This window comes from Triticum aestivum, chromosome 4B (assembly GCF_018294505.1).
Source record: "Triticum aestivum cultivar Chinese Spring chromosome 4B, IWGSC CS RefSeq v2.1, whole genome shotgun sequence".
NCBI classification, from domain to species: domain Eukaryota; kingdom Viridiplantae; phylum Streptophyta; class Magnoliopsida; order Poales; family Poaceae; genus Triticum; species Triticum aestivum.
In genome coordinates this window covers 491,672,103-491,816,281 of record NC_057804.1, presented here as the reverse complement: position 1 = coordinate 491,816,281, position 144,179 = coordinate 491,672,103, and positions in this window count along the sequence as shown.

The following is a 144,179-nucleotide window of genomic DNA, read 5'->3' as shown; positions in this document are numbered from 1 at the left end:
GGTAGCGGTGAGAGGCCATGTAGGAATACATGGTGGGTTGTCTCATTGAAGCCGTCCTTAGGAACCGAGTTCTGTGTTTGTGATCCATGATTCAGCTACTACCATGCATTGGGCCAATAAATATGACCCCGCTCGACTTCTTATTCACCCTTGTCCTCTGTCCAGGAGTTGCAAGTAGTTTCTGGTGTTTGTAGTATGCTGGAGGCCGTGCGCAGCGCTGACCGGAGGGGTGGGCTGTGATGCGGTAGGCACGTGGCCGGGTATACCGGGCGCCCGTTTGGTGTCACGGAACCCTGTTCACATCGTTTGGGGCTGTGAGCGAAACCCCGGCCGGATCTCCTCATGGATGGAACCCAAATAGGCGATAATCCTGGACTAGAGGCTGAGGTGTTTAGGTAGGTCGTGGTCTACACCCACGTCGGCTTTCGCTTGAAGTCTGCCGAGCACATGTCGTGTGCAGACGCTAAGTGGTGGAAACATGTATGAAGAAGTACACCCCTGCAGGGTTAACATCATCTATTCGAATAGCCGTGTCTGCGGTAAAGGACTTCTGGGTTGCCTATAACAGTTCATAGACAAGTGAAAGTGGATACCATAAAATACGCAAGATAAGCGTAAGTGCTATGGATGGCGTTCTCGTAAGGAGACGGGAGTGGATCCATAGTGGTGTATTGGTTGGTGAATATGTGGACTCGTGTGCGCCACCTCAAAAGAGTCGCTTGCAGTAGTAGTTCAGGATAGCCACCGAGTCAAAGCTGGCTTGCTGCAGTTAAACTCCACCATCCCCTTTGTTGATAATGATGCATATGTAGTTAGTTCTGATGTAAGTCTTGCTGGGTACATTTGTACTCACGTTTGCCTATTTTATGTTTTTGCAGAGAGACTTCGTTCTCGCTAGTAGTTCCGCGTGGACTTCGACGTTTAGCTTGTTACCTCAGCTAAGATCTTGTGCCCTCGGCAAGATTTGGTAGTTAGTCAGGCTTCTTAGCCTTTTTCATTTGTAGTTGTCTGTACTCAGACATGTTAAGCTTCCGCATGTGTTTGACTTGTATGCTCTGAATGTTGGGTCGTGAGACCCATGTTTGTAATATCTCGCTCCTCGGAGCCTATTGAATAAATACTTGAGTTGTAGAGTCATGTTGTGATGCCATGTTGTATTTGCACATATCGATCATATTGTGTGTATGTTATTGAAATGCTTGGTATGTGTGGGATCTGACTATCTAGTTGTTTATCCTTGGTAGCCTCTCTTACCGGGAAATGTCTCCTAGTGCTTCCACGGAGCCATGGTAGCTTGCTACTGCTTCGGAACACTTAGGCTGGCCGGCATGTGTCCTTATTCGTTCCTGTGTCTGTCCCCTCGGGGAAATGTCACGTGATGAATACCGGAGTCCTGTTAGCCCGCTACAGCCCGGTTCACCGGAGTCCTGCTAGCCCAGTGCTACAGCCTGGATTCACTCGCTGATGACCGACACGTTCGATGCTGGGTCATGGATGCCTGTCCCTGTAAGTTTGTGCCACTTTGGGTTTATGACTAGCCATGTCAGCCCAGGCTCCTTATCATATGGATGCTAGCGACACTATCATATACGTGTGCCAAAAGGCGCAAACGGTCCCGGGCAAAGGTAAGGCGACACCCGTGGGAATACCGTGCGTGAGGCCGCAAAGTGATATGAGGTGTTACATGCTAGATTGATGTGGCATTGAGTCGGGGTCCTGACAGCTTTGGTATCAGAGCCTGACTGCCTGTAGGATTACCAAGCCAAAACTGGTCGAAGTTGTGTCTAGAAATGCTTTAGTTATGTAAGGGAATTGATTGTGGGATGGAACGAAAGGCTCTTTTTACTCCTTATACCTCATGGCCTTCTGATCTGAGTCATCCTCTTCTCTTCTACGGGGATTAAGAACTAGGCTATCTCCTCTTTCTATCAGGATCACGTGTTACTAATCTGTAGACTTGTAAGATTGTTGGATGTAAGCCTCAGTCCTGTTCCTACCACTTCTGTATGTTAACTGATGATCTCGAAACCTTGATATTGTCCTTCTGAGTGGCTATGCCACCATTTCTGTAGTATGTCTCCAAACTTTTGAGCATTTACAACCGTTATGCTGTCCGAGTCATTCCAGGTTTCTAAATAGTCTGATGCGTTTGCAAAATTCTTTCTTCCTGTTTCGATGTCTCCTTGGGCCAGATTAACCACACTAATCGGTGAGTTGAGGTACTCTGTTTCCTTGACATATATGTTGGAGTTCTTATTATGACCCTAGGTGTCTTAGGGGATCATCTAGTAATCTAGCCATGATTTGTGTCCCAGTGTGATGATTCTGGCCTTTATTCTCGAAAGCATCTTGTGATGCTACTTAGTAGTAGATATTCTATTCCTGGGTTCTTGAACCCGAGATTCACTCTACTTACTTCATGTTGATAGTGTTTGCTAGTTCCTTTAGGATATTAGTAACCTTGCGATAGTCCTCGAGGTCCGTGGTATTTCCTTCTTCCAAATACCATGAACCATTCAGATAGAAGTTATTTGAACCAAAAGATCACAATCAGAGTACTCTTGAGGAGTTCTCCATTCATAAATCGTGACTCTGCCAGCTCAACCTTTTTGCATGGGTTATCCGGAAGAAATATGTTGAACTTGGTTCGACATATTAATCTATGCATCCACAACTCAGAAAATCATATGTTCCTTTTAGTTGTTCCTCTTTAGTTGTCTTCTGACCCTCGTCTATCAATTGATAGTCTAGAGTATGCGTGCATTCGTTCATCGATGCCTATTACTCTTGTGGTCCGTCAAGCCATTCTATTCTGGAATGACTAGGAGAAACAAACTCCAGAACCTCATCCATATCTAGGATTGGGTCAAAGCAATTGTAATTCCCAGATCAAAATGCCAATCCAGCTTCTGGTCTGTTCTACCTTGAAGTATTACCTTCCTTATGTCAGGATTGTCATGAGAATTGCACTATCTCTTATGAATCCTTGATGCAGTGATACTTCTTGCCATCATTGTTCATTTCTCGGTTCCCATGTTGTTGCAACCGGAATGCCGACAGGTGAACTATGATGTGTGAAATCAATACTGCTAGCAACTCTGTTGCTTGGTAGTTAAATGGACGATAACCACATTCTTAGCGTGTTGATTATTGAATCGTCATCCTAAGATTGATTGTGCTACCTAGTCCCTATTTCCGGTGCACTCTTCGGTCGTTGAGTTAGGATTTTCTTTCAATCCCTTGCTTAATTGATCACATCATCTTGCCTCGGAAACAAGATTGTTCTCGAGCTTAATAACATATTGGTGGTTCGTAATTTTTCAAATATCTTCTCGGAAGTATTACCAGGTTGTCACCTGACCGCTATGTTGGGTTCGTGATCAAGTTGGTTTTTCATAAACCACCCCCTTCTCCAAAAATCTGTGTTGGATACCCTGAGCTAGTTGGTAAACTGAACAACAACTTGGAGAGTTGGAAGATGAAAGTTTGTCCAACTTAGTTCATTTTCAAAGAGATATCCTTGTGTTTATGTGGTTGTTGAAGAAAGATGATATCTTCATCGATTGATCCTCGAGACCAGTTGTTGGAGCTATTGTCTTGCCAAAACTTTGATTTGAGTATGGGCTATCCTCAAATCAAATCAGAACCAACGATGTTCGTAATGTTGTCTTACTCGTGGATTTTCCTCGAGCATACACCATTATGTCTTTTGGGTCTGACCAATACTATCACCTTGTTCACATAGTTGTGGAATCCCATCTATATGGAAACCTAGATGAGTTGTTGTTGAGCCATCAGCAACATTTTTATCTCCTCCATGATTCGTGTTGAACATTCAGCTAGTATTGGAAACTTATATAAGCATTATCTTTGTGTCTCGTTCATGAAGAATATGCTTGGATGAAAGAAGTGACTTCCTCTGATTCACGTGCATTTGGTGCAAGTTGTCGCCGTGAGTTCGAGAAAGATTGTTTTTGTTTTCTTTGGAATCATCCCAAGTCAGTCATGCATGTGCGAAGTATTCTGTGGTCTGATAGACTGATCATCTTCATTCTATACGTATCCCTAGCACACCAAGCCACTGGTTGATTTGTTCAAGGAGAAGTTCCTTCTTAAGAGCAAGACTTATGCAAGGACTTCGATATCCTCGATGATAGTTCCCCTCCTGAACTCGGTAGTGTTTTATTATAAGACTACTGTGTGGTCATGTTTGTCTCGGACAACGTATTCACATGTTGTAGCAGAACCAGCTCATATTTTGGAGCTTGCTATCGTAGTTCATTCCCCGAGAATCACACAACGTCATCTCGTCGATTTGTGTTGAAAAATTTCATTTTTCTTTCTAGACTTGATAAGTCTGGAATATTCTGACACCAACCAGATCTGAATCTCAGGCAGATGTGATGGTTGGAACATTTCCCAAGAACTATAATATTGGTCTCGCGATAACTGGTACAGTGGATGTCATGGCTAACACACCCCGCCGGAAGATCTATTATTGTAGTATCTTGATTGAAGAAATTGGCCACCTCCCCATAAGGACTTCGTAGGATTTACTCCCTAGCTATGCCTTATGATTTTTGGTGTTCCCGAAGTCCAACCTTCTACCTGATGTTCTAGTTACCAAACCATCTCAATGAATGGGATACGCTAGCACATCAAGGAGGACATTAGAAGCGGAGTGCTAAATGTCTCTCGGTCGATCATCCAGATTTCGTCCCCTTGGCCTCACTAAGGTGAAATCCGAGAAAGTGTTATCCTCCTTTGCATCTGCATCGTCCATCGCTATTCATCATGGTAGTATGTTGTGTTTTCAGCACCCTTGACATGGATGTTGGTAAAACCTTGATGATTATGGAAATGCTCAAGTTCTTGAGAGCACGCACAAGCGCTAGGTGTTACCATCAGCACTAACTGGGATTGCTCTCAGTTTCCTCGGTTATGCTATAACTTTTCAAACAGTGGACTCACTCTCTAGTGTTGAGCTTCTCCTCAATTACTAAAATCATCCCTTGTGTGGTTTTCAACAAGGTAATCCACATCATCCATTCTAATCCGGGTATGCCATTCTTCCGAACCCCTCCAAACGATCGCTCAAGAATTGCCTTAGGCTGGTATAAAGAGTTTCAATGATCTTTGAATCAAAGGTAATTCTTTTTGCCACTTAAGGGGGATATATTCTACGAGTCACCTCCTCTAAGATGTCTCGTTATGGTATCATGGCAATTCAACTCCTTGCTACATTGACAAACATTCAACACCCTCATAAAGGTGGAATTGTAGTCTACCTGGTAAACCTCCGTCATCTGTTCCACTCCATTCCTCTAGAGGTGTGCTTCGTCTCTCAGCTCGAGAGTTGTTGCTATGTCTCATTCCGTGAGTTAATCCTGAGTTGTTCGACCTTCGAGAAGATCGATCCTTCTAGAGTTTTCTTTCTCCTCTTGTTGTCATGTCGGTTGGAGTTCTCGGAGCAAGACATCGAGTCAATGATGGTGATCGAATCAATGTTCTTATGAAGGGCAACCTGGATCTTGGAGCTCATGTTATTAGTTTGTGTCCCCTTTGTCTTCTTACCTCACGCCTTGAATCTCGGGGCGAGATTCTTGTTTAGTGGGGGTGAGTTGTCACAGCCCTAGAGTTTGTTTGCAAGTAGTTGCATAATCATCCATGCATCATGTCTAAATTTATTGGAAACTTGAAATGGGGATGCTTAAACCCTAGCACCAAATGAATTCAACTAGGGTCAAAATAAAATCTTTTTCTTTGAACTCAAAATGCCCTCTAAAAATGTTCAACATTTCTGGTTTGAGGTGAAAGCATCTACCAAAAATGGTTTATATTTTTGCAGGACATATTGGGCTCTGAACTAAATCATACTCTATTTGCATTTGGGCATTTAAATGCTATTAAATATTTTAAATGCTCAAATAATCATAACCTAAAATGTTTACTGTAGGATATTTTCCCAACAGTGATCATGAGTAGTTTCATGATTTTTGAGAGAGTCTAAGTATTTTTAATAAAGCCAAACATCTGCAAAAAAATAGAAAACAGAAAAAAGAGAGAGAGAGAGAGAAGGACTACCTGACGCTCACCTGGCAGCCCACTTACCTGGCCTTCTACTATAGCAGCCCAGCCGACCACCGCAGCCATCCCTGTCGTCTTCCTCCTCGGACAGTAGGACGCAGGCGCGTGGCCGGAGCGCGCGGGCACATGCCCAGGCCACCTCCTGCCTCTCTGCCTGTCTCCCAGTCGCCCTGAGGATGCCACGCACCTTCCTGCCTCTCTCCCTCACTCTTCTTTGCTCCATCCCTCCTCTGGCTCCCTCTCTGTCCCACCGAGTGGAGCTCGTCGCCGCCGCTTGCTGCTACCGCCGCCACCGCCTCCCCCTCGCTTCTCCGACGTGCCCAAAAGCTTCACCTCGACCCCCTCTTCCTCCTCACCGCGCCAAGCGACGCCGGGAGCCCTGCAGTGACGCCGACGCCGTTGTCTTCAACCTTTGGCTCCGAGATCGCTGGAGATGCTCTGACACCGTCCGGCCTCCCCTGAGCATGCTGAGCTACGCATCGACCTCGCCGTGAGCTCCTCTGCCGAACCCCTCTCTTCCCCGCCTGTTTTGCGCCGCGTAGCCCTAGTTTCACCGGAGCCGATAGCTCCTCGCTGCCGGCCATGCCGTCACCGCGGCTATGGCCGCGCAAGCTCGCCTCCGAGCACGTCAACGCACTCAGAGAGTCTCCAGGAACTCGAATCACTCGCCTGTTAGGCCTTCCCTGCACCATAGCCGCAACCCCGTGCACACCCGAAATCCGTCTGCCGCCGCGAGCATGATTCCGGCAAGCTTGGGCCGTCCCAGCCCCTCTCGCCTGCCCTAGCAGATGCGCGTGAATGCCAGCTCGCCGTAGAGCCAAACCCCGCCGCAAACCGCCGCCTGTAGTGCGAGCCCGAGCAACTCCGGCGTGCCTCCGCCGTGTTCCGTGGTCGCCGCCGGCAGATCTCCGGCGTGACAACGTGGCGACTTCATTAGCCACTAACAACCCATTAATCAAGTTCAGTGACACTGACAGCTGGGCCCCCGCTGTCTAATTAAATGTAGATTAGTTTCTGTTTAGTTTTAATTAATCTCAGTGGGCCCACGCGTCAGCTTTGACCAAGCTGACGTGGCTGTTGACTGGGCCCACATGTCAGTGACACTAACCAGCCCCAGTCACTGACCACTAGGCCCCACTGGTCAGGTTTGACCTGGCGGCGCCCGTTGACCTGCTGAGGTCAGCATGACCTAATGCTGACGCAGTAAACATTTTCTGGAATTAAAATAAATCGGAAATGATTTATAAACTTCAGAAAATGATCTAAACTTCTAAAATTCATAGAAATCAACCGTAACTCCAAATCAAACAAATTATATATGAAAAATGATCAGAAAAATCCAATCTATCCATCTGCACTGGTTTCATGCATGTTTAAACAACTTAACCTTGCTGTTTAGTGAAAAACATGATAAGGCACTATTTGAATTCATAATTTGAATTTGGGGTTGAACCTTTGGCTCAATATGACCCAAATCCATCTGTTGTAGTTGCATTAGGCCAACACACTCATATTGCCATGTCATGAGCATGCATCATATTGTGCATTGCATTGATTGTATTTCTTCTCTGTTGCCGGTATATGTCCCCTCTCAGTAGACGATGTTCCGACGTTGTGATCGTTGACACTGATGAAGACTCAATGCTATCTTCAGAAGTGCTAGGCAAGCAAAACCCCCTTGTTCATTCCGATACAAACCCACTCTCTCGCTCCTGCTCTCTTTTACTGCATTAGGACAACAACGATTCATCTGTTACTTGCTGCGGTAGCTGAACCCCTTTATCCTCTGCATGACCTGTCATTGCCACAGTAAATAGATGAAACCCACTAGTATGAGTAGGAGTTGTTTGAGCCCTGTTGTGCCTCCTCATTCATGTTTGTTTGTCATGACTGCTATTGCTTAGAGTTGAGTTAGGTCTGATTCATCGGGGATGAATCAGAGGTGTGTGAACATGTCCTATTGTGTGTGAGCTAAGTGTGTGAACACGATTTGGTAAAGGTAGCGGTGAGAGGCCATGTAGGAGTACATGGTGGGTTGTCTCATTAAAGCCGTCCTTAGGATCTGAGTTCTGTGTTTGTGATCCATGATTCAGCTACTACCATGCATTGGGCCCTGAAATATGACCCCGCTCAACTTCTTATTCACCCTTGTCCTCTATCTAGGAGTTGCAAGTAGTTTCTGGTGTTTGTAGTATGCTGGAGGCCGTGCGCAGCGCTGACCGGAGGGGTGGGCTGTGATGCGGTAGGCACGTGGCCGGGTATACCGGGTGCCCGTTTGGTGTCACGGAACCCTGTTCACATAGTTTGGGGCTGTGAGCGAAACCCCGGCCGGATCTCCTCATGGATGGAACCCGAATAGGCGATAAACCTGGACTAGAGACTTGAGTGTTTAGGTAGGTCGTGGTCTACACCCACGTCGGCTTTCGCTTGAAGTCTGCCGAGCACATGTCGTGTGCAGACGCTAAGTGGTGGAAACATGTATGAAGAAGTACACCCCTGCAGGGTTAACATCATCTATTCGAATAGCCGTGTCCGCGGTAAAGGACTTCTGGGTTGCCTTATATCAGTTCATAGACAAGTGAAAGTGGATACCCTAAAATACGCAAGATAAGCGTGAGTGCTATGGATGGCGTTCTCGTAGGGAGACGGGAGCGGATCCATAGTGGTGTATTGATATGGTGAATATGTGGACTCGTGTGCGCCACCTCAAAAGAGTTACTTGCAGTCGTAGTTCAGGATAGCCACCGAGTCAAAGCTGGCTTGCTGCAGTTAAACCCCACCATCCCCTTTGTTGATAATGATGCATATGTAGTTAGTTCTGATGTAAGTCTTGCTGGGTACATTTGTACTCACGTTTGCCTATTTTATGTTTTTGCAGAGAGACTTGGTCTCGCTAGTAGTTCCGCGTGGACTTCGACGTTTAGCTTGTTACCTCAGCTACGATCTTGTGCCCTCGGCAGGATCTGGTAGATAGTCAGGCTTCTCAGCCTTTTTCATTTGTAGATGTCTGTACTCAGACATGATAGCTTCCGCATGTGTTTGACTTGTATGCTCTGAATGTTGGGTCATGAGACCCATGTTTGTAATATCTCGCTCCTCGGAGCCTATTGAATAAATACTTGAGTCGTAGAGTCATGTTGTGATGCCATGTTGTATTTGCACATATCGAGCATATTGTGTGTATGTTATTGAAATGCTTGGTATGTGTGGGATCTGACTATCTAGTTGTTTATCCTTAGTAGCCTCTCTTACCGGGAAATGTCTCCTAGTGCTTCCACGAGCCATGGTAGCTTGCTACTGCTCCGGAACACTTAGGCTGGCCGGCATGTGTCCTTCTTCGTTCCTGTGTCTGTCCCTTCGGGGAAATGTCACGTGATGAATACCGGAGTCCTGTTAGCCCGCTACAGCCCGGTTCACCGGAGTCCTGCTAGCCCAGTGCTACAGCCTGGATTCACTCGCTGATGACCGACACGTTCGATGCTGGGTCATGGATGCCTGTCCCTGTAAGTTTGTGCCACTTTGGGTTTACGACTAGCCATGTCAGCCCGGGCTCCTTATCATATGGATGCTAGCGACACTATCATATACGTGTGCCAAAAGGCGCAAACGCTCCTGGGCAAAGGTAAGGCGACACCCGTGGGAATACCGTGCGTGAGGCCGCAAAGTGATATGAGGTGTTACATGCTAGATCGATGTGGCATTGAGTCGGGGTCCTGACAACCTCGCTGTGATTTGGTGGATGGCACGCGGGCCCGGATGCTTTGAAATGTCCCGCATGTAGATAGAGCGGCTAGTCATATAGGAGTGCTCAATATTGTGCACCGCGACCAAGACGGAGAGGAAAACGAGAGAACTACGTAATTAATGCATGAGTTTAATTAGGGTAGTTTTGTAAAGTACGAGATACATTCCTCCAATAGCAAAATGCCTTGGTTCATGAGATTTGAGATTTGAGCCCTATAAACCGAAAGGGAGGGGGTACTGCACACGGTGTAGTCTAGTCACTTGTTTTTTTAGCCGAAGTCTAGTCACTTGTTGAAATCTCTAGAAAGGCAAATACTCCTTTCCGGTTTACAGGTCTATACAACTCCCTCCGTCTAGGTGTGTAAGTCATCTTACGAAAACCAAATAGTCCCAAAACACTTAGGCGCGGTGCATTAACTTCTACCTTGTTTCTTGTTTCTTGACATACGTATCAACCAATAAGAGATGAGAGGTGTGCATTCTTTTAATGACTTGCAATGGCTAGTTCATTGCATGGACCTATGCAGAATAAACATTGGTGAGCCTAGGAGGAAACGGTGCTAAGCGTGTGGACCTATGCAGAATGAGTATCAACCAATGGATAATGGAGTTTAATTGTTAACAATAGAAATTTTGTCTCATGCAAGAGCCTGGCTAGTACTCCAAGGAACAGCACCACGCGAGCGTTCGCAACTGCCACGTTCAGTTTGCGCTTGGCTCTTCGCCTCTTCGAGAAGACAAACAATGATGTTACTCCTACTTCTACAGTATCGAATCCACTTCTGCATGTCCGTCCACCTCGTGCGGGTGGGATAGCGTGTAGCGAAAGCTTCTACTTACTGCTCCTGCCTTTGCGTCCATGATAGGTGGGCCCAACAGGTGGTTGGCCCACCTGTCATGCAGCAAAAGGCAGCTGCAGTTAAGGCACCGGAGCTCAGTCCGTGAGGGAGAGGGCGTCGTAGTAATCAAATTTCTCGGCCTTGTACGAGTTGACGTGACACATCAAAGCACTGCACTCGATAAAAGTCTTTTACACATTTCAAATGGGCTACTTCATATGTAGGAGTAGACATATTCTGCTTCGTATGTACTCCCTCCGTTCCAAAATATAAGTCTTTTTAGAGATTTCACTATGAACTACATACGAAACAAAATGAGTGAATCTACACTCTAAAATATGTCTATATACATCCGTATGTAGTTTGTAGTGGAATCCCTAAAAAGACTTACATTTAGGAATAGAGGGAATAGTCAGTTGTTGCAATCTCTAAAAAGACTTATATTTGGAAACGGAGGGAGTACAACACATGCATGCATGCCGTGACTTTCCTTTTGATACTTGCATGTGTTGATTTGATGCACCTTGCCAAATTTTGACTATAAATTTAACTAAGCAAATTTTCATGCATGTCACAAAAAATCACGGGGCTGTTTCGATTGTGACTATGTTTGTCTTATGTTGCCACATTATTTTTCCCACACTTGCCACACTTGCCTAACCTGAGTTGCTCAAATTGTTAGACACACTTTGGCTTGCCTAAGGGAATCTTGCCACAGTTTTTGTGTCTATGACATGTGGGGTTCACTGCTAATAAAAAATTCTTGTCTTAGGTGTGGCTAATAAAAAAGACTTATATTTAGGAACGGAGGGAGTAGAAAATATAAATAATAATGCATGTTGGAGCAACCCACGTTTCCGCTAATTTTAGCCGTGGGCTTGTTCACAATTTTTATGAGGGGGTGGTTGTTCATTTAATGGAGGGACTTGTAGTACCAGAGTTGAACAATACAAAGTGCGACGTGGCACACCGTAACACCAGTTGGAACAAGCGGGTAGCTATCTCAAAAAACAATCAACAACTAAAAAAACCGTGACCTGGCATGTAGTAGTACACAATTTTAAGCGATTGTTTTGATGGAGTGAAAAAGAAAAACTACCCCACTACTTATATATAGGCCGGAGCCTCCGCGCTTGCTTGCTAGGGCTTCTCTATTCACACTCTCTCATCCTCTCCATATCTAAACAAGATAGGGGTAGTAACACTGTCTTTCTCCCTTCAAAAAACACTGGCTTTCTATCCTCACCGCTGGTTACTGATCCGGACGTATCCCCCTCCACTAGTGAAGCGGAGGAGGGGCAGCGTTTAGGCCGTCGTCGGCAGTGAGGGAGGAGACCCACTGCCGGCCGCACCGTTATCTCCGGCCGAGCGTCGGCGCGGGAGGTCCTCCGATCCCTTCGTCGTTGCCTGTGGGCGGATCCGGCCTCCCGCCGTCCACCTATCCACACCCCGACGACCTTTAGGTATATCTTCGTTCGAAACCGCCTTAGCTCTACTTCCCTAGCTCGCTACGTTGCTGCATGTGCATCATTTTCTACCTCTCAGCCCCTCTCAATCGGATGGTCCAACGTCACCTATTTTTTTTCTATTGTTAGAGGTAAAGCTACTTCATGGAGTCGAATCTTGTACTCCCTCCGTCCGAAAATACTTGTCGTTGAAATAAAGTGGGGGTGGGGGAATTTAGTATGTACATGGGACTTGGTACAAACAGGAAGGAAAGGGGATGAAAGTAGTACAGACTGGTCATCCAACCGGTCTCTTGGTCGAAAAGGGGCATATAGGGGTAACGCTGTACACAGTGGTATGACCAGGACTAGATTTGCTATCCACACATAGGAGTAGGTGGCTAGAGTGAACAAAAATGGGACCAACCCAGATATGTTTCTTGGGTGTTTGTTTCTCGGGGCAACAAACTATGAATCACCACTTTATGCCCCTATTTACGTACATGGTGCTATACTGCTGGTGCACCCACTGTCCCATGCCCTTATACCAAATATTTAGGCTCCGGTCGGAATAAAGGGGCAGAAAACATAGGTCTTGATGAAAATAGAGGAATAGGAAAGGAATGTAGGTATAAAACTATGGAACAACGAACCAGAGGAAACTCTCAAGAGAATGTGTTCGAATGGACTATGAAATGTACAGATTTGTTTTTTTAGAGTAGCATGCTTGGCAGTATGAGATGCTATTTGTTTATTCACCTGCAGTGACTACTCTTGTCCTCACCTCACGTACCACACATAGGTTGATTTTTTATTCCGGCAAACACAGCACAACAACCTGTCTAACGCATGGCAGCGAGCGCCTGACTCGGGCTTCCGCCCAAAAAATGAGCAGCGCGTGGATGTTTCTAATCCGATGGAATCAGTACTACCAGACCAGCTTTCCTGTGAAACACTATTCACCTTTCCCGTGGTCCGAACGGTTAGAAGGGAAAGAATACCGTAGGAATTGTGTTCCTACGAAAATCCTGCACCAAACCTGTGAACCGAACGCAGCCTTAGCTATTCTTAATATAATGTCCCTAGTAAAAATAAAGCCATGCCACTGTTTTTGCCTGTAATTGTTTGAGTCTCTGACAAGTTTAGCCAAATGTTTTTGCCTGTAATTGTTTGAGACTGTGACTGTTTCCTCTGTGCCTTTTTGTGCAAACAGGGATATCCAATTCACCTGGTTGTTGTTGTGACCTTTTGGTGCACTGCACAAAACTCTTATTAAAAGAAGTGACTTTTGTGCTATTTAACTGGAATGTCAGATGGAACAGTTGGTTCATTTTGGTGGAACTGCACAAAGGGAGATTTGTGTTCCAATCCTCATCATCCATATTGGCGCCATAACCTTCCTTTAGGTAAGAATGATATTTAATGCATGTGTTCATCTCTATTTTCCGACTGCCATGAGAAAATAATGTTGTTTTTACTAGTACACTTGTACTCCCTCACTGACAAAACCAATTCTGAATTAGAAGGCCAATCATGTACTTGGTTTCACCAACTGGTGAGGAGAAAGAGAAACAGAGCATGAAGAGGAGGAGGAAGAAGAATGAACAGTGCCAAGGCGATCTTGCTGAAGCCAGAGGCCTCAGTCGAGGCTATTCAAGGGCTCCGGCAACGACTACCTTACATGTGAGACGATCCTCCAGGGAGCCCTTCCACTTCTGCTATCTCACTTAATTAGTTAGGAGTACTTAAGTACCACTAATTTATTACTGCCTATTTTTCCTGTCGGAGTTAAACAAATCTTTAGTAGGACCCTAAGCTGAATCATGTACGTGTGAATGTTTGTCTATGGAGGTGAATCATGTGGTGGAGCAGGGAGGGAATATTATTAGTGTCATGACATAATAGTGCTATTGTTTTGCATGTCAATTTATTGCCATTGGTTCAATGAGGCAATGTTTTACGTATTGTCCATCATGAATTTGATGCTATTGTTTGAGTAATATGCTAATGTCTTCCTATCCTTTCTCACTAAGCTAATGAAGGTTTCACCTTGTTCCTACTTGTGCAAACAGGGATCATGTTGTGCCAATCATACATTTTAGTGGAACTACACAAGACAATACAATGAACTGTATCCCAGCCAGTGCTTTAACTCTGCTCGAAGTTCTTGATAATCTTTCGATATAATCTCAGCACTGGTAAACAAGAGTGATTTCAACCATACATTTGAAGTGCACAAAAATGTATACTATTGTGTGATTCCAGTGAGTGCTTTATCATCTCTTATGGGACTACATGAATAAGCTTTTTTTCCCAGGTTGGTACGGGCGTAAGGCCTTCATCCATATTAGTTTGCTGTCATCTCTATTTATATCGTGCTACTGTCATGAGAAACTCCTTTATCTTTGCACTTTTAAGTTTTGCAACCTATGATAAATGGCAATGCTTTGAGTGTTTAGTTGAGCTAATTGGCACTGATTAAATAAACTAATACCTCTCTTTAAGCAAGACTACTATGTTGCTAACTTTACCCATTAAAATAATGAGGGTGCTTATATTTGTTAGTGTATGTTTCATCAACTAGTCCTAGTATTACAGTAATCTCACTCTCTCAATATATGTGCCAACAGGGATGCTCGATTTTGGTGGAACTGCACAAAAAACTTTGGGTGCTTCATTGCCTCGACAACTTCCGTCCTTTCCTGTCAGTCGCTAATCTCCGCTTGCTTTCTTCCTTTGCTGTCAGTCGCTTGGCTTATCTCGGTTTCCAGTCAAAGGAAATAGTAATTGATATGCTACCTCACACAGGTTGGTACTGGTCTTTATCCTGATTATTGTGCCTGTCATATGTATTGGTAATTTGGTATTGTGCTACTGTTTGCCAATTTCATAAAGGAGTAATTTGGAGCCTGAACTCACAGGCAAATCATTACATCGGGTGATTTCAGTAGAACTGCGCAAAATGATCAGATGGACAGGTACTTATGCTGCTGCTATGTACTCCAAAGTTCACTCAGACAAGCATCGATGTTGACAAGAAGTGCCTATATTCATTCGAGTATCAACCGGCGTCAACCAATTGTCAAACTCCAAGTATTAGGAGAGTGAACGCCAAAAATATTGCTTGGTGCATAGCCCAGAAAAATGCAGTCCAGTCTTTGGTCCCAACTTGTGCCTTTTGGTTATCGGCACATATGGTAGTGAACTATATGGCATGGAGTCTAAAGATTCCAGACAAGTTGGTTGACGCGTATATTCATCTGGCACTTAATCAGTCGCACGCCAAGGATGCTCCATTTCAGTTGAACTACACAAAAAATTTGGGTGGTTCATTTTCTCAATCGCCTCCTTTCTCGCATGCAGTGTAGAATTTTGGCGAGATACATGACCAAGATGAGCCAGTAAACTAGTTGGTTGAAAGTAGTGGCCAAGTTGCTCAAACCTCCCTCAGCACGAGGCCACTATTTGAGGATAAACCTACAAGCAAAGTTCAGATTGTCTGTGCTGCCTCTTATGTACTCGAAAGTTTACTCATACAAGAACTAATTTTAGCAAGAAGTACCTCTGATTGAACACCATTTACCAGTCTGTACCCTAGGTAATTAAAGTTCGTCCATGGATCATATTGGATGTGATCTCAATCATTTGGATTCATAAACATACTGAACATGTGTATATCTGAATCTTTTTGTGAATTATGTATGAATATTGTCGTGTGATCTATCAATCATTTGGATGCATAGATATGCTGAGCTTGTGTATATATGAATTTTTTGAGTTGTTAGTGAATGTTGACTATGAATATGGACGTGTCCTGTGAACCTGAGTTTGATATGAATTGCAACAGAACCAGTTATAACCCTTCTCCTCCTCTCAATATGTGACTCGACTTCCGTGTTTTCCCATCTTCGAGTCGTTCCCATCCCGGGCCTCGCCGCCGTCCACCGCCTCGTTGTGTTCGGTTCAGCATGGTCAACAAGCAAGAGTCATCGGAAGAGGACTATACGTGGAGAGCCTGACGGCTAGGACCCACGAGGTCCATGGTCGCACGCAAGGAAAGTTCCTCCGTATTAAGCTAAAAAAATGTTTCCTCCATCAGACAGCTGGGACCCACCGGCTGTATCTTCGCACGGAAGGAAGTGCCTCCTTGTTTTGCGAAAAACATTATTCATCCCGTTGATAGCTGGGACCTGTCAGATTTGGTGACTGACTTGTGGGCCTGCTAAGAAGACGTGTACGCATGGCTTTGTCAACTTAATCAACAAATGATTCTAGCAGCTGGACCGTTGGATGTTAATCCAACAGCCGTGCTCCTTCAACCTCTGTTCTTGCTCCTATCTCCCGTGGGCGGAACCGCAGCTGTGCTGCCGCGCACCCAAACCAGTGAAGTTTCCCACTCCTCTCCATCTGCGACTCCACTGCCCCGTCTTCCCCATCTTAGGGTCGTTCCAGTCTGGGTACGCTCGGCACGGTGTGGTCAACATGGTCAAAAACCGAGAGTCATTGGAAGATGACTGTACATGAGAGGCTGATAGTGGGGACGCACCACGCCCATGGACGCATGCGTGCAATGGAACACGGCGAGGTCAACATGGTCAAGGAACGACTTCCATTGGAAGTATACTGTACGTGGAGAGTCTGAGCTGGGTCCACGGTCGCAAGAAGTAAGTGCCTCCTTATTACGCAGAAAATAATGATTCCTCCAACTGACAGCAGGGACCCATTGGACGGGCCACCATATTTTGCGAAAAAAATGTTTGCCCCCTGTCTGCTGGGACCCACCTGACGGGCCACCGTATTTCGTGAAAAAAACGTCCCCCCGCTGTCAGCTCGGACCCACCAGAAGTGCCTCCTTATTACGCACAAAAAAATGAAAACTCCCCCTGCTAGCTGGGACCCACCTTGGTGGGAGGCTGACTTGTGGGCCTACTAAGTTGACGGGGACGAAGGGCTTTGTCAACTTAGTCAATATGAATGATTCTAGATCCAGTGACCGTACGATGTCCATCCAACGACCGTAGTGCTTCTTCAACCTCTGGTCTTCTTGCTCCAGCCGCCCAAACCAGCGCCGGTCATGCCTCATGCTCCTGCCTCCCATGGATGGATGTGCTGCCGCGGAGGACTCACCGCCCCCTACTATTCCCACCGTTGTCCAGGCCCTGCGGCGACGACAGCCTCACACCGCAGCTGAACCTGTGAACCCTCGTACTCCTCTACGCTCGGGCTTCCACTGCCGCGTCTTCCCCGGCTCCGCGTCGTCCCCTTCCTAGGCCTCACCGTCGTCCACCACCGTGGTGCTCTCCGCACGGCGTGGTCAACGTGGTCAAGGAACGACTTCCATCGGAAGAGTACTGTACGTGGAGAGGCTGACAGCTGGGTCCACGGCCACAACCCAGGTTTTTGTGATTTGCCAAGTAAGTCACTTTGTCAGGCCTGTTGGGCTGCAAATCTTTCAAGACGGGCAGAGCTTTCATTCGGCTGGCCGAGAAAATGGCCCATCAGTAATGAGAAATGGGATGTACATTTTTAAAACACATCAAACCGGCAATTAGTTTCAAATATCTTTTTTTTCATTTCGAGATTTTAAATTACATTAATTTTTATGCGTGGAGAATTTGTTGGATTTTATATTGATATACATTTATTTTTAAAATCATTTTGAATGTGAGTCGAATTTCGGGATTAAAAATAGTTCGGACCGCACCGAAATATGCAAAATTTCGTATAATTTTTTAACCGTGGCCACAGTATGGGCTGTAATGCTAACAAAAAGAATATGGGCTCCAAAAAAAACCTTAAGAATTAGCAAATGGGCTGTAAATTATTAGAAATAATGGCAGATGGGCTGTATGCTGTTTTCCACAGATTTGAGGCTTTCCTAAAAAAAGGTTGACGCACAAGCAGTGACTGTTGGATTGCCATCCAACGGCCATCGTGCTTCTTCAATCTCTGCTCTTCCTACTCCAGCCGCTCAAACAAGCGCCGGCAGGACTGCCTGCTCCCTCCTCCCTGCGGCCGGCTCTACTACCGCGCAGGCCGCACCACCCCACCATATTCCCATCGCTGGCCTAGCCATCCCTTTACTCACCCACACCTGCTATTATTCTCCGGCAACGGCAGATGAACCAGTAAACCCTCGTACAGTTGTACTCCCCTCCGCGTGGGAAACAACTGCCGAGTCTTCCCTGCCTCCGTGTCGTTCCATTCCTAGGCCTCGCCGTCGTCCACCGCCCTGGTGCTCTCAGCGCGGCCTAGTCAACATGGTCAACGACTAACATGCATCTGAAGTGGACTGTACGTGGAGAGGCCGACAGCTGGGTCCACGGTTGCACGCAAGGAAATGCCTCCTTATTACGGGCAAAATAATGATTCCTCCACCTGACATTAGGGACCCACCGAAAGGGCCTCTGTATTTTGCAAAAAAAATGTTACCGCCACTAACATCTCGGACCCACTAGCTATATCTTCGCACGCAAGGAAGTGCCTCCTTATTACGCACAAAAAATGAATACTCCGCCTGTTAGCTGGGACCCAGTATAGTGGCAGGCTGACTTGTGGGCCTACTAAGTTGACAGGGACGGAGGGCTTTGTCAACTTAGTCAATAATATGCTCCAGTGATCGTACGATGTCCATCCAACGGCCGTAGTGCTTCTTCAACCTCTGGTGTTCTTGCTCCAGCCGCCCAAACCAGCGCCGGTCGTGCCTCGTGCTCCTGCCTCCCGTGGCCGGCTGTGATGCGGCGGAGGCCCCACCGCCCCAACTACTCCCACTGCTGGCCAGGCCATCCCTCTACTCACCCACACCCCCTGTTATTCTGCGGCGACGGCAGCCTCACCCTCGTACTCCTCTTCGCGTGGGCATCCATTGCTGCGTCTTCCCCGGCTCTGTGTCGTCCCCTTCCTAGGCCTCACCGTCGTCTACCGCTGTGGTGCTCTCAGCGCAGTGTGGTCAATGTGGTCAATGACTAACTTCTATCGGAAGAGTACTGTGCGTGGAGAGGTTGACAGCTAGGTCCATGGCGGCCGCAAGGAAGTGCCTCCTTATTACGCGCAAAATAACATTTCCCCCCTGACTGCTGGGACCCACCAGCTACATCTTCGCACGCAAGGAAGTGCGTCCGGGCAAAAAAAAAATGATTCGCCCCCCTGACTGCTGGGACCCACCAGCTACATCTTCGCAGGCAACGAAGTGCCTGACAGTCGGGACCCACCCGGTCGAAGCGTATGTAGCATTGTCATTCTGGTCGTGAAAGTGTACGTACATACTGGTCGATGTAGAGTCACGCACGTGTTGTAGTAGAGGCGCACACGTGTCGATGTAGAGGCGCACACGTAGCTTGTACACGTACGTACAACGGCGAGGGTGCAAGAAAGAAAATACGGCCACGTATGTACATACCGGCAGGGTCTCGAACGCCTACTCGCGCATACGTACATGGCTGGGTCGGAACAGAGAAACAGCATCGTTGTCGTGTTCATGGGGAGCCAACGGAATGCGTCGTGTTCATGGGGAGGCAACGGAATGCATCGTGTTCATCGGGAGGCAACGGAATGCGTGGGAGCCAACCGGCTTGGATGGAACAGGCGATGGAAACGAGACCTGGCGTACTGCACAACGGAGGAAACGGACCTCCTACGTTCGGAACAGGGTCCTATTGATCGGGAGGGGTGTGACGTACCGCAAAACGGAGGAAACGGACCTCCTACGGTCGAAACGGGGGTCCTGTTGATCGGGAGGGGTGTGGCATACCGCAAAACGGAGGAAACGGACCTCCTACGGTCAAAAGGGGTCCTGTTCATCGGGAGGGGTGTGGCGTATCGCAAAATGGGACTCCACGGGATACTGTTCATCTCCACCGTCGACCTCCTCCGGCCTCCACGGGCTACCGTCGACCTCCTCCAGCCTCCACGGGCTCCTGTTCATCCAGCCTCCACCGCGCGCTACTCCACCGGCTACTGTTCAACCACCCCTCCACCGTCTACTGTTCATACAACCCTCCACCGTCTACTGTTCATCTAGCCCTCCACACCACGGGGTCCTGTTCAACCACCCCTCCACGGCCACCCCTCCACCGTCTACTATTCATCCATCCCTCCACACCACGGGGTCCTGTTCATCCGGAGGCAACGCCACCGCTCACTGTTCATCCACCCCCCACAATGCTCAATGTTCATCCAATCGATCGGCTTCAGTTAGCAGCAGTAGCGAAGGAATCTCTCCATCGGGTTCAGTTAATAGCCATCGATCGATCGCTCGGGTTCAGTAACGCGTAGCCTGCAGTGCAATCGCTCGGGTTCAATTAGAGCCCAACGCCTCGCTCGGGTTCAGTTAGAGCCAACGCCACGCACGTGTACGAGAGAAATGCGCATCGCTCTACCCCCGACCTCCCACCGTGACCGGCAACTCCCCAAAATTTTCCTCCCCCTCGCTTCTACCACGGTTTTTTCCGTCATGGATGGCTCAAAGAATGTCATGCAGCTGTGTCTCCGGCCCGCCCAGGACGAAAAGCCCATTTTCTCTCATGATTTTTTGTCATAGAAGTAGGAGCCCACCACATCTATGATGATACCGGGTTTTGTCACAATTATCGTCATAGAAGTGTCATATGTATGACAAAAATTTTTTCCATTCGGCCCAAAATGTCATGGATGTGTCTTTTTTTGGTAGTGAAGCACCATGTTCAAGTAGGGGATTATAGCGGGGTGCGGGAGAGTGGACCACTTAAAAGAGATGAGGATGGTGATGAAGATGGTGATGTTGATGAAGACGATCATCGTGGCGATGGTTCCCCCGATGGCACTCCGGCGCCACCGAGAGAGAGAGGGGGTGAGAGTCTTCCCCTTGTGCTTCCTCCTCCATGGTCTCTCCCGTAGATGGGAAGAGGTTCTCCCTCTATTCCTTGGTCTCCATGGTGATGATGGCCCCCTCCGGGATCCTCTATTCCTTGGTCTCTATTCCTTGCACAACGGATGAATTTTCCGGCAGCGTGGAGAGCCCTATATATTGATGACTAGTTGCCTCAAATTCACTTGTGAGCAATTCATATATCATGATCTACCATTTTGTTTTCTTCTAGACCAAGATTGATTAATGTTATTCTTCACCAGTGTTTCAGTTTCATTAGTCCTCACATGAACATTTTGATTCCTAATTTCTCTGCACATAAATATGTAAGACATATTTGTACCTTTTCCCTGTAGGTAAGCAGAACAGGGCAAGGCCCACATTTACTTTCTAACGTAATGAGTGTGCTATTACCTGTTGATACTTGACATTAGTGATCATCCTGACGCAAGCTTTTGTGTCGATTACTTTCTGCCTTTTTTATAACCATTATTATTTTTTATTTTTTTATTGTGTTTTTTTGCTTCCTTTTTCTGTCAAACTCTCATGTGGTACTGTTTGTCAAGCATTAATATTGTTTTCACGTAAAATTCATTATTTTTTGCTCATTTAATTAGATGTTCAAAAATATGATAAATGTGGGGCCTTGGTGCTAGATGAGACACTGACTTGTACTACAGGATGGTGAACATACTATGGTTGCACCCGGCGCATGAGGTAGTTAGGAGATAGATTGTTTTCCTTTCTCTCCAAGTTCTATCTCTTCCTTGAATATCTCTCTCTCTTTTGTAATCTCAACAATGTATGCGCTATGGTAGGGAGGTGCGTCCCAACTCTATGTAACACGAACCCGTCAGCCTCAACAGGTTAAGACGTTTCCAGCTATCGCACATGGTAGTCAGAGTCATCCTTTTCCCATCTAAGATCCATACCAACTCCATCTAGCCCTAGCCATGTCTTCATCGTCTGGCGCCTCACAAACTAGCCTCAATGGCGAGGTTACCGAGAAGCTGATGCGCACAAACTATGTGCTATGGAGCACGCAAGTCATTCCCCAGCTGCGTGGCGCCGGTGTCTTCGACACTCAGCCGGAGCCGGCGAGACTCCTCGTCACCACCAAAGACGGCAAGGAGACGTCATCGCCCAACCCTCTCCACCCAATCAGGGTCAGGGAGGATCAGCAGGTTCTCCGATACCTGCTGAACAATCTGACGCACAAGGTGCTGCTCACGGTGACCACGGTCACCACCGCGGGCGCGCTCTAGACGACACTCGCCGGCATGATTTCCTCGCAGTCCGCCAGACGCATCAACAACATCCAAACCTCCCTCATCAACGCCCAGAAGGGCAACCTCTCCGTCGCCTCCTACTTTGCCGCCATGCATGGCTACACCAACGAGCTAGCAGCTGCAGGCAAGGCGATCCCTGACGACGAACTTTCCTCCTACATCATCCACGGGCTCGACACCGACTATCAGCCCCCAGTCTCTGCCCTAGATGCCTGTGTGACTCAGGTAACCCTTGATGAGCTCTTTGCCATGCTATCCAATTGCGATCAGCGCATGGCTCAGTTCCAAGGATCTGGCGGCAGCAACTTCAAATCGTCCGCCAACGTGGCCACTCGCGGGCGGGGCGGCGGCTCTCGATCGCGTGGCTCCTCTCGCAACAAGGGCAGGTCCGGCGGTGACAGAAACCGCCCGGACGCTCCTCGGTGCCAGATCTGTGGCAAGCCTGGCACACAACGAAGGACTGCCGGTATAGGTAGGAGGAGGAGGACTACAAATTCCCTGCGGCGGCCGATGGCCCTATGGTGTCGACACAAATTGGTACGTCGATAGCGGAGCCGCCAACCACATCACCAACAAGCTCGAGAAAGTCACTATGAAGGAAAAATACCGCGGCAAGGATCAAATCCACATTGCCAGCGGAGAAGGTATGAGTATACATCACTTTGGTCACTCAATATTTCGTACCCCTCATCGCAACATTCATCTTAGAATTTTTTTGCATGTTCCTAGTGCCAATAAAAATCTTCTTTCTGTCCATCGAATTGCACTTGACAATCATGTCTTTTTGGAATTTCACCCTTATTATTTTTTGATCAAGGATCAGGCAACGAGGACAATTCTCTATCGAGGTAGATGCGTTGGCAGCCTCAATACGTTGATTCCGGAGTTTCGAAGACAAAATAAACAAGCTTGTGGTGCTATCAAGCTGTCATCCACACGTTGGCATGATTGTTTAGGACATGCTTATTTTTCTTTAGTTGAAAAGTTACTTAGGAAAAATAAACTCCTGTTTGTTGGTGAGCGTCATAATGAAACAATTTGTGATTCATGTCACAGAGCTAAGAGTCATCAGTTGCCTTACCCAATTTCTACCAGTATTTCTACCAAACCATTACAGTTGATTTTTTCTGATGTTTGGGGCCCTGCTCCCACTTCTGTTGGTATACACAACTATTATGTCAGTTTTATCAATGACTATAGCAAATTCTCTTGGATATATCTCTTAAAGAAATGATCTGATGTGTTTCAAGTTTCCAAAAACTTTCAAGCTCTAGTTGAACAAAAGTTTGACAGTAAAATCATTGCTATCCAATCCAACTGGGGAGGGGAGTATGAAAAGTTGAACTCCTTCTTCCAGACACTTGGTATCTCACACCATGTGTCATGCCCTCATGCTCACCAACAAAATGGGTCAGCTGAACGCAAGCATCGACACATCGTTGAAGTTGGCCTTGCTCTTTTAACCGGTGCTTTCATGCCACTTAAATTTTGGGATGACACGTTTCTCACTGCCGTCCATATCATAAACATGCTACCTAGTCGTGTCATTAATCATGAAACTCTTGTAGAAAGGCTCCTTCGCACAAAACCAGACTATAAGTCTCTTCGTGTCTTTGGGTGTGCCTGTTGGCCAAACCTACATCCCTACAATAATCACAAACTCATGTTTCGATCAAAACAGTGCATGTTCCTTGGCTATAGTGCTCAGCATAAGGGGGTCAAGTGCCTGGATGTCTCCACTGGACGTGTTTACATATCCTGTGATGTAGTCTTTGATGAAACTAAGTTCCCTTTCGCTGATCTTCACCCTAATGCCGACGCACTTCTTCGGGAAGAAATTCTTCTCTTGCCACCTCATCTCACTGGCTTTGATCGAGGGGGACAAAATATTGATGATCAATTGTTGGGTAACTCATCTAATGGCATGCATGAGTCCTGTGTCGATGCAACAGGTGAAAACGGTGAAGAAAACAACGAAGAAAATGAAGCAAACGGTGCAAAATTTGGGCTATATCCCATGTATGCCATGGCAGGAGACAGATCCACCTCGGGATCGGTAGCAGCGCAGGCAATCGGATCCGCCTCGGGATTGCTAATGGCGCAGGAGGGAGAATCCTCCTCGGGATGAGCCACCGCAGAGGGGGCAGGCGCAGGTGCAGGCGCACAAGCTCCCGCGCCAGATTCACGCCGCGACGACCCTGCGTCTGACACGCGGCCTCCTCCGACTGGCACATGATATGGTACCCAACCAGTCATGTACAAGCGGCGGGACTTGGCATGCGCCAGGGAGGACGCGGGCCCAGCGGGTCCCCCCATGAGTAGTCAGCCGACCGCGCGCACGCAGAGGCACAGGGCTCGGGATTCTCTGCGCCAACCGTAGACGCCACGCTTCAGCCGTTGGCCATAGAAGATCCGGCCAACCCTGCGGGCACTGGCGCTGCTGCCGCGATAGGATCTACGTTGGGATTAGTTGCAGCTACAGCTGATGATCCTGCGCAGCACCCTGGATCCTCTGTGGCTACGGATTCTGCTGCTCCACCATCACGGCATACATGGCTGCAACAAGGGGTAACTCAACCCGTAAATTATAAACATATGACTAAATATGGTTTGGTCTGTTCCGCAGGAGAACCAGATGAACCCAAAACCTTTGCTACAACACTCTGTGATGACAAGTGGAAGAAGGCAATGAATGAGGAGTACATGGCACTAAAGAAAAACAAAACATGGCACCTGGTTCCACCACAGCAAGGTAAAAATTTAATTGATTGCAAGTGGGTTTTCAGAATTAAGAGGAGATCTGATGGAACCATTGACCGCGATAAGGCTAGGCTCGTTGCAAAAGGCTTCAAACAGTGATATGGCATAGACTATGAGGATACCTTTAGTCCTATGGTAAAAGCTTCCACTATTCGTCTCGTTTTGTCTATTGCTGTTTCCAGAGGATGGAGTGTCAGGCGGCTTGATGTACAGAACGCATTTCTCCGTCGTGTTCAGGAAGAGAATGTGTACATGAAACAACCTCCTGGGTTTGAAAGTAAGAATGCTCCTTCTGATGTGTGCAAGCTTGATAAAGCCCTATATGGATTAAAACAAGCTCCAAGGGCATGGTATTATCGTCTCTGTCCCAAGGTGCAAAAACTTGGATTTGTTCCCTCTAAATCAGACACATCATTATTTATTTATAACAGATCCAATACATGCATATTTGTTCTCATTTATGTTGATGACATTATTGTGACCAGCTCATCTGATGAAGCAATCAGAGGTCTCTTAAGAGACTTGAGTGCAGGGTTTGCGTTAAAGGATATTGGATACTTGCACTTCTTCCTTGGGATTGAGGTAAAGAAGCATCATAATGGACTTCATCTCTCTCAAGAAAAATATGCAGCTGGCTTGGTTAAAAGGGCAGGATTGCAAGGTTGTAAACCCTCACTCACTCCATTATCCAGCTCAGAAAAATTGTCTCTTGCAGAAGGTAAAATTTTGAGTCAGGAAGATAACACAAAATATAGAAGCCTTGTAGGAGCTCTTCAGTATCTAACTCTTACCAGACCTGATTTATCTTTCGTTGTCAACAAAGTCTGCCAGTTTTTGCATGCACCTACTGATGTTCACTTGACATCTGCCAAGCGTATAGTCAGATATGTTAAACATACTCTCAATATAGGTCTAAATTTTAGTAAGTCATATTCTACCCTTGTCAGCGCCTTTTCTGATTCAGACTGGGCAGGGTGCCTGAATGATAGGCGCTTAGTAGGTGGTTTCGCAGTATTTTTTGGGCCTAACTTAATATCATGGTGTGCACGCAAACAGGCTACTGTATCCAGGTCAAGTACTAAGGCAGAGTACAAAGCATTAGCAAATGCTACAGCTGAAATCATATTGGTTCAGTCTATGTTGAAAGAGCTTGGGGTAAAGAGTAAACAAGCTCCATGTCTGTGGTGTGACAATCTTGGTGCCACTTATCTTTTTGCTAATCCTGTGTTCCATGCCAGAACAAAGCACATAGAGATAGACTTTCATTTTATCAGAGAGAGTTGCTCAAAAGCAACTGGGCATTCGGTTTGTGTATTCAAAGGATCATATTGCAGATGGATTTACAAAGCCTTTGCCCACAAGGAGTTTTGAGGAATTCAAGCATAATCTCAACTTAATGAAGATGTGATTACGGGAGGGTGTTGAACATACTATGGTTGCACCCAGTGCATGAGGTAGTTAGGATAGATAGATAGATAGAGATAGAATGTTTTCCTTTCTCTCCAAGTTCTATCTCTTCCTTGAATATCTCTCTCTCTTTTGTAATCTCAACAATGTATGTGCTATGGTTGGGAGGTGTGCCCCAACTCTATATAACACAAACCCGTCAGCCTCAACAGGTTAAGACGTTTCCAGCCATCGCACACAGGAAGGAAAAGTAAGCGCCCGTTATCATTCACTTGCACTATATATCCTAAATCTATATAGTTAGTTTCACTTCTGTTTATATGCTGGTTAGTTGCACTATATGATATAGCTAGCTATGTAGTTTTGTTTATAAAGTCGGTGCAAATAAGCTACTACAAGCTTCATTTCTAGCTTTATTTTGATGTAAGTTGATGCTTTTAGTCTATCGTGCTTCCCATTATCAGGCTTGATAAGCCCGAGCCAGTTATGTATAAAGACGCAATTTAAGTATCTCTATTCCTAGACCATAATGTTACCAGGATCGATAAAATATGCCATCTTAGTATAATGTTTTTAAAGTTTAATTCTTGGTTTGCTTTGGCTACTTGCACCAGTTGCACAAGCAGCCTCTGTTTTTATTCCACATAAATCCAATTACAATATATTTTGACCTTCTATCTTTGTACAACTGCAATATCTCAAATCGAAAGACACAAATTATTTTGAATGGTAACTAATTGGATACAAGCACGAGTGAGCCAAGGGATCATTGACTCCCTAGCTGTCTTTCCCGGTTTCACTAACTGCCAAAGCAAGAATACTATTTTTGCTGGGGTTTGTTCTAGAAACGAAGACAACATATCTCGATGCGAAATGCTTCAACCGTTAGGTTTTAATGTTAGCCATTATTAGGTTTACGAAAAAGTATTTTACTATTAACATGCTTCTATTCTACATGTTCTTTTTGTCATAGGATGCATGTGACATCATTAGTATGAGGTAGGGGTTTTAAGACTTTAGGTAGATCTCAAGGTCTCATTGAGTTTTATGGATGGTAGTACCAGCAGAGGGGAGGGTCTGATTGTTGGAAGCTACCAGTGAGAGAGAGCAAACATTTATTAGAGATGCCTGTGTGCTGATATTAATATGACCATGTTTATGTCGATGGGTGGCGTTTCTCCCATAAATTTGTCTGTTTGCAATTTATCTTTTGCCAAGGCAAAAGAAATGGCGTGTGTGTGGGAGAACTAATATATTTTAGAGCGATGGCTTAATTGCAGGCAGGAAAAAAGATTTGAAATGTATAGAAAAATGAAGGACAACAATATCGAAACCTGGTCTACAGGAACCAAACACACCTACGATGAAGAGTTGTTTAGACGATGAAATCATGGTCAATATTGATGGAACATGCGGTGATGGCTCTACCTAATATCACCACCTTCATGTCTTTCCTACTTGCAGCAGATACAAGACTCAGCCAGGGGTTAAGAGACCAGCTCTATCTATATGACGCATCTCTGCTAAAATAGTTTCCTTTATAAAGGCAATGTAAGCTATCATCAAGTGATCTCATAACTTTCTTTTCAGCTATCATGCTACCATGTAATGAAATATACTCCGTATAATGTTGTGTACCTAAGTATCTATTAAATTGGCTCTAAATCACTCTCACTTTCATGGCTCGCTCTTGCTTTTTGCGCCATGGATGCAACGAGTCATCTAGTGAAAGTAAAGGATAGGCCCTTCATAGAGGGAAGCAGAGGTTATCATGCGCTTTTTAATTTTGGACGTGCAAACCATTAATTCAAAGGAACGTCACGTTGTATTGCCCTTTGTGATAACAACCTTTATTATGCAGTCCGTCGCTTTTATTTCTTTACCATCACAAGTTCGTACAACGCTTATTTTCCCTTAGAACAAAAGAACATACATATTTAGGAGCAATTTTTATTGCGTTTGCACCGATGACAACTTACTTGAAGGATATTATTCAATCCATAGGTAGATATGGTGGACACTCATGGCAAGAAACTGGGTTTAAGGGTTTTGGATGCACAAGTAGTATCTCTACTTACTACAAAATTTTGGCTAGCAAAAGATCCTAAGAAAGCACCACATGTTGGAGGATCCATAGCAATATAACTTCTATACAAATATACCCAAATATAACTCATTACTTGTCTTCCTTGTCCAACTTCAACTAATTTGCTCAAGTTTGAAAATAAATAATGGGGCTCATGTAACAGCCCCAAAATTGGGTTATCAATTTTTGTGCTATTATTCCTTCCTGGCAATCATTCTTCATATCTTTCTCTTGAGTTGTTGGATGACTCTGATAATTCTTGTCATTTTCAACCTTTCAAAACCTTGCCTCTGGCCTTGATGATGGGCAAGACCTCATTTGGATCCATCTCAAACCCTCTCAGAACCCTAATTCCAAAATTTGGAAGTTGGATATGTCCTTTGTGATTACAAAGAGGCCATCATCTTCCTTGATCTGTTGATCCTTCCAATTGTCCCTAGTGAATTATCTAAGTTTCTGTTCAGATTGCTTGTCTGTGAAGGAAGTACCTTCATAGGTGATCAAAATGAGCTGAAACTTTCTAGCAGTCTCTAATGATCATATTATCACCCTACTCCAAGTTTCATCTCATTCCATTGATCTATGTGAGCCCAAGATCAATTCTTTATTTTTGTCCAAATTTTCAGTTTGTGAAGCAAGTATATTTTGTCTTGCTCCATTATGGCTGAAAATTTTCCTAAGCCTTCTCCTATTCATATAACCTATCTCCACAAGATTTTGGCTCATTTCATTTATCCATTTTCCCTCAGGATTTTTCTGAAGTTTCTGGGCAGAGAGGATAGCTGTGAAGGAAGTACGATTTTGGCAAGTTCATTTGGTATGAAATTTCTACAGCATCATTATCTGTCCAAATAATTAAGCTTTGCCAAGTTTTAGCCCAATCCAACACTCCTAGTGAGTGTTTCTTCATCATTTGGTTTCTAGACCAGAGTTGGCTATTGCACAACAACTATGTTAAATACCTGTCCAAACCAGCTCAAAATTTGCAGGACTCTAGTACTTACTACCCTAAACCTCCCTGACATTAAGGTTCTCTCTTAACCTCACTAAGTTAATCACAAAAGTGCGGTCAAGTTTGCTACAACAAACTTGCGAAGCTTGTTTCTCTCTTCTCCCTGTGCTACTGCTCGTCTCATTACCATAGTTCTGGGGTCGCACTAACTGCCACACGTGTGGCAGGAAGGGAGACGCACCACACGTCTCTAATGTTAACAGATTGCCACATCATCGCATGCATGCATGTAGGAATCTTTTTGGATTTTCAGTTTTTAAAATGTTTTATCTCTTAAACGAAAAATCCGATTGAAAATCCGTTTTCACCATTAAATCCCTCGCGATGAGATCTTCGAAACTAGATCCCATGTTGATATGTTTTGATGAAAATTTTTTTTGGATTAAAAGTTGACATGTCTATTGCATATGAATTGCCATGATGTTTACACTGAAGTTGCCATGATATGTTTCAGCTATTTTCTTCTACATTTAAAAGTAAAATTTGACATTTATAAAACGGGGAATTAAGAAACTAGACTTGCCATGAACCATAAACTAAAATTGCCATGATACATGCATGTAAAATTGCCCTGGTTCATACAAAAATAATTTTCATGGTCAAAGTACTGGAGTTGCCATCATAAAAATATTAAAATTGCCATGATCTACAAACTAAAATTGCCACATGGCAACTTTAGTTTAAGCCCTATGGCAACTATAGTGTAAACATCATGGCAACTTCTGGCAAAAAAAATCATCAAAACATATCAACATGGGGTCTAGTTTTGAAGATCTCGTCGAGACGGATTTAATGGTGAAAACGGATTTTTAGTTCGCTTTTTTATTTAGGAGATACAACATTTTTAAGCCGAAAACAAAAAAAAAATCTGCTGATGTCATCTATTCATACGTGGCAAAATGAGTGGTGGTGGAGGCGTGTGGGCGATGTGCAAACGCCCACATGTGTGGGCGTTAACATTTCCGTAGTTCTGACCCATCTTGGAAGGACTTCACGCTAGACATGAGCTGGCATCTTGAAGGAGTCCAGAGCGCGCCTTGTCGATGGTGATCACGAGTGATGCCAGCCAAATTGGTGGTCTAGCCACTGTTGGCATCGGCAGGACTGCTCCGGCCGGACCTGGTTCGTCCGAGCGTGTCCAACAGCATCCCCTTGATGTCCTCTTCCCCCTCTGGATTTCTCTCTGGCGAGCCGTTCTCGTGGCTGAACAGTACATGCCCGTGTTTGCCGCCATCTTCCTCCTATGTCTTCTTCTATCCTGTGCCCCGTGGCGTTGTGCTGCTCCGTGAACCTCGTCCATTCCCCCTCGTCGTGTTCTTGCGCCTTCCCGTGAACGCTGGGCATGGCAGAGCCGTGGACGGACTCGCTCGGCGGAGCTCGGCTCGGGTGCCCTCGCCCCGGCTATAAATAGCCCGCCCTCGACCCTCTAGAGATCACCAGCAACCTCTCGTCTCTCCTCTACGCCTCCCCAAGCTCCCCATTCCCTCCAAGAGCCGCTCCCCGACCACCACCGCCGCCATGGCCGCCACCGTGGCCGCCGCCTCTGTCCATCTCGAATCCGGCGACCTCGTGCTTTCCCCCTCGGCTCCTCCACCACCAGCGCATCCCCTAGGGTCCGGCGAGCCTCCCAGTGCTCGTTCTTCCTCCTCTCCACCACCGTAGCCCATTGTTCACCAGCGACCGGAGCCCCTCTCTGCCGCGGGCCTTGCTGCTCCCTCTCTAGTGCTCGTCAGCGACAGAAACCACCTCCATCTGATGCACCTCCCCTTCCTAATCTTCTGGGTAGGTCGCACCCCTCGAGTGGTGGCCGGACGTGCCGACGATCGCCATTGAGGAGGGCCGCTCCCTCGGCCAGGCGCACATTGAGCGGGAGGAAGGAGAAGACTAGCCAGGCGGGCCCCTCCCCGCGCGACCCCACCTGTCAGCGACTAGGAGATGCCACGTCAGCGTAAGTGGAGACGCATCCCCCGAAGTACGTTTTCATTTCTCTGAAGCTGTATTCTCTGTAGTACGTTTTCTGACAACTGAAAACATATTACCTGAAATACGCTTTCTATTCTCTGGAAACGTATTTTCTCAAATGCGCTTTCTGTTTTCAGCCCCGCCCGCCGGAGTGGTTATTTTGTGAACGTTCACTGATTTTTGCCTTTTCTTCCTAAAAAGTGAATGACCATAACTTTGCGCTCGTACTCCGGTTGAGGTGATTCCAGCGCCCACGTTCTCTGTTCGTCGAGCTCTTTCTGATGGGACTATTTTCTTGATGTTTGCACATTCTGAAAATATCCATTTCCCCCTGCCCTAATCCAGCCCCTCTGAGAGAGAACCATTCTCCGGCAAATTTTTCCGCGAGGTGATTGATGAAGCCATGTACCTAGGGTAGGGTCATGGACCTGTCCAAGGTACCCTCCCCAAGGACACCTCTAGAAGAAACTGTCTTTCAGTCGACCTGGAAGGATTCCACTCGACGGACTCGAAGACACTCGACCATAAAGACTCACTCAACCACCAGGAGATCCAGGGTCACTCTGCATCCAAACGGTCTATTATTAAGTAGTCTTTATGGCCATGCTATCACTTTATGTAAGACGTTACCAGTAACGCTATGCCTTTATGTACATTGAACCCTCCGCTACGTGGGCTGGCTGGGGTCCTGGCGCACTCTATATAAGCCACCCCCCTCCACAGGCAGAAGGGTTCGCACCCCAGTAACTCACACACATATAATCCAGTCGACCGCCTCTGGGCACCGAGACGTAGGGCTGTTACTTCCTCCGAGAAGGGCCTGACCTCGTAAAACTCTTGCGTGTACAACTACTCCATAGCTAGGATCTTGCCTCTCCTTTAGTACCCCCTACACTACTGTCAGACTTAGAACCATGACAGTTGGCGCCCACCATGGGGCAGGTGTCTTAGTGACTTATTGGATAAGTTGCAATTTTTTCCGATCTCCTTCATCATGGTTTCAGGCGGAGTTTTGGTTGAGGGCCGCGAGATCCGTCTCGGCATGCTCATGTTCGTCATCGACGACTCTGCCTGCCTTCAGGAGGCTCCGCTCTACGTCGGCGCGCTCCCAGTCCGCGGAGCGACGCACTTTCGCGCGTGCGTCCACGGCGTCCTCCTGCGGCAACCGTCGACCCAGTATCGGCAGGTTTTTTTTGTCATCCTCCCTCCCAGCTTCTCGCCGGCGCAAGCGCTCTGGTCGGTCGAGGCTTTAGCGGTGGGTGAGGCACGCGGTGGCTCGCCAGTCGACCATCGCCCATGTCGCGGCAATTGAGCCCGACGAATCTCTCTACGGCATGTTCGACCTATCGACTGGCTCCGCAGAGACTGCATCCGAGTGCGACAGCAGTGATCCAGCGGTGGAGGTCCTGATGGTTAATGGACCACATGGTCCCCCCGGATTTCCCGGTGCTGAGGGAGGCGAGGCGGAGGCGATCCGTCGCACGCCCATGAGGAATACCTCCCCGAGCCCCTCAATTCGCTGCAGAGGGAAGAACTTCGCCACCGGAACATGGATGCACTTCACACTCCTATCATTGGAGAAACCCTTGAGGCTCGAGCCTTAGAGGACGCGCGCTTGGCCAACCTGGCTGAGCGCAGTCGACTAGAGAACCTTCAGCGAGCACTCAACGAGCGTGTGCGGCAACGAGTCCCGGACTCCGGTCGACGTCAGCTCTTTCCACCTCTGACTCATGTATATCAAACTCTGATTCAGAATTTAGCAGTTGCAACCCGTATAGCAGAATCAATTCAGCCTTCCCAGTCAGAGGCTGGTAGAGGCTTGATGCAGATCAGAGATTTGCTCCGGGAAGCAGGAGATCAAAATTCAGCTGTATCACAATCGCGGAACAGGATTCACAGCAAATCCGTGGCTGCGAATACGGTCCAGTCGGCTCATAGCCCCAGATCGCCCCCAAGGCGTGAAGGGCGTGGAGACTGGCACGATCAGTACAGGAACCGTGAGCCGTATGATCGCCGATTCGATCACGATGATCGATGTCGAGTGCCCACCCCTCCCCCTAGGGGTGGATACCTCGATAGCAGGATGATAGACGCCAGCACAGTGGCGGGCGAGGAATTCCAGTCGACAACAGGGAACCAGGCTTTGATGCGAGATCCATCATCGTTCAGGGTCTGGTCGACTGGAACAGAGCTCATAGAGAGGGTCACGACAGAGATGTACCCACCAGCAGCCGAGTGCATGTCTCCGGACCAGAGTGTTTCAGCAGAGCCATCAGAGCCGTAGTGATCCCTCCCAACTTCAGGTTGGCGACTGGAGTCAGTAAGTTCAACGGTGAGTCTAAGCCCGATACTTGGCTTGAGTACTACCGAGTGGCTGTCCGGATCGGCGGCGGAAATGACGAGGTGGCCATGAAACATCTGCCTCTTATGTTGGAGGGATCAGCCAGGGCATGGCTGAATCAGTTGACAACCAGCAGCATTTACACGTGGGAAGACCTCTCCCGAGTGTTTGTCAGAATGTTCGAAGGAACATGCAAGCGACCAACAGGACTGACAGAGCTGCAATCTTGTGTGCAGAAGTCGAATGAGACTTTGAGAGATTACATCCAGAGATGTATCACATTGCATCACACAGTAGAGAATGTATCTGATCACCAAGCAGTCTGCGCCTTCAAGGAAGGCGTTAAGGAGAGCTAAGCCTGAAATTCGGTCGAACCGGAGACATGTCTCTGAGTCGAATGATGGAGATAGCCACCAAATATGCCAATGGCGAGGAAGAGGATCGGCTCCGGAGCGGCAAGCACAAGTCAGTCGCCCAGGAAACCGGAGGAGGGAACTCCAGTCGGAAGCAAAAGCGGAAAGCCGAGCCAGCTGCTCCTAGAGAAACCTTGGCCGTGACTCAAGGAAAGTTCAAAGGAAAGCCCAAAAGGCCTTGGAACCCCAAGAAAGTGAAGGATAAAGAAGGAAATGATCTGATGGATTTGCCGTGTCACATCGACATGAAGAAAGATGAAGAGGGTAATTTCATTTACCCAAAGCATACCACTCGACAGTGTCGACTTCTGATACAGTAGTTCCAGGGGAAACAGTCCAAAGATAAGGAAAAGGAGTCAGACAAAGTTGAGGACAAGGGGGATAGTGACGAGAAATACCCTCAGGTCAATTCCACTCTGGTGATTTTTGCTGATGTTGAGAGCAAAAGTCGACTGGAAGTTATAAACTGAGAGGTGAATATGGTTGCTCCGGCGACACCCAATTATCTGAAGTGGTCTCATACGGCCATCACATTCGACCAGTATGATCACCCGATGCACATAGCCACCCCTGGGAGGCAAGCTCTGGTGGTCGACCCAGTCGTCGAGGGCACTCGACTGACTAAAGTGTTGATGGATGGCGGCGGTAGTTTGAATATACTGTACGCTGAGATGCTGAAAGGGATGGGCATTCCGATGTCCACACTCAGCACAAGCAACATGAGTTTCTATGGAGTCATTCTTGGCAAGAAGGCCGCATCACTTGGCCAGATTGCTCTCGATGTGGTTTTTGGTGATTCCAAGAACTTCCGCAAAGAAAAGTTGACATTTGAGATTGTAGATTTCCAGAGTGCCTACCACGCTATTTTGGGCAGGCCAGCTTATGCACGTTTAATGGCTCGACCATGTTACGTGTACCTCAAATTGAAGATGCCTGGCCCTAAAGGCGTGATCACTGTTACTGGTAATCGCAAGAAAGCAGAAGAGTGCTTCCAGAAAGGCTCAAAGATCGCCGATGCTCAAATGGTGGTAGAAGAGTGGCAGGAACACCAAAGAAATGCAGACCCAGGTGATTTGTTGCGAGCCAAGAAGCCCGCTACGAAATCAGCTTTTCAGTCGTCCGGTGAGACAAAACCAGTTCACATCCACCCGACTGACCCCAACGCTGCTCCGACTAATATCTCTACAACACTCGACCCCAAATAGGAAGAAGCGGTCATCCAGTTCCTCCGTGAGAACTGGGACATCTTTGCATGGAAACCTTCTGACATGCCAGGTGTACCGAGGGGGCTGGCTAAGCACCGTCTGCGAGTCGATTCAAAGGCAAAACCTGTCAAGGAACATCTACGACGGTCCGCCATCCAGAAAAGGAAGGCTATTGGCGAAGAGGTGGCTCGGCTCTTAGCAGCAGAGTTTATCCGAGAGATTTACCACTCCGAGTGGCTCGCCAAAGTTGTCATGGTCCCTAAGAAGGACAAGTCACTTCGCATGTGCATTGACTTTAAACATATCAATCGAGCCTGCCCGAAAGATCATTTTCCTCTTCCCCGCATCGACCAAATAGTCGACTCGACTGTAGGATGTGAGCGACTGTCTTTCTTAGACGCCTATTCCGGGTACCATCAGATCCGTCTGTATGGACCCGATGAGATCAAAACAGCTTTCATCACCCCATTCGGGTGCTTCTGCTATGTCACCATGCCATTCGGCCTCAAGAATGTCGGAGCCATGTTCATGAGGATGATTCAGAAGTGTTTGCTCACTCAAATCAGTCAGAATGTGGAAGCATACATGGATGACATTGTGGTCAAGTCACGGAAAGGTTCCGACCTGCTGACTAATCTCGCTGAAACATTTGCCAACCTCAGGAGGTATGATATCAAGCTTAATCCATCCAAGTGCACATTCGGAGTTCCTGGCGGAAAGTTAGTTGGTTTTCTCGTTTCCGAACGAGGAATCGACGCAAACCCAGAGAAAGTGGGCACTATACTCCGAATGAAATGACCTATGTGTGTGCACGATGTTCAGAAGCTTACTGGTTGCTTGGCCGCTTTAAGTCGATTCATCTCTCATCTCAGTGAGAAGGCATTACCTCTTTACCGACTGATGAAGAAGTCAGACAAGTTCGAGTGGACTCCTGAAGCTGATGCAGCGTTTGCAGAGTTAAAAACCCTGCTTTCCACCCAGCCGGTGCTTGCTGCCCCGATCAGCAAAGAGCCTTTGCTGCTTTACATTGCAGCCACAGGACAAGTTGTCAGTACAGTACTTACGGTCGAGCGGGAAGAAGAAGGGAAAACCTTCAAAGTTCAGCGCCTAGTATATTATATTTCTGAAGTCCTGACCCATCAAAGCAAAGATATCCTCATTATCAGAAGCTTGTATATGGGATTTATATGACCACGAAGAAAGTTGCTCACTATTTCTCTGACCATACTATCACAGTCATCAGCGACGCCCCATTATCAGAGATACTACACAACAGAGATGCAACTGGTCGAGTGGCAAAATGGGCGATTGAACTCCTTCCCTTGGATATCAGATTTGAGGCAAAGAAAGCTATCAAGTCCCAAGAAATAGCAGATTTCCTCGCCGAGTGGACTGAACAACGATTGCCGACTCAAGTTCACTCAGAGCACTGGACCATGTTCTTCGATGGCTCTAAAATGCTGAATGGTTCCGGTGCTGGGGTAGTGTTGGTTTCCCCCCGAGGAGATAAGCTCAGATATGTACTCCAGATTCACTTTGACTCCTCCAACAATAAAGCAGATACGAAGCACTTTTGTATGGGTTGCCTATGGCCATTTCACTCATCGTTCGTCGCCTCATGGTCTACGGTGACTCGGATTTGGTGGTTAACCATGTGATGAAGGAGTGGGACGTCAGAAGCCCAGCTATGACTGGTTACTGCAATGCAGTAACACAGCTGGAGAAGAAATTCGAGGGGTTAGAGCTTCATCACGTACCCCGACTGAAAAATCAAGCAGCTGATGACTTGGCGAATATAGGTTCCAAAAGAGAATCCATTCCCATTGGCGTGTTTTTGGAACATGTCCACGTGCCGTCGGTTCAAGAGGATCCTTTCACCGAAGAAGCCCCGCAGCCAAAAAGTGCCACGGATCCGACTGAAGTTGAGGTCCCAGCTGTGGTCGACTTAATCATGGAAGTTCTGGTTATCACTCCCGACTGGACAATGCCTTACATCGCGTATATCCTAAGGAAAGAGCTCCCAGAGAATGAAGAAGAGGCTCGGCAGATCGTCCGTCGATCCAAGGCCTTTACTGTCATGAAGGGACAGTTGTACAGAGAAAGTGCGACCGGAGTCACCCAGAAATGCATAACGCTGGAAGAGGGTCGAATGATTCTCAACGACATCCACTCGGGGACCTGTGGCCATCATGCTTCCTCTCGGACCATCGTGGCTAAAGCATACCGAGCGGGTTTTTACTGGCCCAGAGCAAATGAAATGGCGAAAGAGATAGTCGACAAGTGTGAAGGATGTCAGTTCTACTCCAATATGTCACACAAGCCCGCCTCAGCCTTGAAGACCATTCCAATTGTCTGGCCTTTCGCTGTTTGGGGGTTAGATATGGTTGGACCACTGAGAACTGGCAGGAGCGGCTTCACCCATGTACTGGTGGCAGTCGACAAGTTCACCAAGTGGATCGAAGCCAAGCCCATTAAAAATCTTGATGCTGGCACTGCCATCAGCTTCATCAGAGAATTGATATTTAGATATGGAGTTCCGCATAGCATCACCTCTGATAATGGGTCAAACTTCGATTCCGATCAATTCAAAGCCTTCTGCGCTTATCAAGGCACACGAGTAGACTACGCTTCAGTCGCCCACCCCCAGTCGAATGGACAAGCAGAAAGAGCAAACGGCCTAATTCTCAAAGGACTAAAACCTCGGTTGATGCGTGACCTCAAGCACGCAGCAGGCGCGTGGGTCGACGAACTTCCATCAGTTCTTTGGGGATTGAGCACTACTCCAAATCGGTCGACTGGGAGAACTCCGTTCTTTTTGGTCTATGGAGCTGAAGTGGTTCTGCCAAGTGACCTGCTTCACAATGCATCGCGTGTCGAGCTCTACACTGAAGTCGAAGCAGAAGAAGCCCGGTAGGGCGCAGTTGACCTTCTGGAAGAAGAAAGAGAGATGGCCATGATCCGATCGACCATCTATCAGCAAGACTTGCGCCGATTCTACGCCAGAAATGTGAAGAGCCGACCCTTCCAAGAAGGAGACTTGGTCCTCCGAGTGGACCAACAAAAGCCACACAAACTCGCCCCTACTTGGGAAGGCCCCTTCATTGTTACCAAAGTTCTCCACAAGGGAGCATACCGTCTTTACAACGTCGATCGCCAGATTGACGAGCCACGAGCTTGGAATGCGGATTTGCTCCGCCCCTTTATACTTAAGTATTCACTCGGATGAGTTGTAATAAAAGTACTTCTGTAGTTTATTTATTAAAGACAAGAGTTTTATAATTTTGTTGTTACTTTTGTCCACATAAAGCAGTCCCCTAGTGGGTGGCTTAGCTGCGAATCCGTTTCACCTAAGTTTGTTAAAAAATCCTTACTGAGTGGTGAGCCAGTCTCCCACTCGGAGGCTTAGCTGCGAATCCGTTTCACCTAAGTTTAAACAAAATCCTACCGATTGGTAAGCCAGCCTTCCACTCAGAGGCTTAGCTGCAAATCCATTTCGCCTAAGTTTAAACAAAATCCTACCGAGTGGTAAGCCAGCCTTCCACTCGGAGGCTTAGCTGCAGTCCAAGTACTCGCCTAAGTTTAAACAAAATCCTACCGAGTGGTAAGTCAGCCTTCCACTCAGAGGCTTAGCTACGAATCCGTTTCGCCTAAGTTTAAACAAAATCCTACCGAGTGGTAAGCCAGCCTTCCACTCGGAGGCTTAGCTGCAGTCCAAGTACTCGCCTAAGTTTAAACAAAATCCTGCCGAGTGGTGAGCCATCCTTCCACTTGGGGGCTTAGATGCAGCCTAGTGTTCGCCTAAGTACAGTTACAACGTGCGCTCCGCAAGAAGGACGAAGCGCAGTTCGACTGCTACCTTATCCTTCCGAGCTTCGTTACAAATACAACGTGCGCTTTGCAAGGAGGACGAAGCACAGGTCGACTGCTACCTTCTCCTTCTGAGCTACGCCACAAATACAATGTGCGACCCGCAAGGAGGACGAAGCGCAGGTCGACTGCTACCTTCTCCTTCAGAGGTACACCACAAAAATCCTACCGAGTGGAGAGCAAACCTCCCACTCAGAGGCTTAACTGCAGCCCAATGCTCGCCTAAGTTTTTGAAAGTCCCACCGAGTGGAGAGCAAACCTCCCACTCGGGGGCTTAGCTGCAGCCCAGTGCTCGCCTAAGTTTTTGAAAATCCTATCGAGTGGAGAGCAAACGTCCCACTCGGGGGCTTAGCTGCAGCCCAGTGCCCGCCTAAGTTTTTGAAAATCTGACTGAGTGGAGAGCAAACCTCCCACTCGGGGGCTTAGCTGCAGCCCAGTGCTTGCCTAAGTTTTTGAAAATCCTACCGAGTGGAGAGCAAACCTCCCACTCGGGGACTTAGCTGCAGCCCAGTGCTCGCCTAAGTTTTTGAAAATCCTACCGAGTGGAGATCCAACCTCCCACTCAGGGGCTTAGCTGCAGCCCAGCGCTCGCCTAAGTTTTTGAAAATCCTACCGAGTGGAGAGCAAACCTCCCACTCGGGGGCTTAGCTGCATCCCAGCGCTCGCCTAAGTTTTTGAAAATCCTATCGAGTGGAGAGAAAACCTCCCACTCGGGGGCTTAGCTGCAGCCCAGTGCTCGCCTAACCATGACGAGGTACAAGTCGATTGCAATTTGTGCTTCGTCCCTACCTGCAAAAGTGAATCACAAACACTAGTATATATTCCGAGCGAAGGACAATGATCGTTCGAAGGCGAATGCAAACATATTCAAGGCAAACCCAAGTTCAGATAGCGTCCTACAGATCCAGAAGTGCTCAGGCACCAAGCCTGTTAAAGTTTATCGGTTACAAAAACCACTCGACATTCCGAGGCAAATTTAAGGCATCAAGCATAGAAGTTTTTTACTCCTCCTGCGGAGGACTGGAAGGCGGAACGAACTCGTCCAGGTCGATTCCATCCGCGATCCTAGTGGCAGCAGCAATGAAGGTCTCCATGAAAGATCGGAGGTCATGCTTCTTGGTATTGACCACCTTGAGAGATGCCAGCTTGTCCTCTCGCGCGTCCTTGCAGTGAACACGGACCAGAGACAGAGCAACGTCGGCACCACGCCTGGCAGAAGACTTCTTCCATTCTTGCACTCGACTTGGAACTTCGTTCAGTCGAGTCATCATAGACTCGAGGTCGTTCTAAAGTGTTTCTCCTGGACAGAGTGCTGTGTCGATGCGCGATGTTGCAACCTTCAGTCTCGCGAGATAGTCGACCACAGCAGCAATGCGAGACTCGAGACGGAGCACGTTCATTGCGTCTTCATCCTTCACAGGAGAGTTGATGGGATCCAAGCCAGTCTCCACTCGACTAGTCTCCTCTTCAAAGTTTTGGCAGAATTCTGTGGATATGATCCAAGGATGAGCTAACAGTCCTACAATAAGTCAATGATTGCAAGTCAGTCGGATATAAGGGGTTACCTTCGGGCATGAGGAATAACTTCTTGGCGAGCCCTCCCAGATAAGCCTCTAAGTCGTTCTTCTTTCCCACCAGTTCGCTAGCCTTGTCACTCAGGGCTATCTTGTCATTCTTCAGTCGGCTGACCTCCTTGTTGGCCGCGTCAAGAGCTGCTTTCAGATTGGTATTCTCCTCTTCAAGTTTGCTGATTGAAGCCAGCTTTTCTTCTATGAGTTTCGTCTTGGCCGAAGCCACTTTCTGCGCCTCAGCGAGGTCAAGGTCCTTCTTCTTCAGAACATCCTTCAGTTTATCTACAAAATGACAGTGAGATCAGACTTAGGAATGGACAGAAAATAAGGGCAGTCGTCAAGGTTCTCACCAAACATACCTTTTGCCTCCTCCTTCGCCTTCGTGAAGTTCTCCTGGAAAAGCTTTAGATCAAGTTCGAGCTGGATATGTTTGTTCTCCAACTCAGTATAACGAGCCACAAGCTCGCAAGATTTCTGCGAAAGATCAGTCGACAGACATCAAAGACAGGTCACTTCCGAGTGACTAAGAGAAAAATCGTAGCATTTCTAAGACTACAGCCGAATCAAAATATTCAACCGTAGTCTCGGGGACTACACCCAGTGGGTGCACTCAGCGTGCCCCCACTGGTTCTACCGGCTCGGATCAATCAGTCGACCAAAAGAGACAAAAAGGTTATGATCATAAATCATAGCTAACTGCCAACAATTAGACACAGTTTCAAAAAAAAGAGCGAAGTATTCTTCAGACCATAGCCGACTACCAGCAGTCGACCACGGTCTCGGGGACTACACCCAGTGGGTGCACTCAGCGTGCCCCCACTGGTTCCATGATTCCATTCGACCAGATCGAGTGAAGAAAGTAAAAGAGGAAAAAGTTCAAGACATAAAGACTATAGTCGACTGCCAGCAGTCCACCGTAGTCTCGGGGACTACACCCAGTGGGTGCACTCAGCGTGCCCCCACTAATCCAGACATTTCAATCGACACACCCAGTGGGTGTATGACAAATACTAAGATTTCCAGAAAGAAAAATTTTCGGGTATCATATCCTAACAGAACAGGCGGTGGTCAACTAACCTGGACATTGCTTTGAAGAGCTGAACTTGTGTCATAAGCTGCTTGGCTGGCGTCTCGGATCGCCTTCACCTACTCCATCATGACCCCCGCCTGGCGTATGGCTTCCTTGGCAGCACCTGCTTGGTCCTCTGGGACGTGGTGTGTGGAGAAGAGGGAAGGTGGACCAGCACTCGACGACGGAGGGCGGGCACTCGTTAGTGGCACCGCAAAAGACACGGTAGCCTGAGCAACATTGCCTCCCTCCGGAACCAATGTATCAGGTGGTGACGCAACCTGAGCAGTCTTGCCAGCAGACGCTTTCCTGTTCCTCCTCTGCCTCAGTGGCTCCTCATCGTCATCGTCAGGGAGATCAATGATAATGCTAGGTGGAGCTACAGAAAAGGTTCAAAGTTAAAAATGAAGATCCGATCGACCGAAAGTGAAACTGCACAGATCATACCAGGATTGGAAGTGGCAACATCCTCCATTTCTTGGTCTTCATGCCTGGCTGAGGTCTCAGAAGTAGCAGCACTGCGATTTCAGAAATCAGTCGGTCAGTAATCGGGTCGACCAAGAATATATCCATGTTGAAGGAGAAAACATGAGTTATGCCATTACCCAGAAACAGTCGGAATCTCCATCCTCATCTTTGGTAGAGCCTTCGCCAGTTTTGACGGTGCCGCTCGGGGTTGCTTCGACGCTTTCTCAATCGGCGCCGGAGAAGTCGTCCAAGGGCATTTGGTCGACTGCCTAGCAGGCACGGCTCCCTTGCCACGCTCGTCTGCAGGATCATGGGCGAGCTTGGACCGTCTTTTAGTATGAGGAGGCTCGACTACCTCCTCCTCTTCCTCGTCAGAGCCAGCATATTCTTCACCCTCGTCGCCGTCCGACTCCCACTCCTCCTGGCTTTCACCTCCGCTTCCTTCTTCTTCTTGGGCCCGTTCTTGCGCCCCGTTGGGCATCGAGTACATCTCGGTAGTGATCTGGAAGACAACAAACAAGACAAAAGTCAGTTGACCGAATTGCAGCAAAGCGGAATGAAGAAAATAGTCACAGTCAGAGAAATGTGGTCAGACCTTGTCTGGTTCATAGGACTGGTCGAGTGGCGGGATCCTCCTGGCTCCACGAGGATTATCTTTGTTCCTTGTGATGGCGGCCATCCACCTCTCCAGAGTGGCATCATCGACCTCCTCCGGGTGGACCTGAGTGGTGTCTTCGGTACCAGAGTACAAACACATCGGATGGCCCCGATATTGAAGTGGCTGAATGCGCCGTCGAAGGAAAACCTCTAGAAGATCCATACCCGTCACTCCATCGCGAATGAGCTGGACCACGCGCTCCACCAACATCCTAACCCGAGCCTTCTCCTCCGGAAGCACCTTCAGAGAAGATGGCTTGTTCACTCGGTCCATGGAGAACGGGGGGAGGCCAGTCGACTGCCCTGGCGTCGACTGGTCTTGGCAGTAGAACCAGGTCGACTGCCACCCTCGAACTGACTCGGGAAGGGTCGTGGCTGGAAAGGCACTCTTACTCCTCATCTGAACCCCAAGACCCCCACACATCTGGATTACTTGGGTTTTCTCATCATTCGGGCTAGCCTTTTTCACCGTCTGAGAGTGACAGGTGAAAATGTGTTTGAAAAGGCCCCAGTACGGCCGACAACCCAAGAAGTTTTCGCACAAAGACACGAAAGCAGCGAGATAGGCAATGGAGTTGGGTGTAAAGTGATGGAGTTGTGCCCCAAAGAAGTTCAGAAACCCCCAAAAGAAAAGATTCGGCGGCAGAGAAAAATTGCAATCTACATGGGTGGCTAAGAGGACGCACTCAGCCTCCTGGGCTGCGGCTGCCACTCCTTCCGCGGAAGCCTTGCTAACCCATGGGGGATCAGTCCTTCGTTGGCCAGGTCGTCGAGGTCCTTCTGGGTGATGGTCGGGCGGATCCAGTCTCCCTGGATCCAGCCTTGCGGCAGGCCGGACCGTGACGAGGATCCGCCCCGACTAGTCGCTCTCCCCTTCGCCTTCGCCGTCGCCTTCTTCGCCCGCTCCAAAGCCGCCGTCTTTTCCTTCACCATCATCACCGGCGAGGCGCGCAAGGAGCAGCAGGGCAGAGGTGGAAGCGAGCGCAGCGGGCGAGTTCGAGGAAGAGGGAGAGGGGAATGAGGGCGCACTGTTTGAAAAAACCCTGTCCGGCGCCTTATATGAAGTCTCTTCCGAGTGGCTGACTGGTAGGCCCAGACGATCCTGTCAAATCCTGCAACAGGCGCGCGCACAATACGTGGCAAAAAAGATGGCGCAGAGATCGAGGCGTCTTTGCCATATCCCATCCGAGTGTCGCGGCCTCCTCCGCTTTGCGCGCTTCCCGAAATTCCGATCCCGTCAAATCCGCGAATAGCAAAGCAACTTGTCAGACAACAGATTTCCTCTGATCCATCGCCCGAAAACCTCCAAGTTCGTAAAGTTCACTCGGGAGATGCAGAGAATGGATCAAGGCGACTGAAAGAGAAGTTGACGCCATCCCTAAAAAGTCATTGGTCCAGAGTAAGACACTCTCGCAGCATGAAAAGCAGGTCGGAAGAATTCCGAACTCCTTCCTCACTCAAACCTCGATCCATTCGGGGGCTAATGATGAAGACATGTACCTAGGGTAGGGTCATGGACCTGTCCAAGGTACCCTCCCCAAGGACACCTCTAGAAGAAACTGTCTTTCAGTCGACCTGGAAGGATTCCACTCGACGGACTCGAAGACACTTGACCACCAGGAGATCCAGGGTCACTCTGCATCCAAACGGTCTGTTATTAAGTAGTATTTATGGCCAAGATATCACTTTATGTAAGACGTTACCAGTAATGCCAGGCCTTTATGTACATTGAACCCTCCGCTACGTGGGCTGGCTGGGGTCCTGGCGCACTCTATATAAGCCACCCCCCTCCACAGGCAGAAGGGTTCGCACCCCTGTAACTCACACGCATATAATCCAGTCGACCGCCTCCGGGCACCAAGACGTAGGGCTGTTACTTCCTCCGAGAAGGGCCTGAACTCGTAAAACTCTTGCGTGTAGAACTACTCCATAGCTAGGACCTTGCCTCTCCTTTAGTACCCCCCTACACTACTGTCAGACTTAGAACCACGACAGTGATCGCATTCATTCCCGGAGTATTCCTCGACCCCGAGGCAAGCCAACTTCTTATCATGAGCCCCGAACTTGCATGTTAACTTTGCTTGCACCTTGTTTGTGTGCGTAGTTGCAGTAGTTTCTTGTCTGTTTCGTTTGCAGTTATTTCGGTTATGGTATATGTTGTATTGCTTGCCATGTCATGCTTGCGCTTTCATGATATCTTTTGCCATGCTATCTAGGATATTGTTGTTGATAATATCATGCCTCTATTTTGGTTGTGTTTCATGCCTGTAGTATCGATGCTATGATGATTCTATTACATTGTTGATATGCTAGTGCTTTGTTTTGCCATACGCCATAGTTGTTCACTTGAGAAGCTTGGTAGCATTGTTAATGCATTTGCATGTTGCATGATAATTGTTGCATTCATGATAAATATGCTCATAATGTTGTTGATGATGGAGAAGATAATAATATGACTTAATAACAAACCTCCTCCGTCATTGATGGGATCAAGTCATAGTGCCACCAAATCGAGCTTGTCTAGTGTAGCCACACTTGCCTTTATGGGAGTGCCTTAATGCGATCTATTGACATGCCTCTGGCCGGTACCTCCAAAGAAGGAAGGTTACGGGCATGCGCTACCCTGATCAGGTAGGCGGACATAAGCCTTGTCTGCCCGTGTTTGTTTGGTTTTGAGCTCATGTCCCCATTTGGGACCGTTTATGTTTTTCCATGACGGTGGTCATTGGGTGTCATTGGTTGACATCGGGGCCACCCAGGACCTAGCCCAGATGGGAGTTGGTCGGTGTGGCCGGCAGAGTGTCATGGGCAATAGATCGGTTTTGTCGGAACACCGTTAGTCCACACGTATGGGAGTGCGAGGCCACAGGTTCCATGGTGTGGGTACAGTGTGCTAACCTCTGCAGAGTGTGTGTTAAATCTATCGATAGCCGCGTCCTCAGTCATGGGCACAGTTTGTAGTAGGTCACACTATCAGGTCTTGGTCAAAATGGAGGATAAACCCTAAATAACTAATGTGATAACTAATGTGCGATAAAGAATGTGGTGTCTTGGACTATGAGATAGTCGTGAGAAGTCACGGTGAAGTTCTGATATGATCACGAGACGACGTCTCGGTGAGTCATGAGTTGAGTTGTTTCTGATATGTTCACGAGACGAGGTCTCGGTGAGTCATGAGTTGAGTTGTTTCGGATATGAGCACGAGATGAGATCTCGGTGAGTCATGAGTTTGCTCCGAGGAGCCGTGGCAGAGTAAGAAATAGTTGCATAAAGTTAATACGATATGTCTTCACGAGAGGTAACTGGTAGTTCATTTTCAGCATTGTTCATGCATGTATCCATGTATTGTAGATACATCTATGCCATGCCATGATTGAGATGCTATGCTATGCCATGTTTTATTATTGCCATGTTAGAAGCATGTTTTGATATGTCATGTTATTGCCATGCTAGTAGATGTTATGATGTTGTTTATGCTTAGTTTGACTTATGTCTATAGTTAGTATCATGCCATGCTTAGTATTTGTTATGAGATAGTTTATTGCATACGCTTGGTACTTGCTTTGTCATCTGCTTGTTTGGATGCTGTCGGGGATATACCCCGCGGTATGAACCGACCGGAAATATGACCCGGCCGGGTTTGGCGGTTTATTTGAAGACCCGGTTGACATTTGGCGATTCACTGGCGACCTGCCTTGACCAGACGGTGTACAAGCAATCTACCTGAACATTATGACTCACTGGTAACCCGGCGACGGGACAGACAGATGACAAGGCCCAAGGCCCAGAAGGCCGGTTTATGTTAATAGTGGGCCGGTTTAAGAAGAAAGCATAAGGAATATTCCCTAGCAAAGGAAGCAAGACTAGAACTCCAGTTGTAATAGACTAGTCTTAATCCTAATAGGACTCCACATGTAACCCGCCCCATCAACTTATATAAGGAGGGGCAGGGCTCCCCAAAGAGGGACAAGCAAGAAACAATCTCTAGGGCTAGGCACAAAGAGCCGGTTTACCGGTGACTCTCTCGTGATGATAATGAGACCTAGTCACAAACAACATGTAGGGCTATTACCGAATGATGTTTCCCGGGGACCGAAGCTGTCTAAATCCTTGTCTTGTGTTGCGTCTCTCGATTCTGCTCAACCCCTCTCAAGCTACCACATAGATGTGCGGCTTCACGACTAAGTCCTCACACTAGGACATCTGCCGTGACAATTCCACGATAGTTGGCGCCCACCGTAGGGCCTGCGCACGGTGGTGATGAGTTCTTGGAGGGATCTCTTTAGGGATTGAGAAGCTCGTGTTTGAACATATGAAGGTTTGAGGTTAAGAAAATTAAGATCGTGTCGGGTGCCCCGCTACTGCTGCAAGTCGAAGGCGTGTTTGAGATCAGAACAGTGCACGGATCACGCCGCAGGGACACAATCAAATCACAAGTCGCCGAAGACCGTGGTTTCCGAGTAGTGATTAACTTTGGATCTGACGTATACCAATTGGAGAGAAGAAGTAAAGTAAACGAAGCGATCCGGCAAGACAGACCAAAATTTGTGTGTCGCCGAGTGTACCATGAGTTCCATAGCACGCTGCGTCTTCTTCCTATCCAAAATAGCGGCGTTTCACACTCAAAAACTGATCCGACGTGAAGCCTCAAGACATCAAGTGTAGTACTACTTTGAATCGAATACGGATCAAGTGCAAAGGAGAAAAGGGAAAAGACACAGAAGTTGCTAGCTAGCAAGTACGTTGCATCGTTCTCACGTGAGCATTTAAAATAACCGAGGAAGCCACGACCCAGATTGGATCGTGGGTATGGGCCTGTTTTGATGCTGCCCCTGCTCGCCCTACCAAATCCCGGGATAGCCAAAAAATTGGCGCAGGTTTCTGCCGCCAGCAACTTGCCAATTGAATGGCGGAAAAATGAACTGCTGAAGCTGATGCAGCCTGGGCAGCCAAATTATTGGCCCCGAACCAAACAAGTTGTCAGGACCCCGACTCAATGCCACATAGGTCTAGCATGTAACACCTCGTATCACTTTGCGGCCTCACGCACGGTATTCCCACGGGTGTCGCCTTACCTTTGCCCGGGACCGTTTGTGCCTGTTGACACACGTATATGACAGTGTCGCTAGCACCCATATGATAAGGAGCCCGGGCTGACATGGCTAGTCGTAAATCCAAAGTGGCACAGACTTACAGGGACAGGCATCCATGACCCAACATCGAACGTGTCGGTCATCAGCGAGTGAATCCAGGCTGTAGCACTGGGCTAGCAGGACTCCGGTGAACCGGGCTGTAGCGGGCTAACAGGACTCTGGTATTCATCGCGTGACATTTCCCCGAAGGGACAGACACAGGAACGAAGAAGGACACATGCCGGCCAGCCTAAGTGTCCCGGAGCAGTAGCAAGCTACCATGGCTCGGTGGAAACACTAGGAGACATTTCCCGGTAAGAGAGGCTACCAAGGATAAACAACTAGGTTGTCAGATCCCACACATACCAAGCATTTCAATAACATACACACAATATGCTCGATATGTGCAAATACAACATGGCATCACAACATGACTCTACAACTCAAGTATTTTAATCAATAGGCTCCGAGGAGCAAGATATTACAAACAGGGGTCTCATGACCCAACACTCAGAGCATACAAGTCAAAGCACAAGCGGAAGCTATCATGTCTGAGTACAGACAACTATAAATGAAAAAGGCTGAGAAGCCTGACTATCTATCAGATCCTGCCGAGGCACAAGACCGTAGCTGAGGTAACAAGCTAAACGTTGAAGTCCAAGCGGAACTACTAATGAGACTGAAGTCTCTCTGCAAAAACATAAAATAGGCAAACGTGAGTACAAATGTACCCAGCAAGACTTACATCAGAACTAACTACATATGCATCATTATCAACAAAGGGGTCGTGGGGTTTAACTGCAGCAAGCCAGCTTTGACTCGGTGGCTATCCTAAACTACGACTGCAAGCGATTCTTTTGAGGTGGCACACACGAGTCCACATATTCACCATATCAATACACCACTATGGATTCGCTCCCGTCTCCCTACGAGTACGCCATCCATAGCACTCACGCTTATCTTGCGTATTTTAGAGTATCCACTTTCACTTGTCTATGAACTGATATAAGCAACCCAGAAGTCCTTTTCCGCGGACACGGCTATTCGAATAGATGATGTTAACCCTGCAGGGGTGTACTTCTTCATACATGTTTCCACCACTTAGAGTCTGCACACGACATGTGCTCGGCAGACTTCAAGCGAAAGCCGACGTGGGTGTAGACCACGACCTACCTAAACACTCAAGTCTCTAGTCCAGGTTTATCGCCTATTCGGGTTCCATCCATGAGGAGATCCGGCCGGAGTTTCGCTCACAGCCCCAAACGATGTGAACAGGGTTCCGTGACACCAAACAGGCGCCCGGTTTACCCGGCCACGTGCCTACCGCATCACAGCCCACCCCTACGGTCAGCGCTGTCCACGGCCTCCAGCATACTACAAACACCAGAAACTACTTGCAACTCCTGGACAGAGGACAAGGGTGAATAAGAAGTCGAGCGGGGTCATATTTCAGGGCCCAATGTATGGTAGTAGCTGAATCATGGATCACAAACACAGAACTCAGTTCCTGAGGACGGCTACAATGAGACAACCCACCATGTACTCCTACATGGCCTCTCACCGCTACCTTTACCAAATCGTGTTCACACACTTAGCTCACACACAGTAGGACATGTTCACACGCCTCTGATTCATCCCCGATGAATCAGACCTGACTCAACTCTAAGCAGTAGCAGGCATGACAAACAAACATGAATGAGTAGGCACAACAGGGCTCAAACAACTCCTACTCATGCTAGTGGGTTTCATCTATTTACTGTGGCAATGACAGGTCATGCAAAGGATAAAGGGGTTCAGCTACCGCAGCAAGTAACAAAATGTCGTTGTTGTCCTAATGCAGTAAAAGAGAGCAGGAGCGAGAGAGTAGGATTGTATCGGAACGAACAAGGGGGTTTTGCTTGCCTGGCACTTCTGAAGATAACATTGAGTCTTCATCAGTGTCAACGATCACATCATCGGTACACGTCTATCGAGAGGGGACAAATACCGGCAACAAAGAAGAAATACAATCAATGCAATGCACAATATGATGCATGCTCATGACATGGCAATATGAATGTGTTTTGAGCTAATGCAACTAGCAACAGATTAAATGAAGTTGGTTTGAATACAAGATTCAAATTCAAACTCCATATGTGACTATTTAAATGTCATTCACTTCATTTGCTCTAAACAGTAGTGATAAGTTGTTCTAACATGCATGAAAATGGTACAGATGGATTCCTTGAATTTTTCTGATAAATTTTCATATATAATTTATTTAATTTGGAGTTACGGTTAATTTTCTATGATTTATTGAAGTTTTAGCTATTTTCTGAAATTTCCTGAATAATATTAAATCCAGAAAATACTTATTGCGTCAGCATGACGTCAGCACGACGTCAGCAGGGTCAACTGGGCGCCCCAGGTCAAACCTGACCTGTGGGACCCATATGTCAGCGTCACAGGTTAACAGGGGGGGTTTATTTTAGTTTAATTAAGGATTAGGGCACTAGGGCCCACATGTCAGTGGCTCTGGGGTTAGATTAGGTGGTGATTAGCTTAAGCTAATCACCTGATGGCGGGGGCCCACCTGTCAGTGTCAGCAGAGGGGGTAGTTAAAATAAAATAACTAAACTAATTAACAGGGGGGCTGGCCCCACCTGTCATCGACCCAGAAAAGGGGGGGGTCCCGCCGTGGTCAACGTGGTCAGACCCACCGGCGGCTTGACGCCGGCGAGGCCAGACGCGGTGGTGCGCGTCGGAAACCAACTACAGGGGCTCTTTTGGCGCGCAGTGAGCAGCTACGGGGAGAGGGTGGAGTGGCGCATCCAACGGTGGCCGTGGCGGAGGCTGGGGTGGCCGGAGCTGCCGGTGGCGAGCTCTTTTGCGGCGGCTGGAGCTCGGGCGAGGTCGGGGTTGGCGTTCGGGGGCACGGGAGGGGAAGCTAGTGGCGGCTACGGGCTCCTGGAGACGTGTTGAGTGCGGTGGTGTGCTCGGCTTCGAGCTGCAACGGCTCCAGCCACGGTGGTGACGATGCACGGCGGCGGCGAGCTCTCGGGTCCGGCGGGAAGGCGGCTAGGGTACGGGAACGAGCGCAAGGAGGAGGGGGAATGGAAGAGTAGCTCACAGGGGTTGCGACGGTGGCCTCGGGGAGCTCGGGGAGGCACCCGAGCCGACGAATTTGACGAAGATGGCCGGCGGTCCCGAGGTTGAAGAAGCCGGCGGTGGCGACGTTGCAGGGGCTCCCGCGGTGCGCTTCTCGGCGAGGAGGAAGAAGTGGTCGAGGCGGATCCCCTGGGTACTTCGGGTGGCAGCGAGGAGCACGGTGGCTACGGCGGACGGCGTCGGCGACGACGAGCTCCGCTCGGGTGCGTGCAGGGAGGAAAGCAGAGGAGAGAACGGGGTCCAGGGGAAGAGAGGGGAGGTGCAGGGGGCGAGGGGAAGTGCGTGGCGTGAGGGGGAGGCTCGGGAACGCCTCGGTGGAAGCAGGAGGTGGCCGAGGCGGCATCGGCGCTCGCCACCGAGCTGCTTCGGTGCGAGGGGAGGAAGAAGACAAGGGGGAGGGAGGAGGTGGGCTGGGCCAGCGGGAGGAGCTGGGCCGGCTACAGGTAAGTGGTAAGTGGCCCAGGTGGCCTCTCTCCCCTTTTTTTTTCTATTTTGTTTCTCTTTTCTATTTCTGTAGTTTTGTTTCTGATTTAGTTTATAGCCCAAATCATTTTAATAAATCCTGCAAATAATTGTGGCCATTAAAAGAATTATTACAGAGGCCCTTAACTATTTTCAGAATTGTTGGAGCATTTAAAAATATTAATAGTATTTAAATGCCCCAATTCAAATACAATATGGATTATTCAAAAATCCATAATGGCCCAAAAATATTGGCATCATTTTTGGTAGAGGTTTTTCACCTTTGTCAAAAATCATGAACATTTTTGAAAGCCATTTGGACTTACTTGAAAGTATTTTAGGTGAACCTAGTGAATTCCTTTAATGCTAGGGTTTGAGCAATCCCCATTTCAAATTTCATAAAATTTAAACATGTTGCATGGATGCTAAAGCAAAAACAAACAAGGGCTGATCTAGGGCTGTGACAGCTCACCCCCACTAACAAAAATCTCGTCCCGAGATTCAAGCGTAGGGTAAGGTGACGGGGAAACGCAAACTAGTATAATCTTCATGATCCAGGGTGCACTTCAAATGAACGTTGATTTGAACACCATCATTGTCTTGTCGTCTTGCTCTGAGAACTTCAGCTAATCATGACAAGAAGAAGAGAGGAAAACTCTAGAACAATCGATCTTCGAGAAGACCGAACAACTTAGGATCAACTCATGGGATGAGATATAGCAACATCTCTTGAGCTGAGAGATGAAGCACAGATCCGAAGAAATGGAGTGAGACAGATGACGAGGGTTCACTAGGTAGACAACAATTCCACACCTAAGAAGGTGGTAAACGATTGTCAACGTAGCGAGGAGTTGAGTTGCCATGATACCACGACGAAACATCCTGGAGGAGGCTGATTCGTAGATTATTATCTTAAGTGGCAAAAAGAATTACTTTTGATTCAGAGATCATTGGAACTCTTTATACCAGCCTAAGGTAATCACAAGCGATCATTTGGAGGGGGTCGGTAGAATGGCATACTCGGACTTGGATGATGTGGATTACCTTGTTGAAGACAACGTAATGGATGAATTTGCTTATCACCGGAGATGGAAGAGATCCGTGGTAGAATGGCACATTGGCGGTGCAAGCTGGAACAAAATGCAATTGCTGGGAATGATTCTGGTAACTGGGGAAGAACCCAACAATAGAGAGTGAATTCACTGTTGGAGTGGTTATAGCATAACCGAGGAAGTTGAGAGCAAACCTAGTTAGTGTCGACGGTAACACCTAACGCTTGTGCGTGCTCTCAAGAACTTGAGCATTTCCATATTCATCAAGATTTTACCAATATCCGTGTCAAGGATTCTGGCAACACAACTTACTACCATGATGAATACCGGTGGAAGATGCCAATGCAAAGGAAGATAACACCTTCTTAGATTTCACCTTGGCGAGGCCAAGGAAACAAAATCTGGATGATCGACCGAGAGACATTTAGCACTCCGCTTCTAATGTTCTCCTTGATGTGCTAGCGTAACCCATTCATAAATATGGTTTGATATCTAGAACATCAAGTAAAAGGTCGGACTTCGGGATCTCAAAATCCATAGGGGCAACTAGGGAGTAAATCCTACGAAATCCCTATGGGGAGGTGGCCAACTTCCTCAAACAAGATACTATAATAATAGGTCTACCGGATGGGTGTGTTGGCCACGACATCCACCTTACCGGTTATCGAGAGACCAATATTATAGTTCTTAGGGAAATGTTCCAACCATCATATCTGCCTGAGATTCAGCTCTGGTTGGTGTTAGGATATTCCAGGCTCATCGAGTCTTAGGAAGAAAAATGAAAGTTTGCAACACAAATCGACGAGATGACGTTGCGGGATTCTCGGGAGATGAACTACGATAGCAAGCTCCAAAACATGAGCTGGTTCTGCTACAAACATGTGAACACGTTGTCCCAGACAAGCATGACCACGTGGTAGTCTTATAATAAAACACTACCGAGTTCAGGAGGGGGAACCATCAACGAGGATATCGAAGTTTTCTACAAATCCGTCTGGTACCTTCGGGACTAGCACTTAAAACTTATTAATCTTGAACAAATCAATCAGTGGCTTGGTGTGCTAGGGACCCATATAGAATGGAGGTTGCAAGTCTCCGAACCACAGAATACTTCGCACGTATGCATGACTGATTTGGGATGATTCCAAAGGAAACAACATTGACTTTCTCGAATCCACGGCGGCAACTTGCATCAAATGCACATGGACTGGAGGAAGTCACTTCTTACATCCGAACATTTGCTCCATGAACTAGCATGAAGAAATGCTTTCAAAAGTTTCCAACACTAACTTAATGTTCAACAAAATCATGGAGGGAATAAGGATGTTGTCAATGGGCTCAACAACAATTCATCCGGGTTTCCTTTTAAAAGGAATTCCATAGTTAAGTGAACAAGTGATAGCATTGGTCAGACCAAAGATGTAGGGGTGTATGCTCGAGGGATCAACCACGAGTAAGACAACATTACGAGCATCGTTGGTACTGATTTGATTTGACGATAGCCCACACTCAAATCAAAGGATTGATAAGACAATAGATCCAGCAACTGATCACAGGGACCAATCGATGAAGATATCATCTTTCTTCAACACACACTACATAAGAATATCCCTTTGGAACGAACTAAGTCAGACAAGCTTTTATCTTCCAACTCTCCAAGTTGTTGTCTAGCTTAACCAACTAGCTCAGGGATATCTAACACCGATTCTTGGAGAGAAGGTGGTTCACAAGAAACCAACTTGATCACGGGCTCAATCATAACGGTCAGGTGACGACCTGGTGATACTCCCGAGAAGATATTCAGAAATCATGAACCACCAGTATGTTACTAAGCTCGAGAACAATCTCGCTTTTCAGGGCAAGATGATATGATCAAATGAGCGAGGACTTGACAAATCCTAACTCATCAATCAAAGAGTGCACCAGGAAATAAGGACTAGGTAGCACGATCAATCTTAGAATGGTGATTCAATAACCAACATACTAAGAATAAAATTATTATCCTTTAACTACCAAGCAACGAGGTTGCTAGGAGTATTGATCTCACACATCACAATTCATTTGTCGGTATTCCGGTTGCATCAACACGGAACCGAGGAATGAAAAAGGATGGCGAGAAGTATCACTATGTCAAGAATTCACAAAAGGTGGTGCAATTCTCATGAAATTCCTGTCATAAAGAAGGTAATACTTCAGGGTAGAGCAGACCAGAAGCTGGATTGTAACTTGATCTGCGGAACACAACTACTTTGACCCAATCCTAGATATGGATGAGGTACTGGAGTTTGTTTCTCCAAGTCATTCAGGACAGAATGGCTTGACGGACCACAAGAGTAATAGGCATCGATAAACGAACGCACGCATACTCTTGACTATCAATTGATAGACGAGGGTCAGAATGCAACTACGGAGAACAACTCAAAGGAACATATAATTTTCTGAGTTGTGGATGCATAGATTAGTATGTCGAACCAAGTTCAACATATTTCTTCCGGATAACCCATGCAGAAAGGTAGAACTGGCAGAGTCACGATTTATGAATGGAGAACTCCTCAAGAGTACTCTAATTGTGATTTTTTGATCCAATAAACATCTGCCATAAGCGGTTCATAGTATTTGGAAGAAGGAAATACCACGGACCTCGAGGACTATCGCAAAGTTACTAATATCCTAAAGGCACTAGCAATTACTATCAACAGGAAGTAGGTAGAGTGAATCTCGGGTTCAAGAACCCAGGAACAGAATACCTATTACTAAGTAGCATCACGGGATGCTTTCGAGAATGATGGCCAGAATCATCACACCGGGAATACAAATCATGGCTAAATTACTAGATGATCCCCTAAGACACCTAGGGTCATAATAATATCTCCAACATATATGTCGAGGTAACGGAGTACCTCAACTCACTGATTAGTGTGGTTAATCTGGCCCAAAGGAACATCGGAACGGAAGGGAGGGATTTTGCAAATGCTTCAGACTATTTAGAAACCTGGGATGACTCGGACAGCATAACGGCTGTAAATGCTCAGAAAAGATTTGAGACATTCACAAAAATGGTGGCATAACCACTCAGAAGCACAATATCAAGGTTTCGAGATCAATAATTAACATACAGAAGATAGTAGGAACTGAACTGGGGCTTGAATCAACAATCTTATAAGTCTACGGACTAGTAATACGTGATCCTGATAGAAAGAAGAGAAAGCCTAGTTTCTTAACCCCATAGGAAAGATAAGATGACTCAGATCAGAAGGCCATGAGGTATAAGGAGTAAAAAGAGCCTTACGTTCCATCCCACAATCAATTCCCTTATATAACTAAAGAATTTCTAGACTCAACTTCGACCAGTTTGGCTTGGTAAACCTACAGGCAGTCAAGCTCTGATACCAACGCTGTCAGGACCCCGACTCAATGCCACATAGGTCTAGCATGTAACACCTCATATCACTTTGCGGCCTCACGCACGGTATTCCCACGGGTGTCGCCTTACCTTTGCCCGGGACCGTTTGCGCCTTTTGACACACGTATATGACAGTGTCGCTAGCACCCATATGATAAGGAGCCCGGGCTGACATGGCTAGTCGTAAACCCAAAGTGGCACAGACTTACAGGGACAGGCATCCATGACCCAACATCGAACGTGTCGGTCATCAGCGAGTGAATCCAGGCTGTAGCACTGGGCTAGCAGGACTCCGGTGAACCGGGCTGTAGCGGGCTAACAGGACTCTGGTATTCATCGCGTGACATTTCCCCGAAGGGACAGACACAGGAACGAAGAAGGACACATGCCGGCCAGCCTAAGTGTCCCGGAGCAGTAGCAAGCTACCATGGCTCGGTGGAAACACTAGGAGACATTTCCCGGTAAGAGAGGCTACCAAGGATAAACAACTAGGTTGTCAGATCCCACACATACCAAGCATTTCAATAACATACACACAATATGCTCGATATGTGCAAATACAACATGGCATCACAACATGACTCTACAACTCAAGTATTTTAATCAATAGGCTCCGAGGAGCAAGATATTACAAACAGGGGTCTCACGACCCAACACTCAGAGCATACAAGTCAAAGCACAAGCGGAAGCTATCATGTCTGAGTACAGACAACTATAAATGAAAAAGGCTGAGAAGCCTGACTATCTATCAGATCCTGCCGAGGCACAAGACCGTAGCTGAGGTAACAAGCTAAACGTCGAAGTCCAAGCGGAACTACTAATGAGACTGAAGTCTCTCTGCAAAAACATAAAATAGGCAAACGTGAGTACAAATGTACCCAGCAAGACTTACATCAGAACTAACTACATATGCATCATTATCAACAAAGGGGTGGTGGGGTTTAACTGCAGCAAGCCAGCTTTGACTCGGTGGCTATCCTAAACTACGACTGCAAGCGACTCTTTTGAGGTGGCGCACACGAGTCCACATATTCACCATATCAATACACCACTATGGATTCGCTCCCGTCTCCCTACGAGTACGCCATCCATAGCACTCACGCTTATCTTGCGTATTTTAGAGTATCCACTTTCACTTGTCTATGAACTGATATAAGCAACCCAGAAGTCCTTTTCTGCGGACACGGCTATTCGAATAGATGATGTTAACCCTGCAGGGGTGTACTTCTTCATACATGTTTCCACCACTTAGCGTCTGCACACGACATGTGCTCGGCAGACTTCAAGCGAAAGCCGACATGGGTGTAGACCACGACCTACCTAAACACTCAAGTCTCTAGTCCAGGTTTATCGCCTATTCGGGTTCCATCCATGAGGAGATCCGGCCGGAGTTTCGCTCACAGCCCCAAACGATGTGAACAGGGTTCCGTGACACCAAACGGGCGCCCGGTTTACCCGGCCACGTGCCTACCGCATCACAGCCCACCCCTACGGTCAGCGCTGTCCACGGCCTCCAGCATACTACAAACACCAGAAACTACTTGCAACTCCTGGACAGAGGACAAGGGTGAATAAGAAGTCGAGCGGGGTCATATTTCAGGGCCCAATGTATGGTAGTAGCTGAATCATGGATCACAAACACAGAACTCAGTTCCTGAGGACGGCTACAATGAGACAACCCACCATGTACTCCTACATGGCCTCTCACCACTACCTTTACCAAATCGTGTTCACACACTTAGCTCACACACAGTAGGACATGTTCACACGCCTCTGATTCATCCCCGATGAATCAGACCTGACTCAACTCTAAGCAGTAGCAGGCATGACAAACAAACATGAATGAGTAGGCACAACAGGGCTCAAACAACTCCTACTCATGCTAGTGGGTTTCATCTATTTACTGTGGCAATGACAGGTCATGCAAAGGATAAAGGGGTTCAGCTACCGCAGCAAGTAACAAAATATCGTTGTTGTCCTAATGGAGTAAAAGAGAGCAGGAGCGAGAGAGTAGGATTGTATCGGAATGAACAAGGGGGTTTTGCTTGCCTGGCACTTCTGAAGATAACATTGAGTCTTCATCAGTGTCAACGATCACATCATCGGTACACGTCTATCGAGAGGGGACAAATACCGGCAACAAAGAAGAAATACAATCAATGCAATGCACAATATGATGCATGCTCATGACATGGCAATATGAATGTGTTTTGAGCTAATGCAACTAGCAACAGATTAAATGAAGTTGGTTTGAATACAAGATTCAAATTCAAACTCCATATGTGACTATTTAAATGTCATTCACTTCATTTGCTCTAAACAGTAGTGATAAGTTGTTCTAACATGCATGAAACTGGTACAGATGGATTCCTTGAATTTTTCTGATAAATTTTCATATATAATTTATTTAATTTGGAGTTACGGTTAATTTTCTATGATTTATTGAAGTTTTAGCTATTTTCTGAAATTTCCTGAATAATATTAAATCCAGAAAATACTTATTGCGTCAGCATGACATCAGCACGACGTCAGCAGGGTCAACTGGGCGCCCCAGGTCAAACCTGACCTATGGGACCCATATGTCAGCGTCACAGGTTAACAGGGGGGGTTTATTTTAGTTTAATTAAGGATTAGGGCACTAGGGCCCACATGTCAGTGGCTCTGGGGTTAGATTAGGTGGTGATTAGCTTAAGCTAATCACCTGATGGCGGGGGCCCACCTGTCAGTGTCAGCAGAGGGCGTAGTTAAAATAAAATAACTAAACTAATTAACAGGGGGGGCTGGCCCCACCTGTCATCGACCCAGAAAAGGGGGGGGGTCCCGCCGTGGTCAACGTGGTCAGACCCACCGGCGGCTTGACGCCGGCGAGGCCAGACGCGGTGGTGCGCGTCGGAAACCAACTACAGGGGCTCTTTTGGCGCGCAGTGAGCAGCTACGGGGAGAGGGTGGAGTGGCGCATCCAACGATGGCGGTGGCGGAGGCTGGGGTGGCCGGAGCTGCCGGCGGCGAGCTCTTTTGCGGCGGCCGGAGCTCGGGCGAGGTCGGGGTTGGCGTTCGGGGGCACGGGAGGGGAAGCTAGTGGCGGCTACGGGCTCCTGGAGACGTGTTGAGTGCGGTGGTGTGCTCGGCTTCGAGCTGCAACGGCTCCAGCCACGTTGGTGACGATGCACGGTGGCGGCGAGCTCTCGGGTCCGGCGGGAAGGCGGCTAGGGTACGGGAACGAGCGCAAGGAGGAGGGGGAATGGAAGAGTAGCTCACAGGGGTTGCGACGGTGGCCTCGGGGAGCTCGGGGAGGCACCCGAGCCGACGAATTTGACGAAGATGGCCGGCGGTCCCGAGGTTGAAGAAGCCGGCGGTGGCGACGTTGCAGGGGCTCCCGCGGTGCGCTTCTCGGCGAGGAGGAAGAAGTGGTCGAGGCGGATCCCCTGGGTACTTCGGGTGGCAGCGAGGAGCACGGTGGCTACGGCGGACGGCGTCGGCGACGACGAGCTCCGCTCGGGCGCGTGCAGGGAGGAAAGCAGAGGAGAGAACGGGGTCCAGGGGAAGAGAGGGGAGGTGCAGGGGGCGAGGGGAAGTGCGTGGCGTGAGGGGGAGGCTCGGGAACGCCTCGGTGGAAGCAGGAGGTGGCCGAGGCGGCATCGGCGCTCGCCACCGAGCTGCTTCGGTGCGAGGGGAGGAAGAAGACAAGGGGGAGGGAGGAGGTGGGATGGGCCAGCGGGAGGAGCTGGGCCGGCTACAGGTAAGTGGTAAGTGGCCCAGGTGGCCTCTCTCCCCTTTTTTTTCTATTTTGTTTCTCTTTTCTATTTCTGTAGTTTTGTTTCTGATTTAGTTTATAGCCCAAATCATTTTAATAAATCCTGCAAATAATTGTGGCCATTAAAAGAATTATTACAGCGGCCCTTAACTATTTTCAGAATTGTTGGAGCATTTAAAAATATTAATAGTATTTAAATGCCCCAATTCAAATACAATATGGATTATTCAAAAATCCATAATGGCCCAAAAATATTGGCATCATTTTTGGTAGAGGTTTTTCACCTTTGTCAAAAATCATGAACATTTTTGAAAGCCATTTGGACTTACTTGAAAGTATTTTAGGTGAACCTAGTGAATTCCTTTAATGCTAGGGTTTGAGCAATCCCCATTTCAAATTTCATAAAATTTAAACATGTTGCATGGATGCTAAAGCAAAAACAAACAAGGGCTGATCTAGGGCTGTGACACAAGTGTCCGCCCTCTGGTAAACTACCAATTTTTTGGCTTGGCTGCCGCAGGCATCGATCCAAACAGACCCTATAGCTTTGCCTCTTGTCCCGGCCTGACCTCGCCTCCACCTCACATGGATGGTACAGCTCCGCCGCCGCCGCGTTGAACTGCCCCCGCTGGTCCGGCCCTGAGCCACCTCGAGCCACCCCTGTTGGTGCGGACTTTCTGGTGAGTCGGCGAGCCCCTCCATCTGGTCTTCACATCGCTGGTTCACCACTGCTGCTGCTGCTCGCCTCGCCGGTGTCCCTCGGCTGCATCGGTTTCCAAGCCGCCCCGGGCCGGCCCTGCCTCACGCCGTCCCCACGGCCTCGAGCCGCCGACTCTGAAGCCCTGCCGGGTCGCGTCCGCCCGCGGCCACATGCACCAGCCTCCTACGACCCGACTGAGCGCCGACCTTACCTCCTGGCTGATTCGTGTCGTCGCTTCGACCCGCCTTAGGACGCCTTTTATTCCATGGCAAAGCCACCAGTACCGTCGCATCATCACACTATTGCTAGGCCGCCGGCCCGCTAACTCCGTAACCCATGGCCTCGCTCTAAGCCGACCGCCTCTGCCCGACCTCCTAGTGGCCGCCCGAGCCAGTCTATGGAAGTTGCTGCCTACTCTGGTGCACCGTCTCCTGCTTGGTTCTTGCTCCAGACTGCACAAACTATCATAGCATCACAGCCAAAGTTGGACGAAAGCAAGAGCAATCACAGAAACAACAACAAATACATGGCTGCTCCAAACAGAGGAGATCCAGAGTTTATGGCCACGTTGAGGTCCAGATTAAACAACGTATATTCAGAAGAAGGAAACAGGGGAGATCCAGAGTACTATAGATATGGCTATCTTTGGAATCCGAGATTCTCCTTCTATGCAAACAAAGGCGAAATAGAGAGAGAGCCAATAAGTGCAGGATGCAATTATGCATATAATGCTGAGAAGGTTCTCCTAGCCCGCGAATAAAAACAACCAGACAATTGTTCACCTGAGATGAGGCGTTATACTACGGATATGGAGCGCACTGGCAATGTTCTTGTACCGGTGTTTCGTCTGTGCCATACTACCCGGTGAACGAACGTGTGTAAGCAATGGTCCTTGTGACCCGGTTTACATCAACTAATTGGGACCGTGCCTGCAATTGACTCGCTGTCCGCATGGCTTACTGCGCTTGTGATTGATATTTCCTTCTGCATCGTTTGCAATGTCGCGGCTGACTGTACCTACCGGCTGATTTTTTTGGTCGCCTTGTTATCACAACTGGGTCGACCTCCGACAAAAACCAGGTGCTATTTACCTTATCTTTAAGCACATATTAATTCATCCGAGCAAAGCTACTTTGCCCTATTGTATTTTATATGCAGGAAAATTATCCATCACAAAGTGGTATTATACCGCGGAGATGGAGACACGCCAAACATTATTTGGCACAGGTGGTTGTCCTTACTCAATGATTCCCGCACCGGCTTACAACACCGTGGCCGTCTCTCCCGACCGTGCCGGTTTACAACGCCGTGGCCGTTTCTCACGTCCGCGCCGTCTTACAACGGGGAGGACAACTTACTCGTCCACACCGGATTACAACCCCGCGGCTGACTCATCCGTCTGCTCCCGCGGGCGACCCTTCTGTAATTGATTTCAGCGACCATCAACTCCGTGGTGGATAATTTCCGGTTTAAACATATCAGGTGAAAACCATCCAGCGCATTTTCATATTACATAATAATCTCTTTAAGAGCAATTACTATGGCTTGCGATATTTTTTGGGTGCAGGGCAAATGTGCATTGCAAGAGCGATGGTTATATAAAGAATATCATGGATCGGACCCGCTGTAATGATCTATGGATATATGTGCAAGCCACGACCTCCGCAATCCGGTTTACATCAACATACGGCCGACTCGCCCGTCCACGCCGGCTTACAACACCGCGGCTGTTCTTCTCGTCCGCACTGGTTTACAACACCGCGATTGACTCACCCGTCCGCACCGGTTTACAACACCGCGGCCGGTTCATCTGTTCGAGCCACCTCTGATACCTGTGGATGTCTCTACCGCTGGTTCAACAGCATTAACTGCCCTCTTGTCAAGCTTCTGATCACGCTTACACAAACTAGTGGTGAAAACATGATTCTGCCGGCCACTCAACTGCTTTGGGTGACTCTGAAAACCTGATTGCTGCTGATTCCCTTGATTGTTCTGTTGGTTGTTACCACCTTGGTTGTTCTGGTTGCCTTGATTATTCTGAAATCCAGAGTTTGAACCGCCGCCACCATGAAAACCTGGACCTGGATAGCCTGACGGACCCCGATCATACCAAAAGAGATCAGAGTTTTTGAATTCCTTCATAATGAAACAATCCTTCCAAAGATGTGTTGTTGGAACCTCCTTGGTCCCGTGCTTTGGGCAGGGCTAGTTTAACAGATGCTCTAGATTCATACCTCCACCGCACTGGGGCCGTTTAGCCTTATGACACTGCATATTGGTGTTAGCCACAAAATCCAAATTATCTGCTTTGCGCTTACCATTATTCCCATGGCTCCCTTGGTTGTGTTGCTGTCCTTTTGCACCGCCGTTCTTCTTTCCCTTCTCCGGTTTATCATCGTCAGAATCGGGATCCTTGGTATTGTCGGAATCGACATACTTCACCAAGGCTGCCATAAGTGTTCCCATGTCATTGCAGTGGCATTTGAGCCGTCCCAACTTCATCTTTAGTGACTTAAACTGGCAATTACGCTCCAATGTTATGATCACTGAGCCAGCATTAATGCGGTACGACGAATGCAAGACTTCTGAAACCCGGCGCACCCAATGAGTTGTTGACTCGTTTTCTCCTTGAACACAGGCATCTAGATCCACAATGGACATAGATTGCTTGCATGTATCCTTGAAGTTCGCTATAAACCGGGCCTTCAATTGGTCCCATGATGTGATGGAGTTGGCGGGCAGGTTCTTTAACCAAGTGCGGGCTGTTCCTTCCAACATCATGGTGAAGTATTGAGGGAGTCCCGAACTAGGGGGTGTCCGGATAGCCGAACTATCATCATCGGCCGGACTCCAAGACTATGAGGATACAAGATTGAAGACTTCGTCCCGTGTCCGGATGGGACTTTCCTTGGCGTGGAAGGCAAGCTTAGCGGTACGGATATGTAGATCCCCTACCTTTGTAACCGACTCTGTGTAACCCTATCCCTCTCCGGTGTCTATATAAACCGGATGGCTTTAGTCCATAGGACGAACAACAATCATACCATAGGCGAGCTTCTAGGGTTTAGCCTCCTTGATCTCGTGGTAGATCTACTCTTGTAACCCACATCATCAATATTAATCAAGCAGGACGTAGGGTTTTACCTCCATCAAGAGGGCCCGAACCTGTCTAAAAACATCGTGTCGCTCGTCTCCTGTTACCATCCGCCTAGACGCACAGTTCGGGACCCCCTACCCGAGATCCGCCGGTTTTGACACCGACATTGGTGCTTTCATTGAGAGTTCCTCTGTGTCGTCACCGATAGGCTCGATGGCTTCTTCGATCATCAACGACGATGCAGTCCAGGGTGAGACCTTCCTCCCCGGACAGATCTTCGTATTCGGCGGCTTCGCACTGCGGGCCAATTCGCTTGGCCAGCTGGAGCAGATCGAAGGCTACGCCCCTGGCCGTCAGGTCAGATTTGGAAGTTTGAACTTCACGGCTGACATCCGCGGGGACTTGATCCTCGACGGATTCGAGCCACAGCCGAGCGTGCCGTACTGTCACGATGGGCATGATTTAGCTCTGCAGCCGGACAGTACCCTGGAGGCCGCACTCGAACCCGCTCCGATCTTCGACTCGGAGCCGGCTGCGCAGACCAAGGATGGATGGCTAGACACCGCCTCGGGGGCTGCAACCTCTACGGCGATAGAGCCGAACACCGATCTTGTCCCCCATGAAGCTCGTGACTCCGAGGTGCCGGACTCCTTGCCGGACTCCGGACCTCCCGCGCCCCCTCCAGTCGAATCCGATTGGGCGCCGATCATGGAGTTCACCGCGGCGGACATCTTTCAACACTCACCTTTTGGCGACATCTTGAGTTCGCTAAAGTACCTCTCGTTATCAGGAGAGGCCTGGCCGGACTGCGGCCAGGACGGTTGGGATGCGGACGACGAAGAAATTCAGAGCCCACCCACCACCCACTTGGTAGCCACTGTCGACGATCTAACCGACATGCTAGATTACGACTCTGAGGACATCGACGGTATGGACGACGATGCCGGAGACGACCAAGAACCAGCGCCCATCGGGCACTGGAAAGCCACCTCTTCATACGACATATACATGGTGGATATCCCAAAGGATGGGAACGGCGAAGGAATAGCGGAGGATGACCCCTCCAAGAAACAGCCCAAGCGCCGGCGTCAGCGGCGCCGCTCTAAATCCCGCCATAGCAAGAATGAGGATTCCGGCACCGGAGACAATAATACACCGGATAGCGCCAAAGACAACCCACTCCAGCAAGATCCAGCACAGGAGGAGGGGGACGCCAGCCCTCATGAGAGAGCGGCCGAAGAAGAGGTAGAGGACTATATGCCTCCCTCCGGAGACGAGGCAAGCCTCGACGACGACGAATTCGTCGTACCTGAGGATCCCGTCGAACAGGAGCGTTTCAAACGCAGGCTTATGGCCACGGCAAACAGCCTCAAGAAAAAGCAGCAGCAGCTTAGAGCTGATCAAGATCTGCTAGCCGACAGATGGACCGAAGTCCTCGCGGCCGAAGAGCATGAACTCGAACGCCCCTCCAAAAGCTACCCCAAACGTAAGCTGCTCCCCCGATTAGAGGTGGAGGCATATGATCCCGCTTCACCAGGAGACAATACGGCTGATCGACCACCCCGTGGTCGCGACAGAGAGGCCTCAAGGCCCTTCACTAGACCCGTACCCCGGCATCGCTCGAAAAGCACAAGGCCACAGGGGAACACTCCGGACCTGCGAGACATATTGGAGGATAAGGCAAGACAATCAAGATCGATCTATGGATCACGTGGGCGCCCCACGATACGTGACGATCACCGTCACCCCGGACACAGTAAGTCCGGCCGGGCCGAACACAACAGACAAAGCTCTTTTGAGCTCCGTCGCGATATCGCCCAGTACAGAGGCGCCGCACACCCACTGTGCTTCACAGATGAGGTAATGGATCATCAAATCCCAGAAGGGTTTAAACCCGTCAATATTGAATCTTATGATGGCACAACAGACCCCGCGGTCTGGATCGAGGACTATCTCCTCCACATCCACATGGCCCGCGGAGACGATCTCCACGCCATCAAATATCTCCCACTCAAACTTAAAGGACCAGCCCGGCACTGGCTTAACAGCTTGCCAGCAGAGTCAATCGGGAGTTGGGAGGACCTGGAAGCCGCATTCCTCGATAACTTCCAAGGCACGTACGTGCGACCACCAGATGCAGATGACCTAAGCCACATAATTCAGCAGCCAGACGAATCGGCCAGACAATTCTGGACACGGTTCTTAACCAAGAAAAACCAAATCGTCGACTGTCCGGATGCCGAGGCCCTCGCGGCCTTCAAGCATAACATCCGCGACGAGTGGCTTGCCCGGCACCTGGGACAGGAAAAGCCGAAATCCATGGCAGCCCTTACATCACTCATGACCCGCTTCTGTGCGGGTGAGGACAGCTGGCTAGCACGCAGCAACAACCTCAACAAAAATTCTGGCAGTCCGGATATCAAGGACCGTAGTGGCAGGTCGCGTCGCTACAAAAACAAACGCCGCATTAACGGCGATAACAGTGAGGATACGGCAGTCAATGCCGGATTCAGAGGCTCTAAACCCGGTCAACGGAAAAAGCCATTCAAAAGAACAACTCAGGGTCCGTCCAATTTGGACCGAATTCTCGACCGCTTGTGCCAGATACATGGCACCCCTGAAAAGCCAGCTAACCACACCAATAGGGACTGTTGGGTGTTCAAGCAGGCAGGCAAGTTAATTGCCGAAAACAGCGACAAGGGGCTACATAGCGACGACGAGGAAGAGACCCGACCGCCGAACAATAGAGGACAGAAGGGTTTCCCCCCACAGGTGCGGACGGTGAACATGATATATGCCACGCACATACCCAAAAGGGAGCGGAAGCGTGCACTCAGGGATGTATACGCGATGGAGCCAGTTGCCCCGAAGTTCAATCCATGGTCCTCTTGCCCGATCACCTTTGACCGAAGGGACCACCCCACCAGCATTCGCCATGGTGGGTTCGCCGCATTGGTTCTAGACCCAATCGTCGATGGATTTCATCTCACCAGAGTCCTGATGGACGGCGGTAGCAGCCTAAACCTGCTTTATCAGGACACGGTGCGCAAAATGGGCATAGACCCCTCAAGGATTAAACCTACCAAGACGACCTTTAAAGGCGTCATACCAGGTGTAGAAGCCAATTGTACAGGCTCAGTTACACTGGAAGTGGTCTTCGGATCCCCGGATAACTTCCGAAGCGAGGAGTTAATCTTCGACATAGTCCCGTTCCGCAGCGGCTATCATGCCTTGCTCGGACGTACCGCGTTCGCAAAGTTCAACGCGGTGCCGCACTACGCATACCTCAAGCTCAAGATGCCAGGCCCTAGAGGAGTCATCACGGTCAACGGAAACACTGAACGCTCCCTCCGAACGGAGGAACATACAGCGGCTCTCGCGGCAGAAGTACAAAGCAGCCTTTTAAGGCAATTCTCGAGTCCGGCTGCTAAGCGGCCGGACACAGCTAAGCGTGCCCGGAGTAACCTACAACACGACCACCTGGCACGTTCCGAGCACGCGTAGCAGTGCGGCCCCAACCCCAGCCCCTGTAAAACATTAAGACAGACCCTTCGCGTACTCCATTACGCTCTGAAGATACCATGGGCATGGGGCAAGGGGCTCGACCACGATAAGCCCAAACTGCGGCTCAACCGCACCAGGGGCTCTTAAGTGTGTCGTTTCTTTTTCTTTTCCTTTTATTTTTTACCCACAGGACTCCGTTCGTCAGAGGCCCTGTCCGGCAGCAGACATGCCGAACCCACGATACAACAGCCAGGGAAGGAGAAAGGCTACAACGAAAATCCAGGTGGTCTCCATTATGAGCATTAAATCTGTTTTATGCATTATTCCGTAGCCTACCCCTGGAGGGGGACATGTTAAACAGTCCCATCCCTTGCTTACCGCACCACTTGTATCGTCCTGCACTTACAGCAGTTTTTATTTGAATAAAGCAATGCAGCACATTTTTGCTTCTAATTGCATTTCTTTCTTACACATATGTTCATCTATGACATGTTGCATCCGTACGTTTTGGTACGGCTAAATACACCAGGGGCTTATGTTTCCCGCGTTATGGTGTGATAAGTCCGAACACTTTCACAAGTGCGGCACCCCGAACTTATAGCATTATATGCATCGGCTCCGAATCATGTTCTTGGGTCAATAGTTGGGTTTGCCCGGCTCCCATGTTTTGGTACCTTACGTTCCGTTTTATCGGCTAAGGTAGCACTGGGAGAACCACTGCGATTGCGCCCCAGTTGAGCTGGGTTAACGCCTCAGTGGAGAAAGCTAAAACTGACCGTCATGATGAGGCGAGAGCTGGTCGCTGTTCGAGAGGTTCTTTGCGAGTCCCTAAAGACTTATGCCGCTTCGAGCGAGGAGCCGGATTCTGTCCGGCCAAGGCGTGGATAGCGCCCCAAATTCGGCCTTCCGAAAACTAGGGGCTTCGCCGAAATTTAAAATTATAGAATTCTATGGCTAAGTGAGAGTGTTCAAGCATTATAAGTCCGGTTGCCTTGTTCGTTGTGTTGAGCGCCTCCCTAGATGGACCCAAAAATGGGAACAAGAGCGCTCGAGTTTATCCCGAACACCCCAGCACTCGTGGCATGGGGGCTGAAGCCGACGACTTGCCATCTCTCAGATTTGATAAACAGCCGCACAGAAGGTAATATTTTAAATTAACAAGCGTTGCTTAGCGCATATGAACCAAGTTTTCAGCGCACAGGATAACAAAATGCGAGTCTACTCAAATATTACATCTTTGGAGCACTCACCCGCAATAGTGCGGGCGCCCTTCAGCACACTCCTATAATACATCTCGGGCGTGCGATGCTCCTTGCCCTCTGGTGGGGGGTCCGTCACAAGCTTCTGGGCATCCATCTTGCCCCAGTGCACCTTTGCGCGGGCAAGGGCCCGACGCGCACCCTCGATACAGGCGGAGTGCTTGATAACTTCAACCCACGGGCACGCGTCCACCAGCCGCCGCACCAGGCCGAAGTAGCTCCCAGGCATAGCCTCCTTAGGCCACAGCCGAACTATGAGGCCCTTCATGGCCTGTTCGGCCGCCTTGTGGAGCTCGACCAGCTGCTTCAGCTGGTCGCTAAGGGGCACCGGATGTCCGGCCTCAGCATACTGAGACCAGAAGACCTTCTCCGTTGAGCTCCCCTCCTCGGCCCGGTAGAATGCGGCAGCATCGGACACGCTGCGAGGAAGATCTGCGAACGCTCCTGGAGAGCTCCGAATTCGGGTAAGCGACAGGTAATTAACACTCACATGCTTACTTTGCATGAAAAATGCCTTACCCGCTGCTATTTTCTTCACCGCCTCTATCTCCTGGAGGGCCTTGTAGGCTTCGGCCTTAGCGGCTTTGGCACTCTCAAGAGCCGTTGCAAGCTCAGACTCTCGAGTCTTCGAGTCACGCTCCAGGCTCTCATGTTTCTCACGAGATCCTGGAGCTCTTGCTGTACCTCCGCCACCCGCGCCTCCTGTTTCTCTCGCTCGGTGCGCTCCGCAGCCGCATTGCGTTCGGCCGCGGCCACCGCCTCCTTCAGGGTCGCCACCTCGTTAGTGGCCCCTGCAATACCCCAGTTATCCTTGTCATTTTTCTTGCAACCAAATCCTTTTCTGTAAGGTACAATTTTCATAAGGTATTACTCACCTTCTTTTTCCTCGAGCTGCTTCTTGGCATGGCCGAGCTCGTTCTCGGACCGCTCGAGGTTTCCTTCAAAGTATTGACCTCCGCAGTCAGTGCGGCAGAGGTCAGCAGCACAGCCTGCAATCCCATATTGACATATTTTCATGACTCCTGCGTTTATCTTTCTAAAGATCCTCAGTCCGGCTTTTCTTTCCGAACACCGAACCGAGCATCAGGGGCTACTGTCTATGCGGTACCATTTTACATATATTGAAATTCTTACCTCAAAGCCTGTTAGAAGGCTGCTGCAGGCTTCGGTCAGCCCGCTCTTGGCGAGCTGAACCTTCTGAATCACCGCACTCATAACAGTGCGGTGTTCCTCTTCGATGGAGGCGCCGTTGAGCGCCTCCAGCAAATTATCCGGCACCTCCGGTTGGACGGAGGCAGCCGGCGTCGCGGTCTTGCCCTTCTTACGAAGGGGTCGCCCGCCGGACTCCGGAGCCACTATGGGTTCCGGGGCTGAGTCCGGTGCAAAGTCCGGGAGGTTGTCCTGCGACACCTCCGGGGCCCTCTCCTCCTGGTGGGTCCCTTCCTGGGATCCCACCTCGGCATCGTCCGCATCACGGGGGGTGGAGGCAGTCGGAAGAGAATCCATATCCGACGCCCCTAAGGACCCGCTCGACGAAGTGGGGAGATCATCCTTAGGCGGACTGCAGGGTTGTATGCGGCATTAGAAAGACATAATGTGGCGGAAAACGAAAACCTTGAAGTTATTCGGGAGTCCGGATACTTACGATCTCGCCAGAGGCTTGGCCCTTGGAGGCCAGTCCTCGTCGTCGTCACTGGCGTTGGCGGAACAGTCCGGGGGAAGAGTTTTTCCCCTCTTGGACCCTTCGGCCTCCCTTGTTGGGGAGGCCTTCCTTTTCTTCCCTCCCCCCGCTGGGGGAGAGGCTTTCTTCTTCTCCTCCTCGCCTTGGTGGGAGGAGTCGGCCTCGGATTCATCGTCCGATAGCACCTGAAAACGGGAACTCTTCCGAGTCCCCGTGGCCTTCTTCTTGGCCTTCTTCTCCGGCACCACGTGGGGTGCCGGAGCCAGCAGCCCCGTTAGGCGGGCGTCAGCTGGGTCCTCTGGCAATGGGGCCGGACAGATAGCCTGTGCGGCCTTCTTCAGCCAGTCCTGTCAAAGGAAAGGGAGTTTAGATCCCGCATAGAGTCAAACTATGAATAACAAGCGTCCCGTAAAGGACAATATCACTTACCTCGTCAGCTGGACGCTGCGAGCTGAATCCGCGATCTTCGGTAGCGGATGCGGGAGCCTCGGCGCCCTTGAACAGCACCTTCCAGACCTCTTCGTACGTAGTGTCGAAGAGCCCATTCAAAGTCTGGTGCTGCGCCGGATCGAACTCCCACATATTGAAGCCCCGTCGTTGGCACGGGAGAATCTGGCGGATGAGCATGACCTGGACTACGTTGACAAGCTTGAGCTTCTTGTCCACCAGCTTTTGGACGCAGGCTTGGAGTCCGGTCAGCTCCTCCGAATCGCCCCAAATCCGGCCGCTCTCTTTCCAGGAGGTGAGCCGTGTGGGGATGCCGGATCTGAATTCGGGGGCCGCTGCCCATTCGGGATCACGCGGCTCGGTGATGTAGAACCACCCCGATTGCCACCCCTTGATGGTTTCCACAAAGGTGCCCTCCAGCCACGTAACGTGGGACATCCTGCCCACCATGGCGCCTCCGCACTCCGCTTGGCTGCCCTTCACAACCTTCGGCTTGACACTGAAGGTCTTGAGCCACAAGCCGAAGTGGGGCTGGATGCAGAGGAAGGCCTCGCACACGACGATAAACGCCGAGATGTTGAGGAATAAAATTCGGGGCCAGATCATGGAAATCTAGGCCGTAGTAGAACATGAGCCCCCGGACAAAGGGATGAAGTGGGAAGCCCAGTCCGCGGAGGAAATGGGGAAGGAATACTACCCTCTCATGGGGCCTAGGGGTGGGGATGAGCTCTCCCTCGTCGGGGAGCCGATGCGCGATGTCGCTGGACAAGTATCCGGCGCTGCGCAGCTTCTGGATATGCCCCTCCGTGACGGAGGAGGCCATCCACTTGCCTCCCGCTCCGGACATATTTGGAGAAGGTTGAGGTGAGATGTGCGGGCTTGGGCGCTAGAGCTCGAGTTCGCAGAGATGGATAAGCCAAGGAGGAAGAAGGCGCAGGTAAAAAGGTTGGATCTTTATCCCCTTATATGGGCGGACGGAAACATGCGTCCCCACCGGCCTGATAAAACTCGCTTATCTCCCAAGCGCCGCAATCAATGGCGCGGTTGGGTTACCCACGTCCGTATTGATGGGAATCCCGGAATAAGGGGAACACGATCTCTGCTTCGACAAGACGTGCCAAGGAAACCGCCTCGCTAAACGCGCTGAGATGGAACAATAAAAACAATTTGAAGGCTTGGTAGTGGTGTGACGTTACGCCACAAAATACGTCAGCAGATTGAACTTGTGTAATATTATTCTCTCTACGGTTGTATGTGGAATTTATTTTGCAGAGCCGGACACTATCCTGGTGTTCACAATCTTCTATAAATTATTCGGAGGAGGAACCCGCCTTGCAATGCTGAAGACAACATGCGCGCCGGACTCATCGTCATTGAAGCCTGGTTCAGGGGCTATTGAGGGAGTCCCGGACTAGGGGGTGTCCGGATAGCCGAACTATCATCATCGGCCGGACTCCAAGACTATGAAGATACAAGATTGAAGACTTCGTCCCGTGTCCGGATGGGACTTTCCTTGGCGTGGAAGGCAAGCTTGGCGATACGGATATGTAGATCTCCTACCTTTGTAACTGACTCTGTGTAACGCTAGCCCTCTCCGGTGTCTATATAAACCGGATGACTTTAGTCCATAGGACGAACAACAATCAGACCATAGGCTAGCTTCTAGGGTTTAGCCTCCTTGATCTTATGGTAGATCTACTCTTGTAACCCACATCATCAATATTAATCAAGCAGGACGTAGGGTTTTACCTCCATCAAGAGGGCCCGAACCTGGGTAAAAACATCGTGTCCCTTGTCTCCTGTTACCATCCGCCTAGACGCACAGTTCGGGACCCCCTACCCGAGATCCGCCGGTTTTGACACCGACAAGTATTTTGCACATGCCTCTTCATCCACATCCAGCATCTCCATTGCCATCTCATAACTTTCAACCCACGCCTCAGCAGGTTGATTGGCGGTATAATTAGGTACTTTATGTGGACCCTTGAAATCCTTGGGTAGTCGCACATTACGGAGAGGCGGAATAAGACATGACACTCCCCAGGAACTGAAGGCAAGCCCGGTACCTCGCTCTATTGATGCTGCTGGCTGAACCGGGGCGGGTTGATGATGACTCGCGTATTGTGCTGCTAATGCGGCCTCCCTTCGTGCTCTGCCATTATCCACTACGTCCTGAGCATTTGCCCCACCGCACGCCAGAGTGGGCCCTTGGGGGGCATTACGGCGCCGCGCACTGCTGGACACCTCCGGTTCATCTATGTGCGTGCTATAACTTTTGCTCGGACGGGGGGTTAAATGGATTATGTCTCGGCTATAGGAATAAGCCTGCTACTGCACAACAATGGTTTGAAGAGGATCCCTGGCCCGTCGCGTCTCAACCGCCGCCAGTGAATCATCCTCCATTGGAATAGCTGTCAGGCGAGATGCTGCAGCAATCATGTTATCCAAAGGGATAGAAAAATGACCTGGCGGTGTTGACACATATTGCGGCGGGTTATCCGTTCGTCGAGGTGGGTCCATTATCCATGGTTGATCCGGAGCTGCCCCAGGTGCCACGGTCCGGTTTACCGCTGTCAGATCACTTGGCCCGGCCCCCGGCGTGTTGAAGAGATTCAGTCCTTCGTAGACCGATGGAAGGCGAGACCGGTACTTCCTTCGTAGCACTCTGTTTGATGCGTTATGATCCAACATAAGCCGGTAATTCTACGCCTGGATCTGCTGTGATTGAGCATCTAAAGCGGCCCGTTCCCCAGCCATCCTAACTTCCTCAGCTGCCAGGTCCTCCTTGGCTTGTGTTATCTGGTCCTTTAGCTTAGTAACCTCCGCATTATGCCGATCCTGCGTCTCTGGGGTAACTGCCATGGTTAACAAGGTCGCCCAGGCATCTAACAAACCGGAAAGAACTTGAGCCGGTCGGCGCGCAGGGCCTCCTGCCGCGGCTGCTGACCCAGACGTCATTGCTGCTGTGGACAAAGACTGCAAGTTGGGCTGTTTTCCGTCCATGAATACTGCAACCCGATTCGGCGGTTCAAAGGGGTCCGGAATACTGTTGCCATCGGAATAACCCCCAATCCAGCCGTCTTGCAATTGGTACAGCAACTCAGTTTCACCAGTAGACGACTCGCCATCTGAGTAGATGGCCGTCTCACCATCAGACACCGGTTCAGATCCCGCACCATGGATGAATCCTACGAACACACGCTTCATGGCAGGCTGAATCCGGGCAGGACTTGCACGCTGAGCTGTTTCGACGAGGTCGGTGGAGATGTCCGGCTCAGGGCCCGGTTCGCCGATCTTGCCGATGAAAACGTGAATTCCGCCAAAGGGGACCCGGTACCCGTACTCGATTGAGCCGGCCTCGGGGCCCCATCCTGCGTCGTTGATGTAGAGTTTGCCGCGACGAATCTTGGTCATCCGGCCAATCGCGTACCCTTGAGTCCTTCAATGTTGCCCTTCAAGAACTCGAAACCATCATGCGATAGCCCCAAGATGCTATGTATTTGGTTGTCTTGCAAGTACATTCAATGTACTGACCTGGCGTGTCATGCCAGTTTGTAGGCCGTGCCTGGATTGCTTGCTTGTTTGGTTGCCCTAGGTCGTAACCTTGCCAATCATGTGAGTTGTGGAGCCCAGCCAGAGTCGATATGCTGCCAAACCAAGACTTCCGCCGCCATTTAGATAGCCTTAGAGCTATGCCAGATGATTGTATTCACTAATGATGTAAATCCTCTATACATGTATTTGATGAATATTCTTGTACCTGGAATGCTGTATCATGGACCTGTGTGCGTTAGGTGTTATCCTGGGCTGACGTGCGAAGCCCCCCTGCTCCAAGCGGATCGGCGTGCCACAACTCACAATAATAGAAGATGTCCAAGATAGTATATTTATATGTGAAATATCTCTTTCTTCAATATTCTTTCATGAATTGCTCAAGTGACCAATGTTGAGTTTGCTAACTTTCAATAAATTTTACCACCTATACTTCTTATATGTGAATTCATTACTCCCCATGGGATAAGCATATGAAGCATATCTAATTTTAGATTTATGATATTAAATTCATTCAACCCTTTACTCATAGGATATAGGTGAAGCACGAGAGTAAATGACAAAACTACCCCAGAAAGATATAAGTAAAGATCAATGAGTAGTCAAATAGTTAAATAGCCAGGGGAGGACTCTCTCTCATTCAAGATTTCAGATCCAATGATTTTATTCAAACAACAAGTAAAATGAAAATACGCTCCAAGCAAAACACATATCATCTAACGAATAAAAATATAGCTCCGAGTAAGGTTTACCGATAGTTTTGAAGACGAAAGAGGGGATACCTTCTAGGGAATCCCCAAGCTTAGGCGCTTGAGTATTCTTTGAATATTACCTTGGGGTGCCTTAGGCAACCCCAAGCTTAGGGTATTTCCACTCCTTATTCTCCTCGTATCGATGTCTCACTCAATACTTGAAAACTTCACTCACACAAAACTTAACAGAACTTCGTGAGATGGGTTAGTATGATAAAGAGCAAATCATTCACTCTGGTACTGTCAAGATAAGATTCATAATTGTTCTCACACAATTCCTGCTGTACCATATCATTTCTACAATTTATATTGAGCAATATGAGCCATAGAAACTAGAAAACAAGCAAACTATGCATTGAAAACAGAATCTATCAAGAACAGAACAGTCTGTAATGATCTGAACAACAACCATACTTCTTTTACTCCAAACATTCCGAAAAATTAGGAAAACCTAGGAAATTTGTATATCAATCTTGTGTAAAAAATTCAGATAAAAATCACACTTCTGTGATTTTTAAAAATTATTTTACTGGGGTGCAAAAGTTTCTGTTTTTCAGCAAGATCAAATCAACTATCACAGTAAGACATCCCAAAGGTCTTACTAGGCCCAAACACTAATTAAACACCAAAACAAAATTACTACAGAGGTAATAATGTGTATTTGTAGAAAAACAGAACCAAAAATCAAAAACATAAAAATAAAATTCAGTTGCCTCCCAACAAGCGCTATTGTTTAACACCCCTAGTTAGGCATGATATTTTAATGATACTCTTGCAAGCCCAATTTCGGTGATAGTCTTATTCATACTCCAAAAGATATAAGTGAAGTTCATGGAGAATTCTACAATTAATATAGATTTACCAACATCCAAACTCAAAATATATAAGTGAAGCACATGAAGCATTCTATAAAGCCATACTCAAAAGATTTAAGTGAAGCACAAAGAGCATTCTATAAAACCATACTCAAAAGTTTTAAGTGAAGCACATGAAGCATTCTACAAATCAATGAAGGACTATATCATACTAACATGGAGCATAAAGGAAAAGAAAGAAAAAATAAACTCAAAATACACATATCATGTAAAAAAACCAACGTATACCAATAGTTGTTGAACAAGAAAGATGGGATGCCAACCGGGGCATCACCAAACCTAGATGCTTGAGTATCCATGAAATATTTACTTGGGGTGCCTTGGGTACTATCGGTGTCAAAACCAGCGGATCTCGGTTACGGGGTCCCGAACTGTGCGTCTAAGGCTAATGGTAATAGGAGGCGGGGGATACAATGTTTACCCAGGTTCGGGCCCTCTCGATGGAGGTAACACCATACTTCTTGCTTGATTAATCTTGATGATATGAGTATTACAAGAGTTAATCTACCACGGGATCATAGAGGCTAAACCCTAGAAGCTAGCCTATGATTATGATTGTTGTTGTCCTACGGACTAAAACCCTCCGGCTTATATAGACATCGGAGGGGGCTAGGGTTACACAAAGTCGGTTACAGAGAAGGAGATCTACATATCCGAATTGCCAAGCTTGCCTTCCACCCAAAGGAGAGTCCCACCCAGACACGTGACGAAGTCTTCAATCTTGTATCTTCATAGTCCAACAATCTGGCCAAAGTATATAGTCCGGCTGTCCGAGGACCCCCTAATCCAGGACCCCCTCAGTAGCCCCTGAACTAGGCTTCAATGACGATGAGTCCGACACACAGATTGTCTTCTGCATTGAAAGGCGGGTTCCTTCACCGAATACTCCATAGAAGATTTTGAACACGAGGATCGTGTCCGGCTCTTGAAAACAAATTCCACATACCACCGTAGAGAGCACAATATTCCACAAATCTAATCTGATGACAACTTTTCATAGCGTGACATCACGCCACGGCCCGGTCATTATTCGAACCATTTTTCTCAACCAGCTACTGCATGTATTGCGAGGCGGTTTCCTTGGCACGTCTTGTCGAAGCAGAGATCATGTCCCCTTATCACAGGATTCTCATCAATACGGGCGTGGGTAACCCAACCGTGCCATCAATCACGGCGCTTGGGGAATAAGCGATTTTACGGGGCAAGTGGGGAGGCGCACGGTTTCTACCGCCTTTATAAAGGGATAAGGATTCCTCTTTTTCACCCATGCCTTCTTCTTCCTTCGCTCATTCATTCTCGCACGCTCGAGCTCCAGCGCCCAAGTTCTCACCTTCTCTGTAAAGCCATTCCAAACATGTACGGAGCGAGAGGCAAGTGGATGGCCTCCTCCGTCATGGAGGAGGACATCATGAAGCTCCGGGAGGCCGGATACTTGGCCGCAGACATCGCGCACCGGCTCCTAGACGCAAGGCAGATCGGCCCTACTCTGGAACCCCATGAGAGGGTCATATTCCTTGCCCACTTTGTCCGCATACTGGGATTGCCCCTCCACCCATTTGTCCGTGGGCTCATGTTCTACTACGGGCTGGACTTCCATGATATGGCCCCCAATTTCATCCTCAACATCTCGGCGTTTATCATCGTGTGCGAGGCCTTCCTCCGCATCAAGCCCCACTTCGGCCTGTGGCTAAAGACCTTCAACGTGAAGCCGAAGATAGTGGTTGGCCAGCAAGTGGATTGCGGAGGCGCCATGGTGGGCAAGATGTCGAATGTCATTTGGCTCAAAGGCTCCTATGTGGAGACCGTGAAGGGGTGGCAATAGGGGTGGTTCTACATCACCGAGCCGCGCGACGCCAACTGGGCGGCAGCCCACGAATTCCGATCCGGCATCCCCATGCAGCTCAACTCCTGGAAAAAGAAGGGGTTAGCCTGGGGTGCACCGACAGAGCTGACAGGACTCCAGAACTGTGTCAAAAATATGATAAGCAAGAAGATAAAGCTTGTCAACATGGTCCAGGTCATGCTCTTCCACCGGATCCTCCTGTGTCAAGGACGGGCATTTAACATGTGGGAGTTTGATTCGGCCAAACACCAGACGCTGCGAGAGCTCTTCGACACGACTCACAAAGACATCTGGAAGGTGTTGTTCAAGGCCGCCGAAGTACCTCCTCCCATCACTGAGGATCACAGACTCAATGCAAAGCGCCCCGCCAATCCGGTAAGCTCTCTATATTTCACAAGAGGCTCCTTTCCCCAGTATATTTGTGAGAGGAATCTAAGCCCCCATGCTAATTTAACAGGACTGGGTGGAGACAGCGGAGCGGATCGACTGTCCAGCTCCGCTACCTGAAGATCCAGCAACTGCTCTCCTAACGGAGATGCTGTTTCCGGTGCCCTATGAGGTGCCGGAGAAGAAGGCCAAGAATAAGGCCATGGGGACCAGGAAAGGTCTTCGGTGCAAGGTTGTGTCGGACTCATCGTCCGAAGACACCGAGGCGCACTCGTCCAACGAAAACAAGGAGGAGGAAGAGGAAAATCCTCCCCCCAAACCGAGGGGGAGAAGAAAAGGAAGGCCGCCCCGTCTGGGGAAGCCGAAGGGTCCAAGAAGGGAAGGACCCTCCCTCTGGACCACTCCACAACAACTGCCTACAGCGACGAGGAGTGGTTGCCCAGGGACAAGCCCCGGGCAAAGTCGTAAGTATCCAGTCACTATAATGCTTCCGGTATGTCTTGCTTTATTGCTTATTATCATGCCAAATGTGATTGTGCAGTCCGTCCAAAGCCCACATCAACCTATCCTCCTTGGATGGGTCTTTGAGTCAGTCGGAGATGAATAGCTATTCACTCCTGACGGCCACCACCCTCCGGCCCGCGGACGGCACCGAGGTGTTGTCTCAGAGGATACCGGAACAAGGGGGAGATGGTTCTAGAGACGCCCCAAGGTGAAATCCCAGATGCCAAGCACATGGGAGGAAAGACCCCCATGGACTCTGCTGACGGGGGCCGCAACAAGTCTGCCCCCAGCCAGATACTGTGCCGGAACCTCCAATGGTTCCGGATTCAGGTAGGCAGCCCCTCGCTAAGGAGGGCGAGCCGCTTGTGCTGATGACCTCTGTCCATCCAGAGGCATCAGACAATTTGTTGGAAGCGCTTCGCGGCGCTTCCATTGATGAAGAGCACCATACTCTTATGAGTACGGTCATTGAGAACGTTCGGTCCGCCAAAAGCGGATTGACCGAAGCCTGCGCCAGCCTCCTAATAGGCTTTGAGGTAAGTAATCACATTATGAGGAAATGTCACAGCATAGACAGTAGCCCCTGATGCTGTGTTTGGTATTCGGAAAGAAAGGCCGAACAGAGGATCAAATAACATCCGCAGGAGTCTAATCAGAATATGTCTATGTGAATAAGTAGGCTTCGCTGCTGGCCGCTGCCACTCGTACTGCGGAGGTATCCAGAATAAAGCGAGATCTAGAGTGGAACGAGGAAGAGCTCGGCCTCGTGAAGAGGCAGCTCGAGGAAAACAAAGGTAAGTGATACCCCGTCTGTATATTGACAAAGAAAAAAAATGGATTTTAGCTCATAGAATCGTCATGAACTTGAATAGGGGCCACAACCGAAGTGGCAGCCCTGAAGAAGGCGTTGTCCGAGGCTGAAGACAAGGCGGCCAAGGAGGGCCTCGAGCGTGAAAAGAAAGAGGCCCAGGTTGACAAGGTCCAGCAAGAGCTCTAGGGTTTCGTCAAGAAATACGAGCCCTTGGAGCGTGACTCGAAGACGCAAGAGTCCGAGCTTGTGAAGGCCCGTCAGAAAGCTGATGCCCAAAAGGCCCTCCAAGAGGTTCAAGGGGCCAAGAAAATTGCGGCGGGTAAGGCATTCAGTATGCAAAGCAAGCATGTGAAGGAGACTTTCTTTTTACTTACCCAAATTTGGAGCTCTCAAGGAGCATTCGCAGATCTGCCGCGCAGCATCTCTGATGCCGCAGAGTTCTACCGAGCTGAGGAAGGGAGCTCGAGGGAGAAGCTGTTATGGTCCCAGTATATTGGGGCCGAACACCCGATGCCCTTGAGCGACCAGCTGAAGCATCTAGTCGAACTTCACAGAGCGGCCGAACTGGCCATGAAGGATCTCATAGTCCGGATGTGGCCTGGCAAGCCCCTGCCCGGTAGCTACTTCGGCTTGGTAGAGCAGCTTGTGTCTGCCTGTCCGCGGCTTGAGGTCATAAAGCGGTCAGTCTGCATTGAGGGTGCATGCTGGGCCTTTGCCCGTGCGAAAGTGCACTGGGCGAAGATGGATGCCGAGAAGCTGGTGACAGAGGGGCCACCGAAGGGCAAGGAGCACCGCCACCCCGAGAAGTACTATGACGGTGTTATGAAGGGCGCCTGCTTTATAGCGGAGGAGTGTGCTAAGGATGTAATATTTGAATGAATTTACTCATGTAATCCTGCACTATGAAAACGAGTTCATGTGCGCTATATAACGCTCGTTGATTTAAAATAGTACCTTCTTTGCGGCCGTTTATAAAATTTGAGAGTTGGCCAGTCATCGGCTTCTGCCCCCATGTAACTAGTACTGGGGTGTTCGGGATAAATCTAAACACTCTTTTGTCCAAATTTTTGGTCCTTTAAGGACGTGTTTAGTGCAGCGAACAAGGAAATCATACTATACAGCTTTATCACTCTCACCTAGCCATAGAAGTCTATAATTTTAAATTTTGGCGAAGCCCCTAGTATTAGGAAGGCCGAACTTGGGGCGCTATACACGCCTAAATCGGACAAGGCCGATTCCTCGCCCAAAGCGGAAAAAATCTTTAAGGATTTGAGACCTCTCGAACAACGACTAAGGGAGTCCTGGATTAAGGGGTCCTCGGACAGCCGGACTATATACTTTGGCTGGACTGTTGGACTCTGAAGATACAAGATTGAAGACTTCGTCCCATGTCCGGATGGGATTATCCTTTGCGTGCAAGGCAAGCTTGGATATTCGGATATGTAGATTTCCTTCTCTGTAACCGACTCTATGTAACCCTATCCTTCTCTAGTGTCTATATAAACCAGAGGGTTTAGTCTGTAGGACAACAACAATCATAATCATAGGCTAGCTTCTAGGGTTTAGCCTCTATGATCTCATGGTAGATCAACTCTTGTAATACTCATATCATCAAGATCAATCAAGCATGAAGTAGGGTATTATCACCATCGAGAGGGCCCGAACCTGGGTAAAACATCGTGTCCCCTGCCTCTTGTTACCATTAGCCTTAGATGCACAGTTCGGGACCCCCTACCCGAGATCCACCGGTTTTGACACCGACATTGGTGCTTTCATTGAGAGTTCCACTGTGCTGTCCCGATATGGCTTGATGGCTCGCCTTGTTGTCAAGGACAACATCACCTCCGGAGGATCCCTAGCTGTAGGCTAAACTCTTCGACTAGGCGGTTTCGTCATGACCGCCCATTCGGACGCCGCGCCGACGATGACTTCTCAGGTCATCGAAAACAACCTCCGCGTCAGCTCGGAATTCACTGAGCAGATGGATCCAATGGAGCTCTCCTCCCTAAACGAGCTCTTCGATCGCATCGCCGCCCTGGGAATCGTTACGGATTATGATCGGATTGGGCTTAAACCCGACCTAAGGGAGGCTAACTCTCCGCCGGTCACCCATCAGATAGCGGTGGTGGAGGAACAAAACGACAATTCTTCCTCTATTTTTAGGATGAACTATGTCCGGATTCCCGAGCTCTCTAAGTCGGATACCCGTTTACGGGAAGACGTGGCCCAGGCTCCAAACTTAGAATCGAACAATAGGCCACAAATATTGGGCAATATCCTTGAGCCCAAGCTGCCAAGCTCAGGAGCTCCTTCGCTCCTGGGTTGCAGATTGGGTCAGGATGCAGACTTAATTGCACCCACCCACCCATACACAAGTGATCTTTCCCGCATCAGACAAGAGCCCCAAGAGACAGTACACCACTTCTGGGCCAGATTCCTCCTTGTAATGAGCAAGGTTAAGGACTGTCACGAGGAAGACGCAATATCATTCTTTTGCAAAAATTGCACGGACAAGGGAATCCTCAACGCCATATGTCACCGTGACATAGCACACTTTGCCGACCTGGCGGCCACAGTACAGAAGTACTGCGCGATGGAAAGCGCCTGGAAGACCCAAACAAAATTCTGGGATCTTCCGGCCCTAACTAAACCCCCCGTCCGAACTAAAAGGGTGCACTCTCGCAAGTCACCCAACCCAATTACAAAGAAGCTAAAGCCCGCTACAGGGCGTGGAGCCGTATTGGAGGGATGGCTCAATAGGCCATGCAAAATTCATAGCACACCGGACACCATACCAACACACAGCCTTAGAGCATGTTGGATACTCCGGCAGGTGGTCAAGAGCGGCAAGGACCTTCTCATCAACAATACCGTAGAGCACCATCCCGCAGAAAATAACAATACAGTACTCACCGTCTTCGAGACTTTCGCCTCAAACAACAGACGCAAGCGAGCGCTCCGCAGCCTCGCCGAAGTCTGCCACATCGCAACAATAAACTCGTGGAACGACACGGCCATAACCTTCAACGCCAGCAACGAACCTCAGTTTTGAATAGTCCAAGCACCAGCCGCTTTGGTCCTTAGTCCAATCGTCGATGGATTTCGGCTTACTAAAGTGCTCATGGACGGCGGCAGCGGATTAAACCTTATCTATGAGGAAACTCTTAACAAAATGGAAATTGATAAGAGCCGCATTGAGAAAAGCAGCATAACCTTCAGAGGAATCATCCCTAGCCGGGAGGCGCGATGCGTAGGGAAAATCACACTGGATGTGTTATTTGGCGCCCCGGAGAATTATAGGTCCGAAGAAATCAGATTCCAAGTGGCCCTGTTTAGCAGTGGATACCACACCCTCTTGGGACGAGACGCATTCACAAGCTTCGAAGCTATACCCCATTACGGGTACATGAAGTTCAAGATGCCAGGACCCAATGGAATCATAACTCTAGCCAGTGACCCAGACATAGCACTCCATGCCGAAAATAAAATTGCCGCACTAGCCCTGGAGGCATTATCCAAAGCCCTCGCGACCGAAGAGTTAACTACGCTGTGCTCCACATTAGATAGGGACGATGTGATACTCGAAAAACGACCCAAGTCCACCTCTTTTAAACCAGCAGACGAAATAGTCAAATTTCAGGTCCACCCAACGAACCCCACAAAAATTGCATCAATTGGGACACAGCTGAACCCCATAATAGACGCTGCATTACGAGAGTTCTTGTGCGAGAATTGGGACATTTTCGCCTGGCATCCTTCAGACATGCCAGGTATCCCACGCAGGCTGGCCGAACATAGCCTAAACATACTAAAAGGATACAAGCCGGTCAAGCAGACTCTTTGGCGATTTTCAGAACCCAAGCGACAAGCTATGGGAGAAGAGCTGGCCAAGTTACTTGAAGCCGGATTCATCGGAGAAATAAAACATCCGGACTGGCTAGCAAACCTGGTGATGGTACCAAAAAAGAACAAATTCTGGCGCCTATGCGTCGATTTCAAAGACCTTAATAAGGCTTGCCCTAAGGATCCCTTCCCCCTCCCCCGCATCGATCAAATAATCGACGCTACCATAGGACACGATTAATTGTGTTTCCTCGATGCATACTACAGATACCATCAAATCAAGATGGCGGAGTCCGATCAAGCCATAACGGCATTCATCACTCCATATGGTCCCTTCTGTTTAAACACCATGCCTTTCGGGCTCAAAAACGCCGGTGCAACCTATCAATGCATGATTCAAACATGCCTGGATACACAAATCAGCAAAACAATGGAGGCTTACATATACGATGTGGTCATCAAAACCAGACACGTCGAATCATTAATAGACGACTTGAGGCTTACGTTCGACAATCTCCGAACATACGACATCAAGCTCAACCCGGAAAAATGCGTTTTCGGCGTACCAGCCGGAAAACTCTTGGGCTTTATTGTTTCCAATAGAGGAATCGAAGCAAACCCGGCCAAAATCCGAGCTCTATCACAGTTGGCTACCTCAACAGACCTCAAGCAAATCCATAAACTAAATGGATGCGTGGCCGCCCTAAGCCGCTTTATATCCCTATTAGGAGAAAAGGCGCTACCTCTTTACCGCCTTCTCCGATGCACTGAACACTTCGAGTGGATGGATGCGGCCACAGCTGGGCTGGAGGAAATAAAATCCCTCTTGGCCACCAATCCAATTCTGGCAGCGCCAAATGTCGGCGAACCCATGCTGCTATACATAACTGCAACACACCAGGTTGTAAGCGCAGTGCTCATCGTCGAACGAGAGACAGATGGACATAAACTCCCATTACAAAAGCCGGTATACTATGTATCCACTGTCCTCACTCCATGCAAGTCACGGTACCCACATTATCAAAAGATAGCATACGCGGTCTTCATGGCATCCCGAAAACTACGACACTACTTTCAAGAGTGTTCAATCACGATGGCCTCCAAAGTACCACTCAATGACATAATAAATAACCGCGATACCACAGGCCGGATTGCAAAATGGGATATCGAGCTCCTCCCATTTGACATAACATACAAACCATGACGGGACATCAAGTCGCATGTACTGGCTGACTTCATTGCCGAATGGACAGAAGCCGAACTCCCTAAAGAGTACGACGCGTACTCCAATTGGATCATGCACTTTGATGGCTCTAAGATGCTAGCTGGTCTAGGGGCTGGCGTCATCCTGACTTCCCCCACCGGAGACACAGTCCAATACGTACTCCAAATACTTTACACAGATTCCAACAATGCAGCTCAGTATGAGGCATTGCTACACGGTCTTCGGATGGCGGTCTCCATGCGCATTCAACGCCTAGAAGTACGTGGGGACTCAAATCTCGCAATATCTCAAATAAATGGAGACTTTGATGCCAAGGACCCAAAAATGGTGGCCTACCGCAATGCCGTTCTCAAAATGTCAGCTCGATTCGAGGGGCTCGAATTCCACCATGTGGTTCGAGAAAACAATCAAGCGGCGGAAATCCTAGCCCGCATTGGTGCTAAATGTGACCCCGTCCCACCCAATATTTTTTTGGAAAGGCAGTTCAAGACATCCGTGCTATGGGAAGGGGAGTCCGGCAATACTAGTCTGGATCCGCACACATTCCCAGATCCTGAACAATCCGACATAATCGAAGGCTCCGCCACCGAAATCACACCTTCGGCCCACGTGATTATGGTAGTCATCGCCCCGTGGACGGAACCATTCCTAGCTTACTTAAATAGGCAGGAACTCCCGGAGGACCAAAATGAGGCACGTTGCATTGTGCAGCACTCTAAAGCCTACAAAGTTCACGAGGGAGAGCTTTATAAGAAAAGTGCGACAGGAGTGCTCCAAAGGTGCATCTCCGAAGAGGAAGGGCGGCAACTCTTGGCTGAAATTCATGCCGGACTTGGCGGCCACCATGCCGCAGCCCGGGCGCTCGTAAGCAAGGCCTTCCGTACAAGTTTCTACTGGCCGACAGCCCGGGCAGACGCACAAAACCTTGTCCAACACTGCGTCGGTTGCCAAGTTTTTACAAATCAAAACCATATGCCGCCCACCGCCCTCCAGACAATCACCATAACTTAGCCCTTTGCGGTCTGGGGGCTCGATATGGTTGGACCCCTTAAAGGAGGAAGCCATAAGAAGAAATACTTGTTGGTCATGGTCGATAAATTCACCAAATGGATAGAAGCCAAACTAGTTAAAACGGCCGATTCCGTACCAGTGATAGACATTATATCTGGGGTCGTACACCGTTACGGTGTCCCCCACAGCATCATCACTGATAACGGCTCAAACTTTACAGCTAATGAGGTGAAAACCTGGTGCAGCAAAATGGGCATAAAACTTGATTACGCGTCTGTCTATCACCCCCAAACAAATGGTCAAGTCGAACGAGCGAACGGTCTTATTATGAGCGGCATTAAACCCATACTAGTGCGATCCCTGAAGGAATTAGATACGCACTGGGTCGAGGAGCTTGACTCCGTATTATGGGGGCTGCGGACCACGCCAAATCGCACAACCGGATACACATCATTCTTTATGGTGTACGGCGCAGAGGCAGTGCTACCCTGCGATATCATCCATGATTCACCTAGAGTGCGCATGTACGAAGAGAGAGAAGCCGAGCTGGATCGGCAGGACAACTTAGATGCCCTGGAGGAGGAGCGTGACATCGCGAAGGCCCGTTCCGCATTCTATCAACAGCAGGCTCGAAGTTATCAAAGCAGAGAAGTGCGGCCAAAACTTATAACATTGGCGAACTCGTTCTATGCCTACGAGAGAAGAAAAAGGACAAGCTCAAGCCCAAGTGGGAGGGCCTCGACAAAGTTCTCACTGGAGGTGCGTACCATATGCGTGATGCATCAGACAATCGACTCGAGCCGAACCCATGGAACGCAGCCAGACTCCGAAGATTCTATGCCTAGTGCCAAACTCCGTGTTTGTCTCCTTACCTCCATCTTCCTTTTTAAATTATATCCTCTCTCTCTCTCTCCCTTTTACATTTATAGCCTTAAAAGCTTCAAGTATGCTTTGACCACACACTCCGGCCACGCTATGCGCGCCCAATATACCTGGGGGCTTCTTACACAGAAGCTTAATTGTCTTCTGGGCTTTATGCCCACCACACATGCGTTACTTTTCCATATGTGCCTTTTTTCACCACTATATGCATCGATATGACTTAAGTTTTGGCCAAGCTGGGTTGCCTGGCTCTTGTGTTTATGCCCTACGTTCCCGTTAATTCGGCTAGGGCATAAGGGGAGCACCTCTGCGATTGTTACTGCCGGGTAAGCCGGATGTGTACCTCAGACTGGGTGAATCCGAAAGCTAGCGTTCTTAAGGGAATATTTGACCGGTGAACAAAAGATGCATTTTACCTATTACAAAACATGCCCCCAGATGCTTATATCCTATGTAAATTTTCACAGCTCGGACTTGCACATCAATGCATGCACACCCAGGGAAAGGAACCCTTAACGGAACTATTCTCCCTGGAAGATGTTTCTTACTACCCATGTAATATAACATAACTATTTGGGTACTTGTCTGTTCAAGCACTTATGACCCCTACGCTTGGTTTCCACGCGTGCCCCGATTTTCACGTAACCGAGCGGGTATTCTGATACACTCCGAACTGTCGGGTCCAGAGGTTGAAGCAAAAAGGTCGGCCAAGACAAATGATTTACAATCCTACTAGGGACAAAAATGTGTCCTTCGAAGTACAACATCAGTTAGACTGACTAAATTCTTCTTCTATACCATCCAACAGGCTGTCTAGCCTACAGTCCTGTTGGGAATACTTAGCGGCTAATGCTACTTGGTCATACACCAGATGTACAGGGATCTCCTTCCCATATGACCCTACAGGTCCGACCTCGGCCATGTGGTTCGGGTCAGCCTTGGTGAATCGCGTCTTCACCATAGCCCAGGCTTCCCTCGCGCCTTGTCGGCAGGCCGATATCTTCCATAATCGGAAGCGCTGCCGTGCTCCCTTGAGCATCTCCACAAGCTCCTCCATGCCTCCTGGTAGGGAGGCGGATGGCCACAAGGCTTGGTCAATGCCCCACATCACCTGCCGAACTTGTTCGTGCAGTTGTGAGAGCTCTGGCAGAAGATCGCCTGCAGATTCGGGCATCTCCTCGTCGGGACGACCTGTTAGCATGCCTACAGACATAATTCTGTTAGCACGCTTCTTTGCCAAACTTTATAGTGGTTCGTCAGAGTACTTACTGAATGTGCCGCGACGTAGCCTCTTATTCTCCTTTACGGAGTCAGCAAGCTGGGCCCGAACATCCTTTACTTCATTGTCCAGCCGGACGTTCGCGTCCTGGAGAGTATTTTTCTCCTTTATAACCTTTGTAAGCACACGCTGGCCAGCCTTCAGCTGTCGCCGAACATGTTGCTCATCCTCTGGTACGATCTCCGGATTGCCTCCAGGATTGTTTGCAGATTCTATTGTTAAAATCGCATTCATGCTGAATACTTAACTGGTACATGCCATGACATTATTTTTGTTTAAAGCAAACATTACCAGATGGGGCCTTCGTAGACTCCTCCATCACGGCAATTGCGGCCCGCAGTTGGGCCTTGCACTCCTCCAACTCTTTGGATAGTTGGGTATTCTTCTCTGTCAGTATCTATGCACACAAGAATCCTTAAATCAGTTGTGCCAACTGTTTCAAGTCTCAGGGGCTACTGATATACATGCTTATCAAATTTTCTTACCCGTATATCCCTTACGTACTGGTCCGTGGCCCTGGCAAGGCCACCTTGAGCAGCCCGGATGTACGCGTCCCCTCAGTTGAAGGCATCAAATGCCTCCTCAGAGAAGTTAGGGTCGTGTAGTGTGACCCGACGTCGCCTATGACTCATGGCGCTTGTCAGGACCCCGACTCAATGCCACATCGATCTAGCATGTAACACCTCATATCACCTTGCGGCCTCACGCACGGTATTCCCACGGGTGTCGCCTTACCTTAGCCCGGGACCGTTTGCGCCTTTTGGCACACGTATATGACAGTGTCGCTAGCATCCATATGATAAGGAGCCCGGGCTGACATGGCTAGTCGTAAACCCAAAGTGGCACAGAGTTACAGGGACAGGCATTCATGACCCAGCATCGAACGTGTCGGTCATCAGCGAGTGAATCCAGGCTGTAGCACTGGGCTAGCAGGACTCCGGTGAACCGGGCTGTAGCGGGCTAACAGGACTCTGGTATTCATCGCGTGACATTTCCCCGAAGGGACAGACACAGGAACGAAGAAGGACACATGCCGGCCAGCCTAAGTGTTCCGGAGCAGTAGCAAGCTACCATGGCTCAGTGAAACACTAGGAGACATTTCCCGGTAAGAGAGGCTACTAAAGATAAACAACTAGATGGTCAGATCCCACACATACCAAGCATTTCAATAACATACACATAATATGCTCGATATGTGCAAATACAACATGGCATCACAACATGACTCTACGACTCAAGTAATTTATTCAATAGGCTCCGAGGAGCGCGATATTACAAACATGGGTCTCATGACCCAACAATCAGAGCATACAAATCAAAGCACACGCGGAAGCTATCATGTCTGAGTACAGACATCTATAAATGAAAAGGCTGAGAAGCCTGACTATCTATCAGATCCTGCCGAGGGCACAAGATCGTAGCTGAGGTATCAAGCTAAACGTCGAAGTCCACGCGAAACCACTAGTGAGACCGAAGTCTCTCTGCAAAACATAAAATGGGCAAACGTGAGTACAAATGTACCCAGCAAGACTTACATCAGAACTAACTACATATGCATCATTATCAACAAAGGGATGCTGGGGTTTAACTGCAGCAAGCCAGCTTTGACTCGGTGGCTATCCTGAACTACGACTGCAAGTAACTCTTTTGAGGTGGCGCACACGAGTCCACATATTCACCAACCAATACACCACTATGGAACCGCTCCCGTCTTCCTACGAGAACGCCATCCATAGAACTCACGCTTATCTTGCGTATTTTAGAGTATCCACTTTCACTTGTCTATGAACTGATATAAGCAACCCAGAAGTCCTTTTCCGCGGACACGGCTATTCGAATAGATGATGTTAACCCTGCAGGGGTGTACTTCTTCATACATGTTTCCACCACTTAGCGTCTGCACACGATATGTGCTCGGCAGACTTCAAGCGAAAGCCGACGTGGGTGTAGACCACGACCTAACTAAACACTCAAGTCTCTAGTCCAGGTTTATCGCCTATTCGGGTTCCATCCATGAGGAGATCCGGCCGGAGTTTCACTCACAGCCCCAAACGATGTGAACAGGGTTCCGTGACACCAAACGGGTGCCCGGTATACCCGGCCACGTGCCTACCGCATCACAGCCCACCCCTACGGTCAGCGCTGTCCACGGCCTCCAGCATACTACAAACACCAGAAACTACTTGCAACTCCTGGACAGAGGACTAGGGTGAATAAGAAGTCGAGCGGGGTCATATTCCAGGGCCCAATGCATGGTAGTAGCTGAATCATGGATCACAAACACAGAACTCAGTTCCTAAGGACGGCTTCAATGAGACAACCCACCATGTACTCCTACATGGCCTCTCACCGACACCTTTTACCAAATCGTGTTCACACACTTAGCTCACACATAGTAGGACATGTTCACACACCTCTGATTCATCCTCGATGAATCAGACCTGACTCAACTCTAAGCAGTAGCAGGCATGACAAACAAGCACGGATGAGTAGGCACATTAGGGCTCAAACAACTCCTACTCATGCTAGTGGGTTTTATCTATTTACTGTGGCAATGACAGGTCATGCAAAGGATAAAGGGGTTCAGCTACCGCAGCAAGTAACAGATGAATCGATGTTGTCCTAATGCAGTAAAAGAGAGCAGGAGCGAGAGAGTAGGATTGTATCGGAATGAACAAGGGGGTTTTGCTTGCCTGGCACTTCTGAAGATAGCATTGAGTCTTCATCAGTGTCAACGATCACATCATCGATATCACGTCTATCGAGAGGGGACAATACCGGCAACACAAAAGGGAACACAATCAATGCAATGCACAATATGATGCATGAACATGACATGGCAAAATGAATGTGTTTTGAGCTAATGCAACTAGCAACAGATTAAATGAAGTTGGTTTGAATACAAGATTCAAATTCAAACTCCATATGTGATTATTCAAATGCCATTTAATTGATTTGTGCTAAACAGCAGCTATAAGTTGTTCTAACATGCATGAAAATGGTACAGATGGATTCCTTGAATTTTTTTGATAATTTTTCATATATAATTTATTTAATTTGGAGTTACGGTTAATTTTCTATGATTTATTGAAGTTTTAGCTATTTTCTGGAAATAATAAATCATTTTTGATTTATTTTAATTCCAGAAACAAATACTGCGTCAGCATGACGTATTAGTGACGTCAGCAGGTCAACGTGGCTGGTCCAGGTCAAACCTGACGGCTGGGACCCGCACGTCAGTGTAACAGGCAGGGACAGAGGCTGACTGGTGGGTCCGGTCAATGCTGACATGGCAAAGTCAACGTGACAGGCGGGGCCCTCTGAGATTAGTGCTAATTTAACAGAGAGGTTAAACTAATTAATTAGGCACGGGGGCCCACTTGGCAGTGGCTCTAGTGGGTGATTAGCGGGGTGTTTACGCCCTAATTAAGTGGCCACGTCGGCGAGTGACGCCGGCGACCACGGCGACGGCGGAACCTCGCCGGAGTAGCTCGGGACGGCGCTACGGCCCGCGGCTGGTCGCGCTGAGGGCACCAAGAGTGAGCCCGTGCTCCCGCGCATCTAGGGGGACCCACGAGAGGGCGTGGGGTGGCCGGAGTTGAGCGCGGCATCGACCCCGGCGGCGGCCGTAGCTCGGGGGTTCGCGGGACCGGCGCTGTGGTGTGCAAACAAGACGGTTGTCGCGCTAGTTTTACTCTACGGGACGCAACGAGTGCAACAGACGCATGCGTGGGACCAAAAGGTCACCGGAGCTTCACCGGCGACGAGCCCGTGCGGCGGAGCGTCTCGGCTCCGGTGGAGGGAGCGGCTAGGGGGCGAATTAGGCAACGAGGCATGGGGGAAACGATGCAGCGGCTCACCGCGGTTCTTCTGGTGCTGCTGGCGAGGCAGGGGAGGCACGGGGTCCGGCGAATCGACGGCGGGGATCACCGGCACCCGAGGTCGGAAATGGCAGCGTTGGAGATGCAGCAGAGCTTCTGGCGCCGCGTGACTCGATGGAGAGGACGACGACGTCGTGGCGGAGCTCGGGAGCGCGTCGGAGAGGAGAGGGGGTGGCGGTGGTCGCGGCAACGGCGAACGGCGGCGATGGGCGTGTTCGGTGGCGAGAGAGAGGGGTCCAGGGGAGAGGATGAGGGGGAGGGAGAGCGAGAGGGGCCCGGGGGGGTGCGTGGCGATGCCAGGAGAGTCCAGGGCGAAGCGGCAAGCAGGAGGTGGCCGTCGGTGGCCGTGCGCGTGCTGGCGCGCCGTGGGCACACGCCCTCCTGCCCACTGGCAGGAGGTTGAAGACAGTAGGAGTGAGGAGGAGGTGGGCTGGGCCTAGCTGGGCCGGTCCTGTTGGGCCACCAGGTAAGCGCCAGGTAAGATGCTTTGTTTTATATTTCTGTTCTGTTTTATTTTTATTAATTTATTTTGCCACTGTTTTGAATTTTAAAAATAATTCAAACAATGCCAAAAACTCCTCTGAATATTTTATAATGCTGGATGGACTTTTCCAAAAGCTTATAAAATATTTCAGGGGTATTTAAATTATATTCTAATTATATGAATATAATTCAAATTCAAATAGCTAATGAATTAAATCCAAAGTCCCAAAAATAATTCCTTAAAAATGTTCAATATTTTGGTTGGGACCAGAACCCTTACCAAAAATTATCAAACATTTAAGAAGAGCATTTTGGAGCAATGAATGAGATTTCTAGGGTTTTTGCCCCTCTTTTATTTAAGTTTTTGAGGCTTCCAACAATCCTCAACTCATGTTTCAGAAATTTAAATATGATGCCTGGATGAAGATGCAACTATTTACAAACAATATTCTAGGGCTGTGACAGCGCTCTCCACTTCGGAGTTTGTAGCGGAAAATCTATCCGCATCCTCTGTTGGAGGATCTTCCGCGTTCACCTCCGCCCTTGAGTCCGGCCTCGGAGTCCAGCTGGTGGAGGCGTGACCGACAGGCTCTCCGGATATAGTCCAACGAGCGCTTTTTCTGCCAGGAAACCATGGACATTGTTATATTTTAAAGACGACAATTACGTAGCAGGTTTTTGATCATACCTCTGCAATGGCGTTTTGGTCCTGACCACCTTCCTTTTAAGCCTACCCGACTTCGGTGCCCCTTGTTTGGCGAGTCGCTGCGGGTTCAGCTTGGCGCCCCGATGGCCTTCCCTGTAAGACACAATAACTTGTGCGGTGGGTGAAGTGTAAAGAGGGAATCCTTTTTGAAGGTTGGGACTCTGGCTTTACTTACCTGGGATACAGGGAGTAGGCCAGGATAATCAGCTATGATGGCCACCATCACATCATCGCAGCTTAACTGATAAAAGGTCCTGTCGACAAGCTCCACAAATGTGTCTGGATCTTCTTCGAGTACGGGGTCAAGAGCCCGGTTGGGGTCCTCTGGCTGAGGGGATGGGCTGTGAACATCCTTCATGGCTCTGCGCAGTTCCTGCTATGAATCGACGAAGTAAACATCTATGCTAAAAAAGTGGGAAAGACTAGAATAAAAGATAGCGACTCACCCAGCTTGGGGGGTTGTACATGGAGAATCCATCCTGTGGCTTGATATGGATGAACTCCTCCTCTTCTCCTTTGAACAAATCAGACAGTATTGTCAGGGGGATGGACCCCGGGCAGGCAACGGAACTCGAATCCTCTTCAAAAACAGCGGGGCTGGCACCGCCCCTCAAAGCCGACACGCGCTTGGCCGGGTCACTCGACCCGGCCAAGCCCCACAAGCCGGCCAGACTCGCTGACCCGACAAGACACACCGACTCGGTCCCAACGACTAGTGCAAGACAGCCGAACTCGGCACTACCAAAGCTTCCTCGACAAGCCAGCGCCACCCGTGGCGTGCTACGCAACCCAGCCGCGGGTCAGCTCCCGTCCCATCCAGGCCATATGATGGGGACGAGTCTTCAATCAACAATGAGTGAGGCAACAGTGCCCCGCCCATGCCCCTGGTCAGTAGGAACGTGGCAACAGTGCCCCTCACCTGCCCGCTGACCAGGGCCGGCGTGGCTACAGTGCCCCCGCCCTCGCCACTGACGACAACAAGCGGCAACCTGACGGAGAGCACTGTACGCGACTCGACTCGGCCACGCCTTGACGATCGACAAGGCGGCGCACAGTCCCCCTAGGCACGCAGGGCCCGTGCCTAGGTGAACCCGAGGAACCACAAGCCCTCAACGGGACCCTGCCCGGGTCCCCGGACACCGAGAATACGGACCCACTGACTTGTAACATTACCATTGTACCCCCGGGGGGTTGGTCTATAAAACCCCCCGGGAGCCCACGATCATGAGGGGGCAAGCAGGCAAGAAACAAATACAAGAGAAAAGCAAGTAAGCATAGGACTAGCCACCAAACAGCAACATCGGAGAGAAGGAGCAGCCCAAGCCTTGGCCAGCTTCCTTCATCCTCCATACAGCTCCAGGAGAAACATTGTACTATCGATCATCCAACTACACTCGGCAGGACTAGGGGTATTATGTCTCCGGAGAGCCCCGAACCTGGGTATGTCCGGCGTCCCGCGCCCGCTCATGCTAACCTCGCCTCTCGAGTCCACCAGCGCCCTCCAGCCTCCTCCTCTCTTTAGCCATCCCTTGGCATCTACCGTGCGCCCACCACAACAGTTGGCGTCCATCATGGGGAAGCTCGAGGAGCGGCCCAGGAGCATGCTTCAGACAGGGCCCTTCTCCTACACCGATGAGTCCGTCGCACTAGCGGACGACGTTGTAGGCACGCTTGCCGCCTCCTTCACCGCGCTGCGCATCTCCGATGCGTTCGCGGTCGACAAGTACCCTAGCGAGGTGCTCAGCTACTCTGACTCCCCCCTCTCCCTCGGCGGCGGCGTTTCCATCGAGGCAATGGACGTCCATATGGAGGTCTTTGTCACCGACGACGGCGCCTCCTCCTTGTCGACCAAGACACGGAAGGCTGCCGAAGCCAGGGCCGCAGCGGAACGGACCGAGCCGTCCGATCCGTTGCGCGCCGCGATGCAGAGCCTCTGCATCCCCATCGACACCGACGTCGATGCCACCAACGTCGCTGAGGCCCAAACCCAGCTCGAGGAAAGGCGTGAGCAGATGCTGGACCTGTCCGAGACGCTCACCGCCACTCAGTGTCGCCTGGATGCCGCTCAGCTTGAGCGCAATGCTGCCTACGGATTCACGCCTGCCGTGGCTGAGCCAAGCCGGGTCGCCAACGTGCGTGCCCGGGGAGGAGCGATCGGCCGGGCCCTCGGTGCCGTCCCAATCGTCTACAAGACCCCAGCGAAGAACATGTGCGCTGCCCAGGCAGCCACAGCCGGCCTGGACCAGCTCACGGGTGAGGATCTGAAAGAGTGCATCCGGATGCGTGAACTCCTCCACACCGCCAACACCCAGCAAGACCGCCTCAACCAGCTCGCCAAGCCGGTGGGATCCGGCTCCGCCCGCCTCGGCGAGCCCGCCGAACTTTTGCACACCCCTTCCTCGCCACCCGGCGAGGCACACTCCGGCCGAGCCCGGACTCGGCGCAACCCGACCGCTACAGCCGCTGGCGGATTGGGCGACGAGCCCATCCCGGAGATCTAGCGTGGACCTGGCCAGCATGGCCAGCGTACGGCTCCAACCGACCCGGCCCCCCGTGGCCTAGCTGCAAGTCGACTCGGCCCTCGCGCCATTGACGATGCCGATGCTCGCCACCGCCTCGATCAGCTCGCTCGCTCCCTGGAGGTGGAGGAGAGCGGCGCTATCGGGCCGGCGTGTTTCTGCCCGCGCATCCGGGAGGAGCCCTTCCCCAAAGGGTTCATGCTCCCCCGTGACACCCCCAAGTACAATGGGACGATGAAGCCAGAAGACTGGCTCACCGACTACACCACGGCCATTGGCATCACCGGTGCCAATCGTCGTCTCACCATGCGCTACGCACCGCTCATGCTGCAGGGGTCGGCCCGCACATGGTTGAACAGCCCTCCGATGGGCAGCATCAACACGTGGGTGGACTTAGAGAAAGCCTTCGTCCGCAACTTCACGGGGACCTACAAGCGACCCGGCCGCCCTAGCCAGCTCTGTCGGTGTTCTGGGAACGGGGGTCCCCAGACTTGCCTGCCTGGGGCCTGTGGCATGGCTCGAGCAGTGGCCCAGTACGGCCCACCTTAATCAACTCAAGCTCAAGACCCTCGCGAGGGGCCAAGCCTCGTGGGGCGGACGATAGGAAGCTTCCTCTGGAGCGGCCTCGCCAGGCAAGCTCGCGAGGAGGCGGAGAGATCAAGGCAAGGGTACCTCGCGAGGAGCTCGCGAGGAGGCAGTCGGGCGCCAGGCGGGCGCCGGCCTGTGCAGTGTCCTTGTTTCCTCTTTGGTGCAAAGGGAGCATGCACAAGCCAAAGCATCAGGCAAAGGCTACCGTTTTGGTGCAACAAGACCAAGACCAGCAGAGCGGCAGGATGGAGGTCACTGTGGAGCCCAAGAAGGCGTCATCGTCAGAGTCTTTGGCAGTCAAGGACCAACTTTAGTCAGGATAAGTGTACTAGATGTTCCCCTTCGAAATGGCCAATTGTTGGCGCCCTTCCCGCTCAATATTTGGGAAGAAGACCTGGGCCTCTCTATATATAGGGCTAGCCACCACAGTATAGAGGGAGATCTGGAACCGACCCTTCCAAAGGGACAACGCCACCAAAAGAACATCCCTCGTGAGGCTGTTCTTCCTTTGTATTGTTCATCATCAGCCCCTGAGGCAATCCACCACACCACACACTGGAGTAGGGTATTACACCACAATGGTGGCCTGAACCAGTATAAAACCCGTGTCCCTCTTGTGTTCATCTTTCTAGCTTAGATCCTAGCGAGGCGCCGGAGCGTGAGTTGGTAGGGGAGAGATCTTCGTGCGCACCCCGGAGTTCGAACCTCAAGGGTCTGCCGGAACCCGAAATCCGACATTTGGCACGCCAGGTAGGGGTGCACCGGAATCTTGTCTTCCACCATCTTGCATTTCGTCGTCCGTCGCGCCCATGTGTGACACTCACCGAGCCCGTGCCAAGCGTCGGGCTGCTCTCGCGGCCCATGTCGCCCAGACGGCCCCCGTCGGCGGGCCTCCCCGTCATTCCCCATCGCCTGCCACCCACGCCGCCACCGGCCCGGCGGGGAACGAGCAGCAGACGTCGTCGCTGCATCCCTCGGTGCAGTGAGAAGGCCGCACCGCCACCCCGTTGCTGACTCCAGCAGGCTCGTCGCCGCACGCTTGTCGCGCTCCTGCGGACGCGCACACCGCGTTGCTCCTGGCACGTGAGCTCCTGCACTACCGCCCCGTGGATGACCTCTACAAAGAGTGGCTCACTCACATCACCGAGCTCGTCAGCACCGCAGGGGGCTCCCCTGCACCGTTCCTCTCACCGCATCGCCCTCCGTCCTGCAGAGGCAATGCGGCTTCGGAAGCGCCTCCGCCGCCTCCTCCCCAAGAAGGCGCCCTAGCCCCAAGGCGCGCCGCCCCTGGACGAGACCCACGGCGTCCAGCGCCCGCGCAACAAGAAAGGAGCTGCCAAGAAGTCCCTCGCCCTCGAGAAGGTGCTCGCGTGCTCCCTGCACCAGCGCGCCATGATCGCATTCCCGCTCCAGCGCGCCAAGACCCCACGCTGCTCCTGGCGGCAGTGCGCGGAGACCTCCAAGATGAAGCCCTTCATCAGCAAAGGCCCCCGGTGGCCACCGCAGGCTGCCGCGCCTTCACTACCAAGCTGCGCATCATAGCCTAGCCGGGCAAGTTCAAGCCCGATCTGCCTCCTTGCTACGACGACACTCCAGACCCTGCGAAGTTCCTTCAGCTCTACGAGCTGGGCATCGAAGCAGCCAACGGAGACGAAAAGGTCATGGAGAACTGGTTTCCCATGGCGCTCAAGGATGGCACCCGCACCTGGCTCCTGAACCTGCCTCCGAGCACGGTCTCCTCTTGGGACAAGATGCGCACTCGCTTGATCACCAACTTCCAAGGCACTCGGGATCGGCCCCCGACCATGAGTGACTTGCGCCGCAGCAAGCAATAACTAGGAGAGACCCTGCAAAAGTACATCCAGCATTTCAACAACGCCCGCCTCAAGATCCCCAGGGTGACTGAGGAAGCCATCATCTCAGCCTTCTCCGATGGCATTCGTGACGTCAAAATGAAGGAAGAACTGGCGATCCATGAGGATCTGTGCACATCTCTGGAGCTGTTCAACTTGGCGACCAAGTGTGCCAGGGCTGAGGAAGGGCACCTCTCCCTCCTCTAGCTTCCAGCTGCTGATCCTGAAGAGAAGAAGCCCAAGGCCAAGGACGTGAAGCGCAAAGGAGCAGCCGTGATCGCAGCTGAGCCAGACACTAAGCATGGCAGAGATCAGCCGGAGTCGTCCAAGGGCAGCCAGTACTGTGTGTACCACGACCTCCACACTCACAACACCAACGAATGCCAAGAGCTCAGAGCCGTGCGAGATGGACATATCGGCCAACGCCCCGAGCGCAATGATCGGGGCAATGGTCGAGGAGGAGGAAGAGGTGGAGGACAATGGGAAGACCATGGCCCTCGTTAAGGGTGGCGTGACCGACCTTGCGAGGACCGTTGGCAGGACCAGCCTCACGAGGGGGGGTTGTAGGGATCAGCCTCGTGAGGATCGCCCGCAAGGCAATGCAGGCCGCCCTCCTCCGCCACCACCGCCAAGGAGGAATGAAGACCAGCATCAAGACGAGGGGGCTGGGGGCTTCCAGGATCCGCGTGCTATCAATTGCATCTTGGGCGGAGCTCAAGCCCCGCCCTCTCAGTGCATCTTCAAGCAGTTTGCTCGCGAGGTGAATGTAGTCCTCCCAAAGCCCGAGGCCTTGGGCCCTCTCAGGTGGTCCACGTGTGCCATCACGTTCAGCTTAGCGGATCAGCTCAAGTGCGCAGCAACAGCTGGACTCCTCCCAATGCTCTGTTCCCCGGTCATTAGCAACGTGCAGGTCACCAGGACCCTCATCGATGGTGGCGCAGGGCTCAATGTTCTGTCTGTCGAGATATTCAACAATCTCCAAGTGCCATATGATCATCTTCAGCCAACCAAGCCCTTCTCAGGAGTCATTGATGGTTCTACCACCCCGATAGGGCAGGTCCGCCTCCCCGTCACCTTGGGACAACACAAAAACTACCGCACTGAGCTCATCGACTTCGACGTCACCCACATTCGCCTGCCATACAATGCCATCCTCGGGTATCCGGCCCTGGCCAAGTTCATGGCGGTGACTCACCATGGCTACAATGTCCTCAAGATGCCATGAAGCGGTGGAGTCATCATAGTCCCCTGTGAGGAGAAGGATGCAGTGTGTTCTCTCGAGCATGCCTTCCAGGCTGCATCAATCGAAGACCCAGATCACAGGAGCGGGAGCCTTCCCGAAGCAGTTCCCAAGAAGAAGAAGACAACACCTAGCGCAGGCCCTCGGGAGGCTGGCACCTCCGATGGCACGGTGTCAGGATCCGCGCCTGTTCAAGGGGCGCCTCCCTCCGTTGATAAGAAGGCACACCCGGCACCCTCCTCGGGCAAGGCTTGGGGGCTCTCCCCTGGAGGGCCACTAACTTTGCCAAGGTCACGAGGGAGGCGCCCGGGCACCATTTGGAGGCGTGCTTCACGGCACGCTTCCCTCAGGAAGGTACGAGGCAGGGAAGGTCCAACCCTCAGGAGTTCATCGCTAGAAACACTCAGGAGCTACAGGAGTCAAGAGTCATGCGTGCAGCCGCCGCTTACCCGCCATAGCCCCCCATCCAGGCGAGGATGGTGGGCTGCGCGTCTGCAAAGACGTGTCGGGGCTCAACTGAGTCGCGTCTCAGGAGCGCCTCTGGCCCTCGCTGGTGGGAAGTTGCGAGGGTCCACCTCACAGCTACGTTCGCGTGCCTCTCAGCCTGCCGAACGCCACTGCTGCTCATCAGCCGCTGCTCATCAACGTCTGATCTGGAGCATTCCGGAGGCTCAGGAGGTCAGGCACTGCGCGGTCCTGGCAGAGATGGAGACGATCCTCGAGGAGCCTCATGCACCCCAGAGCCTCTCGAGGCTCCGGGTCCTGGGAGCTCATGAGGATCAGCTTCCTCACCACGCATCGTCCGCTACTTCAACATTCCTTCGTCTCCAACAGTATCAGGTGACATCTTTCAAGTTCCATTTTCAGCTGGGAGCGCCCCGAGGGCTGCATCATTCCCAAGCCGCGTGGGTCCATCCCTACGACATGTATCTCTTTTGCTCATGTCTTTAGTTTACCTTGCTGGGGGCGCCCCTCGGGCTGTATTATCCCCAAGCCGCTTGGGCCTGACCTGGTGGCATGTATATTTCCCGCATCTATCTAGGTCGCGTGCCTCGCATATTTGACCCGCTATGATTATAATCAGATGCCTACCACGACCCCCATTTTCCCCCTTCATGTTAATCACTTGCTCATTAAAAGGGGGGCACCTGAGCATCGCGACTCACGGGCTCTTACTGGCCCTCCAGCCCTCACCTCCTGGCCTTGTCCACGGCATCGCGACTTGGCATACCAGCGACGGCTGAGCTCGCTTGAGGGCCGGGACCTGAGGACGTAGAGCGTTGGCATCTAACCAATCTTGCAGGAGCACACTACAAACGAAGGCCCAGAGCCAGGCGCAACCCGCCTTGAGGTAGGGCCCCGTGAGTCCCGTGCTGGCTCACGGGTGCCCAGATACACCTCGTCAAGCCCTACCACGCCAGCCACGTGTTAGGGCAGGGCTGTACACGCCCCGGGGGCTCCTCCCAGAGGGGAGCCCCCTCCCACACACCAGTGGAACCACCATGCTCTGCGCTGGCTGATGACACTGCCGAGGAGCGGCTATGCCCGTACACATACGGAAGTGCTATGCTCTGCGCTGGTGATAAACAACTGAGGACGGCCCACGGCCGCATCAACCTTAGGGTGCCCAGAGCTTAGTGTCCGGCCATATCTTAACGCCTCCCCTCGGGAGCGCCACGCGAGGGGGCTGGACACAGGGGCTGCGCCCGGGCCACGCCTGAGCGCACGCCACCCAGCTAGGTCCCTCGGACCTGGTCGTCGCGCGCCCCTCCCTGAGCGGAGCCAACGTACGAAGACTGTTTGAGTGTCAAGGGGGACTCCTGAGCATCGCGACTCAGGAGCCTAGCTGGTCACATAGCCACTCACCCCTTAGTTTCGAAAGGCTAACGATGGGTGAGGTACGCGCGGGGCCAGGCCCTGTCGACATAGAACGGCAAATCCACTCCTACACCTCCCTTCCCTATTTGTTCTTTGCGCGTCAAGGGGGACTCCTGAGCATCGTGACTCAGGAGCCTAACTGGTCACGTAGCCCCTCACCCCTTAGTTCTGAAAGGCTAACGGCGGCTAAGGTACGCGCGCGGCTGGGCCCTACCGACGTAGAACGACAAATCCACTCCTGCACCTCCCTTCCCTATTTGCTGATCGCGCGTCAAGGGGGACTCCTGAGCATCGCGACTCAGGATCCTAACTGGTCATGTAGCCCCTCACCCCATAGTTCCGAAAGGCTAACGGCGGCTAAGGTATGCGCAGGGCCGGGCCCTGCAGAAGTAGAACGACAAATCCACTCCTATACCTCCCTTCCCTATTTGATGTTCGCGCGTCAAGGGGGACTCCTGAGCATCGCAACTCAGGAGCCTAACTGGTCACGTGGCCCCTCACTCCTTGGTTCCGTCCTGGTTTCTGGTCGGGGCTAACGGCGGCTGAGGTATGCGCGGGGCCGGGCCCTGCCGACGTAGGACACAAGCAAATAGGAAGGAAAAATGCAAATTCTACGGAATTCAAAAGCAAATAGTACAGACCATAGATTGTTTTCACAATGCCAAGCACAAGTTTAAACGCCTCCATGAGGCATGATGCATGTTGCAGGAATTAAAAACAGGATAGAATCCACAAAGAGATCACTTTTTGGCAGCGCCGTCGCTTGTGGTGGGGTCGCGTTGGGCAGCTCCACCTCCTGAAGCCGCGGAGCTGGCAGCATCCCGCTTGTGCCTGGTGCTAAAGGCGCGGAACTTTGCCAGCAAGGCCTCTACTTGGAGCTTCACAGCCTCAGCAGTAGTAGCGGTAAGCTCGCCGCTCACAGGCTCCAGCAGGCTGTCGAGGTTGACGTTGGGGTCGCGAAGGTAGACATGGCTGAGGACACGCATCAGCACCGCAGAAGAAAGGACACGCACTTCTGCCTCGGCCGTGGGACCGATGCCATCCGCGACATCTTCAAGTGCACGGACCAAGAAGGGAAGCAGCTTGGCGGGGCCGTCCTCTGCGCCAGCTAGTGGCTTCTCTAAGCCGCCATCATAGAGCGTTTTCAGCGCGACGCGAGCTCTCTCCTGCAGCTTCGCGAAGGCCACCCGATCCTCAGCCAAGGCCTTCGCCTTGGCGTCCAACTCAACCCTCTCCGCCTTCAGCGCGAGCTCAAGCGTCTCCAACCGGCCACGACGGTCGTCGAGCTCGGCGTCCCGATCCCTGACGGCAGCTTCTCAAGTCTTCATATCCTTCTCCTTCTCCTGGCGGTCACGGACCTCCTTGGCGAGCTCGTTGTGCAGGCCTTGCAGCTCGTCCTCCAGCGCCCTACAGCGGCTCCGGGCATTCACAGCGTCACCGAAGGCAGCGTCGCGAGAGGCCTTGGCCTGGGAGGTTGCTTGCTTCTCCTCATAGAAGGCAGACACAGCCTGGCTCAGGGCCGCTCGGACGGAGGCATCAGAGCGGACCCAGCTAGAGGCTAGCTCCAGGCGCCCGGCCACCAGGCGGGGTTCGGCGCCCTGTAGATCTTCTCGCAGCCGACTCAGCTCGGCAGCGATGCGGTCCAAGACGGTGGAAGGCGCGGGGGAGACGGCAGTCCGTGGAGTAGGAGGAGAAGACGACAGCGTGATCACGACATCAAGCGTCAGGGCCTTCTGAGCCTCGGCGGCCTCGGCAGCAGCGTTAAGCGCGGATGCCTCGGGAGTCGCCTGGGCCATGGGGGCTAGATCCATGCCAGTGTGCCCCACCTGGCCTTGCGAGGATGACTGAGCAGGGGAGGCACGAGCCTCACCGCCTCCTTTTCCCATAGATGAAGGCGCAGCCCCGGCAGGCGAGCTCTCCCCAAGCAGGGTCACCGAGGCCCCTTTCAACCTTTTTGCGGCAGGCGCCGGCCTAGCCCAAAGGATGCAGACGTCAAGCCTTGGCAACAGAAACGGGAAGCAAAGCAGAAGTCGAGCACTTACTAGTCATCATTCGCGGGCTCAAGCAGCCTCCGGCCAAACTTGAAGCCTGAAAGCCTACTGCAGGGATCAGCCTCGGGAGGCCCGGAAGTAGAGGGCGCGTCAGAAGGGCTGGAGCTGGCTTCAGGCAGCCCCAGGACCGGAGTAGACCCTCGGGAGATCAGCCCCGTCCTGTCCTTCCTCGGGACCAAGGGCGGGTCCTCTCCGCCTCTCCTGGAACCGGCCTCGTCATCGTCCGGCATGGAGCGGAGGGCGCGGGACCTACGCCAAGGGAAGGACTCCCCCGACCGCTCGACGGTTGCCTCAGAGTCGGGCTCTTCTTCGTCCTCCTCTTCTACCTCCTCCCCCTGCTGGAGTCGTTGGAGGACAAGTTCACCGTCGCCATCGCCGCCAGATCCTTAGGAGCTTCCGTCGGCACCAGCCCCTCCCCGTTGAAGGTGGGCATGGCGTTCACTACCTCCTCCCAGTCGTCTCGAAGGAACAGGGGGACAGGAGCACCCTCCGGGCTCGCCACATCTTCCCCAACCAAGAAACGGAGGGCCGCGGCCAGATCTTCGTCGGCCAGGGCCTCAGAGCTCAGGCGGAGGGCGGCATCTGCTTCCCCAAGCCTCCACAACGGGAGCGAGTGTGCCCGAAGTGGAGCCACCCGGTGCTCCAGGAACTCCCTCAAGAGCATGGCCCCGGTCAGCTTCGCCGCCTCCAAGTTGCCTGGCCTCAGGTCCGCGTTCATCCTCTTCAGCACCACCTTCGCCCGGGGGACGTCATGCTCCGCGCGAGACCATGCATCGACGGCCTTGGGCTGCCCCGTAGGCAGCACCAGTCGAGGGTGGATGCGTGGGACGTCCACCGTGACCCACTTGCTCCGAAAGCCGTCGATCCTCTTCTCGGTCTTTGATATGGCGTTGGATTTGGAGTAAGCGATAAAGCTCGCACATGCGGTGATGTGGGCACCAGAAACTCGGAGGTAGAAGTAATGGCGCAGCAGGGCCACTAAGGGCATCACACCAACGTGAGCCTCACAATAGAGGCGAAAATCGCCAGGAGAAGAACAAAATTGGGGTGGAGATGCAGGGCTTGCAAGTTGTATTTGTGAAGAACAGCAAGGAAGAACTCAAAAAAAGGAGGCACCAGACCAGCGACGATGGCGCTCACAAAGAGCGGGTAGAAGGTGCTCCCCTTGCCTTTCGGCTGGGCGGAGCCGGGCTTGAGCACAGTCGCCCCCTCGTTGCCCTGCGCCACCGTCATCAGGCGCGTGAGGGTGAGATTCCTCTCCGACATATTTGGGGGATCCAGAGCCGGCGAGTACCAAGCCCTGGGCGGGGTCTTGCGAGGTGCCATGGCTCGCCAGAGGTGAGAGATTGAGGCAGATCTGGAGGATTTTGGAAGCAACAAGGAGGAGAGCGAGAAAGGGGATCTTGAGCAAGACGGACGAGACCAAAGAAGGCAAACCTGACCCGGACCAGCCCCTTTTGTCAGTCAGACGGTTGCCGAGGCGTCGTGGGGAAGCGGGGATGCCCACGTCCAATCAACCGCCATGGGGCCCAAGGCCGCAGGCTGTTGGGGAACGCGACGCTTCGCCCTTGCCCCTTCGCTTCTCTGCTAAGCCAAGTCCAGGCGCGCCTTGGGGCCGGGGGCTACTGTCGGCGTTCTGGGAAAGGGGGTCCCTAGACTTGCCTGCCTGCGGCCTGCGGCGTGGCTCGAAAAGTGGCCCAGTACGGCCCACCTTCATCAACTGAAGCTCAAGACCCTCGCGAGGGGCCAAGCCTCGCGGGGCGGATGACAGGAAGCTTCCTCTGGAGCGGCCTCGCCAGGCAAGCTCGCGAGGATGCAGAGAGATCAAGGCAAGGGTACCTCACGAGGAGCCCGTGACGCAAGCCATGACGATCGAGGCAGGCGGGTGCCGGCCTGCACAGTGTCCTTGTTTCCTCTTTGGTGCAAAGGGAGCATGCACAGGCCAAAGCATCAGGAAAAGGCTACCGTTTCGGTGCAACAAGACCAAGACCATCAGAGCGGCAGGATGGAGGTCACCTTGGAGCCCAAGACGGCGTCATCGTCAGAGTCTCTGGCAGTCGAAGACCAACTTTAGTCAAGATAAGTGTACTAGATGTTCCCCTTCAAAATGGCCAATTGTTGGCGCCCTTCCCGCTCAATATTTGGGAAGAGGACCAGGGCCTCTCTATATTTATAGGGCTAGCCACCACAATATAGAGGGAGATCTGGAACCAACCCTTCCAAAGGCACAACGCCACCACAAGAACATCCCTCATGAGGCTGTTCTTCCTTTGTATTGTTCATCATCAGCCCCTGAGGCAATCCACCACACCACACACTGGATTAGGGTATTACACCACAATGGTGTCCTGAACTAGTATAAACCCCGTGTTCCTCTTGTGTTCATCTTTCTAGCTTAGATCCTAGCGAGGCGCCGGAGCATGAGTTGGTAGGGGAGAGATCTTCGCGCGCACCCCAGAGTTCGAACCTCAAGGGTCTGCCGGAACCCGAAATACGACAAGCTCGCCATGTGCGTGCAAGAGCCTACGGAGACCGGTCGCGAGTACCTCACACACTGGACCGAGCTCCAGAACAGCTGCGAGGGCGTCCATGAAGTCCAGGTGATCCAGTACTTCGTCAACGGGTGCCGATATGGCACCCTCCTAAAGCACAAGCTCTTACGCTCCAAGCCGGCCACCATGGCCGTGCTCATGGTGACGACGGACATGTACGCCAATGCCGACTCCGCCATGAAGATCCAGGTGGCGCTGGATGAAGCCGTCAAGGCAAAGGCGGTTCCCCCTCCAAAGTCGGCCGGCGAAAGTAGCCGTCAGTAACATCACCAGAACAACAAACACAATGCCGACCAGTTGGCGCAGCGCCACGACAACCGGCTCGTGGCAGCCGCCGAGCCCGCGGCAGACCTGGCGGCGAAGCACCAGCAAACCAGCAAGACGGCATGGCTACCCACCATGAGCTTCGAGCAGATGCTCGACGCTCCCTGCAAGCACCACAGTGGCGCAAAACCCTCCACGCACACGCTTCGACAGTGCGCCATCACCAAGCACATCATGAGGGGCGACGTCCCGCCTCCTCCGGCTCTGGCTCCAGGCATGGGACAGCCGCCTCCGCCTCCGCCGCCGCCTCCAGCTGGTGGCGCGATGCACAACGACGCCTACCCAGACCAGAACGCGGCCTACATCATCTTCACCAGCCTCGACGACGACAAGCACAGCGAGCGCCTCCTTCGGCAGGAGGTGAACACCATCATCCTGGCCAAGCCGGAATTCATGCATTGGTCGGATCGCCCGATCACCTGGACCCAGGAGGATCACCCGGCAGTCATGCCGAGCCCGGGTGGTTACGCCCTCGTCCTCAATCCCACCGTCGTCGTGCGGCGCACATGCAAGTTCTCCCGAGTCCTCATCGACGGCGGCAACAGCATCAACATCCTCTACCGCGACACGATGACCAAGCTCGGCCTCAAGGCCGAGGACCTGGAGCCGACCCGGACGATCTTCCACGACATCGTGCCCGGCCTCTCTTGCTCTCCCATTGGCCGGGTCCGTCTCGATGTCCTATTCAGCGACAGCAGCCACTTCCGACGCGAACCGATCTGGTTCGAGGTGGTGGACTTGTCCAGCGCGTATCACGTGTTGCTGGGCCAGCCCGCACTCGCCAAGTTCATGGCGCTTCCGCACTACGCGTATCTGATGATGAAGATGTCAGGTCCTAAGGGCCTCATCACCGTCACCGGCGACTACCGCAAGTCCTTGGAGTGCGCACGAGACGGCGCCAAGTTGGCCGAGTCGCTGGTCATTGCCGAGGAGCGGCGCCAGCTCAAACGGATCATCGCCCTGGCTGGCGAGGCATCCGCTGCATCGATCTCGACCCCAGACCTGGACGACGAGGCCGCCTTCAAGCCCTCCAAGGAGACCAAGAAAGTGAAGCTCAACCCAGAAGACCCCAGCTGCAGCAAGTACGTTGTCATAGGCACCTGCCTCGACAGCAAATAGGAAGGCGAGCTCGTCGACTTCCTCCGTGAGAATCGGGATATCTTCGCATGGACCCCCAAGGACATGCCGGGCATCCCGAGGAAGTATGCCGAGAACAAACTTCACGTCCGCAAGGACGCCAAGCCTGTCCGTCAACCCCTACGATGATTTTTCGAAGGGAAGAGAAGAACCATTGGTGAAGAGGTCGCCAAGCTTTTGGCGGCCGGCTTCATAATGGAAGCGTTTCACCCTGAGTGGCTGACCAATCCAGTCCTCGTCCTGAAGAAGAAGAAGACTAGGAGCATGTGTATTGAGTACACCAGCCTCAACAAGGCCTGTCCCAAGGATCTGTTCGCTCTCCCACGGATCGACCAAGTCATCGACTCGACCGCCGGGTGTGAGCTCCTGTCCTTCCTGGACGCTTACTCTGGCTACCACCAGATCTAGCTGGACCCGGCCGACGCCCTGAAGACGTCCTTCATCATGCCCTTTGGGGCGTATTGCTACATCACCATGTCGTTCGGCTTGAAGAACGCCGGCACCACCTTCCAACAGTGCATGCAGAAATGTCTGCTGCCACAACTCGGCCGCAATATCCACATGTACGTGGATGACATCATGGTGAAGACCAAGCAGCACCTCACGCTCCTCGACGATTTGAAGGAAACATTCGCCAACCTCCGCGAATACAAGGTCAAGCTTAACGCAAAAAAATGCGTCTTGGGCGTCCTAGCTGAAAAGCTACTTGGCTTCCTCGTCTCGAAACGCGGCATTGAGGCAAACCTGGAGAAGATCAAGGCCATCGAGCACATGCGCAAGCCAGCTCGGCTGCGCGATGTCTAGAAGTTCACCGGATGCTTGGCCTCGGTCAAACGGTTTCTAAGCCGGCTGGGCGAGAGGGCGCTACCCCTGTACCAGCTGATGAAGAAGACAAGTCCGTTCGAATGGAACGGCAAGGCAGATGAGGCTTTCCAAGACCTCAAGCGCATCCTCTCCATCGCACCAGTCCTCGCCGCGCCGACCGACAAGGAGCCGCTGTTCCTCTACATAGCCGCAACCTTGCGGGCGGTCAGCACGATGCTGGTGGTCGAGCGACCAAAGAAGGGCAAGATCCAAGCCGTCCAGTGCCCAGTCTACTACCTGAGGGAGGTGCTCTCCATCTCCAAGCAGAACTACCCGCACTACCAGAAGATGTGTTATGGCGTGTACTTCACCGCCAAGAAGCTGAAGCAGTACTTCCAAGAGCACGTCGTCACCGTCGTCAGCATGGCACCTATCGAAGAAATCATCGGGTGCCGGGACGCCTCTGGCCAGGTCGCCAAGTGGGCGATCCAGCTAGCCGGCCACACCATCCTCTACGAGCCCCGCACCGCAATCAAGTCTCAGGCCCTGACCGACTTCCTCGTCGACTGGACTGAGACCCAGTACTTGCCGCCGCCCCCCGACTCGGTGCATTGGCGCATGCACTTCGACGGGTCCAAGATGCGACTCGGCTTGGGGGCCGCCATCGTACTATCATCCCCGAAGGGCGTTCGGCTCCACTACACGCTCCAGATCCACTTCGCCGCCTCCAACAACGTCGCCGAATACGAAGCCCTCATGCACAGCCTCTGGCTTGCCAAGGAACTCGTCATCCGGCGCATTCTGTGCTACAGTGACTCGGACCTGGTGGTGCAGCAGTGCTCCGGTGAATGGGACGCCCGCGACTCCAACATGGCAAGCTACCGCTTCCTCATCCAGAAGCTGTTGGGATCCTTCGAGGGCTGCGAGTTCCTCCACGTCCCGCACGTGAAGAACGAAGCAGCCGACACGCTCGCCAAGATCACCGCGTCATGACAAGCCATCCCGTCCGGCGTCAAGCCATCGCCGGACTCCGAGTCCATCGACGTTCTAGACGACCTGGCCACACCTCATGGGGGCCCGGGGGCTGCTGAACCCGGCCCAGGGGCTGCTGAACCCGGCCCGGGGGCTGCTCAGCTCGACTCGGCCACCATCGTCCCAGACCCGGCCGTCGCAATCCCTGACCCGCGGGCTGCTCAACCTGGCTCGAGGGCTGCTGACTCGGAACCCACCCTGGTGGCCATCTTTGCCGTGGTTACGGCACCATCCTGGGCCCTCCCAATATCAGAATTTCTGGAGAACGGGGTTCTCCCCATGGACGAGACCGAAGCTCGGCAAGTGCAGCGCCAGGCGTCCGCCTACAGCATCATCAAAAATGAGCTCGTCAAGCACAGCTCCACCGGCGTATTACAGCACTGTGTTGAGCAGGAACAGGGCATCGACATCCTCCTCGACATACATCAGGGCGAGTGCGGGCACCATGCCGCATGCAATCCCTGGTGGCCAAGGTGTTCCGCCATGGTTTCTACTGGCCCACGGCCCTCCAAGATGTCGAGTCGCTCGTCCTCAAGTGCGAGGGATGCCAACGCTTCAGCAAACGCAGCCACCAGCCAGCGTCAGCACTCTGCACCATACCGATCGCCTAGCCCTTCGCGGTCTAGGGACTTGACATGGTGGGACCTTTCAAGACCGCTCGAGGCGGCATGACACACCTGCTAGTGGCAGTGGACAAATTCACCAAGTGGATCGAGGCAAGACCAATCAAGAAACTGGACGGGCCAACAACCGTCCGATTCATCAAGGACATAGCGGTGCGCTACGGCATGCCGAACAGCTTCATCACCGACAACGGCACCAACTTTGCCAAGGGCGCGCTCGAGCAATACTGCTCTGTCTCCAGCATCCGCCTCGACCTGGCCTCCGTTGCGCATCCGCAGTCCAACGGGCAGGTCGAGTGCACCAATGGACTCATCCTATCCGGCGTCAAGCCGCGACTCGTCGAGCCACTCATCCGCTCACCCCGTAGCTGGCTTGACGAGTTGCTGGCCGTTCTCTGGAGTCTACGCACCACGCCGAATCGGTCGACCGGGTTCACCCTATTCTTCCTCATCTACTAGGCCGAAGCCATCATCCCGACCGACATTGAGTTCGACTATCCACGCGTCGGGATGTACACCGAAGCCGAAGCCAGAGAAGCTTACGAAGATGGCGTCGACCTGCTTGAAGAAGCATGCCTCCTGGCGGTCAGTCGCTCGGCCATCTACCAGCAAGGCCTGAGGCACTACCATAGCAAGAAGATCAAGCCCCTCGCATTCCACGAGGGCGACCTCGTCCTCCGACTCGTCCAAGAGCAGGCAGGCCAGCCCAAGCTGTCCCCTCCATGGGAGGGCCCAGTCATCGTGAGCAGGGCCTTGCGCGATCACAACGCCTACTACCTTATCAACGCACGCAAGTGAAGGAAGCGCAAGAAGGACACCGCCGGTGAAGAAACGACCCGGTCGTGGAACGCGGAACTCCTCCACCCGTTTTACAGTTAGCCGCGCGAGTGTATGTATCGTCACCTTTTGTAAACACATGAAACTATGGGATCCCCAAACGAGACTCGGGGCTGCCTTTTGTCGACCAATTTATTGTGTCCCTATTTTTTTGCATCACTATACCGTTGAACCCGGCCACTGGTCCGACTCGCTCGACCCGAGGGCTCGGGGGCTGGCCAGCTCGGTCGCCACCCCGCCACCTTACTTGGTGATTCTTGATAAAGTTAGGATGCCGCGGTCCCCCACTTCGCCCTAAAGCCACAGATATAGCTTTGGCTATCGGCTGGCAAGCACAACGGGCCAAAGCTCCTTTACGCTTCATACACTAAGTCAAAGGCTGCCGGGTCGATCAACCCGGCCCGCCATTCATCAAATGAACAGCCGCACGACTGACTACTCGCCAACCGGCTTCGCCAGATTGCCGCCAGCCGGCCTAGTGGGTGTTTTGCTTGCACTCAACGTTTAGAGGGACCCAAGTCCTAGGCGCTCCTCTCGAAGAACCGAACTCCTTGTCATGGACCGGAGCCTCGGCCGTCTGATTCACGGGGGGGGGGGGGGGGTTGAGAAAGGAAAAGCGCATGAAATCGGAACCAAAAAATGGAAGGCAAAAGCAAAAGCACTCACGACATTTACACAAATATGTAAGAAAAGGCCCACGGCCCGAGTTCATTACACCTTAAAACCCCCAGTGGGTGGGTGGACCTGCTACTTAATTTTTTTTACATAAAGTGTCTCAGGCATCTCCAGCGACGCATCGCAACGTCGACGGCTCTCCCCTGGCGGCCTCCGGGTCCAGCGAGGCACCGGTGTCTTCCTCAGCATCCGCGGCACCGTAAACGCCTGTCTCCTCTGAGCTCCCCTCCAAATCGTGGAGAAGCAAGCCATAGTCGTCGCCGTCCACGGCCCTGCTGTCTTCCGTCCGCTCCGGATGGAACTCGTCATGGAAGGCAAACTAGGCGATATAGCTGGCCTGGGAGGCGATCCGGCCGGCTTGCTCCTGCAGCAACTGCTCCGAGCCGGCCCGCTGGCCCATTAGCGCGTCTAGCTGAAGATCCGGATGCCAAGACAGCGCGAACCGGAGTGCCATCTCAGCACCGGCACGAGCGGCGGAGATGCGCCACTCGCCAAGCCGGTCCGGCCCCATCTCCAACCAACACGCCAGGCCCGAGAAGCTGCTCGGTTGGACGTAGTCTGGCCATAGGGCTGCCGTCATCACTGTGCCCGCCCGGGACAGCTGCTCCATCTATGTTCCCATGACCCGCAGGCGGGCCTCAGCGGCAGCGATGATCTCCGAGAAGGTCCAGGCTGTCCGCGGATCTGTCCCGGACCCAATGACTCCGGTCGGGTTGCGCTAATAGCGGACCGCTTCCTCCGCCAGCCGCTGCGTCTTCGGGAAGGCCCCTGTCACAAAGGAAGAAGCAAGTTAGAAGAGCAACAACAAGCAAGAAAGGCCGGATCCCGACCCGACAAACTACGAGAAAAAGCACTTACTAGAGAAGGACTCTTCCAGGCGCTGCGCCTCAAGCAACGTACCATGCCGCTCCCGTTCGATGGCACGGCCGCGCTCCTCGAGCGCCTTCTCCAGATTGGCCACCTTGGCCAGGGCTGCCTTTAGCACGGCGTCCTTGTCTTTAGCCGCCTTCTCGGCTGCCTCACAGTGACGGGCCTCATCCCGACGGCCCCCCTCAGCCGTGGTGACCTGCCCCCGTAGGCGATCCACCTCGGCCTGGAGCCGACCCTTGTCGTCGGCCAGCTGGCCACGCTGCTGGTCCGCCTCGACCAGGGCCTGCTGCATATCCACCACCTTGGCGGCCTCCGCCTTAAGGAGCTCCACCTCAGCCTCAAGGCGGCTCTTGTGACCCGCCAGCTGCTCATGCAGCCGGTTGGCCTCGTCAAGAGACCACCGGGCCGTGGCCGCCTCCGCCCTCGCCTGCGCCGCCTCGACGCCAAGACGGCCGGTGTCAGCAATGAGCCGGTCGTAGTGATGACCAGCCTGGAGCAGAAGAGTCCGCCAGGACAACACCTCGGCTGCGAAAAAGAAGGATTCAGCAGAAGAAAAAAGCAAGACTTCAGATTTGGCCCAACTGTTACACAGTTTGCCCGAATCTCGGGGGCTACACCCAGTGGGTGCGCTAGCGCCCCCGCACTAGAAAAGAGCATAATAATACCTGCGGCGACGCGGAGCTCCTCCTCCTTGGCGGCAAGCTGCTCCATGAGCTCCCGGTGCTTGCCCAGGAGACGGTTGTAGGCGGTAACCCAGAAGGCGTCGAGATGCTAAATAAAGCAGAAGTCAGAACAAGGCCAACGCTCTAAAGATTCGACCCATCTACTACGTAGTTGGCCCGAACCTTGGGGGGCTACACCCAGTGGGTGCGCTGGCGTGCCCCCACAAAGAAGAAATTATAAGAAAAAGAAGACTTACTAGAACGACACGCTCCAGGTCGCGCGACCACTCCACCTCGGCCTGGGCGAAGGCCTCGAGCCGTTCCGTCCGGCCTCGCAGGCGGCGGCTGACGGCGTCCAGCGCCTCCTCCTCCTGGGTCTGAGGCCCGAAGACAACGTCGCCCCCGCCCCGCGCCGGCTGCGGCACGGAAGCTTGGCGCCCTTCCTGTCGGGGCACCAAGGCGTGCCCCCCGCTGGCCGCTCGCGAAGTGGCCAGCACCTCCTCCCGGAGCCGACGACGACCCAAACGCCGGTACACCTTGCATCGCCGCCTCTGGTCAGGACGCCGGGACGGCCTACTGCGCCACCACCGACCTAGCTGCTGGGGTGGCCTCCGGAACCGCCGCCAGCAGTGCCTCCTCCAAAACAGGCGGCGCCTCCAGCGCCGCCGCCTGCAGCGCCTCTTCCAAGACGATGCTGCCTCCACCACCATCAGTCCCCGCTCGCTTGACCACGTCGGCCCGCGGTGGGGTGTCATCCGCCACCTCCATGACCTCCCGGTCGAGGATCACCACCTCAGCCTGGCCTCCACAGCTGCGCTCCCTCACCGACGACGGCTCAAAGACCGTCGCCGCCACCACCGTGCCTTCCGGCATCTCGCGCCAGCTCGTGCCCATACCGTCGCCGCGTCGGTCCAAGCCTTCGGTGTCGTTCGGGTCCAGGACGAGGTATGAGTCGGCCCATCCCTCCACCTCGGCCTGGTCGGTGAGGTTGGACCGGCTCCTGCGGAACACGGCCCCCTCGGCAGCCGCGGCTTCCGCTGCCGCCCTCTCCAGCGCGATTGGTGACTTGAAGAAGAAGACAAAATGAGCAAAATAGAAACAAGACTAGCTCAAAAAATCCAAGGGAAACGAGAGATGAGGCTTACCCAGACAAGACTGGGACCGGGGTTGGCCTCCTGTGCCCGCTGCCGTGCTTCTTCTTCGCCGGCCTCCCGGCCCGAGCCGGGTCCGCCGTGCGCTTAGGGGCCCGGGGTTGCGGCGCGACACTGTCTTTCCCGTGCGGGCGGCTCGGCGCTGCCCCATGCGAGGACCCGGCTCCGCCCGCGTCACCGCCTCCCCCGCCCAAAGCCACTACACCAACAACCGGTGTTAGCATCACCCGCACTGTGCCGTGATCAGCAATTCAAGACACATAAAGAAAGATACAAGACTTACCCGCGCGACGCCCGACGCCAGTGTCGGACTCGGCCACCTCCTCCCCGCCATGGGCCGTGGGCTCCTCTGGCGCCACCAGCGCCACCTACAACGGAGCCCAGGCATAAGGATGCCGAATCGCGTTCAGAAGTACCTCCCGCGTCGCGTCGGGACGAATGAGAAGGTGCACAACAGCAAAGTGAGAAGACCAGACACTCACCTGCAACACCGGGTTCGACTCGCTATACGGTGCCTTGCCAAACCGCCAGTCCTCTCCAAGATTGGCCTTCAAGATGTCATTCACGCTGCGCGCGATCTGCTCCACGGACAGCCGCATCGACCCCATGCGGTTGGGATCTTGAAGGCCGACCATTTCGTCGATGAGGCAGGAGCGCCCCTGAAGCGGAAGAACCCGGCGCATGATGAACGTGGCAAGGAGGTCGGTGCTGGTGAGCCCCTTCTGCGTCCTCATCACTGTCACCCGCTCGCATAGATAGATGATCTCCTGCGATGGGCGCTGGGGCGAGTAGCCCTACTTCGTCTTCGCCCGCGGCGGTACAATGGCGAAGGCCGGAAAGTTGATACGATCCGCACCAAGGTTGCAGACGTAGAAGAAGGAGTTCTGCCACTTCTTGGCAGAATCCTCCAGCGGGTTCTTGGGGAAATCCGCCCCGACCGCTTCGATATGACGGCGGCGCCGCAGTCGGCAAACTCCCCAGCCTACGGACCCTGCTGCTTCGAGGAGAAAAAGCGCGCCCAGAGGTCGATCGAGGGCTCGACACCCAGTTATCCCTCGCAGAGGGTGACGAAGCCGGAGGGCTGGATGATGGTGCCGGTGCCAAGATGATGCGGTTGGATCCTGAAGAACTCCAGGAATGCGCGGAAGAAGGTGCTCGCCAGCAGCCCGAACCCGCGCTCGAAGTGCGTGAGGAAGACCACGCACTCCTGCCCCTCGGGTCGAGGCCTCTGCTCACCGCGCGGCAGGCGGACGCTAACGTCCGTCTCCCGCAGCAGGCGCCTCGTCGCCCGGAGTTGCGTGATGTCCTCGGTGGTGACATTCGAACCCATCCAGGAGCCCGATGGCAACGCCATGATCAAAGGAAGGAGGAAGAAGATGAAGGGCGAAGGAGCTCTGCTCGGAGCAGCGGGCGCTGCAGTGCGTCATTTGCAAAGAGCGGAGCGTGAGCAAAGGGATAGGAGGGCGCGAGCGAGAATAATGTCTGCCGCCCCCCTGCCCCCGATTTATAACCCTCGGTTTGAACATGGGGAAGTGTGGAAGTTGGATCGTCTGCACACGCCCGTTCCACTACCCCGCAATAAGTGCACACGTACACACGCAATTACTGTCGGGGAAGTGCAACCGGCCCCTGGACGCCGCAATAAATCTGCGTGCATGGACCGAGGGCGCATGAATGTGGGCCCTGGCCCGTCGCCCAGTCCCGTCACACACATGGCCTGTCAGGCCCCTCCGACTTCCGGTGACCACGTGGCACCCGCGCGAAGCCCGAGGGATTGCCTCAAGATTCGACGGACTCCCCGGTACCACCACGACCAGGATGCCGTGATCCGGTTTCCGAGAAAACCGGCACACAGTGGGTGTTGCCGGACCCGGCGCTCGCAGAATCCGCCTTGCTTAAGGGGGAAACTATAAAGGCCCACTCATCCGAAGACGACGGACCTTCACAGCTTCGGGGACTACTGTCGGGGGGATGGACCCCGGGAAGGCAACGGAACCCGGATCCTCTTCAAAAACAGCGGGGCTGGCACCGCCCCTCAAAGCCGGCACGCGCTTGGCCGGGTCGCTTGACCCGGCCAAGCCCCGCAAGCCGGCCAGACTCGCCGACCCGACAAGACACGTCGACTCGGCCCCAACGACTAGCGCAAGACAGCCAAACTCGGCACGACCAAAGCTTCCTCAATAAGCCAGCACCACCCGTGGCATGCTACACAACCCAGCCGTGGGTCAGCTCCCGTCCCATCCAGGCCGTACGATGGGGAGGAGTCTTCAATCAACAATGATCGAGGCAATAGTAACCCGCCCATGCCCCTGGTCAGCAGGAATGTGGCAACAGTGTCACTCACCTGCTCGTTGACCAGGGCCGGCGTGGCTACAGTGCCCCCGCCCTCGCCACTGATGACAGCAAGCGGCAACCTGACGGAGAGCACTGTACGCGACTCAACTCAGCCACGCCCTGACGATCGACAAGACAGCGCACAGTCCCCCTAGGCACGCGGGGCCCGTGCTTAGGGAACCCGGCGAACAACAAGCCCTCAGCAGGACCCAGCACGGGTCCTCGGACACCGACAATACAGACCCACCGACTTGTAACATTACCATTGTACCCCTGGGGGTTGCTCTATAAAACCCCCCGGGAGCCCACGATCATGAGGAGGCAAGCAGGCAAGAAACAGATACGAGAGAAAAGCAAGTAAGCATAGGACTAGCCACCAAACAGCAACACCGGAGAGAAGGAGCAGCCCAAGCCTTGGCCAGCTTCCTTCCTCCTCCATACAGCTCCAGGAGCAACATTGTACTATCGATCATCCAACTACACTCGGCAGGACTAGGGGTATTATCTCTCTGGAGAGCCCCGAACTTGGGTATGTCCGGCGTCCCACGCCCGCTCATGCCAACCTCGCCTCTCGAGTCCACCAGCGCCCTCGAGCCTCCTCCTCTCTTTAGCCATCCCTTGGCATCTGCCGTGCGCCCACCACGACAAGTATCTTCGCCAAAGCGGCGGGAGAATCCGGACCTTTGCGGCCGCAGCGGGTGGCATCGTCTTCTCCATTGAAGTGCCACATGGGGTTTCCCCGATATTGAAGTGGCTGCACTCCCCGCATTATACATATGGACATAACTTCGATTATTGGTAGTCCTGATTTGGCCATCGTATTTATCCGGTCCATCAGGAAGAGGATCTCTTTGTTATCTTCCTCCTAGGGGCTCCTGGGCGCCAGCTGTGGCATTTCTTCAGAGGGGCATTTATAAACTCGGGAAGGCCCTTCCGAATAGGGCCCGGAAGAGGGACGTCCTCCACGTAGAACCACTCCAAGGGCCAGTCTTCGGATGACTTCTTCGGGGTGACGGATAGATATCCGGTCCCGGTGATGCGCCATATTTCCGCTCCGCCCACTTGATATACCGACCCCTCCTGAGTATGGGGTACGAGGCAGAATAGCCTCTTCCACAGCTCGAAATGAGCTTCGCAACCCAGAAAAAGCTCGCAGAAGGCAACATAGCCCGTGATATGCAGTATGGAGGCTGGGGTAAAGTTATGCAGCTGGAGGCCGTAGAACTCCAGAAGCCCGCAGAGGAATGGATGGATTGGACATCCGAGCCCTCTCAGCAAGTAAGGGATGAAGCATACCCTCTCTCCCTTGGATGGGTTTGGAAGGCTCTCCGCTTGCTGCCCGCCATTATAAGTGGCTAGTCCAGCTCGGACGGGGACCATATATGCAGGTGGGAGAAACCCCTTGGTCTGCAACTCTACTAGTCGGCTGTGGGGAACAGGACATCTCTCCCAATCGCGTAGCCTAGTGCTACAGGAGCGAGAGGAGGAACCGCGACGACCGGCCATGGTGGTGATTTACTCGCATGGTTGGGGTGGCAAATGTAAAAATACCTCGACTTCTCACATTCGCTCAACACGTGGAGACCACCGTTATAAAAGCACAGAAGCCGAGGAGCGCGACATTGATGAGGAGCCGGCCACTTCTCGTTAAAACAATACTCTGGAAGATTTGGAGAAGAACCCGCCTTGCAATGCCGAAGACAATCTGCGCACCGGACTCATCGTCATTGAAGCCTGGTTCAGGGGCTACTGAGGGAGTCCTGGTTTAAGGGGTCCTCGGACAGCCGGACTATATACTTTGGCCGGACTGTTGGACTATGAAGATACAAGATTTAAGACTTCGTCCTGTGCCCGGATGGGACTCTCCTTTGCGTGGAAGGCAAGCTTGGATATTCAGATATGTAGATTTCCTTGTCTATAACCGACTCTATGTAACCCTAGCCCTCTCCAGTGTCTATATAAACCGGAGGGTCTAGTCCGTAGGACAACAACAATCATAATCATAGGCTAGCTTCTAGGGTTTAGCCTCTACGATCCCGTGGTAGATCAACTCTTGTAATACTCATATCACCAAGATCAATCAAGAAGGAAGTAGGGTATTACCTCCATCGAGAGGGCCCGAACCTGGGTAAAACATCGTGTCCCCTGCCTCCTGTTACCATTAGACTTAGCCGCACAGCTCGGGACCCCCTACCTGAGATCCGCCGGTTTTGACACCAACAGCGACCAGCTCTTGCCGCATCATGACAGTTAGTTTTCGGCTTTCTCTACTGAGGTGCTCGTCCGGAAGAACCGGGACACAATTGCAGTAGTTCTCCCTGTGCTACCTTAGCCGATATAGCAAAACGTAAGGCACCAAAACATGGGAGCCGGGCAAACCCAACTATTGACCCAAGACATGATCCGGAGCTGATGCATATAATGCTATAAGTTCGGGGTGCCACAGTGTTGAAAGTGTTCGGACTTTTCTTGCCATCTTATGGGGTACACTGAAGCCCCTAGTGAACTGAACATACCAAAGTGTACGGGTGCAATTTGTAGTAAATAAGCAGCCAAGGAAAAAGATAAAGAAAATGTAATAATAAGCTGACGCTGTATATTTTTCCATTGTTATCTAAATAATACGTCAAAGCGTATGTATACAAGTAGTGCGATAAGCAAAATAGGACTATTTAACATGTCCTAGCCAAGGGTAAGCTGCACGTGGGTATGTAAAATAGGTATAGCGATCGTTATCAGTGACCACCTGGGTATTCCCTTATACGTCAAAGCTTCTTGCCTCCTTGGGTTTTCCTTCCCGTGATGAGTCCGATAATCCGACTATCTGAAAGGGCTTCTAGAAAGTAGGGTCCTGAAAGAAAGAGAATGATAAAGGTATATGGGTCCTGGGGCGGTTGAGCCGCATTGTGGACCCTGTCGTAGCTATGCCTACGCCCATGCCCATGGTATTTTGAGTGTGTAATTATGTACGCATGGCAAAAATTTCGCTGCTTGACTAGGACTAGGACGGAGGCCGAATTGCTAGTCGAGCTCTGGACGTGCCAGATGATCCTGTTGTAGGGTACTCCAGACTCGCTTGACGGTGTCCGGGGGCTTTATCGCCGAGTTGGCGGTCTGCCTAAGAAGGGTGCTTTGTACTTCTGTTGTGAGGGCCGCAGTGTGCTCCTCTGTATGGAGCGAGCGTTCTGTGTTTCCATTGAATGTGATAACCCCGCGAGTTCCTGGCATCTTGAGCTTGAGGTATGCATAGTGCGCTACCGCATTGAATCGAGCAAATGTGGTTTGTCCTAATAGGGCATGATAACCACTACGGAAGGGGACGATATCAAAGATTAACTCCTCAGTTCGGAAGTTGTCCAGAGATCCGAAGACTACTTCCAGTGTGATTGAGCCCGTACAACAGGCCTCTACACCTGGTATTACACCTTTAAAGGTGGTTTTGGTGGGTTTGATCCTTGAGGGATCGATGCCCATTTTGCGCACTTTATCCTGATAAAGCATGTTCAGGCTGCTACCACTGTCCATAAGGACTCGTGTGAGGTGGAATCCGTCAATGATGGGGTCGAGGACCAATGCGGCTGAACCGCCATGACGGATACTGGTAGGGTTGTCCCTACAATCAAAGGTGATCGGGCAAGAAGACCATGGGTTGAATTTTGGGGCGACTGGCTCAACGCATAGACGTTCCTTAGTGCACGCTTCCGTTCCCGCTTCGGGATATGGGTTGCGCATATCATGTTCACCGTTTTCACCTGGGGAGGAAATTTCTTCTGCCCTCCTGTGTTCGGCGGCCGGGGCTCCTCGTCTTCATTGCTATGCGGCCCCTTTTCCTTGTTTTCGGCATTCACCTTGCCGGCCTGTTTGAACACCCATCATTCTCTGTTGGTGTGGTTGGTTGGTTTATCGGGGGTGCCGTGAATTTTACATGATTGATCGAGTATGCGGTCCGGACTTGACGGGCCCGGGTTGTTTCTTTTGAATGGCTTTTTTCGCTGACCGGACTTAGAGCCATTGAATCTGGCATTGACTGTCATGTCTTTGGCGTTGTCGCCATTGTTGTGATGCTTGTTTCTGTTGTGGCATGGCTTGCTGTTGCTATCTCTGGCATCGAAAGTGCTAGGATTTCTTGATGTGCTGTTGATGCGAGCCAGCCAGCTGTCCTTGCCCGCACAAAAGTCGGTCTTGAGTGTCGTGAGGGCTGCCATGGACTTCTGCTTCTCTTGGCCGAGGTGTTGGGCGAGCCATTCGTCATGGATGTTATGCTTAAAGGCCGCTAAGGCTTCGACATCCGGACAGTCGATGATTTGGTTCTTTTTAGTTAGGAACCGAGTCTAGAATTTCCTAGCTTACTCTTCGGCCTATTGGGTTATGTGACTTAAGTCATCAGCATCCGGTGGTCGCACATAAGTGCCCTAGAAGTTGTCAAGGAATGCGTCTTCCAAGTTCTCCCAAATGCCAATGGAGTTGGCCGGCAGGCTATTTAGCCAATGCCGAGCCGATCCTTTGAGTTTTAGTGGGAGGTACTTGATGGCGTGTAGATCATCACCGTGGGCCATGTGAATGTGGAGAAGGAAATCTTCAATCCATACCGCGGTGTCTGTCGTGCCATCATATGATTCAATGTTTACGGGTTTAAACCATTCTCGGAATTCATGATCCATTACTTCATCAATGAAGCATAGGGGGTGTGCAGCGCCTCTATGCCAGGCTACATCACGACGCAATTCAAATGAGTCTGGTCTATTGTATTCGGCCCGGCCGGACATGTTTTTAGTATATCCGGCGTGACGGTCATCATCACGCGTTGTGGCACGCTCCCGTGATCCGTAGATCGATCTTGACTGTCCTGCTTTGTTTTCCAATACGTCTCGCAGGTCCTTCGTGTAGCCCCGGGCCTTAGTGTTATTGTTTGATTGGCGTCGGGGTGCAGGCTGGGGTTCGGGCTGATACGCCGCTTTGTCGCGACAACGAGGTGGCCGGTCAGCCGCATCATGTGCTGGTAGTGTGGTCTTTAATGCCTCCTCATCGAGTTGAGGTAGCAACCTACGCTTTGGGTAACTTTTGGTAGGGCGCTCAAGTCCGTATTCCTCGGCTGCCAGAACTTCAGTCCATCTATCGGTCAGCAGATCTGGATCAGCTTGAAGCTGCTGCTGCTTCTTCTTCAGGCTTTTTGAAGTGGCTATAAGCCGGCGCTTGAAGCGCTCCTGCTCGACAGGATCCTCAGGCACGATGAATTCTTCATCCCCAAGGCTTGCTTTGTCTTCGGAAAGGGGCATGTAATTGTCATCCTCTGATTCTCCATCTGTTGTCTGTTCCTTAGGGCTAGCTTGCCCATCCTCCTACTCGGCCTGCTCGAGCCTGGCTGGGCGGGATTGTTTTCGTCTTCGGCACCATCCGAATTGCTATTATCTCCTATGTCGGTATCGTTATTTTTGCTATGGCGGGGCTTAGAGCGGCGCCGATGATGCCGGTGCTTAGATTGCTTCTCCAAGGGATTATCCTCCGTTGCCTCATCGCCATTGCTTTCTTTGGGGGTGTCCACCATGTATATATCGTATGATGAGGTGGCTATCCAGCGCCCTGTGGGCGGTGGTTCCTGTTCTTCTCCTGCATCGCCGTCCATACCGTCAATGTCTTCGAAGTCGAAGTCAAGAACGTCGGTTAAGTCATCGACAGTGGCTATTAAGTGGGTGGTGGGTGGGGAACGAACTTCTTTGTCATCCGCTTCCCACTCGAACCGGACATAGTTCGGCCAAGAGTCTCCTTATATAGAGAGAGAGACCTCAATGAATTTAGCACGTCGCCCAAGGGTGAGTGCTGAAAGATATCCACGGAGGTAAACTCCATGATCGGTGCCCAATCAGATATCTTTCAGCACTCCCCCTTTGGCAATGTGCTAAATTCATTAAGGTCTCTCTCTGTCAGGAGATTCCTAGCCGAACTATGTCCGACTCGTGTGGAAAGCAGGCGACAAAGAAATTCGTTACCCACCCACCACCCACTTCATAGCCACGATCGATGATTTGACCGACGTGCTTAACTTCGACTTCGAAGACATCGACGGTATAGACGATGATGTAGGAGAAGAACAAGAACCACCGCCCACAGGGCGCTGGACTGCCACCTCTTCATATGATATATATATATATGGTGGACACCCCCAAAGAAAACAATGGCGATGAGGTAACAGAACATAACCCCTCAGGGAAGAAATCAAAGCATGGGTGTCATCGGCGCCGCTCTAAGCCCCACCACAGCAACACCGGCACTGGAGAAGCAAAACAATCCAGATGGTGCCAAAGAGGAATACAATCCTGATCAGCCTACCTTCAAGCAGGCCGAACAAGAACATGGGCAGGTCAGCCCAGATGAACAGGCGACGGAGGGATACTTGGAGGACGACAACTATATGCCTCCCTTCGAAGACGAGTTGAGCCTCGGCGATGATGAATAAAGCATACCGGAGGATCCCATAGAGCAGGAGCGCTTTAAGCGCCGGCTTATAGCCACTTCAAGAAGCCTGAAAAAGAAGCAGCAGCAGCTCCAAGCTGATCAAGATCTGCTCGCAGACAGATGGACTGAGGTCTTGGCGGCCGAGGAATATGGACTCGAGCCCCCAACCAAGGGTTACCCAAAACACAAGTTGCTACCTCAGCTAGAGGAAGAGGCCGTAGAGCCTGCACTACCGGCACAAGATGAGGCTGACCGGCCACCTCGTGGCCGGGATAAAACGATGTATCACACTGAACACCAGCCCGCACCCCCACGCCAGTTCACTATGGCCTAGGGCAATACGCAGGACCTGCAAGACATATTGGAAAACAACGCAGGACCACCAAGATCGATCTACGGATCACAGGGGCATGCCACAACACATGACGATGACCGTCATGCCAGATACACTAATAAGAAGTCCGGCCGGGCCGAACATAACCGACCAGACTTAGTCGGATTGCTTTGTGACATAGCCCGGCACAGAGGCGTTGCTCACCCCCTCTGCTTCACTAATGAAGTAATGGATCATGAATTCCCAGAAGGGTTTAAACCCGTCAACATCGAGTCATACGATGGCACAACAGACCCCGCGGTATGACTTGAAGATTTCCTTCTCCACATTCACATGGCTCACGGTGATGACCTACATGCCATCAAGTATCTCCCCCTTAAGCTTAAAGGGCCAGCTAGACATTGGCTGAATCGCCTGCCGGCGAACTCCGTCGGCAGTTGGGAAAATAATGAGGACGCATTCCTCAACAACTTCCAAGGCACTTATGTGCGACCACCGGATGCTGATGACTTAAGTCACATTACCCAACAGCCCAGAGAATCAGCCAGAAAATTCTAGACTCGGTTGCTAACCAAAAAGAACCAAATTGTCAACTGTTCAGACGCCGAGGCCCTGGCGGCCTTTAAGCATAATATCCGCGATGAATGGCTCGCCCGACACCTCAGCCAAGAAAAACCGAAGTCAATGGCGGCCCTCACGACACTCATGACCCGCTTTTGCACGGTCAAGGACAGCTGGCTGGCTCACAGTAGCACCATGCCAAGAAACTCCAGCGCTTCAGATGTCCGCGACAGTAACAAAAATCCACGGCGCAATAGACATAAGCATCGGAACAATGGCGACAATACCGAAGATACAGGAGTCAATGCCGAATTCGGCAACTCAAAATCCGCTCAGCAGAAAAAAGCCGTTCAAAAGAAACAATCTGGGATCGTCCTGCCTGGACCGCATACTCGACCACTCGTGCCAGATTCATGGCACCCACGACAAAGCAGCCAACCACACTAACAGAGATTGCTGGGTGTTCAAACAGGCCAGCAAATTGAATGCCAAAAACAAGGACAAGGGGCTGCACAATGATGATGACGAGGAGCCCCGACGTCCGAACACTGGGGGACAGAAGAAATCCCCCCCCCCTCTCAGGTGAAAACAGTAAACATGATCTACGCCACCCACATCCCCAAACGGGAACGAAAGTGTGCACTTAGGGACGTCTATGCGATGGAGCCAGTCACCCCAAAGTTCAACCCATGGTCATCCTGTCCGATCACCTTTGATCGTAGGGACCATCCTACGAGCATCCATCACGGCGGCTCATCCACATTGGTCCTTGACCCAATCATCGACGGATTCCATCTCACGCAAGTCCTTATGGACGGTGGCAGTAGCCTGAACCCGCTCTATCAGGACACGGTGCGCAAAATGGGCATAGATCCCTCACGGATCAAACCACCCAAAACCAACTTTAAAGGTGTAATTCCAGGGGTAGAGGCCCGCTGTACGGGCTCAATAACACTGGAAGTGGTCTTGGATCTCAGGATAATTTCTGAAGCGAGGAATTAATCTTCGATATCATCCCTTTCTGTAGTGGCTATCATGCACTACTGGGACGAACTGCGTTCGCTCGATTCAATGCGGTACCACACTATGCATACCTTAAGCTCAAGATGCCAGGATCCCGCGGGGTTATAACGGTCAATGGAAACACAGACCGCTCCCTCCGTATGGAAGAGCACACTGCGGCCCTTACGGCAGAAGTACAAAGTAGCCTTCTTCTATAGACAGCCCATTCGGCAATAAGAACCCCGAACACCGTCAAGCGAGTCCGGAGCACCCCGCAGTAGGATGGTCAAACACACCAAGAGATCGATTAGCAATCCGGCCTCTGCCCCAGCCCCATTGAGGAGGCATTTGTGCCACGCGTACACAACTACGCACTCAAAATACCATGGGCATAGGCGGAGGCGAGTCGACGATGCAGCTCATAGTGCGGTTCAGCCACCACGAGGCCCGCACACCCTTCTCCTTTCTTTCTTTCAGAACCCTACTTTCGGGCAGCCCCTTCAGAGAACCGGACTACCGGACTCATCACCGGGGGGGACACCAAGGAGGCAAGAGGCTTTGCACACAAGGGAATACCCAGGTGCTCTCTGTCAATGATCGTTATACCTGTTTTTACATACCCGCATGCAACCTGCCCTTGGATAGGACATGTCAAATAGTCCTATTTGTTTCTGCTTAATGCATTAACTGTACACATATGCCTTGCCGTATTATCCAAATAACAATGGGAAATAGTATATAGCGTCAGCTTCTTATTACTATCTTCATATTTTCCCTTGAATATTTATTTAATGTTGGATCCGTACACTTTGGTACGATTAGTTTGCCAGGGGCTTTTTATTGAGCCCCATAACATGGCAATAAAAGTCCGAACACTTTCGACAGTGTGGCACCCCGAACTTATAGCATTATATGCATCAGCTCTGAATCATGTCTTGGGTCAATAGTTGGGTTAGCCTGGCTCCCTTGTTTTGGTACCTTACGTTCCATTGTATAGGCTAAGGTAGCGCAGGGAGAACTACTGCAATTGTGTCCCGGTTCTTCCGGACGAGCACTGAGGGAGTCCTGGATTTGGGGGTGTCCGGATGGCCGGACTGTGACCTTTGGCCGGACTCCCGGACTATGAAGATACAAGAATGAAGACTTCGTCCCGTGTCCAGATAGGACTTTCCTTGGCGTGGAAGGCAAGCTTGGCGATACGATATGTAGATCTCCTCCCATTGTAACCGACTCTGTGTAACCCTAGCCCTCTCCGGTGTCTATATAAACCGGAGAGTTTTAGTCCATAGGACGAACAACAATCATACCATAGGCTAGCTTCTAGGGTTTAGCCTCTCTGATCTCGCGGTAGATCAACTCTTGTACTACCCATATCATGAATATTAATCAAGCAGGAGTAGGGTTTTACCTCCATCGAGAGGGCCCGAACCTGGGTAAAAACATCGTGTCCCTTGTCTCCTGTTACCATCCGCCTAGACGCACATTTCGGGACCCCCTACCCGAGATCCGCCGGTTTTGACACCGACATTGGTGCTTTCATTTAGAGTTCCTCTGTGTCGTCACCTTTAGGCCCGATGGCTTCTTCGATCATCAACCACGACGCGGTCCAGGGTGAGACTTTTCTCCCCGAACAGATCTTCGTATTCGGCGGCTTTGCACTTCGGGCCAATTCGCTTGGCCATCTGGAGCAGATCGAAAGCTACGCCCCTGGCCATCAGGTCAGATTTGGAAGTTTAAACTACACGGCTGACATCCGCGGAGACTTGATCTTTGACGGATTCGAGCCGCAGCCGAGCGCCGTGCTGTCACGATGGGCATGATCTAGCTCTGCCACCGGACAGTGCCCAGACCGCCGCTCAGGTGTCTGCTCCAACCCTCAGCTCGGAGCCGACTGCGCCGGTCGAGGACGGGTGGCTAGACGCCACCTCGGGGGCTGCAATCTCTACGGCGACCGAGCCGAACACCAATCTTGTCCCTCGCAGAGCTCATGACTCCAAGGTGCCGGACTCCTTTCCGGACTCCGAATCTTCTGCACCCCTTCTGATCAAACCCAATTGGGCTCCGATCATGGAGTTCACCGCCGCGGACATCTTTCAGCAGTCGCCTTTTGGCGACATCCTGGATTCACTAAAGTCTCTCTCTTTATCAGGAGAGCCCTGGCCGGACTATGGTCAGCAAGGTTGGGATGCGGACGACGAATAAATTCGAAACCCACCCACCACCCACCTCATAGCCACTGTTGACGATTTAACCGGCATGCTCGACTTCGACTCTGAAGACATCGACGGTATGGACGCCGATGAAAAAGACGAGCAAGAACCAGTGCCTATAGGGCACTGGACAACCACCTCATCTCACGATGTATACATGGTGGACACACCTAAAAGAAACAACGACGAGGATCAAAAGGGCGCAACAAGGGATCATTCCCACGAAAAGCAATCAAAGCAGCGGCGGAAACGCCGCGCCAAGCCCCACCTCGACAGAGATCCAGCCATAGGGCAGGATGAACCAGCGGACGATGAACATACCATCGAACAACCATCCGAACAGGGCAACTCGGAGAAACAAACCAAACATCCCATCCCCGGCGAAGATAATAGTCCGGACAACCTCACGCCGGACAAGTTGCTGGAGAAGAAGAACCTCCACCAAAGGCTCGTCGCCACTGCGCGTAGCCTGAAAAAGCAGAAGCGGAAGCTCAAAACAGCGGAAAATGCACTCAGAAGAAGATGGGACAGAGTAATCAACACCACACACAAGTACGGCGACAGTCACCACACAAAGAGCTACCCGACATGAAAATTACTACCAGAATTTGATGAAGAGTCCCTAGGCCCCCCACGGTTAAAAAACAAGGAAGCCACCAGGTCGGATAGACGACCCCATGGCCGACATCAAGCGGCAAAGGGCGCCGCACTCAATTCGGCGTGCGATCCGCACAAGGATTCGCATAAAAAAGATGGCCCAACTAGATCTATCTACGGGCCACGAAAGCAAGCTCTTGTAAGCAATGCAACACAACAAATACCCGAACATCACGACACACCCAAATACAGGGGCGCCACACATCCCCTATGTTTCACCAATGAGGTGCTGGACCATGAATTTCCAGTGGGGTTCAAGCCCGTAAGCATAGAGGCATACGACGGAACAACAGACCCTGGAGTCTGGATTGAGGATTATATCCTCCACATACACATGGCTAGAGGAGATGACCTCCACGCCATAAAATACCTACCCCTCAAGCTCAAAGGGCCAGCCCGGCACTGGCTTAAAAGGCTCCCCGAAAACACAATAGGAAGTTGGGAAGAGCTCGAGGACGCTTTTCAGGCAAATTTTCAAGGGACCTATGTCCGACCTCCGGATGCAGACGATCTCAGCCATATTACTCAACAACCCGGAGAGTCAGCCCGGAAACTTTGGAACAAATTTCTTACAAAAAAGAATCAGATAGTCGACTGTCCGGACGCTGAAGCCTTAGCAGCTTTCAAACATAGCGTTCGAGACGAATGGCTCGCCAGACACCTCGGCCAAGAAAAGCCAAGAACAATGGCCGCATTGACAAGCCTCATGACCCGCTTTTGCGCTGGAGAGGATAGCTGGTTGGCAAGAAGCAGCACCAGCGACCCAAGTACATCCGAAGTTAGAGATGGAAACGGGAAACCGCGCCATAGCAAGGAACGACACCGGTTCAAGGATAACAGCCCGAAGAGCACGGCAGTCAACGCCGGATTCAAGAGCTCTCGGCAGAATCAGAAAAAGCCGCCCCCAAAGATAATAGGGATGAGCTATCTAACCTCAACAAAATCTTGGACAAAATATGTCAAATCCACAGTACTCCCGGGAGGCCAGCAAACCACACCCACAGAGATTGTTGGGTCTTCAAGCAATCCAGCAAACTCAACGCCGAACACAAGGGGCTCGACATACCAAGCGAGGATGACGACGAACCCCACAAGCAGAACACCGGAGAACAAAAGAAGTTCCAACAAGAAGTCAAAACAGTAAATTCACGTCATGTGACAAAAAGGGTAAACAGAGTGGTACCCATGGAGATACGCACCATACGGCCTGTCCCAGAGGAGTCCCGCCACTGGTTGTTACAACCAATCACCTTCGATCATCAGGATTACTCTAGAGGTATCCGTAACGCAAGGTAGACTGCCTTGGTCTTAGATCCAATAATTGATGGACTCCACTTTACACAAGTCCTAATGGATGGCGGCAGTGACCTAAACCTGCTATATCAGGACACAATCCACAAAATTGGGTTAAACCCAACAAAAATTCGCCATGGCAACACTTCCTTTCAAGGGGTCACGCCAGGCCCAGATACCCATTGTATGGGTTCCCTCCCGTTAGAAGTTATGTTCGGCTCCCCCGACAACTTCCGAAGTGAAAAGCTAACCTTCCATATCGCCCCATTCATAAGTCACTATCAAGCACTACTGGGACGCGAAGCTTTCGCCCGCTTTAACGCAATACCGCATTATGCATCCCTTACACTCAAAATGCCCGGTCAACGAGGCATCATCTCATTAAAAGGAAATATCAAGTGTTCCTCGAGCGCGGACGATGGTGCGGCTGCCTCGACAGCCGGACACTAATCCAGCTTTACTAGTTAGAGCACCTAAACAGGTCGTTAAAGACCTCGGACATGGCTCGACAAGTCCGGTGTAAACATACACAGGCTTAATAGCTGCATAACCATGTACAAGGGGCTCCACGCGTTTACACCAGGAGACAATAAAGCTCACTTCTACCCAATTTTTTGTATTATACTTTGTTTATTTTAACATAGATTGCTCGCACGATTGTCTTCCACTAAGTTCCTCTCTTTTGCAGACGAACACCATGCTACACCCGTCCAGGATACGGCACAACGGAGACCCAGGCGCAGGCGTGCAGTAGGGACCCGTTTCAAGGATTCTTTTCAGATTAAGACCCTGCGTAAACCTTTCTTACTGTCTCTTGTTGATAACATCCCCCGGTTTTTTTCTATAACCGAGGAGGAGGCTGGCGTCTTGGCATGCGGCCACGCCAGAATTTTGCACGTACCTGGATACCAGGGGCTTCTTACCAAGGGCTTTTGTTCGGCCCGCTTTCATAAAGACCGAATACCTTAGGGAGTGTTCGGCGTCGCGAGTTTGGCCTTATATGCATCAGCTCCGAATCATGTATTTGGTCAAATGTTGGGTTTGCCTGGCTCCTGTGTTTTGCTGCCTTATGTTCCGCTCTATCGGCTAAGGCGGCACCAGGAGAACTACTGCGATTGTGCCTCGGTTCGGCCAGGCGAGCACCTCAGTAGAGAAAGCCGAAAACTGACTGTCATGATATAGCGAGAGACTGGTCAACCAATCGATGACTTGCCGGAATCTTTAGGATTCCTCCGCATTAACGAAGGGCCGTTTCCCGGTCAGGCACACACACGCCCCGAATTCAGGCGAGTGCGGTGCCCCTAGGGGCTATTCAGTAGCCCCGTTGTCAAACTCCTATGGCTAAGTGAAAATGATAAAGCATTATAGTCTGGTTGCCTAGTTCGCTGCGCTATCACCTCCTTTATAGGACCAAGACGTTGGATCAAGTGTGAAAATGCGCCTTCTGCGAACACCCCCGCATTATATGCGTGGGGGCTGAAGCCAACGACTGCCATCTTTCAGGTTATATACACATATAAATTAACAGCCGCACAGGAGGCATTCTAATTATTGAAAGCACAAGTATAAAAAGCTTTTATATTCCATCAAAGCATTGTTTTACAATAGCACATGTTATTCGAACACAACATCCTTCGAGCACTACGTCTCTAGTAAACGAGCGCCTTGCAGAACTTCCCCAAAGTAGTGCTTGGCAGGTACTCGGCTTTCGTCCGAATCCTGGGATGCAACAACACTGGCCTTCATATCCGCCCAGTATGTCTTGACACGGGCAAGAGCCATCTGTGCACCATCTATGCACGCCGACCTCTTCATTGCATCAATATGCGGCACCGTACCAAGGAACTGCTGCACCAAGCTAAAATAACTCTTCGGCTTTGGCCCTTCCAGCCACAGACGACTCGCGACGTACCTCATGGCGAGTCCGGATAACCTGTTCAGCTCCGCCCAAGCGGCCAAACGGTCGGACACTGAAAGTGGGCGCTCTGGATTGTGGAATTGCGACCAAAAAAGTTCTTCCAATTCATGGTCACCTTGACCCCGGAGGTGTTCGGTCGCGTTCGCGGCACTCGCCGCCAAATCCAGATATGTGTTTGCCACACTCCACTTCCGGTCTAACGGAGCATACTTAGGATCCCCGAACTTCATTCGCAGCATATAGGGCTTTCCAGCCGCGATATCTCCGGCCTTATGTAGCTCCTCCTTCATAGCGCTCATTGCAGAGCGGGTGTCTTTGGCCTCGGCAGTGACCTTTTCTAGGTCCTTCTGTGCCAGCCTATCTTCTTTTTCAAGAAGCTTACAATGGTCGGCAGCATCCTTCAACTTTACAGCCATCTCGGCCATTTCTTTCTTGCTCTGGCAGTGAGCAGCCTGTTCGGCTTTTAGCTCTTCAGCCGCTTTAACGGAAGCCGCATCGCTTTTCCTCGCTTGCTCCTTGGCTCGGGCAAGTTCCGCCCGAAGGTTCTCCATGGCAGCGGCACCATCTGCATTAAGCACATCTGTTATAAGGTACGAGTATCAAGCTCCTCTTACCATATGTCTTTGGAGATATTACATACCTTGTGCCTCGTCTAGCCGCTCATTTACAAGCGTGATGTCGGCATCTACCACGTCAAGTTGCCGCTTTAGCTCAACAAATTCATCAGTCCGGCTAACCACCGAACACCTCGCCACCTACATAGGAAAGGCAACATATTATACCTGAGATTATGATCCTCTGTGCGTCGTCATTTATTGACAACAGACAGAGTCTCGGGGGCTACTATCTATACAGGGTGCATTTTATATATGCGGCTCTGTCCAAAGGTACATCCTTTTGCGTACCTCGAAACCTGTCAGTAAACTCCTGGCGGCCTCGTACAAACCGCTTTCCGCAGATGAAATCCTTGTAATCACCGTGTTCATCAACACACGGTGTTCTTCTGAGATAGACGCTCCCTCGAGGAGATCCTTAAGCCCCTCCGATCGTGCACCGAAAGGTGCCGGACTAGTCCGACGACCTTTTTCAAGGTCTGGATTTGGAGAAACCCTCCGAGACGACACCTCGGGGTCGCCCGCCTCGCAAGACGGTACAGCTGGGGGAGGCATTTCACTCTCCATCATCTCCGGACGGAGATCCCCTGAAGATGAGCTCTGCTGAGAAGGATTGAGATCCGAACTGCAAGGTAAAATTTTGGTTATCTGCCTCAGAGATAAAACAGGGATATCACTCATTTTAAACCCCTCTCTTTACTTACGGCTCGGTGAAGAGTTGATCCCCTTGGGGGAGCAATGCGACCGGGGCATTCTCCGGTGCCGGACCCTCTGACGAAGATTTCTTCCCCCGCTTCGAGGCCATTGCCTCCGGGTCTTCAGAGGCGTTCCTCTTCTTTCCCTGGATACAGGAGTTCTCGATTCCTCCTTTCCTGACAGCCTCCTTCGCGGAGGCGGTAGCTTCTTTGTTCCCCTCTTCACCTTCCTCAAAAGGCGCAATCCCCCGCATCCTGATCAACATGGGATCCGGCGTGGTCTCAGGAAGGGGGGCCGGACACTTGATAAGCTTTGCTTCCGCTATCCACTCATGTTTAAGGGATAGCTCTTTTAAGGGCAATTTTATGATAAATGTACAGATGGCGTATCCGGGTACGGGGCTACTTGAGTATCCGGACGATTGCAGCTCAGACCTGCGTCCTCGGACAAATCTGGACACCTTGCCTGTGATCCGAAGAACAATTTGTACATTTCCATGGGCGTCGTGCCCATAAAGTGTTGGAGAGCTCATGGCCCTTCCAGATTAAATTCCCACAGGCAGAGGGGGCGATGTTTGCAGGGCAGTATGCGGCGAATCAGCATAACCTGCGCCACTACGGCCAAATTGATATCTCTCTCTAGAAGATCTCAAACGCGGCCCTGCAGCGAGGGCATGTCCTTGGATGGCCCCCAGTTAAGCCCTTTATTAACCCATGACGCTAGCCGTGGTGGGGGACCCGAGCGAAAAGCAGGTGGCGCCACCCACGTGGTGCCCCTAGGAGCTGTGATGTAAAACCACTCTCGTTGCCATAAGCCAAGCTCCTCTTGAAAAGATCCCTCGGACCATGGAGCGTCGGCAATCTTGCTTATAATAGCACCTCCGCACTCAGCGTGCTGCCCCTCGATCATCTTCAGTTCTACCTTGAAAGTTTTAAGTCACAACCCGAAGTGAGGAGTAGTATGGAGGAAGGCCTCGCAGACGACAATGAACGATGAGATTTGGAGGATGAACTCCGGAGCTAAGTCATGGAATTCCAGACCGTAATAAAACATGAGCCCCCTCACGAAGGGATCAATCGGGAAACCTAGCCCCCGAAGGAAGTGGGATGTGAACACCACACTCTCACCGGGCTGGGGAGTGGGAATAGCTTGCCCTTGAGCAGGCAGCCTATGCGAGATTTCGTCGGTCAGATACCTGGCATCTCTCAGCTTTTGCACATCTTCTTCCGTAACAGAGGAAGGCATCCACCGGCCTTGGAGGTCAGAGTCGGACATCATCGAAGGTCCAAAGCGCCTGAATCTGGAGCTTTGGGTGTTGGAACTCGAGGCAAGAGTCGAATTTGATTGGATTGAAAGAAAGGAGTCGAGCCTTGGTCTCTTTATAAAGAGGTTGAATACCAAGAGCCCTCCCCGTGACTGTTTGGGACTCACTTTCAATTAAGAAGTCATACCAATGGCACGGTTGGGTTACCCACGCCCGTATTGATGAGAATCCCGGAATATGGGGACACGATCTCTGCTTTGACAAGACGTGCCAAGGAAACCGCCTCTCTAAACACGCTGAGGTGGGACAGTAAAACGAATAAAGATTTGGCCGTGGCATGATGTCACACTATGGAATACGTTAGCAGATTAGATTTGTGTAAATTTTATTCTCTCTACGGTGGTATGGGGAAATTATTTTGCAGGGCCGGACACTATCCTTGTGTTCAACATCTTCTATGAAGTATTCGGACGAGGAACCCGCCTTGCAATGACGAAGACAATTTGTGCGCCGGACTCGTCGTCATTGAAGCCTGGTTCAGGGGCTACTGAAGGAGTCCTGGATTTGGGGGTGTCCGGATGGCCGGACTGTGACCTTTGGCCGGACTCCCGGACTATGAAGATACAAGATTGAAGACTTCGTCCCGTGTCCGGATAGGACTTTCCTTGGCGTGGAAGGCAAGCTTGGCAATACGATATGTAGATCTCCTCCCATTGTAACCGACTCTGTGTAACCCTCGCCCTCTCGGGTGTCTATATAAACTGGAGAGTTTTAGTCCATAGGACGGACAACAATCATACCATAAGCTAGCTTCTATGGTTTAGCCTCTCTGATCTCGCGGTAGATCAACTCTTGTACTACCCATATCATCAATATTAATCAACCAGGAGTAGGGTTTTACCTCCATCGAGAGGGCCCGAACCTGGGTAAAAACATCGTGTCCCTTGTCTCCTGTTACCATCCGCCTAGACGCACAGTTCGGGACCCCCTACTTGAGATCCGCCGGTTTTGACACCGACAAGCACCTCAGTAGAGAAAGCCGAAAACCGACTGTCATGATGCGGCGAGAACTGGTCGCTGTTTGAGAGGTACTAAATCCTTAAAGATTTTTTCCGCTTAAGGCGAGGAATCGGCCTTGTTCGATTTAGGCGTGTATAGCACCCCAATTCGGCCTTCCGAATACTAGGGGCTTTGCCGAAATTTAAAATTATAGACTTCTATGGCCAAGTGAGAGTTATAAAGCCGCATAGTCCGACTGCCTTGTTCGTTGCGCCAAACACCTCCTTAAAGGACCAAAAACTTGGATAAAGAGTGTTCGGGTTTTCCACGAACACCCCAGTACTAGCTACATGGGGGCGGAAGCCGACGACTGGCCTACTCTCAGAATTTTATAAACGGACGCACAGAAGGTAATATTTTAAATCAACAAAGCGTTATTGTAGGACCTTGAGAAGAGGTGTCTAGAGGGGGGGGGTGATTAGGCACTAAGTACCAAAGTTGCAGTTTTTAAGTTTCTAAGAGTTTTAGTGGAGTTTAGGCACAAGTTTAACATTCACAACATATAGCAAGCAAGCATGCAAAGAGTATATGAGCAGCAGAAAATAAAGCATGCAACTTGCAAGAATGTAAAGGGAAGGGATTGGAGGATTCAAACGCAACTGGAGACACGGATGTTTTTGGCGTGGTTCCGATAGGTGGTGCTATCGTACATCCACGTTGATGGAGACTTCAACCCACGAAGGGTAATGGTTGCGCGAGTCCACGGAGGGCTCCACCCACAAAGGGTCCACGAAGAAGCAACCTTGTCTATCCCACCATGGCCGTCGCCCACGAAGGACTTGCCTCACTAGCGATAGATCTTCATGAAGTAGGCGATCTCCTTGCCCTTACAAACTCCTTGGTTCAACTCCTCAATCTTGTCGGAGGCTCCCAAGTGACACCTAGCCAATCTAGGAGACACCACTCTCCAAGAAGTAACAAATGGTGCGTTGATGATGAAATCCTTGCTCTTGTGCTTCAAATGATAGTCTCCCCAACACTCAACTCTCTCTCATAGGATTTGGATCTGGTGGAAAGAGGGTTTGAGTGGAAAGCAACTTGGGAAGGCTAGAGATCAAGATTCATATGGTAGGAATGGAATATCTTGGCCTCAACACATGAGTAGGTAGTTCTCTCTCAGAAATAGGATGTTGGAAGTGTAGGTTCAGTCTGATGGCTCTCTCCACGAATGAAGAGGAGGTGGAGGGGTATATATAGCCTCCACACAAAATCTAACTGTTACACACAATCTACCAAACTCGGTGGGACCAAATCGTTAAACTCGGTCAGACCGATTCAGCAAATAATGTGACCGTTAGGGTTTTCGGTGGGACCGGAATGCAACTCGGTGGGACCAATTCGGTTAGGGTTAGGGAATAACGTAATCTCGGTAAGACCGATTACACAAACTCGGTGGGACCGATTTTGGTAATAAGCTTTCTAGAGAGTTGGTCAGGCAAACTCGGTTTGACCGATTACCAAACTTGGTGGGACCGATTTTGATAATAAGTTAACCAGAGAGTATGCATTGTAATCTCGGTAGTACCGATTGCTCAAACTCGGTGAGACCGATTTTGATAATGGACATACACAGAGAGATTACAATCCCATCTTGGTGAGACCGAGATCCCTATCGGTGAGACCGATTTGCCTAGGGTTTGTGGCAGTGGCTAAGACATCCAAACTCGGTGGCGCCGGATAGAAAGAATCAGTGGGGCCGAGTTTGACTTTAGGTTTAGGACATATGTGTGGAAGTGGGAAAGTAGTTGAGGGTATTTGGAGCATATCACTAAGCACTTTGAAGCAAGAGGCTCATTAAGAAACACCTCATTCCTCCTTGATAGTATTGGCTTTTCCTATAGACTCAATGTGATCTTGGATCACTAAAATGTAAAATGAAGAGTCTTGAGCTTGAAGCTTGAGCCAATCCTTTGTCCTTAGCATCTTGAAGGAGTTCCCACATCCTTTAGTCCATGCCACTCCATTGTTGAACTTATCTGAAACATACTAGATAAAAGTGTTAGTCCAACAAGAGATATGTTGTCATTAATTACCAAAACCACCTAGGGAGCACTTGTGCTTTCAGTTATATAGCGCAAACAAACTCGTTCTCATATTACAAAGATGACACGAGTCCATTCACTCAAATATTAAGTTCTTGGTGCATTCATCAGCCACAAGACGAGCCCCTTTCATAACGCCACCATAATATTTCTCGGGGTAGCGATGTTCCTTACCCTCCAGGGGTCCATCCTTCACCAACTTCTCAGCATCCAGTTTGGCCCAATGCATCATCCCGCGGGCAAAGGCCCGGCGGGGACCCTCAATGCAGATGGACTACTTGATAACTTCAAGTCGCGGACAAGCACTTACCATCCGCTTTATAAGGCCGAAGTAGCTATTAGGCAGGGGCTCACCAGGCCACATCCGGACTATGAGGTCCTTCATGGCCAGTTCGGCCGCCCTGTGGAGTTCGACCAATTGCTTTAGTTGGTCACTCAGGGACATTGGGTGTTCGGCTCCAGTATACTGGGACCAGAACAGCTTCTCCGTCGAGCTCCCTTCTTTGGCACGGTAGAACTCCGCGGCATCCGATATGCTGCATGGCAGATCTGCGAATGCCCATGGAGAGCTCCGAATGCGGGTGATTAAAAGAAATGTCTCCTCCACATGCTTGCTTTCCATAATGAATGCCTTACCCGCCGCTATCTTCTTGGCCACCTGGATTTCCTAGAGGGCCTTTTGGGCTTCGGCCTTGGCATCTTTCGCGCTCTCAAGGGCTTTGGCAAGCTCAGACGCTTGCTTCTTGAAGTCATGCTCCAAGGACTCGAACTTCTTGCTGAACTCCTGAAGCTCTTGCTGTACCTTCCCCACCCGAGCATCTTGCTTTTCACGCTCGGTGCGCTCTGTGTCCGCCTTGGCTTCGGCTTCGGACAGCGCTTTCTTCAGGGCCGCCACTTTGGTTGCCGCCCCTATTAAAAATCATGATGCTTTTTGTTAGCATCATCAATTTTCTCCTCTACACGACAAACGGACGGGGTATCACTTACCTTTGTTCTCCTCGAGCTGCCTCTTCATGAGGCCGAGCTCTTCTTCGGCCTGCCCCAGGTCCTGCCTGAGTCCGGCGACCTCAGCTGTGCACGCAGTGGCGGTCAGCAGCAGCGCCTCCTTATTAACATAGACAAGTACTGTCAGACTCTTGCGGATTAAAAATTGACCCTCCATTTGTTTTTTTTCTTTCCGAACACCAAACAGAGTATCAGGGGCTACTGTCTATCGGGTGATATTTTCTCACACTTTTCATTACTTACCTCAAAGCCTGTTAGGAGGCTGGTGCAGGCTTCGGTCAATCCGCTTTTGGCAGACCGGACCTTCTCAATCACCGTACCCATGAGAGTATGGTGCTCTTCGTCGATGGAAGCGCTGCGAAGCACTTCCAGCAAATTATCCAATGCCTCCGGCTGGGCGGAGGTCATCGGCACGGCCGGCTCGCCCTCCTTAGCGAGGGGCTGCTCACTTAAATCCGGAACCTATGAAGGCTCCGGTGCAGTAACCGGCGGAGAGCCAGACTTGCTGCGGCTCCCGTCCACATAATCCATGGGGATCTTACCCCCCATGTACCCGGCGTCTGGGATTTTGCCTTGGGGCGTCTCCAGAACCGTCGCCCCCTGCTCTGGTATCCTTTGGGACAACACCTTGGTGTCATCCGCAGGTCGTGGGGAGGTGGCCGTCGGGAGTGAATCCATCTCCGACGCACTCAAGGACCCATCCGAAGAGGATACCCCGAGATTGGACCCGGCCGGACTGCATACACGTGTTCAGTCTCATTACGAACCAGGAAGTTAGAGTCGAACGAAAGGTATTACAGAGTGCGGATACTTACGACTTTGCCCGGGGCTTCCCCCTGGGCAGCCACTCCTCCTCGCTGTAGGCAGTTGTTGTGGAGTGGTCCGGAAGGGATACCTTTCCCTTCTTTGGCATCCTAGCCTCCCCCTGTGGGGCGGCTTTCCTTTTCTTCTCCTCCCTCATGCTGGGAGGGGGCATTTCTTCGTGTTTCCCCCCGTCTCCATGTGAGTAATTTGCCTAGTCGTCCTCTGACTATGAGTCTATTATGGCCTGGCGCCGGAGACCCTTCCTGGTCCCCGCGGCCGCTTTCTTGAACCATTCTGCCTCCACGGATGGGGCGGCCCTCTTCCTCTTCTTCTCCTCCCCTTCGTGGGAGGAGTGCGCCTCATCGTCTTCAGGCAAGGCGTCTGGTGCAACCTCGCGCGAGAGACCCTTCCTGGTCCCCATGGCCTTCTTTTCGGCCTTCTTCTCCGGCACCTTGTAAGGCGCCGGAGCCAGCATTTCCGCCAGGAGTGCGGTCACTAGATCTTCGAGCAGCGGAGCCGGATAGTCGATCTGCTCCGCCGTCTCCACGTAATCCTGTTTTGTCAGCATGGTGACTTAAAATCCTCCCACGAATATGTTGGGAAAGGTACATCTTGTGATGGTTAGAGGACTTACCGGATAGGCGAGGCGCTTGGCGCTGAGCCCGCGGTCCTCAGAAATGGGAGGAGGAACTTCGCCGGTCTTGAACAGCACCTTGTAGACGTCCTTATGCGTCATGTCGAAGAGCTCATGTAGCATCTGGTGTTCGGCCGGATCGAACTCACACATATTGAATGCCCGTCTTTGACATGGGAGAATCCGGCGGACGAGCATGACCTGGACCACATTGACAAGCTTGATCTTCTTGTCCCTCATACTTTTGATGCAGGTCTCGAGTCCGGTCAGCTCCACAGGTTCGCCCCAGGCCAGGCCCTTCTTTTCCCAAGAGGTGAGCCGCCTGGGGATTCCGGATCGGAATTTGGGGGCCACCACCCAATTGGCGTCGTGCGGCTCAGTGATGTAGAACCACCCTGATTGCCACCCTTTCACGGTCTCCACAAAGGAGCTGTCAAGCCATATAACGTTGGGCATTCTACCCACCATGGCGCCTCCGCACTCTGCCTGCTGGCCGCTAATGATCTTCAGCTTCATGCAGAAGATTTTCAGCCACAGGCCAAAGTGGGGACTGATGTGGAGGAAGGCCTCGCACACGACGATGAACGTCGAGATGTTGAGGACGAAATTTGGGGCTAGATCATGGAAATCTAGCCCATAGTAATACATGAGCCCGTGGATGAACGGGTGGAGTGGAAATCCTAGTCCGCGGATGAAATGAGGGAGGAATACTACTCTCTCCTGAGACTCTGGGGTAGGGGTGATCTGTCCCTCCGCCGGAAGCCTGTGCACAATGTTTTCGGCCAGGTATCCGGCCGCCCTAAGCTTGGTGATATCCTCCTCTGTGAGGGAGGAGGCCATCCACTTGCCTCCCGCTCCGGACATGTTGCGGATGGTCCTACAGAGAAGGTGAGAACTTGGGCTCTAGGGCTCGAGAGTGTGAGAACGGATGGGCAAAGGAGGAAGAAGGCATGGGTGAAAACGGGGGATCCTTATCCCTTTATAAAGATGGTGAAAAAATGTGCGCCTCCCCACTTGCCTGTCAAAATTACTCATTTTCCAAGTGCCACGATTGATGGCACAGTTGGGTTACCCATACCCGAATTGATGAGGATCCTGCGATAAGGGGGACACGATCTCTGCTTTGACAAGACGTGCCAAAGAAACCGCCTCGCAATGTGTGCGGTAGCTGGTTATAGAAAACGGTTCGAATAAAAGCCGGGCCATGGCGTGATGTGACGCTATGAAGAGTTGTTAGCAGATTAGATTCATGGATTATTGTTCTCTCTACGGTGGTATGTGAAATTTGTCTTGCAGCGCTAGACACGGTCCTTGTGTTCAGAATTTATCTTGGAGTATTCGGAGATGGAACCCGCCTTGCAATGCCGAAGACAATTTGTGCGCCGGACTCATCATCATTGAAGCCTGGTTCAGGGGATACTGAGGGATTCCTAGATAGGGGGGTATGCGGACAACCGGACTATGTACTTTGGCCGGACTGTTGGACTATGAAGATACAAGATTGAAGACTTCGTCCCGTGTCTGGATGGGACTCTCCTTTGCGTGGAAGGCAAGTTTGGCGATTCGGATGGTAGATCTTCTTCTCTGTAACCAACTCTGTGTAACCCTATCCTCCTCCGGTGTCTATATAAACCAGAGGGTTTAGTCCGTAGGGCAAGAACAACAATCATACCATAGGCTAGCTTCTAGGGTTTAGCCTCTACGATCTTGTGGTAGATCAACTCTTGTAATACTCATATCATCAAGATCAATCAAGCATGAAGTAGGGTATTACCTCCATCGAGAGGGCCCGAACCTTGGTAAAACATCGTGTCCCCAGTCTCCTGTTACCATTAGCCTTAGACGCATAGTTCGGGACCGCCTACCTAAGATCCGCCGGTTTTGACACTGACAGCAAGTGCGGTCTCCCAAACATTGTCCGATGGCAGATCTAAGTCATGCGCATCGTGACTGTTCGGCGCTCCTGACATGGGCTCGAATCCATTGAAGATTAAGTCTCCACAGATGTCGGCAGTATAGTCAAAGTTTCCAAACCTGACCTGATGACCTGGGGCGTAGCAGTCGATCTGCTCCAGATGGCCAAGCGAGTTGGCCCGCAATACGAAGCCGCCGAATACGAAGATCTGTCCGAGGAGGAAAACTTCACCCCAAACCGCATCATTGTAGATGATTGAAGGAGCCATCAAGCCTTATCGTGACGACACAGTGCAACTCTCAATGAAAGCACCAATGTCGGTGTGAAAACCGGCGGATCTCGGGTAGGGGGTCCCGAACTGTGCGTCTAAGGCTAATGGTAACAGGAGGCGGGGGACACAATGTTTACCCAAGTTCGAGCCCTCTTGATGGAGGTAATACCCTACTTCCTATTTGATTGATCTTGATGATATGAGTATTACAAGAGTTGATCTACCACAAGATCGTAGAGGCTAAATCCTAGAAGCTAGCCTATGATTATGATTGTTGTTGTCCTACGGACTAAAACCCTCCGGCTTATATAGACACTGGAGGGGGCTAGGGTTACACGGAGTCGGTTACAGAGAAGGAGATCTACATATCCGAATTGCCAAGCTTGCCTTCCACGCAAAGGAGAGTCCCACCCGGACACGGGACGAAGTCTTCAATCTTGTATCTTCATAGTCCAATAGTCCGGCTGTCCGAGGACCCCCTAATCCAGGACTCCCTCAGGTATCCCCAAGCTTGAACACTTGCCTCTCCTTATTATTCTCATATTGATAACTCCTCCATCTTCGAACACTTCATCCACACAAAACTTAACAAAAAAACCTTGTGAGTTCCGTTAGTAAATAAAGCAAATCACTGTTAGGAAATATGCAACTTGTATTTCCAGGAGGCCATAGGCCAGCATATATACATGTACTGGTGTGGAATATATGCAGGAACCCCCTTATACAATAGGGTAAATATGAAAGGCTACATGGCTATATATATAATACTCTAACACCCCCACCCTCAAACTCATGGTGGATTAACAACACTAAGTTTGGAGAGATAGAAGCCATGTTGTGCTCTAGTCTGGGCCTTCGTCAGAAAATCCGCCATCTGTAACTCAGAAGGCACATACTGAAGAGCAATAACCTGATCCTGCACACTACCGCGCACATCGAAAGCATCACCCCCAATATGCTTGGTGAGCTCATCCTTCACAGGATCGTGTGCAATGCTAATAGCACTTGTACTGTCAGATAAGAGCGGAGTAGGTGTAGTAACAGAAACACCAAAATCCTGAAGTAGCCATCATAACCAAGTCACATCTGCCGTCAAAATAGCCATAGCTCGTAACTCAGCCTCTGCACTCGAACGGGAAACTGCAGTTTGTTTCTTTGTCTTCTAGGCAATGAGAGAACCACCAAGGAAAACACAGTAAGCAGAAAATGAACGGCGATCAGAGGGATCACTAGCCCACGTAGCATCTGAATAGGCCTGAAGCTGGAAAGAACTTGAGTGAGGAAAGAATAGACGGTGAGAGATCGTGCCCCGAACATATCGCAGAACATGAAGGAGGTGACTATAGTTAACCGAAGTGAGAGTGGAGACAAATTGACTTAGAATATGAACCGAATAAGAGATATCTGGACGAGTGACAGCTAGATAGACAAGACTCCCAACAAGATGACGATAACGCGTCGGGTCAGGCAAGGGGTGTAACACCCCAGATCTAAGTTTCCATATTTGTAACTCCAACTCTTGCCATTTTCGGCTATGTGATATATAATTTTCTCCATGGTTGTGTTTTTGTCTTCCGTTTTGCATTTTGTTCATGTCATGCTTTTCATCTCATGTCAGTCATTTGTATCAGAGTTTGTCTCATGCATTCGGTCACTTTCCCCATTGTTTGTTTCGCAATCCGACACTCCCACATGCACCACGACACCCCTCTTATCTTGTTTCGTGAGCGGGAGAAAAATGTTCTCAGAATGGGTCGAGATTTTTCAAGTGGCCTTGCTACATCACCAATAGACTGCCTGTCAAATTTCGTTCCATTTGGAGGTTGTTTGATGCCCCAATGGTTAACCGGGTAACCGCAAAAGCCCTCTTTTGTGAGCCCAACACCCCTCCAAAACAGCCCACTAACCCATCTAAACCCCCTCCATGCTCTCCGTCGTTGGATCACGACCGTGTGGGTGAAAACCACTCCTCATTAGGACACTCCTAGATCCCCCTACCTATAAATATGTGTCTCCCCCTCAAATCATGGGTCCCAAAACCCTAGCCTCGCTCCTCTCGCCCGTCGGACGTGTCCGCGCCCGCCGGACAAGCCCGCACCGCCGCGCCCGGGCGAATCAGCGCACACCACATGGCAAGCCACCGCCGCCCATCGCGCCAGCCCGCCCGAGCACGGGTTGGGCCCCCGAGCCCACATCGCCTGTACCGCCGCCTCCTGCACGCCGCCCGCTCCACCTCGCCGCGCCGCCGCCTCGCTCCGCACGTCGCTGCCCTTCGCAGCGCCCACGCCTCCTGCCAACGACCACAGCCCGTCGCCGCCGCAGTATGTCGCTACCGTCCCGTGCCTCCCCCGCGCCGTCCCGGGCCGGATCCGGCAACTTCGATCGCCGGCGCCTCTTCCCCGACCCTGCCGACGACTCTTCCGACTCCGACTGTCGTCCCCTTAGTCTCCGGTGCAAGCTCCGGCGAGATCCTAGCGAACCTTGATATGCGCGCAAACCCTATGTCTGGATAAGGTTGACCCCAAATTTCTTCAGTCCCTCAGATTTCCTGATTCATGTGCTCTTGTTCATCATGCCACAACTTCGTGCTCCGAGCTCCATTTCATGCATATGATATGTCAAAATGTTCATATCATGACGCCAAGTTTGATAATTTTGGATATCATATGACCCATGTTTGGTGCTTGCGAACATGCTATGATAATGTTGTTGTTTTACACTTGCTGAAATTGTTTCAACATTCTATCTTGTCTTGTTGGTTCCCACTAATCCATGAGCCATATGCATATGAAGCTTTGATCTTATTTGTTCTTTTTCATGTGTACCTTAATGCCTTGTGCTTTTTTGCTATGTTCGAGTGTTGTAGCATAGTTTCATGATGCATCTTAAGTGCTATGTTGCTGTTAAGCGCAGTTTTGCATCATTCTTGTTTTGCTTGTCATTTGCAAACCGTATATCCATTTCCGGTGATCCTTATATCTATTTCGAACGAAATCACTCACTCTTCCCAGCGGCATACTTGGTTTGCCAAGTTTATTCCTTGACCAACTTTTCCCTTCCGGAGTACCCATATGCATTGCACGTCATATCTTGCATTCCATGCCATGTCTTGCATCATGTTGCTTGCGCATTGCACCGTGATTGATTGTTGTTCCATTGCTTGTGTCTTTCTTTGGGTAGAGTCGGGAGACGAGTTTATGAACAAGGAACCTATTGAGTATACTTACGAGGAGCAAGCTTTTGACAACACTAAGAACTTTGCAGGCAAGATGACCATTACCCTCGATATCACTTCTATCTTTGCTTGCTAGTTGCTTCGTTCTATAATTATGCTATGCTACCTATCACTTATTTACCATGCCTCCCATATTGCCATGTCAAGCCTCTAACCCACCTTTACTAGCAAACCATTGTTTGGCCAAGTTACCACTTTTGCTCAGCCCCCTCTTATAGCATTGCTAGTGCAGGTGAAGAGCAGGCTTGTTCCATGTTGGAACATGGATATGTTGGGATATCACAATATCTCTTATTTACTTAATGCATCTATATATTTGGTAAAGGGTGGAAGGCTCAGCCTT